The following is a 121,896-nucleotide window of genomic DNA, read 5'->3' as shown; positions in this document are numbered from 1 at the left end:
AGTTCTAGGAATTAGATGGTGTCATTTAGGCTATGCTATCATGAATTTAACAAGAAAGAGTTTGCATCTGTTATTTGGGTGTGTGTGCGCGCGCGCCTATGTGTGTGTCTGTCTATCTGTCTGCCTGTCTAAGACGAATTAAGAGTATGATCAGTCCTCACGTATCCAGTCGTTATGTGAGCAGCAGGACCATTTCGGACTTGTGTAACAGATTCAGAAACTTCAAATGCTGAACTCCTCCTCCTCATCTCACTAGGCGCATCTGCACGCGCAGGACCAGACGATAGGCTATGAGTTTACACAGATACATATAAACTTAGATTTTCCTCTCTGCTTATTGGATATACTTTAAATAGAGATGACAGGTATTTAATTTTAAAGACAAGTGATATCCCCGCTCATATAAATCTCGTTTAATTGAAGTCATTATGGGATTACGCATATTTGGCACGCCACTTTACGCGTATGCGTGCGCCTATTTATTTGTTTTCATACTGCAAGCTGCCCAATCTCAGAGGAATCTAGGGACACGGCAAGGAAATAACCCAAGAGCGGCTCTTCGGCAGACACTACAGTGGGCACACAATGGCAAGATTTTTAGCATTTTAAGTCATGGCTCGGAGTATCAGCCACCGAGGCAAAGGGGCGCACCTAAGGAGCAAGTGCAAGCAGGACCTGTCACCATCATTCGCGATGGAGACGTGACCGGGGCGGCGAGGAAACAGCTGGACGCCCCCAGCCAGTCGCCGTCTCAAAACCCTCCCCAGGCGGTGTCCAACGCAGACAGTCCCCGCTGGCTCCCACCTCAAGCTCAGAGGCGTCAGAGAGGACAGGAGCACCGCCAGCATCAGCACGTCCATCCGAGTGACCGCACAGAAACACGCAACGGCACCAAGAATGAGACCCGGGATGACAAGGCCACCGTGAGTCCTCCTCTGCCGAGGAGGGAAGACATGATGGTCGGTGATGATCCCTATGACCCATACAAGTCCACTGACAGAGATAATCCTTACTACAATTACTATGATGTTTACGAGCGACCAAGGACCAGATCGAGACCTGGATATGGCACAAGTTATCATCAGTACGGTAAGAACGGGCCAAGTGTTTTTATACTAAAACTAAATCCAAAAACGAAGAAATTTGATATGGATATGAGAGATATATGCCCCAAAGTGGGATTTATGCTGATGATGCTATCTATCTATCTATTTGATAAATAAACATATATATGTATTTATTTGTTTATTTATCACTTTTTATTAATTGATGTCATATTATTTTTGTTGTTGTTGTTGTCATTATTTTTTGGTGGTTTAGGTCTACCTGATCTTGTACCAGACCCGTACTACATCCAAGCCTCTGCCTATGTCCAGAGGGTCCCAATGTACAACCTGAGATGTGCAGCTGAAGAAAACTGTTTGTCCAGGTAGGCTGTTGTCAACACTAATCCATGGGAGGGAAAACAAACAGGTCTGCAGTCAAGTCTGAGTGTGATTCAGAAAGCTTTGAGCCATAATAACCACCTAATGTGTTTGTGGTGAAGAGTTGCCCAATGGAACCATGAGATGAGGCAAAATAAACTGAATCCTGCCGCCGACAGTCAAAGGGTGGAGGAACTCTGCAGTTTAATCACCGTAGTTTGCCTAAGGGGGAAAAAATACCACTGGTAAACACATTATCGAAAACTAACCCAAAACAACCATGTGCTTCGAAAATATTTTCCACCCACCATTCGCACGCACACTGCCTTAGCATAGTGACCTTCTTCTCTACAGAGAAGAAGGTATTTAGCATGAAAAATGATCTTATTGTGTCCATATAACCGGTGTTTTTTTGTCAACCTTATGCTTTTTATTTTGTTTGTGCCTGCAGTTCAGCCTATAGATCAAGTGTCAGAGACTATGACACCCGCATGCTGCTGAGGTTCCCTCAGAGGGTGAAGAACCAGGGGACGGCCGACTTCTTGCCCAGTAGGCCACGATACTCGTGGGAATGGCACAGCTGTCACCAGTGAGTATACCACTTCATGCCGATGCTCTCCGCCTCATTGTTGCTCCACAGCTTTCTGTCATCGAGAAAGAAAGAGCCTCTGTGACTTTTGGCCGTTCTCCTGCTCTGCTCTGCTCTGCTCTGCTCTTACTGTCCAACATGCTGGCCTGATTAGACTTATTTGTTTGAAACATGAAACATTCATGCAAGACTGTGTAAACCAGTACTCACCACTTGTGCTGCTCATGAGAAATGTGATTCTGGATTTGCAGTGAGACGTTTCATAGAGAGCAGATACAATTTGGAGTTCATCTGACCATTTAAATTTTGTCTAAATTCACATAATGCTTTTGAAAAGGTTGACTTGGAGATAGAAAAAGAGTTTTTGGAACTTTCTCAACACATCATAACTCAAACTGTAGATCAGTTTTTTTTTCTACTGTGTACAAACATAACAAATGTAAACAGCCAATCAATACCAAGAGATGATCAAATTCTCAGTACCATGAGTATTTGTCTTTCAAGGCCCAGTCTGTAGCTGTGGTATGGCACCCCCTGTTGAACCAGTGTTGTCCTGCTGTTGCCTGTGCTTCATAGTGTTTCATTGGACTGAAGACATTTTCAGACATTTTGATATAGAGACAGACTTGTTAACATCAGTTTTACACGCATCTTCTTTTACCCATTAAAGGTATAAACTTCTGTTCAGGACAAGTTGTGTATAAACTGAAAACCAGTTCAGCTAGCACCACTTGGGTTTTCACAAGATGATGTGGCTGAGCTTCGCATTGAGTAATCACACAGATTACAACCACAAAGTCATGCAGTGTGTAATAAAGATATAATGAAGAAAATTAGCCAAAAAGTGTAAAACACTGGTGTTTTCCTTTGTCGAGCAAGTGGGAAAGTGCAGAGTTCTCTTGACTTCACAGAATCTGTGCAGAACGACCTCAGCCCATAGTTATGCTCTGAAACAAGCAATCCACTGTGCTAATCCTGTGATGGAGCACATCTGGCAGAGCTCCAAGCAACTGTTGACGTAGATCCTATAGGTTGTTGTTTTTTTTTGCAGTGTTTTGAAAGTCAACTGATGTTAAAATCCAGACTCTTTTCGTCTCATTAAATAAATACATCTTAAAGATGCTGGACTGGAAGCAGATTGCTCACACGATTCAGATGAATTTTCACAATGAGCTGCCTATTGGCCACACTATGTCAAGTCTGTATTTTGTGTATTAATATGATTAATAAAATAAATACTTGTCATTTTTTCAGTCACAGTCTATTTGGATGACAACCAGGACATAGCTCACAAAATGTTTTTAAATATGAATCAGTATTTCTAAAAGTGCAGCTTGGGAACCAAAATGAGTCCTGAGTCTGTCTGTGGGTCCCTCAACAAGACAGGAATACTTGTTTGTTTTAAAAGCCCCGGGTCGCAGACTGACACTGAATTCACTCAGTTTGGGTCCCAGGCTCAAAACATGTCAAGAGCTGCTGAACAGTGTGCTGCTGATCCACAGGCATTACCACAGCATGGACGAGTTCAGCCACTACGACCTGCTGGACTCGAGCTCTCAGAGGTCGGTGGCAGAGGGCCACAAGGCCAGCTTCTGCCTGGAAGACACGTCCTGTGACTACGGCTACTACAGGCGGTTTGCCTGCACCGCACATACCCAGGTGACCAAGACAGCTGCTGCTGCATGCTTACAAACTGTTACAGTATTGGTACATTAGATGATTACTGTCTTTACAGCAAATTGCATTTAATCACCCCGGGCTAGAGTTCCTGTGGTGTTGCATATATCACAAACCTGTATGCATTATAAGGGTTGGTTGTCAGAATAAAGGCCCATTCACATCTAGAACGATAACTATAAAGTAGGGATGGGACAATATATTGAAATTCAATATATCGCAATACAAAAATGTGGCAATACGTATTGTGAATCATGATATTAGCTATTATATTATTTGCACTTTATAATGACATTTTTAAATTGTTTACATTCTAGCAAGCCAATGCCATTGCTAGAAAGATTTGTGGCTCAGAAATAGACATAATTCTGCACAGTCACACTTTGTTGTCATTGAACTTTTATTTATTACATCGTATCATGGTTGTATCGAATCATGAACCCCATATCGCGTATCGAATCGTATTGTGAGATTAGCATATCGTCCCATCCCTAGTATAAAGATAACTATAAACTATAAAGATACCTTGCTGCTCAAACATTCACACTACAACCATATGGTTTTATTTCAGCGCAGAGTTTTCAGACTAAAATGGAGGATGATTACTTTACTGACTCTTTTACTTTACTCGCTCTCTAAAGTAACTAAAGGACAGTCGTAGCATTTGGATTCATGAATTGCTGCAAAATCAAATGCCTTTTTATGGGAGGTGTCTTCCTTTGAAGACAAGTTTTAAGAGTATTTCCACATGACCCGATGGCAACTTGATGCTCTCCTTTCTCTGCTGTAAGACGATGCCACCTGCCTGGACTTCTGTGATCAGTTTCTCGGCTACTGAATCGTCCCGCCACCTTGTTTCTTAGAACTTTAATTTGATTGGTTGAAAATGTTTTATCGTTACCTCTGCATCCAAAAAATCGCTGTGAGATCGAATCAAAAATATAGTTGCAGTTATTGTTTTGGATGTTTTATCGTTGTAGTGGGAACATAGACATTTACCTAGAAAAATTGAAATCTTATTATAGTTACAATTATCGTTATAGTTGTTCTAGATGTGAATGGGCCTTAATAAATATTTATTCCAGTGAATGTGATTTATAAGTCAGATGTTATACTGTATATTGGTGCTGTCAAAATTATAGGGGCTGAGCCCAGGATGTTATGATACCTATAACGCCGACATTGACTGCCAGTGGATTGACATCACAGATGTGAAACCTGGAAACTACGTCCTCAAGGTTTGTTAGAAATACCAGATGACATAGTTGGCTCTCTCCTTTGGTAATGAACCCCTTTAAAAGAATTTCAGCTCCTAATATTGCACACACGAACATCTTATAGAGCTCATACTGTTCATGCAGAATCAGAATCTATCTTTGTTGCTGCATTCTTCAGTAAGAGCATTTATTCTGATATCATTTTACTTTGTTTTACACTCCATAGATCAGTGTAAACCCCAGCTATCAGGTCCCAGAATCGGACTACAGCAACAACGTGGTGCGCTGTGAAGTTCGCTACACTGGCAACTATGCCTATCTGTCAGGTTGTCACATGTCACCGTAAGTAATACCTCTCAGTTCGCTTCAGCCACTGCTAGGTTATAAATACAACATAAATACTCACAGTGTGGTTTTTTTTTTTTCAGGTATTAAGAGAAGACAATCATTTACAGCAACTCTGTGAAGCAGTTGTGTAAATGACAGTGAAGAGGACTGCATATAAAACCATATAAAATCAACATGAAATCAATTTTGAATGTTAGCTCTTTACAAAATGTTGTTTTCTGTATTCAGCTACACATTACAAATTGTAATAATTCCAGGTACTTATGTAGATATGAATCATAAATCCAATCTCTCAAATAAAATATTAAAGTATGAATCATTTGACATGATAGCATGTGATGTGTACTAAATATTTCTGCATTAGTATCTGGTAATTTTGTGTGTGAAAGTAGTTTTTCCCTTAGGCCTACTATTCAACATATTCTTCTTCTCCCTTTCTTTTGGATGCTTCTCTTTTCTTACTTCTATTGCATTGAACTGTATGCTTGTGTTTCCTACCACTTCTCTGATAGTGAAAAGAAAAAAGAGGTGAAAGTAAGTTTAGACTAGCAAAATTTAAAAAAAAAAAATAGCAAATCAGCTTGCCCACATAGTTCAGTCATTATCAATTATCATATTAAAATTTTAAACTGAACCAATTGTTTAAAGGAAAATGTATTTGTTATATTTATATGCAATGAAGGAAACTCTTTACTCCAGATCATCTGATGAAATCTACTTGAATAAAACTTTGTGATATGGTATCATTTTTTTATTATCAGTTTTAAGTGAACTCTCACTCTCTCTCTCTCTCTCTCTCTCTCTTACCACCACCACCACCAACAACAACAACAACAGGAATCATTTCAGTTCATATGACATAACTTCAACATAGCCTACTAAATTCAACAATCATGGGACAAGCAAGGACCTACAAATAATTCCCATAAACTGAAGCGGTGTGCAGCCTCCTGATGTCCTCCTGGTCACAGAGTAAAACAGACATCCTAAGAAAAGGCAAGGAATCCGCACATTACTTAAAATCAAAAAGACTAAGAAGAAGGCCGAAAAGGTCTTTTAAAAGTCAAGGCATTTATTAAGCCATGCTCTGCTCACCAAAATGTGCAAAAAAGTGCAAAAGTGCAAATACTAGCAAACGTTTCGATACTTCATCTTCACCAGTGTCTTACCAGTTCCAATATGAGAACCCCTTATATAGGTAAAAGACTTGTGCGTCCTTCTTAGTCTTTTTGATTTTAAGTAGTGTGCAGATTCCTTGCCTTTTCTAATGAGGTCTAATTGGAACCTATGCACCTGCTGCAAATCACACTAAAGGACTATCCGCAGGCGCAACAGTTCCCTGAATAGATTTGGATTCACATATTAAAACATCCAGTCTTTTTGGAGGCTTTTTTTTTTTTTTTTGCATGCACATTAGGCCTGCCCCCTGTCCACTGCTATAAATGCCCCTAGATGCCCTCCGCGCCACCAGGTGGCAGCAGTGAGGCTTTGGTCAGCTTGTTTGATCCAAGAGATTTTTTTTATCAGGGAGCGAGAGTAACCATCAGCAGTGTGTGGCAGCTTTAAAGCTGTGGATCTGAAATATTATATCTTACTATTTTATGTTCCCTGAGTGAAAATGCACCCAGTCAGAGTCTCTATCCCGTCGTTCCGCTCGGAGAACAACTCGATTGAGAAAGGATACACGGTAAGCTGCTCTCAAATGTCTCTGTGTGTCTCGTCTGCGTTGCTGCTGTCATCTAATTTTAGGTTAACTTAGCTGCTGTGTGTTCCCTTAAAATAACGAACCAAACAGTGCGGGATACACTGAATTTGTCAATGCAAGCGCGTTGAAGTTGCCCACTAAGTTATCTGTTATCTGTTAGGTTACCGAGTATCCGATTCTGCCAGAAAGCAATCCTCAATTCACGTTTTTTTTTTAAATTCTGTAGACAATTCAGTGTTTTAGCCATTCCCCCCAAAGCTAATAACTTCAGAGACTCCGCGTTTTGACGTCATAAATGAAATTAGCTGGGGAGTTCTGTTGACTTCATGGCGTCGTATGTAATGCTAGTGCCCGGTGGGTATAAACAGAGCGTGGGCTCGTAGCCAGGGATGTAGTGGGGCGTGAAAACCGACCCAAACCTTTTTAATTACAGCACAGGGTTTACCCACATCTTTAGGCTGACATAAATATTTGACATACATTCATAATGTACATTATAGTAAGTGGTAGGCTATCAAACTGATCGAAGTTATATGAGGATATGATCTTTTAAGGCCAAAAAAAACATAAATGAATGCTTCTCTGACAATAGACTTCATTTTTGTTTATGTTGGTGGTTGTTTGCCTTATGATGATCACTGACTGGAGGTCATAGTTTACTCACAATTTTATTCACCACTACATCACTGCGCATGTCACTGTTCAATCAAGTTGGCCTCCCAGTTAGTCAAGCAGTGATTTACCTGTACTTTAGTCCCAGGTACACAGGATCCATGATCACAGATAATGACAAATATAGCTGCATTCATTGCAACATTTCTAAAATCAATGACAGGGTCTATTCCATGGCAACAGGACAACAATAGTGGAAAGTAAAGTCTTAATGGGTAGTCAGGTATACAATATGTGGATCAATAACAGATTGTGCAGAAGGGATCTGCACGCCAGTTTCACAGTGACGTGACAAGTGTGAACTGACTCTGAGTGACACTGATTTAGTAAGAATTACATATTGCGCAAGTCATCTTTTAGTCATGTGTTGCCCAGTCTCAAAGCTTTTTGCAAACTGTCCAATAAATAAACATCAATTTTGCTGTCATTCACTGTCATTTAAAGTTTGTTAGATTTGTTAGTTTGTTTTTCTAAATGATGGACAAACTTTTGAAGGGTAGAAAAGAATATTTTGGATTCTGTCAGGTGCCTAGATAAAATTGGTATCATTCAGAGTAACAGTTAATGAGAAGACATATTTTGGGTGCTTTTCTGTCCAAATTGGTGGACCTTATGGGTGCTACTGTCATTCTTGTACAGCATTAGGAGAAAAGACAATGTACCAAGTTACAGGTCTCACTGTTAAACTGGGTGTCAAGTTTTTACTTTTCTAACTTTGACATGTTGTAGCACTCCCTATTGGCCAGGCTGTGCCCTTTGTGTCTGTGTACTAAAACAGACAAACTTGCCAATCTATACTTGAGTTGTGGAACAACACATTGGAGAAAAATAATAATAGAAATTCCATTAATTACAATGAGGTTTTCCTGGTTTCCAGTGGACCCTAAACCATTGAAAATTGTACTCTGATGAAAATAAGCCAAATGAATGAATAAAAGAGACAGTGTTAGAGAATGTTAGTCAGTGTGCTCAAAATGATAACATGTGCATGCCTCCTATGCTTCTTTGCATATCTTGGCTTATTTGCATAACTGATAGACCACTTGTGCTACACCACCCTTTCGAAACTAAGGATGACCATGTGATTGTAACATTTCGCTTTTGTACACTTGTTTTGCACTTGGTTTTTTTTTTGTTTTTGTGGGAGCCGCATTGTAAATACATTTTCGTTTTTATCAGTTGGCCTCTTTTGGACTTTTTTCATCAGAGTGCAGAGAATATTTCTAAGTGTTTAGGGCGCTGGGAGCAGCTCCAGGATTTGCTGACATTTCTTTAGCTCGGGAGATATGTGTTTATGTTCACAACTCAAAATTGCACAAATAACATTGTTATTGGATGGACTTTCCCTTTAACATCATGCTGGCATGAACAGCGATACATACAATAAATCTGCCCTTTTTAGGGAAGAGCCCAGCTGGGTGAGGGAAGTAGCAGAGTGTCTGTTCAGAGTGTTTACTCTGACAGATCACTTCTTTCTACCAGAGCAGCCAGATGTTTCCTCTTGATAACTAGCTGACATAGACACTGACTGACAGCCTCGCCCAGTGCAATGTGTGCACTGACTATATGCACTGTGAAGGGAAATTATTGGCTGATGAACTCAAGTATAACATCCCATGACCCTTGATTGAAGAAAAAAAACAACAGGAATTTACAAAAAAATTTGAAGAGAATTTATTAAGAGTGTTTTCTCTTATCTTGTTTCCAGGTATTTAAAATTGAGGTGCTGATGAATGGCCGACAGCATACTGTTGAGAAACGCTACAGCGAATTTCATGCTCTGCATAAAATGGTGAGTTTTTGGGCATTACACAATTTTAGGTATTGAGTGTTAGCAAAGTCAGTTTTTCAAGACACCAAGTTAAACGCTAAAGGTTATGGTGAGCCATTTCATTCAAAACCCCACCCAGTTATCCAGTTATCCAGTCATCCTGCGCTGCCACCCAGTGGACATCGCGCACGACCCAGTCGACAGCGCAGAGCGACCCAATTGGACATCGCGCGCCACCCAGTCGGCAGCGTGCGCTGCCGAGCCGAGGTTCACAAATAATATTATTTTGCACCAAGTCTGGTTTATTGTCCTCTACCCACCAAAGTGCCCATAATATTGCCAGCATCTCTGCTGTGAATACTGACATCTGATCTGAAATTCTATGTCCGTTTTTAATTCTTAATTCAGGAATGGTTACTCCAAATGCCACTCTCTGGATCCTTTGATCCATCTGTATAAATCTGTAAATATGAACTCCATTCTTGTTGCAGATGAGACTTAACTTCCTTGACTATATCTCCTGATTTCTTTCTTTTGTTATTATTCAGTATGCATAGATCAACTTCAGGTTCTGGGATTAGCCATGATGGTACAACTGACCAACAGACTGGAGGGCACACATTAATATTGATAATACCAATTTCCTCCGCCTTAGATTTTAGCTTATTTCCAAAGTTTGTTTTGGCCTTTCTCGCTCTACTTCCGTTTTAAGAGAGGCGATTGAATTCTGTCCAATCGGCGCTATCCAGCTGGGTAGCGCGCGATGTCGAATTGGACATCGCGCGCTACCCGGCTGGGTGGCGCGCGCTGTCGACTGGGTGGCGCGAGATGACCAATTGGGTCGCTCTGCGCTGTCCACTGGGTCGCGCGCGATGTCCACTGGGTGGCAGCGCAGGATGACTGGATAGGTGGTGTGCAGTTTGGGTGGTGGGTGTCTGGTAACTGGATAGGTGGTGTGCAGTTTGGGTGGTGGGTGTCTGGTAACTGGATAGGTGGTGTGCAGTTTGGGTGGTGGGTGTCTGGTAAGTGGATAGGTGGTGTGCAGTTTGGCTGGTGGGTGTCTGGTAAGTGGATAGGTGGTGTGCAGTTTGGGTGGGGTTTTGAATGAAATGGCTCTCCATAAAAGGCACCATGGTCAACATATGTTATTATTGCATATAAAGAAATTATCCAACCGCACACTGTTAGACTTTGCTATAAAAGGAGCTCCTTTTATAAGCCTATTTTGCAAATGTTAGAAGAAAAATAAAGATGTGAGTATATTGTCAGCAAAGTCTAACAGTGTGCGGTTGGATAATTTCTTTATATGAACTATTTTGTATTCCTACAAAATAGGCTGTGTGGCTGTGCACGGGTGTCTTGACTACTTTCCATATGTTATTATTGCTTTTCCCCTGATCTACTTTTATACATACAATACATGCATACAATATATGATATACGTGGTATTCATGTCTCCAAATCCCTGCAGCTAAAGAAGAGCATAAAGCCACCTGAGATCCCCTCTAAACATGTTAGAAACTGGGTTCCCAAAGTCCTGGAGCAGCGGCGGCACGGTCTGGAGCTTTATCTGCAGGTACAGAGTCCAGCAGCCACATCAGCTCTGACACACCCGGCCTCCACCCGCTCCAACTGTTTGAACAACTGTTTGAGCTTTACCTTTACATTCCCTTTAGCTTCAAAAGAAGAAGAGAAACATCTTTATCTGTGTATGAGGTCAATGTCAGGCACATTGCCTTTCTGCTGATATGATTTAAATACTATTAGATGCACTGTAGGAGCATATGTTATGTATGAAATTTACAGTAAATGTTTACACACTGTATCTGTACAGGTATAGACAGGTTAAAGGATTTATAATAGCAAATTCTGCCTATTCAGTTCGTCCTAAAAAGGCCAAGCTGAGTGGCTCTGTACTGTATCTCTGCTTCATGCACATTGCAATTTGCTTTTGTTTTGTCTGCTCTTTACAGACTATAATTATGGAAAATGAGGTTCTTCCAAAGATATTCCTGGATTTCCTGAACATCCGCCATTTTCCTTCAGTGCCAAAAACAGAAAGCTGTGGGTGAGTTTGAACTGTGGGTTTTCTATAAAAATGAAAGTGCCACTTGTGGCATTTTTCCCCCCAGAGATCCCCAGATACTGTGTGAGATTGATTTTTCTCAAGCTAGATCGTTACGTGTCTTAACTTTCTGTTTTCCTTCTCTAAGGTCCTTTGATACAGAATCAGAGGAATCAAGGTGAGCATTTTTTTGCTGTTTCTATGAATATTTTAAATACTGTTAAACTGTTGTGCAGCTCAGAGTAGTTCATCATCCCGTTCTGCCCTTTTGACCAGTTAAACTTTTAGTCATTATTTGCTCTGAACCACTTGAACTTCACCCACCATGTACTGGAGCTGACGCTGCCTTCAGTGCCACCTACTTCTCTTCTTCATGGTATTGCTAAAGTGTATCCACGTCAACAAACAGTGGGGAGGAAAAGGGCTTCCAAAGTGGCACAGGATAGAGTCAAAATAAAGGGATTGGAAGCACCTTACTTGTGCAACGTCAAAATATGTACTAAAGCTTCAAAAGCGCATAATGAGCAGGGGAACATGTATAGGCTATAAACATGCAGAATATGCAACGCATTTCGAGCTCGGTGCTCTTCCTCAGGCAGCAGTCATTGCTGATGTGTGTGCAGTATTGTTAGCCACCCACCAGGCTGCCATACTGAATTTGCTGACCTCTCCTTTGTGGATTCTTTTCAGTAAACTTTCACACCAACCAGTCATGCTGTTTCTGAGAGACCCCTACCTGCTCCCATCTACCCACGGTAACGGCAAGCTTCTTATCCAACATACACCAATTTGTTCTGTCTTTTAAAAACACAATCACTTTAGTCGCACTGTTGGAAAGATGAAGCAGTTATGGTGATTTTCTCTACTACTGTACAAATAATTTCCAGAAACCTATGCAGTTTTCCATGCACTTTTTATCCTAATTTTACAAATAGCCTTTCCTTCCCCACTTCTAGATACCTTTTCCAATGTTGTGATCGAAGGTGTGATACATGGAGTTTTCTACCCAGACCTGCAGCCCAGGTAGAGTTCAGCCAAGCCGCCTCCGAGGGCTCGTTACTGCAAACGGCTGCTTCAGATTTTCACACCGTTTTCAGGTGTGCACCCGGATGGATGTAACGTGTCAAGATACATGGAGCCTCATTTATAAAACCTTCCCTAAATGCAACAGTAAATAATTGCATTTAAGCATTAAAGGAAAAAAAATAACTGCATACGCTTAAAAAAAAATTCAGATGCATAATCCTTCTATAAATCATTGACACCATGTTTGTTATAGATTATAATCATCCTTTGTTCTCATCTGGACAGCCTTTTGCTCTCACTTCATTAACTTCCACAAATAATCATAAATGGTTACTAAAATGCCCATATTCACCCATATTGAAATAAATTTCCTAGTTAAGTCATTTGTTCTGACAAAAAATAGCTTAAACAACTTTATAGACTATAAAATTGGTCACTGTTGGTCAGGTTGACTAAAGTGTAAAAAAAAAAAAAAAGAAAAAGAATGAATCAGACATAAAAGCTAAACTGGAAATGGAAATAAAGGACCTTTGGAATTACAGCATTCAGTGACGCCCAACACACTTAAAGCTTTTGTGACATGTAATCAGTTACTCTCTTGTTCATCTTTATCTTGGTGGATCAATTTTTGATCTAAGAAGAAAAACATAAGGGGGGATATGAAGATTGGGCTACAACAATGTCCAACTTTCTCAGGCTTGGTATAATGAAAAGTTATGAAATGAAGATAGAGGTTTGGTGAGTTGCAGTGATTCTGAAGAATTGCTACAATAGCAACAGCTAGCCTCAGTGTAATTAGAAGCCTTTTTGCACATAATCCCAATAATTAATTATTATTATTAATTTTCATGTTGCTATATAACTGTAATCCTTTTTACATTTTAAGGCATAAAACTAACGCTGTTGTCCTGGGTGACTGACTGGGTGAGACAATCAGAACAATGTTAGAATGAGCTTGAATTCCTTTGGGAGGTAGCAGAGGGGAGACGAGAGGTGTTTCTTGAAGAGAGGAGCTTTCAATACAAGTCAGAAGATCGGGAGTAACTGAGCTGGAGGGGCAAGCCACCACTGGGAAAAGTTGAGGTCGGGAGGAATGATGGCCAGTTTGCCAGGGACAGGAGAGCCATGTAGCCAGTAGTGTCAAAACACAAGGGACAGGCCGGAGCGCAGGGCTGGACCGCGGCCTGGAGGTAGGAAGGTGCAGCTCCCTTAGCAGCCTTGTACACCAGCAGGTTTTGAATTTGTTACCAGCAGCCAAAAGGAGCCAGCTGAGGGAGTGCAGGAGGAAGAGTTGGGAGAATTCAGGGAGAGTGGCATTCTGGTGGAGTTGTAGGGGTTGACGAGGGTTTCGGGGTCGAGACAGTATTTCAATATGCTTGTCTTGGTGACATCCAACTATCGCTGTCACCATGACAAACAGAAATGTGCCTCAGTCTGTGTGAGGAAGGAAAAGAAAGGTGAGTTGAGTGTTGTAGGCATTGCAGTGGTAGAAAATAGTTTGATGTGATGACAGAGCAAAGAGATGTAGTGTTGGAAGAGACGAGGAGTCCAGGAGAAACCCAGTGGAGAATGTACGTGGTGAGGAAAAAGAGAGAGAGAGAGGGAGAGCGGTGGAGAGGGAACTGGAGAGCTCAGGGATAGTTGGGAGAAAGTGCCTCAGATATCGTCAATCTTTTCAAAAGGCAGTGGGTTGGATTTTAAAATGGTAGAAGGATGATGTAGCAGCTTAGATGATGTGGGAAAGTGGAATGTGTATTGAAATGAGTGGTAATTTAACAAACCAGATTTGAGCCACTGTCTCACCTGCCCAAAAAAAAATTGTTTGTTTGATTTGCAAGGTTTCAGACAGCTAATGGGCAGGTGGGAATGGAGGGTCGGGTTTAGAGGAAAGTCAACAGAACATCAAATCGAAACGTGGACAGTCTGTTGAAAGAGAGGTGAAGGACTAAAGTGGGGGGAATGAGGAGAAAACAGAGGGGTGGGGGTGGAAAGATTGGAAAATTTGATGATAGTCTGAGTTGAGACAGGGATACGAGGGTTAGAAAAGAGGGGAATGGAGAAGGATACGAGACATGAAGAGAAGTAACTGGATTGGCGTTTGGGTTGAAAGTGGAGCAGGATCCAGAGAGGACAAAGTCAAGCCTGATTGCCAACTTTGTGAGTAGATGGAGATGCAGAGATTGAGATATCAAAGAAATATCAGAATTAAACTTGTGTTGAGAGTTGCCTAGGAGGGTTAAGGTTGCCCCCTTGAACCTGTATGCTACTAAAAAGGCAGTGGCAAATGGAAATGCAGAGACAGAAGCAAGCATAGGCTCAGATGAACTCAAACTCTCAGGAGTGACGACCGAAAGCTCCACAACCCTCTGTCTATGAACGCAAGGCAGGAGGATGGATGATGTTAGATGCAATGTGTTGATGAGGTGGAAGCAAAGAGAAGATAAGTGTCCAGGGATGGAAACAAAACACGTGGTGCAGAGGTGAAAGTGCTAGGAAAGAAGAACAAGAGAGTATAAACCGATAAACACGTGGGCAGGATGCTGAGGCCGTCCTTGGTCCCCTCCTCGATCGGCTCTCACAGATCGGCTCCTCTGTCATCGTGCAGCAAGGCTGAAGCAGATGAGGCTGCCACACTACAGGACCCCCAAGTCCAAGAAATACTACTGCTAATGAGAAAATTAACTGTTCAGATAATTAGATTATTGCATGGCAGTGGAATGATCTTCCCTTAACAGATGAGATGTAAAGCAAGCCTTAAAAAAAGACTGTCGAAACTAATGACAAGGTGTTAACAGTCTGCTGCCTTCCCACAGTGCATGCAGGACCTCTTACCTACTTGGAAGATTAAAAAATCAAATGGGTCAAGTACACCAGCCAAGTTTTAATATAGTTCTGGTCTGAGCAGAAAAAGTTAACTCAACGACTGCTGAAAAAGATTGCTTTAATCTTACAAGCAGAAATTATTCTGCTTCTTCTTTCACTTGCTGAGCCTGTCAGCCCCATCTAGACAGTGTGTTTAAGTTTGAAAAAGGGAAAGGATCTCCTTATTACTGACTAGGGCTAAAACAGGCCTTACACAAAGACAGCTAGTCCTTTTTATCAAGTCAGTGTTGTTCCTTATCCACAACACTGACTTCAAACAGCAGACAACTGATCGCTAGTTGGAGTAGATCTGGGTAGTTTTTCATATCAAGTTATTTTCATATCAAGTTCTTTTCAGCTTGTGCATGGAAATTGTTGTGTGTGATTTTCAGGGTGTAGTTTTGGCATTTGCAAGCTTTATAAATGAGGATCATGTTTATTTTCACACATGTAAGGGAGAGGGAAAAGGCTACTGTATGAACTACATTTGCTAATGGCCAGTATTTAACACTAGTGTCAGTGATGTTACATTTAATGTTGAATTTACACACTATATAGAGCAGTTTTCCCACTGTGGTGGTAAGAGACACAATCACATGTAGGGTGATGCAAAGTGCATATTCTTTTACAGAGCATTTGTAAAACGGGTGGGTTTTTGTTATTTTAAAGAAATTACAACTATTAAAATACAGTGCAATATGTAATAAAACAAAATGGAAATTGTCTTGTGTATTGTTCCCTGTAAATGAATCCTGCCTGTGAAACTGAGAAGCCTCACCTATTGTGAACACTTTTAAACACTTGTAGCTTGGTTTTGTGAAATATTTCTTTGCACTTACCATTTGGACAGTAGTTGCTGATTTCTGTAGAAACTCCAGAGGACTTAACAGTTTTTCTGACCCGCCTATTGACTCGCCATCACTTGACTTTCTTGTCACTACAGCACAGTGAAGATTACCTATTTGAATAGTATGTACCGGGTAAAATGAATCCTGAGCAGTTCACCTCAGTAAAAACAGATCATGATTTTTGTGTTTTAACATATTACGTCATTTCATAGAGATCCATCTTGTAGATTTATATTTATTTATACTGTGTAACCTTGTACTGTTTGTGCTCCGACTGTATGAAAACTGTCAATTATGTGCCATAATGTCAGCCTACGATGAACAACACTGGAGTTCTCCTGTAGCACTTTAGGATGGGCAATATGTAAAATTCTAAGACACCAATAAAGTTCATTATTTACACAAATGTGTTAAGCTCCTCTGTCAAACTGAAATGAATATGTAGATCACCTATTATCATCAGGCTCTATGTATACGGTTGATTTTTCATTGAAGACACATATCTAGTTTATCACCACATAAGCTCTTTATTATAAAAAAGGGACTGGAAAAGGCAGTCAATTGACAGGCTACCAAATAATATTTCATGATTTTGTATCAATCATTGTTCTCACATTATAGGATTTAGCATACAAGTTCACATGAACCTTACGAGAGGAGTAAACTCTTTGAAAACGGACATCATCTCTCAGGAATTGCAAATATATTCAGAAATGTGCTTGTATGATTTGGCTAGAATTACTGAAAATATAAAACACTTAACACCAATGAACAAACAAGGAATGTGATCTTTCACAATAAAGCAATGTACATCAATTAATATATTCTGGTTTTGCTACAGCCATAACAAACAAAACTCTCCTCTGCATGACTTGAAATTCATAAACAAACAACGTAACAAAATACTGAATTCAAAATGTAAGCATAGAAATTAAAAAATCTCTGGGCAGCTGCGTACCCGGTGTAGTAACAGTCCAGTAGTAATTACCCACACGTTTGTTTTAAATGTGCGATCCAACACTCGCAGGCACTTCCATAGAGCATCTTTGTTCCCAAAAATAGCGTTAAAGTTCTCCGTGACCGGCTTCGTCTTTGAGGCGTTCGTCTTGGTTGCCTTCTGCCTGAGGCTCTTTCATATTGGCGAAGGCAACTTCCCTGGTCAGCTGTTCCAGCGGAGGAAGACCCACTGCCAGGTTTCGCATAGCAATGGCTGTCATCAAGAACCTTAAAGATGAGAGGAGAAAGCAGTCTGAATTATAGTACAGTCATGGATGAATGACATTTTTCACATTTAGAGCTTGATTGTGCTTTTTCTGTTTTTAGGGAGTATATACAATATGAGATATTGCATGTTATCAATATATTATATAATTATTATATCAATATTCCATCATTTTTGTTTAATTGGAAGAAATGGCAACACTCACGCTCTCCGCAACATGTAGTATTTCTTCACAGCGAAGCGATTCAGCCGCTCCAACACGTTGGCCTCCCTGCGTTTCTTCACCTCCTTAATGCGGCGCTGCCTCTTCAGGAACAGCCGGACGATCGGGTCGGTGGCGTTGATCTCTGACCCTTCGTCATCGTCTGCAGCCATAAGAGGCTGCAGCTCAGGTGGGAGGGGCTCCGTCTCTGTGGGGTGAGACTCCAGTCAGGGTCTTCAAACACTTTGCTTTCATGCATTTGTTTCTAGCCCTTGAACAATACTTTAGTTGCACTTGGAAAAAAGGAGGAAGCTGATACACTAATCCTATTAGTGTTATTGAGCTATAAAAGCTTTTTAACAAGGTGCTCTTTAATGAGGTATTGTTTAACAAAAAAATCCACTGTTTTAACAAAGAATGCTCAATTCACATCAGTTGCCTTGATGTGAGCCCCTTTCAGTGCACACTTTACTTTGATGGCATTGGGCCTTATTGATTTTGACTGTTTTCTACTCTAATCTACTACCCTCATGGTGTGTGTTATTGTATTTTGACATGATGAAGGCTTCACCTGTTCCATTGCGAACACGCTCTTGCAGCTCAAACAGCTTGGTGAAGTTCTCCAGTAGCGCTGCCTCTGTGGTGTTCACATAGATGTACATGTAGCAAGAGGGTCCTTCAGATACTGTGTACACCTTATGGTAGGCCCCAGCAGGTAGCTAGACACACACACACACACACTATGGTGAATGCCTGTGATTCCGAGTTAAGCCATACATTATTAACGATGATAATATTGTGCTGCTGTACCTTCATCTGCTCACCAGGCTGCAGAGTGAAGTTCTTCTTCTCCTCCACTATCTCAACGTTCACCTGGCCCTGCAGCACCTGAACGCTGGTGTTGCCCAGGTCTTCACTCACAAAGTTTTCCAAGTGGAGACCTAAACAGTAACACGCTTTCAGTTAGCGCAAATGAAGCTAATAAGCAGTAGCACCGACAAATGAACAGTATCTGTCCTGTTTGTCAGGAACAAAAGCAAGGGTAAAGGTTAAACTTTTGACACGCGTAATATCAACATAATGACAGGGTTCCCCCTAAATGAAAGAAAGGACAAGGAGAGATTTGTAACCTGGGAAGTCAGCGATAAAGACGATCTCGGTCTGATTGTCCAGACTTCCCTCTATCTCCTGGAACTTGGTCCTCCAAGGCGAGAGGTCGACCAGTAGGGGCATCAGCCAGGGGTTTGGCCGGAAAGGTGACCAATCAGCCTTCACAATGTCCACACGCGGATCAAAGATCCTAACAGAGAAGCCCAGAGACAATATCAAAACCACAATGTGACGATTATTTCAGTTATTATTATTTGATACATCTAAAATACTGGAATCTCTTTTTAAATATTTCTTATCAAGTGAAAAGGCTTATACAAGTACCTTTGCTGGAAGCGTTCATTGATGGACACCCAGATGTCGAAGTAAATCTCAGGTTCAGAGATATTATAGCGAGGCAGGTAGTGACTGAGGCAGGTGGCGTACTGCTTCAGCATGTCTCCATGGTCTTTCCAGCGACGGCTTTGCGTGAACACCTACACAGACAACATACAGTAGTTCATAGTAGTTCAAGAGCTGAATATAGGTGACACTGATACTGAAACTGTGGCTGCCAGCATTTCCTCTGTAACTCTGTAACTCACCCCTGGGTTCAGATATCCAATTTCTCCAGTTCTTCCATCTTTGTAGGTGATCTTGACGTGCTGATGGCTGCGGGAGTGAACCATCATGTCCCAGGAATACCCATACAAGCCATTGGTCCAGTTGTTGTAACCCTGGATAAAAACAGACACTTCAATCAGGATTGCATAACACGGACCAAAAAACGAATCATATAAATATAAAACATCATATTACATTTTTTCAGAATACCTTTGCAATAAGTATGGCAATACATGTGGACAAAGCTACTTAAAATTGCATTTTCAGCATTTTGTTTTCTATGACGTGCAACTTAATATGCAGGCGGGGAATTCTGCACAGCACCAGAATACTTTATTTGTTCAGTTTTAATTGAAATACTGAATTTTTTTCCTGCAACCCAAGCTTAAATCATATTGTCAAAGCTTTTTAGGTAAATTTGACAAATTTAACAGTCATTTACTTTGTGTATTAAACAACACTTCACAATTTACAGGACAATGCCAACCATTCATATCAGAAACAGAATGAAGAGTATCTACTTCTGTAAAGGCACGTTCGCCACCACACTGCGGCCCTCACCCTGCTGCTGACAAAGCCAATCTGAGCTACTGTTTGCTGTGGGCCGATGACTATGTTGACACTGATTGAGCAATTATCCAACTGGTGACTCAAGCGGTTTAAAAGGATTTTGCTGACAGCAGTGTGCACACTTTCTGAACAAAACATCTACGTGTGGAAAAGTACCGGAAGAAATTTATGTTACAATTCACTCATCATTTACTTCAAATCAAGTCAGTTCTAATAATAATAATAATAATAATAATAAATTACATTTTTATAGTGCCTCTCATTTGCAGGGGCAAATCCCGAAGCGCTTAACAAGCAAAAGTAAAGAAAACAAAGAGTTATACAGCCCTTACAAAACACAACAGTGGCATCTTCAAAGTCACATAAACCAATGAAATGGTGAACAGAACAGAATAAGAAGATCTACCTGTGTGATGAAGTGGGAGTACGGCAGGAGGAACTGTTCCATCAAGTACAGGATGGTGAAAACTGCTCGCAGCTTGTGTTTAAACCTCGGTTTGGAGGCCTTGGCGACAGACGGGGTCTCCTGTTGCTCTGTGCTTGTGCTCTGGGTCTCTGGGTAAACACAGGAAGTGCTGGGCTGAGGGTCTGGGGCGGTGAACGGCAGGACGACCCTGAGGGACGCTGGGAAGCGGGCAAAGAATCTCCTTGGCCAGTCGGGGTAGCAGAAGATAGGACTGGTGGCCAACATGGTGTAGGAAAACATCCCTGTGGAGCATTTGGACAAGGCAGCATTCCCACTGAGATTAACAGAAAGTAAGACGCTACAAATAAAATGCATCATGAACAAAAATACTCTTAAAAGATACTGCAGTTCAACAAAAAAAACAACAATGAAACGACTTTTATGAAGCAAGGCAACAGGCTCTCACCAATGCTGAAGAGCTGGGAGTTCATACAGTGGAAGTAGGAGACAAAGAAAATCGCAAAAGGTCGCGTGGCATCAAAAAACAGCAGGTAGCCGGCAGTCAGATCGAGAAAAAGACCGCCTCCGTGCACCACCAGCAGACTCACTAACTCCACAGGCAGAATCACTCTGAAACAATGTGGGGCACAGCAAGATCAGAAGGGGGAATATTTTGATATGACATAAATCAATGCTAGAAAGCAACTTAAATCTCTTAAAACTGAGCTTGTACTCACTTGAAAGGATCAAAAAGCCAATGATGTGCCAAATATGACATTGAGTATCCCTCCACCCAGTCGGCATCCAGTTTCTTGATTCCAGCGATGAAGTATACAATGAATATCTTTAGGGAACCGTGAATACAGACATCGTTAGAATAACTATCCAATAGATAAATAGATAAACAAACTCTTGGTGCGGCTACAAACCTGTGTCCTCAGGATGGTGTAATTCCATAGTGGCACATGGGCGTTTCTTTTAGCAGGTTTCCGCAATCCGTCAATTGACCTACAAATAGACATGTGCATAAATGTATCCATCTGCTGAGCTAACACATCTAGACAGGAATGGACAGGCACACACACACACAAACACACACACAGACACACACACAGGCACACAGATTTCCAAGTATCATCTCACCAGTATCTGTTGCCATCCATGAGTGTGAGCTGAAACCCAATGAGGCCGTAGAGGTAAGAGTGATTGTTCCACGCCGTTTTGTCCAGAAAGAAGATGTACCAGTACGTTGATATGAACATAAGGCAGGAGAGGCGGTAGAAACACCCAAGCATGATGCCCACCGCGCCTTCAATGAAAAACACACACACAATTTAATGGTTAGATCTGAACATTTGTTCTTCCATAATATTTGTAGCTTTGTAACTTGATTCCGATTGCATTCGGCTTTTCTGCACTGTTTTATTAAAGGACATGTGTTGCCTCAACTATGTGAACTGATCTGGTTTTTAGGGGCCCAGTAGCAAGGCTGATGAAAGCAGCTAACATGGTCATTTGTGTATGCAGAATGAGCCATAGGTTTGCTTTTACTCAATTCGACAAAGACTGATGTAATAGCTGACCAGTAAGGATGCGGGAGCAGATGGTCTGTCTATGCTGTAAAATATCAACTTTAAAAGAAACATAAAAAACAATACACCTGTGATCAGATACAAAGATATCCTAAATGCACAAAGCATTTACTTTTAAGCAAAGGGTAAAAACTAAATCATTCATGTTCTGCTGTCTGTTCACTTAGTTACTTTAGTTACGATGAGCTTTACGCTACGTTTGTCTTTATTGTTAAAGTCTTTGTGCAGTTGGCTTGACCATTATGGAATCTTGAGAGGACTAGTAGATATGCTTTCAACTTTAGACAGCCGCCCCTCTGAGGCTCTATCTCCCAGAAACTGTTTGCATCAGTGGGGACGCCCCTTTCTTCACCAAGTCTAAGTAAACACACCTAGATTTAACTAGTGACCCCAACCTTTCAACTGATCACCCTCTGGAAGTGAGCTTCTAACATGCAGAAATACAAGACAACACAGAGTGCAACCCACCAAAGAACATGACCACATACACCAGGTACATCCAATCCATTGGCAGCGGCTGTAAGAAATTGAAGAGGGGAAAGCGGCACACGGGGGCCCCATCCAGGTACTTGTAGTCCAGGTGACTGAGGCCACGCTCCTGGGTGATGTCAATAGCCATCAGCATGCCTGTGGTGAAGAGACATGGACTCAGTTAACTCACAGTTAACTCACTTATGCTTTGATCAGTTCCCGAGCCCAATCCCAAAACTGTCACATTCAACCCGACCCAGTAGACTGAACAAAGAGCAGCTCACCAAACAAGAAGCGGAAGATGCCCAGGGATGCAGGGTCAGTGGGACGGTTCAGGAGGGACACCAGGCGATGCCAGGAGGAGAGGTCCTCCCTCTTAAACCCAAAGAGGCGCTCCATCCTGCTTTTCTCTGCCTTAACAGGAGTGGTATCCTCCTTGGTAGCTTGTTCACCCCCATCGCTGCTCACAGCTCCAGAGGACTGCTCAATGAAAGGAGCTCCTGTAGTGAAAGGTTAGAGCAGGACGTTATGTAAACAAGATGTGGACAAACTTAATGTAGGTAGCACATATACGAGGAACCCTGCGTGATAGCAACACATTTAGCTTGTATTTATATAGAAAACCAACGCGATTTGGTTCAGAAACCGCTTATCGCGGGACCAACTGCTGGCCTGACTGGTTATACACAACAACGCCACACTGGCTGTCATTCCTAGCTTTAGCCTACCTGCAGCGGCGTCACTCGCCTCCATGCTGCCAGATCTTTCAGCTAGATCGGGATAATATGGCGATTTTTTGGGACAGGGAGTCAGAAAAGTCCTCTCCGCTTCCCCTGCCCCAGGTAGAGGTGTCCGGTCACGTAAACAGAAGACACTACGTGTCACAGTCCACTCAGGCTAGGCGAGGGGAGGATGGGACTGGGAGGGATTGGAATGTTAGAAAAGAAGTGCTCGCCGCTGGTTGGTTGTTCCCTCCGGTGGTCACGCCCCCTAAAAGAGACGTCATCTCCTGCCGGTGGAGTGAAATAATAATACACTTCCATGAATGAAACTGGCTGATGCATTCAAATGTATTCACAGGTGTTACCCCACCAAATAGCCTAGTTTCTCGGCAGATTCAAGAATGATATTTGAGTTACTCCTTTTTAATCTTTTAATACACAGAATATGTTTTTCATTTGATTGGCACTGTAATTATAGGCTACTTATCCCTTATACACTCGGATTTCTCTTGAAATTTGAACATGATATTCTTGGATTTACAATTTATAGCGAAGGCGAAGCAGTTGTCATTTATTTGATTAATCTTATTGCACTTACGGCTAAATAGGCTACTATATTCATAATTCAAAAGTTACCAAATGTAAACTTATTTTTACCCTTTTTTGTGACTGATGTTAAATATTATAGGCCTATTCAAACAAGTTCACCCTCAAAGAATAGAAAATCTGTTAAAATGTGAACCTAATGTAGGCCTGTTTGTAAACTGTGTAAGCTGTATCACGCCCCTGGCGTGTAGGCTGTTTGAGAACTGTCAACTTTAATAAAGTTGAAAAAAATGGAGTGGTTGTTTTTTTGTTTTTGTTTTTTTAAATATAGGTATAGCCGAACAATCTTCAACAATGCCAGAGTCCATAAGCTAGGCTAATTGTAAAAGTCTCTTTGCAGTTGCTTTTCATAATTGGCTATTCCAAGGAAGTGAAGGAGGTGAGCAGTTCATGACATTTTGTTTAAATTATGAATAAAGAATTTACCCATTAAAAGGATATTAGTTATCAGTAATTCAGTGCTTCTGTCTTCCATCACAACGCCAAAGCTTATATTTTCATTAGAAAAATTAAATAAGTCCGATATTTCAGTTTCATGTATATCATCCCAGAAAGTTCTACTACAGGAGACGAACAACTGGTCTGCTGTTTCTATCGTGGGAGAAAATACAGCTATCACACTCAAGATTAAATCTTATTTTATGTATTCATTGGACGAATAAAGACCAGTTATCTTAATGTCGTCCATTGTAGAAAGTGTTGGGGAGTGTGTGGATAGTTTGTGCGCAATCTGTTAACAGTTGCTTATACAGCCCAGAATTTCTATTTGAATGCATTAGAGCTCAGTCGTAAAGCAGTCACGAATAGGCTACATTCATTTGACAATTCATCATTACCAAAACAAGGGCCATTGATTAGGAGAGGTGGAATACATGGTGGTTCATTATGAAAAGGGCAGGCTACTCGATTACTGCGATTTTCACAGGTGTAGGGATGGATTTAACCACAAATTCAAATTCTTTCTTACTACACAAAATTGTAGCCTACTTTATACAAAAATCTTGATGTAAAACATGTCATCTAAAAGGTGCACAACCGACCAGATGTTCTTTTCCCTCTGTTCTTTAATTCTTTATTGTAAACAGATTAATTCCTAAATGTATCTGTTATGGCAGACTGGTGTCTGTGTGGCGTACAGTTGTGTTTGAAAAACAGTTAACAATGCGTGTACCTTCGTATCAATCGTTTTACTCATTTAAGTGCAATAAATAAAAACTACTGCTAAGTTTACTTACTGCTTTTTGCATTTGAGTTGACACCACGGAAAAGGTTGCTCCTGTCCACGCCTCCGCAATACTTAACTCCTTTTCTGCATTAACAAACTAAAAGCAAGAAGGAAAAATGCACATCGCTGTTTCCTTTTCCGTGGTGTCAACTCAAATACAAAAAGCAAAAAGCAGTAAAATCGCTTTTTTATTTATTGCACTTAAATGAGTAAAACGATTGATACGAAGGTACACGCATTGTTTAAGGATTACAACTAGTAGATTTATAAATGTCCATCATAGGCTATACAATGAAAAAAATCTATTGCCCTCTAACCGCCATCCTCAAAGTCTTTCATCAAGGTGCCTTTCTTTATGTACTTTCTTTTCCCAGATGTAGCCAAAGCTAATTTAGTTAATCAATTTGATGGCTTTTTTGAAAACAGACAATGAGCAAGCAGGGTGAATGCATGTGATGTGTCAAGACTTTCCATCTTGGTCAGCAAGATACGACTAAAGATGGAGTTTATTGAGTCTGGCTTTACATTCTTCAAATGTTTTCCATATATTTAGGTTTTCACATTCTTTTTTATCCTCTGTGTGTGTTCCAAGATACTTCACAGCTGTCTTTACTGGGATACCGTTGGAGGCCACCAGAGGGCAGTCATGTATTTTCATTAATTCACATTTGTTCAGATTGAAGTTTAACCCAGATGCTTTGGAAAGGTGATTAATATGTTGTAGCCTAGTACTTTGGGGGGGGGGGGGGGTATCCTCTCTGGGTTTTAGGAAGATGACTAACTATATGATAACTGATGATACATATGATAACTAACTGGCTACTTCATGTAACATGCTGATCTGCAGCTATTAAAAAGGGGAAGGGAGATATGGAGCAACCTTGGTTATGTGTTGTTTGATGTTAAACCTATATTTGAGCTACCATCTTGTAAAGCAACTGACCTGCTGGTATCTTGACAGAGGGATTCAACTATTTTCCTAAACTGCTCTCCAAAACCATATAGCCTAACTCAAGAGAGCATGGAAGGCGTGCTCCACCATGTTGAATGCCTAATAGGAGTCTGTGAATAGGATAAATCCATCATCCTTCACAAAATCTCTATAATCAAGTACAATATAGAATCAGTTGTAAGCTATATTGTTGTGTATGGGTCTGCCTTTGATGAGACCAGATTGTGTACATCTGTATGATTTGGGTAATTCCTGTCTTAACTCGGGTGGTAGGCCTATATAAGTTAGTAAGTTTGTAGTTATTATTGAGGAGAGTTTTGCTAATTACATAATAGTTTAGGGTCCTTTTCAGGTTTAGGTATAAGAATAATTATCCATATTTGTATTCATCGATATTTACTATTTCATAGTAGTAGGAAGTGTATGTTTGAGGCTATTTGTAGGAAGTTACTCACCCCAGAACTGACTTTGCCATAATCCTCTTCTCCCTCCCGCTTGAACTTGTCCCTGCCACTTCACCTCAGTGCCCTAACTGTGTATGATTAGGACTGATGTACTCAGTTTCTCCCTTAGTCTGAAGAACTGTTTTCCAACTGTCTTCCTCCAACTTACCTGCTGCCTCTAAGACCGTAAGTTTATGAAAAAAGTGATTATTTACTGTTTGAAATTCTGTTCATTGTTAATAGTGAAAGATATTTGATTTTGTAGATTTCTTTAACATTAATCTGATTTCTGTTGGATGCACTTTACCGGTGATTAGACCTGTCAATCAGCTTAATCATTCAGCTTTGGCAGTTAATACTTGTTATTGTTAATTGTTAATACGTGTTTAATACTAGTTGGTATTATTTTTGTTCATAAAAATCACACCCTTCATTGTTTCTTGAAGGGTGTGAAGAAGAAGAGGAATTCTTTTGCATAAGTGTGTGTAGAAATTAGTGGTTAGTCTAAAACATCTACTGCAGGCAAGAGTGGAAGTAACTAATTGCATTTATTGTAATTCAGTAGCTTTTTTGTGTAGGCCTAGTTGTACTTTTTATGAGTATTTCTAAAGTCAGCAATTTTACTTTGACCTGAGTAGGTTTTTGCTGAGGAATTATTAGCTAGCCTACATTTTAAATCACATTCATTACACAGTACAAATGTAGTGGCTCTACCTAAGCATCAGAAACTGGACCAACATAAATTGGCCATTCACAGTGAGAACAGTCATCTGGCTTTACTTTGCTTGTGCATTTTAAATGTTCCAATTTTGTTTGAACTCTGTCCTCTCATCCTTTTAGAATTGCATGGGACAGATCACATTTAACAATGTTCTCTTTTAGTTCTCTTTCTCTAGGTTTTTACACCAGTAGCCTAATTTTACTTTCACATAAGTAAGCAAAGTAACAGGACATTCTAGTAGGCCTACCCTTTCCACCACTGTAGACCTGTAGATAAACACTGCGAGACTTTATCGCACTCTTCGGCGTTACATCAGCCTCACATGTGTCGGTTATCTATCTGGGGGAGAGGTTGGTGTGCGAGGTTTCAAATTGTCCAAAACACAGAAACCTAGCCTAATAGAAACAAGAAAGCACCCGTTGCCTTGGATACAGACGCAGCTGTCTCGTGCGGAAAACCCACGTAGCCGACCATCCCAAGGTGGCTGGAAACCCCATGTAAAGTCTGAAGATTAAAACAACTGTATATACAAGCGCAATAAACCACTAAGATAACGATTATATTCACATTTACAGATACATGTTTTGCCAGCGCCTGTGCTTGGCATGTTTTTTCGGACGCGTCTTTGTTATCACTCTGACGCTATGAATTATGGGAAATTCCCCCTTGCCTTGGTTTGCAGCAAGGAGTTTCTATATTAAGGGTTTGCAGTCTTACTAGCCCGCATGAAAAGCCTAGCCCCACTGGGATCCACAACTGTTTAATAACCTTACATAAATATATCATTTGTCATTGAGTTTTACGGCTTTTTGATATTTTTTGGTGATCTGCATCTATCTTTTTTATTACACATCTCAACTAGGCCCCAAAGGTACAATGAGAGGGTGGTAATGAATAAAAAAGAAAAACGCTAAAGACCACACAAGACAACAAGATCAAGACACAAACAATGTTTATCACAGTGACAAAAACAGAAGACGTGTCACATAAACTGAATCCATCATCAGACAATCATCTGGTAGACAACTGCATTAACAAACGATATGTAAATAGAAATATCATCCCTCCATGTCCATTAAATAAAAAAGAAAGACAGCACGGCTTGTTTGCTGCCATGTTTTCCAGACTTGCAGTCAGCCTGTCGCACGGTAGATGGCGCCGTTGCGCAAAGTAGCATCTTGTGACGTAGAATTGCTACTAGCAACCAAGCGAAGAAGACAAAAAGCAACCACAAATTTGTAGGTTAGTTCACATCATCTGCTGCCTCCGGGATTTACATTCTTCTGATTTTTGAAAAATGTAACTGGATCTAAATAGTGCTTTTCGTGATAACACATGATTCGTTTTGTACGGAAGAACGGAGTGTCAGAAGCAACGCTGCTATTTTTTTCTGACTTCTTTTTGTTTTGAATGTAGCCGCTAAGCTAGCGTTAGCTCCACGGCTTGTCTAGCGAACCAGACAGGGAAGACTGGCTTGTCGACGTCTGATGAACTGTGAGACCTGAGATAAACAGCCGTCCGCCCTCTAAAACACACTTCTCCCTCAGATTGTCCTGTGCTGATCACCAGGTAACCCGCTGTCATTTCAGTAAGATGTACCGTTTAGTTGATATTGGTTTAGTTACCTCTGGAGTAGCCCGGACGGCCTCAAGATGTCGCTGCGAGTAACGTTATTTTGCGTGAACAACTTGCACCTTGAGTCCGAGCGCAGCCCATGTAAAACTTATTACATCTCGACCACATATCGCCTGGGCAAGAAGCGGCTGGCTAAAACCGGGATGTGACCTTTTGTTGACAAGGGACTGTTACCTGGAGGCATGCCATCTGCCTGGGTAGCTACAGCGCCCACAGAGGAAGTCCAAACAGCCTCAAGGTGGCACTGAGTCCGTTTCTGAGACGTTCAAAGTGGATATTAACACCTAGATCGAGCTTTAAGTGTCTATTTTTCCACATATATCGGTGTTGCATGTACTGAAGGAGGAAGCCATCGCTCCAGATTCTGCATGGTTTTGCATGCGTCGCGCTCAGACTCAAGATGCAAGTAAATGCAAATAATTCGCAGCGCCATCTTGAGGCCGTTCGGGCTACCTTTGTAGATAGACATTCAGCCAGAAGTATGTGTAGCTGCAGCTGACATGCCTCCAGACAAGAGTCCCTTATCAAATAACACCTGCGATCCCATTTCATCTGCTTTTTTCTTGGGCATTTAAGCTGATATCCTTTTTGACAGAGACCTACACACATACGATTGGCATGTCTTTGGTTAATACAATGTCAAGATTTAGCTGATCTTTTGTTTTTGTTTTTGTGTGTGTGTCTCTGTTGAAAGGGTAAAGATGGGCAACCTGGGCAGCAGGTTCCAGTCGTCCTCTCAGGGACCAGAGGAGGTTGCGGAGGGTGCATGCACCAGCCGCAAACATGGCTGTGAGTGTAAGAAGAGGAAACGCAATGCCCACTGTGACTGTGACAGTGAACAGGAGGAGGAGGACGCCGTACTAGATACACCTCGCAGGCAAGAGATGAATCCCACCGAATGGTCCTATATAACAGCCCGTTCAGTGTCAGATCTCATTTAGTTGGTAATCTTTTGTCTTACCCTTGCTTTTGCCTCTCCTCTGCTGGCATGTTTTCAAACTTGGAACAGGAAAAAATTGAAAAGCACATCGAGATACATCTATCAGACCTTGTTCCTGAATGGGGAAAACAGTGACATTCGCATCTGTGCCCTGGGACAGGAGTGGAATCTCCACAAAGTGTACTTGTGCCAGGTAAAACACGAAGAGAGACACACACACACACACACAACGAATACAACCAGTCATACACTCTTTCATGTAGGTTAAGCCTGTTGTCTATCATTTAATATAATCTCTCTCTCTCTCTCTCTCTCTCTCTCTCTCTCTCTCTCTCTCTCTCTCTCTCCCCCTCCCTCCCTCCCTCTTTCTCATTTTGCAGTCGGGGTATTTCTCCAGCATGTTCAGTGGCTCTTGGAAGGAGTCCAACATGATGGTAATCAAGTTGGAGATCCCAGACCAGAACATTGACACAGAAGGTGAGCACCTCAGTCACAGAAAATAGCAATGGATTGATGGGTTGATTTTTTGAGTCGGTTGAGTCCTTTTGCTGATAGCGCTGAACTGTTTTGTGTGTGTGTGTGTGTGTGTGTGTGTGTGTGTGTAAAGCTCTACAGGTGGTATTTGGATCCTTATACCGGGACGATGTTCTGATCAAGCCCAGCAGGGTCGTCAGTATCCTCGCCGCTGCTTGTATGCTACAGCTGGTCAGTAGATTGACAGAATCTGTGTCTCAACTGCGAAGTTTCCATATGGACTGAAATGAGATTTTGTACATGGACAGGTGTTACCAACACATGCATTTTAGCACCGTTCAAAGAGTATTTATTTCAAATTATTTCCTACACTGAGCCCCTGAGTGGGAACATTCACCGTTGACTTTCATGTTCACACAAAGAAGTCATAAAAAGAGATTTAATTTACATACTTTCACAATTGAAAGATGATTAGCTGAATTCAAATGATACCACATCATTTTACATCACTGACACATTGAGAGTGTCACCCTATCATCTTAACTCCTACACAGTTTTAGTTGGCAAACCAGCTGAAGTTGACTGCCAGATGGAGTCTATAAGCTACAGTGGAGTGTAACACATACAGCCTGTTTAAGTATTAACAGCCATAACCAAATGGTTATGTGCTTCACAACTAACAGGGTAAATTAGCTGTTGGTTGTAAGCTGCCACAACACCTTTGTGAATAATTCAGACTGCAGTTCTGCTGCTGGCAATAACCTTAAAAATGATATTTCTGGGCAGGTGGATTTGTTTTATATAAATGTGATCAGATGATCTAAAACCTGATGAAGTCCTGTGGTTTGTTGATGTTGACAGGATGGCCTGATCCAGCAGTGCGGAGAGACCATGAAGGAAAACATCAGTGTGAAGACGGTGTGCGGTTACTATTCTTGTGCTAGTATCTACGGCTTGGATTCAGTCATGAAAAAGTCAGATTTGAATTCATTTGTTATTTCAAGTCACAATAACTAATATGTAAATGTGACATTTATGGTGTGTACTTACATGGTGCGTATGTTTGTGCATCTGTTGTTGCAGGTGTCTTGAGTGGCTTCTGAACAACCTCATGACTCACCAGAATGTCGACCTCATGAAAGAGCTTGGGTATGCATTCTCAATATTCTTCATCTTCTACATCTTCTTTAACCTTTTGCCCTCGCTTGTAAGTGAGACTTGTGTTAAAAGTGTGATTTCCTTGTTTAATGAAGGCATCAAATCAGATTGTATACTGTCATAAAGCTCTTGATTATGGTTTAGCAGAATAACCAGGTTTCAATCCACAGTGTAAAGTCTGTGCACTGAATGTCTCCGTGCTTCATTTACAGGGTAGAGGTGATGGAGCAGCTCATCCACTCGTCTGACCTGTTTGTCATGCAGGTGGAGATGGATGTATACACGGCTCTGAAAAAGGTACAAGGAGAAAAGTCATATCTTTTATCCCTCTCAGATACACTCACTGTATTATCAAATCTATCTCTGTTTGTAATGACTCTCTTCATAATTCCCTCTGTCTGTAGTGGATGTTTCTGCAGCTCAATCCATCCTGGGACGGCCCAATCAAGCAGCTTCTGGCTGACGCTGATGCCTGGCTTTGCAAGCGCAGGACAGGTAAGGAGTAAAGACACTTCTTGTGTTGTGAAATCGTATCTTCATACCCAGTCTGCTTTGTTGCTTGATGCATAGACGTTTGACTTTCTCTCCATTTGACCTTTTTCTACAGACCTGTGTGAGAAGGAGCCCTTCTTGAACACGGAGGAAGGTGTACCTTTTCTTTCCGTTTTCAAATATGTCCGCCTCCAGTATATCATTAACGACCTGGCGTCCGCACGCATCCTGGAGAGAGACAATATTTTGCCCCCAGGTAAGATGTGGTTCTACCTGAAGTAATTTCATGAACGTGCATCTAAAAGGCGATAGCAGATAATCGGGGTGTCTGGGAAAAAATACTTAAATTGCATAATCTAAAACTCAACGCCTTAAGGGGTCTTGAATTAGGGCTGGGTGATAATTCGGTATTATCATTTATCATGTTTCAGTGAAATTATATGGTCATGATATGGTGATTTTGGGATTTTGGGACACAGAATTCTGCTGTCTAAATAAATGATAAGCAAATTTTATTTAAAAACTCTCACAAAACAAGGTATGAAACATTTTAAGGAATATTATTTGAAAATTTCAATGTCACTTATTACAGTTGTCTTATATTTAATTCTAACTGGTATTAAAAAGTAGACATACTCTTAAATTTAACTTGATGAAACCTGAAGACACACTATAATGCAGTAAGCAATTCCATTATATTGTTCTAACTGGTCTTTCCCATGTGTGTATGTACCTTGTGTGTATTTTTCTGTTCATACCTCATATTCCAGAATGGCTAACGTCGGTGTACAAAAACCAGTGGTTCGCCATGCTCCGCACAGAATTCGACAATGACAATGGGTGAGGAACTGAGACCCAAACCACTGAAATTATTCTATGACCTATTTAATTTCACCAGTGTCTGTCAGCTGCTGTGTCGTCTTGATGCAGCTGTGTAAATCCTATACAGTACATACAATTTTAACGCTGTGTTGATGATAAAGGTAGCTGTGTGTCTTCAGTCCCCAGGAAGCTAACAAGGAGGAGTTTGAGCTGAGCAGCATGAGGTGTGGCAGGAAACTGACTAAAGATGGGGATGTGAGTTGGACAGTCTCCCAAAGCATTGTGTGTAATATCGTATTTTCTGTAGAAAGTAATGAGTGATATCTTCCTCTCCTCAGTACTGCTGGCGGTGGACAGGCTTTAATTTTGGTTTTGACCTGCTGGTGACCTACACAAACCGCTTCATAGTCTTCAAAAGGAATACATTGAGTCAGCCATGTGGGGGCGCTGTGAGTCTGCAGCCACGGAGGCATCTGGCATACAGGTCAGTCCTCTACCCGGACAGATCATTCACTGTATCTACAAACTGTGTTTAGCTCCAAGTTGGTATATTGAGTATTCCAGGATGTCATACTGTTTTCCAGGTTGAATGAGTTGGCATCAGAAAAATTCTAACTGTATAGTATAGTAAAGAAATACCTACAACAGGTAGAATATTATATTGAATATTGTTATGCTGAAGCATTTAGTTTTTTTCCCACACTGCATGCTCCAGTGTGCAGCACAGTTAGTAGTGATAAGTACTTTTGAACCATTTTTGTCCTCAATAAGTCTTTATGAATCTGTGGTTTAGATGTAAGACTTGTTTTTCTTCATGTTCAGGCACCTATTCAGACCTTTATAATCCAGTAGTGAGTTTTTACAGCTCTAGATCCTATATTCCTATGTACAGTTTAATCTAGAAATTAATAATGTTATTAATGTTAATTTATTTTGCATTTCAACTATGATATCAGTAGTTGTCAGTCAACTCAGAGGAGTTTTGTTTATATTCTGTGCCTGTTGTGTGTGGGGGAAAATGACAAGGCTAAGGGGGAAAAAATGTAAGTGCTGAAAAGTTTCTGTAGGCATGTTTACTTTTCTCAAGAACTTCTCACGATTTGTCCATCAGTCACACCCATGTCTGTTTACTTTTCTTGCCTCCACTTCCAGCCCTTGTCTCAAACATCAGTCTGATTCTACACTCAGTTTCAAATTAAAATACATTTGATGTTTCTTGAGGAAAGTTGAGACATCGTAGAAATAAAAACATCTTGAGCTTTTTAATTTAGGACAGCCAAATTTCAGTTCATATCATCACTGTGGCCTTGCAAGCAGGCAACACTGAACTGGAAGAATGAGTCGGTTTTAAATCTGACGTTTTTGGAAAATGCATTTAGACACTTTGGTGAAGAAACGGTTAACTTGGAAAATCCTGTATTCATAATTTTGGGGCTTAATTTACCCTCAAATATCGAGAATTACCCTTTTGATAAGATTCCTCATTTATTAGTGAAAGAGTAATACTAAGGCACTGGGTAGAGGAGGGCCCACCTCCAATTACTGAATGCCTACAAGTGAGGCAAGATTTGAAAAAAACAATTGCTATCTCTAGTGGCTAGCCAGTCAAGAATGGGTCTAGTAAGAAGTGAGCCATGGAAGTTTTGCATATACTTTCATGTTTGTGGTAGTATGCAATTTTTGGGACCCATTTTTTGCTTAAGTTCGGTGAGTTTTAGTTTGTGTTGAAAGTTACAGAAACGTTATCTACTGAAAGTGTAATAGGAACCTCGTTCTTCCTTCTAGACCACAGTTAGAAAGGTGCAACTGAGCTGAGTTGGTTGGCATACATCATTAATATAAAGTGAACCACAGGTGTTTGTTTAATAAAACATTGTGTTTATCCAACTCCTTTGTCCATCTCTCTTTGTCCAGGTTACGTCTCGCCTCGTTTGATAGCCGAGGAAAACTGGTTTGCAGTCGCTCGACGGGTTACCAGCTCCTCACCCTCGAGAAAGACCAGGTCAGTGAGGAATACTAACCACGTCTACACTGCACTGACTCAACTGTCCTGCTGTTGCTGTGCACATGAAATGCAGTTGTAGAGTTAACTAACATTCCTCCTCCTTCACTCACTCAGGAGTATGTTGTGATGAACCTGGACAGCCGCTTGTTGTCATTCCCCCTCTACGTGTGCTGTAACTTCCTGTACACGTCGCCCCAGCTGGACCACCGGCCAGACGCCTCAGAGCAGGAGAGCAGCGCCCACAGTGTGTCTTGATACCCGTTGGACCACAATTAACTGCTACCATTCCCTGGGTAATGCTTCACTCATACGCTCATTACTGACACAAACTTGACCTTCAGTCCGACCGGCCCATGGCACATCAAACACCTCTTGGACATCGGACATGACATCTGCATGCTTTGTAGCTCAGTGTAGTGTTTAGGGGAAATGTTTTGTATCTAATATTTAGTGTTTGGGCACAGCTATACACGGGGTATACAAAATAACGGAAACACATCACGATATATGGATATTGAGTACCTAATGAGGAGTACGGCCACCTTTTGCCTTCAGAGCAGCTTCAGTCCTTGGATTTCTGTCCTACAAGTCCTGAACTGTTTGTACCGGGATATCGGACCATTCTTCAAGAAGGAGAGACTGCAGCTCTTTGAGGGAAGAAGAAGGTGGAAATTTACTTTGGACTCTGCACTGCAGAGCTTTCCATAAAGGCTCAGTGATGTTTAGATCTGGCAACTGGGCTGTGGAAGGGACTTCATGTGTGGACTTCATCCTGGTGTTTATGAAACCACTCTTGAATTTGTTTAGTAGTGTGTATGGGGGCATTATCATCTTGAAATATGGGAACATTGTGAGGGAACATCATCGGAACCAATGAGATTGACTGTTACAGATCCACTGTGTTGACACAGTTGACAACAGACATTGTGCGGTGAAGGCAGTCTTTGTGTTTCTCCAAACTGTAAACCCGTCCAGATGTAGGAAAGAGGCAGAAAGACGACTCATCAGACCATCTTACTTTTTCCACTGCTCAGGGCTCCAGGCCCTTCTCGCCGAGCAAGATTAGTGAGTATAGCGAGCTAAATTTGGGCTTAACCCTTTTCAGTTTCATGACGGTGGCTCACTTTTCAGCGGGGTTGATCACCATGGTAACTGAGGCTGTACACCTAACCTGCTCCGGAGCAGGTTATGTTGCCTCATTACTGATCAACTCTCTGAAAAATGTCATCACCACTTCAAGAGGATCTCATGGACTTTATCAAAATAACCTTTATTAGAGAAATTCCAATTATAAAACCAGATATGAGCAAAAGCATTGCATTCAAATGAATGAAACACGTAATAGAAAGAACTGCAGGGGGAAACTATTGAATTCACAGATAATCAGTAGAGCTGTTTGCAGGGCAGCCGTGTTTAGAGACCAGCAGAACCACTTTGCCAGATGATTTATTACATCAGAGATATAATAATGTTTGTAGTATTTCATTCGCCCACGCTGCCTTAAAGAGGGCTTCTATCAAATAGTTGGTAGCTTAGGCTACATTATTTGATTACAGTTAAAAGCAAAGGGGTTTTGCCGGTCTCCAAACACCGTTGCCCTGAAAACAGCCTTCTTACTCTGTTAATTAAATACTATCCCCGCTGTGCAGTTCTTTCTGTCTCAGAATGCAATGTTTTTGTTTTTGTTCATATCTGGTTTTATAAATTGATTTTTTTGCAATAAAAGTTATTTTAATAACTTTAAACTTTTTTTTTTTTTTTAAGTTGTTTTAACAAAAACAAAACACTAAAATTTAAAATTTACACATAACCTGCTCATGTGTTGAATTTTAGTTTTTAGTTTTGTGGTGTTTAGCAGCTATACTGATAAATGTCTATCGCTGTCGGTCGACTTGCGACCTCTGTTCCTCTTTTGCGATGCAGTTTATCTCTTTGGCATACTGTATGTTGTCAGGATTTTGAGACTGTTCCCCTTACCACATTAATTACTTTTTTATTTTGGTTTTTTTTTTACCTGCAATTTGGGCACCGACTTTGGCGTCTTTGGAACTGTTAGTTACCTCATGTTGCTTTGAAAACTCATAAAAGTGGTGATTGTCAGACTTCTTTAAAAGTTGCCACACACTGCTAACTCACATTCTGCTTAATATGACTCGCTTGTGTAGCTGCCATTGTAATTGTGAGTTGTTTTTCATTTGGGGTTTCTATTATTTATTTGTACTTCATTTGTATGATTTATTTTTGCAAAAGAAAATATGTATAAAACCTTCGACTGCCAATAAAACTGCCCACCCAAGTGGGCTGTGGTGCTATCTCCTTCTCCAAAATACGTCTTTACTACACTGTACAGTTATTGCTTTCTTGATGCCTCTGTAGCTATGACAGGCAACATGAGTTACTCCTGATTGATATTGAACATGTCTTCCGACAAAGTTTTTTTTTTTCTGAATTGGAACAGAAGACAAATGCTGGTAGAGCGGACTTTGAGAGTATCAACTTGATTGATTTGTGGTCGCTCTGAACATGGGGTGTCAGATCTCTCTTCACCTGTGAAGAGGAGCAGGACTCACAATCCAGCCACTTTCATGATGGGGAGAAATCCCCAAATTACCCCTCAGAGATTAGGGCATAAAACAGGAATTTTGAAATCAAAGGACAAACCATGATGTTTCCCCAGTAGAACATACATTAAATAATAAGAATATTACAAAACATATGAAAATAGTCAAATTCTCAGTGCCAGAGCCCCAAAAACATGCGTGACTGTGCGGTTGATTTGTCTGCAAAGGACAGAACCCAGGACAGACTGTCAGCATGATGGGACGGTGTTTGAGAGGAAGAGGGGGGTAAAGATGAAGATAATGATTATGTAAAGTAGAGGTTATGAAACAATATGTAAGGTTTTGGAAAGATTGTAGACAAAATGTTTATTATATAAAAACCGACATCTCAACAGTATATAGAAACCTCAAAATGAAAATAACAATTGTTGGGAGGTTGGTATTTGGGTTGCTAGTGATGGGAATTTAAAGTAAAATATTTTTTTCTGTAGCTATTTTCAGGGGTGACTGTTAAAGCGTTAACAAAGTAGTCCAGCAGTTTGACTCCCTTAATGTCACCGATCACGCATAATCCCACAAGAAATCACTCCAAGCACTCAGATAAGACTCTGATTGATACTATTCTTTCAAATACTCATAAGTATCAATTTGGTGTAATGACTGAAGTGATCACTCCTTTATTGCATACATGTAGCTGTAATAACTGTTTTTATTTATCATAAACGATCACTGAAAAACTTCAGCAGACAAGCATTCCTACACAACACAGCCTCTGCAAAATAGATTCAGCTTGATCTCCTCTGTTGACGACACCTGATCCTTGTTTCATCTCTTTTGTTTGCTCAATATGCCTTCATTGGAAATGAAAATGAGAAGAGATGGGTGATCCATTTCAGACATGCACCTGAATTCACTCTCGCTCCCCACCAACACTTTTTCACATCTTTCAGAATTGTGTACTAGGCAGAGACTGGCTGAAAAATGTTTACGCACTCTTTAATGCAGTAAACCACATTCTTACTGATAGATTATGAAGTATTGGTGTCACTGCACACCCTTTTGTCTGGTTTTCTTTCTGACAGTATCAGTGTCAAGTCAGAACATTTGCTGTCACTAAGAAAGTGCCTCAAAGGTCAGTTCTGGGCCCAAGCCTTTTTTCCCCCAATATAAATGAACGCCAGCCTCAGAGTTGTAGGTATTTCCAATGTTCATTTGTGTGCAGATGACACAGTTTTCTATTCAGTTGGCCTCTCTCCAGAGTGTGTTTTGGTCTCTCTTCAATACATTTTTGATAGGATTCAGCAGTCCAACGTTTCCTTGCTAAACTTGGTGATGAATACAAAGACAAAGGCCATGTGGTTTGGTTGGAAAAACAATCTGGACCCCCGGAGCTTTCTGTCTAATTGTGTTCAGAGCTTGAGGCGGTCACTTCTTACCAAGGCACAACCGCCTGGGTGTTTGGTGAGACTGTACCTGATCCTTCAACCAGCACATTCAGAAATGTCAGGCACAAGTCACACCTCGTCTTAAGCTTTCTCTGCCGCATCTGTTACTCAGCTCCCTAAACTAATTCTGGTCCAGTTGACTATCTGACCCGTGTTAGATTATGGTCATGTAATTTACACTGCAGCAAGTTAAGGTGCCAAGAGAAACCCTTCTTGGTTTGACTACCCTGCTTTGGGCATCTGCTGCAAATGAATACGTTTTGTGCATCACATTTCCGTCCAAGTCCCCAAAATCAGGTCCTGCTGAGTCCGGTCCTTTTTATCCGATGACTGGTATCTGTTGCAAAGGACCTAAAATGAGGTTTTAGTCTCCGTATCTGCATTCAACAACTTGTATTCTAGACATTTGTATGTTTGTTGTATTACATCCCAGTAATCCCTTCTAACACCTTTCTTTTTGACTGCTGGTATCATTGAAAATATTTCACTATGATTCTTTGTTTGCTTATTGATGTTTGTCATTAAGCTATATTATTTTGGCTTTGTCTGCTGAATCCTATCATTCTCCAGCTTGCTGCAATATGGTCTATTGTTGTTGTTGGTCTACGTAATTCATATCTTGTGTTTTTATTAATTGACTCCCCCTGCCTAACCCATTTCCCGCAAAGGGCCCTTTGTTATTGTAAATATGGATTTGTTCTTAATTCCCTGACCTACATAATTAAATTGGTTTCACCAAAGTTCGAGATTCAAAACATTTTTGAATAGAATGTTGTTTTGGACCAATTAAATGGGTTGTGGGATTTACCTGGATCTAGGATCTTCTAGTATTTGTTTATGTACAATTTTCGCACTCATTCAGGCAGCAACTTTACAACATCGTTTCTTCTCCCATTATTTGTATATGATAGAGAATGTTTCTCCTCAGTCATTAAAACTAATGTAATAACAGCTACAGTATATTGATATGTTTGTCTTTGCCTACTAATAATACTCTTTAAGCAGAACTCTAATGTGCTTGATATTTTAGTAGTAATGCAGTCCACAAACAGTTACATCTACAGTAGTTTAATTTCAATATAAACAAATTTCACCAATGGGGAAGACAAGCACAGCACACACTGAACATCAAAGAACAGAACAACAAAGATGGATGAGAGAGTCGAGGGAGGAGAGAACTGATAACGGCGAAGAGCTTCAGAGTTTAAATCCGGCTGAGAAGAGTCATTTATAAAATCCTAAAAATAACCATATGTCATTCAAAATTTTATCCATGAATAGATGCAAGTTTATGAGATGTTTACATGATGTACATTTCCAATAATTGAAATGTAAAACTCATATTTGCACAGATTGAATTTACCATTAAAAAACGCATTCTAGTATACAGGTCTCTTCCTAGCAAGATTCAGCAGATAATTACATGACACCAGATGCATCGTATTACATTTCTTTCTTGTTGCAATGGCACAAATACACTGAGAACGCATGCCAAGAGGTTTCAGCTCCCAGTGTCAGGGTGGCGGTCACATCGATCACACAAAGTACGGTTAACGGGTCTCACAGTGAGAAGCTCACTCAGTCTGTGGGGATCTGTGAAGTGCATGCCGAGTCCAGTCTCCCCAACAGAAACAGCATTCAGAGGAACCTCAACCTCAGCCTCAGTAAACTCTAAGCTATACGCCACGTGTTCCCTTTCCACTTCCCCCCCCCTTGCCGTGTGTCGCTCAGTTGTTACAGGTCAAACTGACCGAGTTCACTAACCCCGCCTGCTGCGGTGCTGAGCGGAGCGGAGCGAGCCCCGGCTGGCTGGCCTACAGAGCGGACTACTGCAGCCGTCCCGCTCCCGCTCCTCACTGCGGTATAGAGTCCAAGTTCTCTTTGAGCCTGCGGGTCATGCTGGGGATCAGGTTGACGTGGTCGTCCACGCAGCTGCCCACGCAGCGGTCCATCAGCGCCCGCACCGCCGGCTCCTTGGCCCCGGAGTCAAACAGGTCCTTGGCCTTGTCGTTGCAGTGCATGGTGCACCTGGTCAGACGGTCCTGTAGGAGCAGGACAGATACAGGTCAGACCTACTGATGACAGAGACCACAGACCTCAGGGAGATGCAGTGAGCAGGGTGATCATGTGAACTGGTTGATGGCAGTGCATATTTAATGGGGTTTTTTCTTCCCAAAATAATAATAATAATAGCTTTATGTGTATAGCACTTTTCTAAAAACAATGTTTACAAAGTGCTTTACAATTAAATACAAAAAGACAGTGATGTAAAAGTACCACAATTAAATTAAATAAAGTTGAATAAAAAGAAGGTGATACACAGATACAACTAGAAAACAGAGATACAACTAAAAACAGAGCGCATTTTACATAAGTGTGTGACTAAACCACATGAATGCAAGCTGTCCCCCAAAGAAACTATAATAAATAACTAAATAAGTAAAAAAAAAAAAAAAAAAAGTAATAAAATAAAATGGAGATACAACTAAAAGGAGCAATTCAAATAAAAGCCTGTCTGTAAAAGTGTATTTCTAGAAGAGGTTATGGACGTAGTTGGGACAGTTTTTTTCTCCTGTACTTTAGAGGGGATTTAAAGGATGAAACTGACAGATAGGTTGTGCTCAGGTTGTGTTCCCTCACCTGAAATTTCTCCAGCTCTGAAGTCACCAGTCCCTGAGCCTTGGCCAGAGGAGTGTGGCACCGCTCGATACACTGGTGCACCTGTGACATTGAGTCTGTGGGCCGATCACAGCAGTCTGCGCTGCACCTGAACATAAGACCCTATGACAAGAGTTCACTTCATTAATTCAGATAACAAAAGAGCATATGATATTGAGGAGACTGGCGTTATGTAATGCATAGAAAGTTGGTGCAGAAGACTGTGTTGTGCAGTACACCATGTATTTCCACAGCCACCTACTTGCATTTTGCGGATATGGTCCCTTTCTAGGCTCTGGACCATGTCTTCGACCACCGTCTGCATGCGTGCCTGATGCGCCTCTGCCATCTCGCTCCTCTGTCCTCCTCGGTCCGTCTCGTGCTCAGGTTCAAACTCAAGACGAACTCAAACATCTAACTGCGCGGGGTCTCGGCGGTGTATCGGCGACGTCCGCGGCCAAGTTGTGGTTCGACAAATCAAGTTTCTTTACATTACAATTTGAAAATAACTAAGGTCACCTCCGTGCAAGCATGGTTCGTAAACGGCAGTTACGTCACTTCCGCCTTTCTTCCCTCAACTGGTTCTAGAAAAAAACATCTTGTTCCGTTTTGTTTGGTCTCTATCCAAGATGACGACAAGCGAGATATCTATAAAACTTGCTTCTAAATTCATGTCGACTCTCTTGATGTTTCTTCTTTGTTGCGATTATAATCCTCGTTTTGCAGCCGAGATTCATTTGCAATTAGAGAGATTCATTTGAAAATTTGAAAATGGTCGCTAAATGTGACGTGGTTTATGATATAGCCAGTAAATATATAGATATAATATATTTTACTATCACGGAAAAAGTACATATTGGCTATAACGTTACCGTGGTTTGGGTATCAAGCCCCAAAAAATAGGCGTTTTGAAAGACTTTTATTGTGAAGTCCGAATTCAAAATGTGACAGGAAGTGTGCTTCATTTTTTTAGGCTACGCTCGCGGTGCTCCGACGTGACTCGAGCTTTAACACAAGTTAGTTTTTTTCCCCCACACTAGTCTCATAGTAGCTTGTATTAACCCACCAGTTTACTGTATAACTAGACAGACGGGCAGGTGTAGCTAGCTTGACAGTTAGCCTGAAGCTTGATGGTGAAGACGACAGTTTGAAGCCGCTCCTTCTGTAACTCTGAAGCGGTGAGCACACTGTGCAGTTTATCACTTCCACTTCTAACACTTCCCCTCAGGAAGTGTTGAATAGGATGCTAACAGACAGTTATGACAGTACTGACTTCGGCAATGCAGTCAGTTGTTTACAAATTCACCTGCTGTCCTTTGAGCTGGTCTAATCTTGTGAATGTGACCTTTGACCAGGATTCATAGAGACTGTTCACCTACAACTTGACTTAACTGATAATAATGCTTTTTGTTTTCCACTTGTACAGATGCCCATTATTTCAAAGAACTAGAAGCCCACAATGAGTGTAAAAACCCTGTCACTGAGAGCGCTGCTGTTCCTGGGGATTTGTCAGACCGGGAGGAGAAGTCTAGCTTCGGCTCCAGAGCTGCGAGACCAGCCCAAGAGGATAGGTGAGCCAGTCCCAAACCTCCAGAAATCACTCCTCCTCTCCTCCACTACTTCCTGCTTTCCTCCACTACTTCCTGCTTTCCTCCATTACCTCCTCCTCTACCTCCTCCTGTCCTCTGTGACCTGGTAATTGATGTTGGTGCCACCATGTTGCTTGCTGTCCCAATTGTGGAGGAGACGAGACAAGCCGCTCCTGACGTGTCCTTTGGCGTAGGATGAACAGGTGTATCCTCCCCGGGAAGTCTTTTCAAATTTAGTGGGGGAGGGTGACCTCATTGTGACCATGCTCAGAATATGACATCATTTACAAAACTTGAAAAAAAATAAAAGGTAAACACAAGAGTGTAAGGGATTATGAAATGTAGGATGGGCTTGTTTTAATAACATCTCAGAAGAGCAATGTTGCAAGAGTCAAATTTATTAGAATTAGGCCCACTAAGAAAATTTATTCACCAATGTAGCCTGAGGAAAAAGCTTCATCCCTGAATGTGTGTTAACTCTACATAGACCAACTGTATAGTAGTTATAGTTAGTTATCAAATGAACACCGGCAGGATGGCAGCACCTTCTGCTAGGTGTGTATAAAAACTCAAAAAATAAAACCTCATCAGTAGCAGACGTCCATTTTGGATGATGGAGTAGCAAATAAATTGTCCACTTCCCCTCGCTCCCTCCTCTCCTCCACTCCATTCCTCCCCTCGTCTCCTCCAAGCTCCTTCCTGATAGAAAAGGAGTGGTAGTGAGGAAGGAAAGGAAAGGAGGAGTGAAAAAAGCTTTGGCACGCACCCCCAGTGTGAGCCTGGCATGGATAGGATGCAAGTGTGAATGCATGTAAGTGCGTGAAACGGACCTCAAGAGAATGATTTCAAATGAGCTCATCTTATAATTTGTTTGTCTTTGTTGTTGCTGTTTGTCGTGCGTCTTCGTAGCGGTGGTCGGAGCGGGCATCGGCGGCACAGCGACAGCATTCTTCCTGCGGCAGGAGTTCGGAACAGGGGTGAAGATCGATGTATTTGAACCAGGCACTGTTGGCGGGCGACTAGCGACTGTGAAGATCGGGGATTATGAGTTTGAGACGGGAGGCTCTGTCATCCACCCCCTGAACCTACACATGAAGCACTTTATTGATAAATTAGGTAACGTAATACATGAATAATCAAAACCATCATTTGTATATAGTCTAATACATAAGTTTGATACGAGTCCAACCATTATCTTTTAGTTGGAGAACTCATTGTATCTGTGTCTCCTGTGTTTGCCAGGTATTTCCCAGAGGAAGGATGTCCCGTCCAAAATGGCTATTTTTGACGGAAAGGAGCTCACCTTTGAAGAAAGCGACTGGTTTATTGTGAATATCCTGCGCTTGCTCTGGAGATACGGGCTCAACTTCCTTCGAATGCACATGTGGGTGGAGAGTGTTTTGGACAAATTTATGAGGTAAGAAAGGCCTTCATTTACTGATGTACTATAAATATAAAAACTCAGTCTGTCTCTGAAAGCAGTTGTCATGGCACCCAAATCTTACCCTTTCAGCATGAAATTCAGGAATGTTTTCACTGAAGGACTATTCTGTTGGCTATCTTAATGATCTTTGTTCTTCACAGGATCTACCAGTACCAGCAGTTCGGTTACTCCTTCTCCAATGTGGAGAAGCTGTTGCATGCGATGGGCGGTGATGGTTTTCTCACCCTGGCCAATCAGACCCTGGAGGAGGCGATGCTGGGCGAGGGATTCTCACAGATCTTCCTCAACGACATCGTGGCACCCATCACTCGTGTCAACTACGGCCAAAGTGTCCGCATCAATGGCTTTGTGGGTACGTTTCACAGTATAAACACCAGAATTTGGATTCGTTTTTTTGCTGAAAGCCCAAAGTTTTGGGAGTGTAAAAGAGTGTTAAATGTTTCTTCTTGTCTGTAGGAGCGGTGTCATTAGCGGGGGCAGATCCAGGCCTGTGGGCAGTGGACGGAGGTAATAAAAGAGTTTGCTTAGGACTGCTGTACAACTGCAAAGCCGAGCTCATCCCAGCCAGAGTGACTTCCATTTCAGTCAAGGTTCGGCCGTCCAAGTCGGGTATGGTTTAAATTCCTTCATCTGCTACATTTTGTTTTACTGATGGATTTCTCCTGTGCACGTTTTTCAGTCTTTGATCATCTCAACCTAACTGCTTTCTGCCTCCCGTTCTCAGGCACCACAGCCAGTTTCTATGAGATCAATTATGTCGGGGAATCTGGCTCAGCGCACTCCCTGTACGACATAGTGATTATAGCCACGCCGCTTCACCTGGGTAAGTCTGACATCAGCTTCTCGGGCTTCTCCCCACCAATCCCCTCTCACTACCCCGGGCGCTACCACCAGACAGTCTCCACTCTGGTGCACGGCCTGCTGAACGTGTCGTACCTCGGGACCTCAGAGCGGGCCTCGGAGTTCACGGTGTCCGACGTCCTCACCACAGACTCGAAGGACTCTGTCATCAACAGCCTGAGCTCCATCGACCCCGTGCACATCCCTCCGGGTTACGCACGCCCCCCCGCCAGCCAGACCAAAGTCTGGAAGGTGTTCTCTCCCCAGCCGCTGACCCAGGAGCAGCTGCGGCACATGTTCCTCTCCTGGGATTCGGTGTCAGAGACGCAGTGGCTGGCTTACCCCGCCTACCGCCCGCCCCACCGTAGGACCCCTCCCTTCATCCTGCATGACCGGCTGTACTACCTCAGCGCTGTGGAGTGGGCAGCCAGCGCCATGGAGATGAGCGCCATCTCCGCCAGGAACCTGGCGCTGCTGGCTCACCACCGCTGGCACAGCCTGGGCGCCAAGATAGACCAGGAGGACCTGCACACCCGTCTGAGAGGGGAGCTCTGAGGAGCGAGAAGCAGGGACGTCACTGCTTATGATGAGAAGCAAACGCAATAATATCAATCAGGCATATATCAAACACACACACACACCTACCACACCACACTGTAATAAAACTCCTATCACGGCAATCCCAACACTCTTATCAGGTATCTGGGGTGTTCAGCCCTCGTAAAACTTAACCAACGTAACTTTATTCACAGTTCGTCCTTCTCGACATTTAAAACCGAAGGCATCACCAGCAATGATAGCACAGATCTCACAAAAAAGTGGAACATTTTACTGTGCTGAATTTTGTTATCACTGTGAACTATGCATAGTGAACCATGCTGCACTGCAGGGTCGACTTAAAAATGTTCCCCTTTTTATGTCGGTGTCTTGTACAAAGTTTATTTTTAAATGGAGCTTTATGTGCATTGCTGCTGTTATGAACGCGGTGCAGCTAACGTCTGAGAAATCAGTTTGTTGGCGTCACACAAACCAACCGGCGTCACCCTGTGGCTAAACTCTTAATAATAATGTAATCATAATTATGTCCCCATGCTGATGGATTCAGGTGTCTTCCGATCATTTCTCAGTCTCTCTACCTCTTCAGCAGACTACTGTAAATCTTGTTCATGACGACAGGCAGCTGTCATCAAGAGAGTTGTGCCACCAAAAGATGTTTTCTTGGCAAATTGGAATACACAGAATTAACAAACCCATGTCTTTTCTCACTATTTAAATGTACTAATAATATAAAGACAGTCGTTGGAGAGAACCTAATCGCACTGACCAGTTAATGTCCTTGGTGTTATTCTTAAGCTTTTTCAAAACTATTGTGGTGCCTTAAAGATATCGAAGTAAATCAAACTAACTAACTGTCAAGTCTCCCTGTAATTTATAAAATCCTTTGACCATTGAATCTTTCAATGTCATTATCAATGAAATTAAAATTGTTCCATCAAACAGAGTCAGACCACCAGGACCAAACTTGTATGAGTATGATGTATCTCTGTATATTGTTGTAACATACAGGGGAGAAATTGTTTTAAAACATTCTGTATTTATCAGTTACCATTCTGGAGATCGTCAGATGTCTGTTAAAAAATGCCTACCTAGACCACTTTGATATTCTTTAACTACTTTACTCCTTCTTTCTGAAGCACTTTTAGAGTTGTTGTGTTTTTTAGATTTTCTAAGGGGTTTTCAGGGTGTGAGTATGTTTCTAAACCTACTGTAGCAAAAACTAATCAATAGTGCACTTTAATCCATAGAATAGGGTTGTTTTAGTCCCTTGTAGATACTAAAAATCAATAAAAGAAAAGGAAGTGGTATTTTGAGACCAACTGCTTCAGCACAAATAAAACGAGACCTTTTGTTAAAATGGTATTACTAATCTAAAGGCTTATTGTCTTTAGCTCTACTTGATTTGATGATTTTATTTGATTCCCAACAATATTGAAGCCTCCCAAACTGTACTGTCTGTTTTGAAAATGTTTACAATCACAATAAAGTGATGAGAGGTTGTCTGCATTGTTTTGTCATTTTACTTTTTACTCCACAGCCATCAGTTGTCATTTAATGGCAGTCTTTGCTACCTTTCCACTACTACAATTACAGTGGTCATTACACAGGTTTTTACATAGCTGCACATAGAGGTGGAACTGGGTGAAGTGTCAATCAAATATCAGGATGATCCTCTACTCTGTGGATCAGATGCCAACACACACATGATGATCCCATCATAGGACTGGGTGATAATCAGCAGTCAACTTGACGCTCAGTTTGTCTCCATGAAACTGGAACCTCTTCATCCTGTTACACTTCATATCTGAGCGCCTCGTGTGCAGGAGTGTAAACAATAATCTGTATCCTCTTTCCTAGGAAGGTGTCTCTGTTGTAATTACCTGGCCTGGTGACATCACCCCCAGATATGAATTTCCGAGTGAATCAGGTGTCTGTGTTTAATGTGTGACTGATCAAATGCTCTTGTTTACTTATGCATCAAAGTGTAGAATTTCATCCCAGCAGTCCGGCATTTATCTGTCAACTTGGAACAGGATGCACAGTAAAAAAAAAAAAAGGCTGTATCCTATTCTGTATTCAGCATTGCCATGTCAATTGATTACCTTGTTTTCTGACTTGCCATCTTCAATGCTTCTGTAAAATTACATAAATTACTAAATTAAAGATGATCAGGTGTTTGCCATTAGAGCCTATTACACTGTGGAACGGCCTGCCTGAGGAAATTAAGCTGGCAAAGTCAGTGTCTTCTTTTAAATCACTTCTCAAGACACTTTCATAGACTTGCTTTTAAGTAATTGTTTCTCTTGTTTTTAATCTTGTGTTGTTGCCTTTATTGTTTGTTCTGTGTTTTGTTGCAATATAAATAAGGTATATTATTATTATTATTATTATTAATAATAATAATATTACTAGGCTCATATGGTAGAACCTCCTCCAGCTTATTACACGGTTACTTGGTACACAGTTCTTAGGCGGTAATAAATTCCTCTTAATTTCACACAATCTCAAATTTATGTTTTCCTTCAACAAGTGAGGGTGAGAAGAGTAAAATATGCTACATTACGACAGCTAGATTTGATAATTGCTCTAGAACTGAACACATTCAAAAATGACATCAGGACCTTTTTGATCTGTTTGCACAATGGAGGAATTGTCAAACCGAGCTCCTCTGACCCTCCATTCATGTGCCAAGGATGTGCACTAAAATCACCATTTTCATTCCTAAAAGGAAATGCACATTGTTTACATGGACTGCCAATTTTTTCCATTTTTTCAGACACACAGTAACATCCCAAATAAAGGGGCATGTGACCGAGGAGCCGACAATGGGTGCCATTGACAGGCTGGATAATGATGCGTCTGTGTGGTGAGCACCCGGGATGTGCCACCCAGCTGCCCTCTCAGGTAGGGAGGGACAATGGTACCACAGCCGCCTGTCCATGCAAAACATGTGATGTGAGCGCAGATATAAGAGGCCGCGCACTGACAAAAACAACACCAAGTTTGGACTGACACCTAGCACCCTCCATAACCACACACGGAGCCAAGATGAGATTTGTAGCGCCTGTGTTTCTTTTCCTTGCTGTGGCAGGATTCCACACTGGTAAGACAAACAAATGACTGTGTTCATGATTTTCAAGGGAATTGGAAATACAAATATAACCTGAGTATACAGACATTAATGACTTTGGAATACTAAGTTGTGTCCTGGTGATGGAGGCTGAGAAGGGAAAATATTTTGGGGGAAATGACAGACAGCAGGACTGTATTTAAAATGGAAATATACAACTTCCAAAGTATTTTTCACAAGTGCCAATGTTCCTACTAAACCTGCTGCGGGGATGTCTTCAGCATCTCTGTATTGAATTTTTACACTGAATTTGACATTTGTTTGCTTGCAAATCCTGGAGGCAGGAATATCAGGTTGTCGATGTTTTAATTAGCTAGTCTATTTCTCCCTATGTGCTCCTGGACTCAATGTTGACTTGCCTATCATTAGCTATTGTTATTGTCTCAGAGTGTGATTTCTTATATTCATTCATGCAATTTGTAACGTTTTATTGTCTGTAATCTGTTACGTGTTGTCTGTCTGTAATATGTTAATTGTACTGCTGCTTGTCTTGGCCAGGACACTCTTGAAAAAGAGATTTTTAATCTCAATAAGGCTTTTTCTGGTTAAATAAAGGTTAAATAAAAAAAATTAAAAAATGTCTATGGCTAAATGTATCCAGAGAAAATACCATACAAAACAATTTACAAAGCAATTGCAGTTGATATTTAGTTATCTGTCTTGAAGCCTGACTGATGTCCTTGTGACTCTCCTAGCTCTCACCGCATCTCTGGAATCTGCAGAGAAAAAGGAAACAGTTGTTCAGGAAGGTGAGGGAGGCCATTAATCAATAATAATAATGATGATTATGATAAGGATGATAATGGTTGCATTCCCGAAAACCCCATGCAATTCAACTCAAATACCTGGTTTCCTTTCCAGGAGCTGAGCTAAGTGAATTGCAGAAAAGAGGTACAGTGCTTTGGTCTAACTGATTGGTCGCCAATCAAGAACCAACTGGCTTTCAAACTGAAATTAAGCTTTATGTATTTAGAGTGATAGCATTGTTAATTGTTGCATAATGATACAAAGAATCTTAATTAAAATAGTAAAAATATACAATATATAAAAGAAAATCCAAATTGTCTCAAAGCCACTTCTGTCCCACAGACACCTTTAGTTTTTTTAGAATACAACATCATTCATTCTGCTGAAACGAATTTGACTAATCTCACGTCACTTGTCCCGTGTTTGTTTGTTTTTCCACTTCCAATATTACACAAACTGTCCATTGTATTGTTTGGCTCTTGTTTTGCATAATTGTAACACTGTCTCCTCAGATCAAATCGAGTTTGAGGCCGCTCAGAAGAACGGTGAGTTTATAATGCAGTGATGAAAGTCCAGGGCAACGGCCTGAGCCCGAAGTGAAGTGACCTCAAGAGCAAACATGGCCCTCACCCTCTATGTGTTAACTTTTAAAATCATTTTCAGTATTATCAATGAGAAATGTTCACCTTTTCCCATTAATTTACAGAGGAACAGACTGAGGACACCCGTTACCTAGGTGAGGGAACCCAAATAACATCTTAGTTCACACAAAATTAAGAATGGTTGATAGGTTCAGTTATTACAGAAATCTTTCAAATCTTTCAAATACAGAGGCTGTTCAAGATGTAACTGGTAAGTTAGTTTTAGTCTGATAATAACTGAAGTGTAATAATTGAGTACATTTTGATTTTGAGTTGCATCACCCATTAAAATCTTTTCAACAGAGGAGCAAGTCGGAACTGACGATGACATCATAGGTGTGTATACCTAACTAAAAAGATCCTGATGGCTTGTTAAACAGACCACATGTGATCTTTACATGAGATTCAACATTACATAACTCTGTTAATGTTCCCCTCCAGCAGAGGGAGATGGGGCCTCTGCTGTCATGGCCCATGATGGTAAGAGAAAGGTTACCGTTTAATGTTTCAAAACACAGACCTGTAGATGGCGACAAAGCTCTGTTTAGAAAAAGGCCTGTAGTCTGTGCATAAGGCTGTTCAAAAGACACTGCCAATTAAAATTACACAATCGTGTGATTTATTCTTCCACAGAGTCGGAGTCAGAGTCTGCGTCCACTGAGGACACAGATGGTGAGTCCATTACTCTGCTCTTATCCAGACAGTTTATTCCATCATATTTCAGCTTCTACAGTGCGGCTCATTCTGACTTCTGCCATTCTCATTTCTGACAGGCATGAGACACAAGCGGGGTGAGTGTGACCCTCTGAAGTGTTGTAAATCTACACTAAAATACAACCACAAGCAGTCTGACAATTATTAGTAAAATACTGTATAAAATAGGCCTACTAAATTGTGAGCTTGGAATTATAAGATTCTATCTGACTTTTAATCAAAATTGAGTAATCCACATACTCATGATCTTTGAATGTTACATAACGCTTGTATGGTGTTTTTTTGCTTTTTTTTTTTTTTAAAGAACCTTTTGAGGTGAAATACTTAAAAAGAAAGAAAGCACACAACAGTCCACCCAGATAGAAACTTGTAATGCCAAGGTCATAAAATCTAGGCCTACAAAGTGGTTGCTGCACAAACCCAGTATAAATGTTTCCATCTTTCCAGAGCACCATGAAGCAGTGACAGAGAACGTCAGCATTTTGAGTAAGATCATGTAAAATGGCCACTAATAACTGTATTTATGAATCCTACACTAATCTGGCCTGCCATAACCCCATTTTTTTTTCTTCATTTTCCCACCACAGAGGAAGTCAGTGTGGATGCAACCAAGCAACAAGGTGATAACTTGATGCTATCAACAGTTGTAATGATTTACCATCAAGAGCCGCACCTAAGGTTGAATAGATCATCTTCAGTTCAAGTAGTATACAAACATAGTTGATGAGCCGAATTCAGTGAATGAGTAACATTTTTAAGGCATACTCACAGTCAAGTGGTTTGTAAACTGTTTTAATGACTCTGTGAATGTTGAACAATTAGTTGCATAATGCACCGCATTGTGAAAACCATCATTTTGGTCAAAGCCAGTCTCTGTATATAGAAGTAAATGTTGCCAAACAGGTTTTACAGGTTGAGTTCAGGAGAAATTCAGGAAAAATGAAAACCTCAAGAGCAAGAAATGAGGCAATCATAGGCAAAGGCAATCTAGCACCATGTGAAAATAAATTCTAGGAGCTCCTGATATTATTTTTCCAGATTCCTTTATGCTCACAGTAAAGAAAATGTTTCTCTGGAGCAATTTCTATTGGAGTCACCGCAGACACAACAAGGTCTGAGTTTACAGCGTGGCCTCAAAAATAAGGCACTATGATTGTTTATTTGAATACGGTCCTCCTTGCATTCGAGCGAATCTAGGACAAAAATCCAGGGCACTCCAAGATGTCTGTCCCCAGGTGCTTATTGTGCTTGATTTATACTGTATCATCTGCTTCATCTCGGGTTATTTTAGGAACCAGGATGCACTGTCCCCGTCCTAAAACATGCTGAAAGGGATAAATTGGTCAAATTCCTCCCAATCCAAGGTTGTTGATGCAATGGCCAAGGGTATTTTCACGATGTACGTTCAGAGAAGTCAGATTCCTGAAAAGAAAACCCCACTGTGTATTGGTATAGTAAGGGAAGATCAACATGTAATAGTTGACATAGGGTAATACTCTGCTTTACAGCCATAAAACCCGAATGTTCTGAACAACAGGCTCATGAGTGAGTCATGTCAGGAGAAGTGGCGAGAGATGTGATTCATACACTGCTGCCGTGACGAGCCTGGAAAAATACTGAGCTGTGATGTTGCTTGTGATGTAAAGCTGGCGTAAAGGAATCCATTCTCTGTCCCCTGCGTCACAGATGTGGTGGAGTGAGGCGGCGCGGACCCTGCGGCACGCGGATCCCTCCACTCATCACCCGGTGCCTGAGGCGCGCACCTCGCACTGGGCTTACTGTCAATAAAAGGGAACTGCTCCACCTATCTATACAACCTGTGTGACTTCCTTTTGTGCACGATTAGATATCATACTCACTCGCTTCTAAAAGTGTTGTACAAGATTACAGAGATCTGAGATACTAGCTCCAAGATTGGAAACCTCCAGTGAGGAGAAAAGTAAACTCTTGGGCTGTGTACACAAAGTCCAAGGCATTCGAAATCCAGTAAGAGACTAAAATCTTGAAATTTTAAAAGCCAGAGCAAGTCATGACTTGTGAGCCATTTCTTGCCCTGATGAAGATCTTCAGGTCAAAACGCGTTGGCTCAGAGCCATGACAATGAAGGCTTTTAAAATTTCAAGATTTTAGTCTCTTCCTTCCTTACTGGATTTAGAGAGCCTTGGACTCGAAAAAGCAAACAAGAGTTTGCTTTTTCTCATTGGAGGCTTCTGATCTTAAGGCTAGTATCTCCGTTTTCTATAGATTTGATTCCTGTTCCCAACGAACACCTACAAACCAAAGGACTTAACTTTTTCTCCATCCACAAGAACACCAAGTGTTACTTCTGTTGTACAAGATAATTTCAGAACCATTATTCATGATATTTAGTCAGATCTATAGTATGTTTCTATCACAATAAATGGAAATTTTAAGGTATGGAATACCAAATACTTTGAGGGTATTTGTGTTGACTGTATATAAACTTAAAATCACAACAAAATAAGTCAAAAGAGACCAACATTATTTTCCCATTTTTATTTTGTTTTTTTTTGTTTTTCCCCTCTGCCTGTCTGGTTTAGACAGTGTATGCTGATGTGCATTAAAAAAAAACTAACAAAAAAAACAAAAAAACAAGTCTTTTCTTTGGTACCTAAGGGAAAAAAAACCAATTAAGGCAACTACAGCATCTATAGGTCTAAAATGCATTTAGTACTGCAGCCAAATGACCACACACTGGTGGCATGCGATGTATGTCCCCCCTCGTTCAAACAATATCCAGGTCAGCCCCACACCACACCATCCAGCTAAATAATCTCCAGGTTTAGGGTCATATTCTTCCTCACTCACAACCTCATGAACCAACTATGCAACTCCTAAGGCCGAGGAGAGGGGGACAGCAACCCAATATCTAGGCAGGTGTACATTCCACAGAAAAAAACCATACTGGGAATAAAGCCGATATAAGTTGAATTGCAAGACAAAAAGGACTATCGAAGGCTTGAGCAGAACTAAAGCATTTAACCATCTAGTTTGATGCGATCAAGTTTTAACAGGAAAATTTAAGGTCTTGTTTGATAACACATTTTTGCATTAATTAACATTCTACCGTTACATTTGTCAGATTTAAGTAGCCAAGTAATTTGAGGCAATACAATCATCAAGGATGTAGAGCCTCGGGAGATCCTGAAGAACTGGATAATGGCGTACTCAACTTCTGACAACGATCCCTCAACTCCACCCACTGGAGCTTTGTCATTTCCTGCCAAGTGTGCCGACTACTTTATATTAGTGGTACAGTGTTTCTCCTATATGTCTGCAAGTACTCAACCAGTGTGTACAAGTAGTGCTTTTATCATAGTAAATTATTCAAATGATAATTGTTGCGTATAGCATAGACAAAACACTGCTGTTAACTTGATCCACTAATCTGGATGGTAGAAAACCCAAGGGGAAATCATAATAAGTTGAGCAGCCTCTCAGCAGTCTGAGGAATCAGTCGAGTGGCTGTTTGACAACTGTCACAAACCCTGTTCTGTAACAGGGAGGGAAACAAAAACAAGTTTTGTACTTTAAGGGGACACAAGGACACCAGATCCAAACTATGAATTCACTAGTAACAAAGACTCTTATGTTGACATTGGCATTTAAAATGTGAAAAACCACACACCAATAACCTTGTTTTGCACCTAAAAATACTGCTTTTGCTTCTAGGTTATTTTCAGCATGTGTTATGACTGGAGATATATATCTGCAAAAGGCTAATACTGCATTTTAATTGTTCATTTGTCTTTCTAACTTGTAAAATAATATTAACAAAAAAGAACATGGTTGTATATACACATAATTCCAGAGTAAAAAATGGAAGCAATGAGTATTAGAAAAAAAAAATTCAAAAGTTTTTTTTTTGATTAGCTCTTTACAGAATGATGAGAATTGAAAAAGCAAAAAGTCAGAACAAACAAAGAAATGCAATCTTCCCTTTGGAAGTCATCTGGCCCAAATGGAACAAACACAACCGCCAATTCTAGGTTGAGAATGATGCAGCCAAGAACCGCAGGCCCGTATCACAAGTCCTTTAAACCATTTCTGTTTTTTCTTCTTTTTCTTCCAAAGTTGTTGGCTTGAGGTAAGCGATATATTTTGGCCTCCCAACTAGTCTCTTCTCCTGGTGCACACTGGAGCGGGTTCTCTCTCCTCCCCTGCATGGGGTGCAGCCCGACGCTCACAGGATGACATAGGTGAAGATCGCCATGATGGCAGCGCTGATCAGGCCAGAGATGGGCACAGTCACAAACCACGCCATGAAGATGTTTCTGAACAGACGCCAGTCTACCGCCTTCCTGGAGCGCAGCCAGCCTACTGCTACCACAGAGCCCACCTGGAATTACACACACACACACACACACACACACACACACTTTCAAAGCAGCTGACTACCATTATCTCCCGTAAATTCATGAGTCAAATTACCAACACATTTACTGAACTCCACTGGGAACCTCAAAGTTTTATTGAGGAGAAAGTTGCCCCACATTTAGACCGACTGCCAGATTAGGATCCTGTTTACTGTAGCCTCCCACACATTAAATAGTCCCCTTCTCCATGTCTCAGAGTCTGGGTCCCAGACCACAGTGTTTGACCAGCTTACCTTGCAGTGGGTGGTGGAGACAGGCAGGCCAATGTTAGAGGCAACCACGACAGTCAGGGCTGAGGCCAGTTCAATGCTGAAACCACTGCAGGGAAAAAAAACATAAGACTCATGTCTCTCAGGTGGATCTGTCTGAGCATGGGTGCTAATTTAAAAGACTAGTAACGTCTGAAGAGGATGTGGTTTTCTGACTAAGGAGAAACAAGTTCTGCATGGTCTGTAGTGTCTGTACCTGGAGGGGGTGATGGGTGTAAGGTCTCTGCCCATAGTCTGGATCACTCTGCGACCCCACACCCAGAGCCCGGCACAGATACCCACTCCTCCGTACAGCAGCAGCCAAATGGGTGTTGGTTCATCTGAAGTCACACTGCTAGTTGTGTACACCAGCCACAGAGCTACCAAGGGTCCAATGGCATTACTGCAAATGAAAGAATGAGGTTATTTCAAAAGTTAAACAAATTACCAAGAGCATGCCAAAGAACCCTCATTTGAATGTATACGACATCCCATCAGTTTGATCATGAGGCATCTGCCTACCTGACGTCATTGCCTCCATGGGCGAAGGATCCAAAGCAGGCGGTGAGAATTTGGAGGAACTGGAAGAGAGTCGAGACTTCAGGCTTGTCTGCCTCAAGCCCGTCATCATCCAGAGAGCTTCGGCTGCTTCCCGCGTCCTCCTTCCCCATCTCCAGGGTCACGTCCGCCTCCCCCAGGCCCTCGGGAGCCATGTGCTCCGCCACAGCGTTGCAGTAGCTGGTGTAGCTGTCCATACGCACACGCTTCCTGTCCTGACCGCCTGACCCCGGGCCTTTGTCGCCATCCTCGCTGGAACGGAACTCGCCTTCCCTATGCTTGTAGTCTCCGTGCATGCCGATGATGGCCATGGTGTAGGAAGTGTAGCTATTGTTGCGGCGGATAGGTCGGTCGCCGCCCTCGCCCATGCAGTCACCGACCTTGGCCAGGTGGAGCTTATGCAGTAGGTCCTTGTAGAGGCCGGAGTCCTTGTGGACTGTGTGGTACTGGCTGTAACCATTACTTGGGATGTGAGCGGGCCTGTTGTTGAACTGAACCTGGTTGTTGAACTGGACTTGATTGGGAGCGTTGGCGGAGCCACTACCGTTCTGGACTTGATGGTTGTTGACCTGGACCTGACTGTTGGACTGAACCTGTTTGGGGACTGCACAAAGACAAAAGGGTTTATTGCCATGGAGGAGTAAAAAGCATTAAGGAAGACCTAAAAATCATGCATGGAACATTTTGTTCCCATCCCACAAAAAAAAAACAAAAAAAACAAAACAAAACAAAACAAAACACATATCATTGCCTGTCACCACACTTACCGCCATTAGCAGCGCTGTAGTCTGTGTCATCAGAATCTCCAATGTCAAAGGCCACTTTGCGTTCTTTGTTGTCGGCATCGTCAGAATCTCCGATGTCAAAGGCCACCCTGCGCTCCTCAGCAGCGGGCTGGGGCTGAGCAGAGGGGGTCTGATTGGCAGCTGGGGCGGTGGGTGTAGTGCCCTCCTTGGGAGTCTGCTTCAGGATTGGACAGTGGGCCTCTCTCAACTCCCTCTTCTCCATCAGGGGGCTCTCAGAGGGGCTGGAAGACTTGATATCTCCTAGTGGAGGAGGGGTGGAGTGAGAGACGGCTTGGGTCGTGTCCAAACATGTACGCAGTACAGTAGAGGAACATGAGCGCAGCACATGTGTTTCCTTTTAACCTTAGTTCTAGGGAGTTACAAGAATTGCATAACCAGAGAAAAAAAAAAACTTTTGTCCTACTAAATTGAGCCCCTCTGTTCACAGGATCAGATAAATTGATTATGACCTTAAAAAGACCATATTTACACTACCACTAGCAGCTTCACTTATGAAAGAAGATAAGACTCAGCAGGGCCTGTGCCTCACATGACATTTGTTTTTTTAAGTGAATCAGATACTCAATGCCAATATTTTCTATGCGATAATGCCAGGAACATTTTGGTCAGTTGGCCTCATTGCATCATTGGAACTGGTCAAGACTGGAGTTGAAGCAGTTATTTCTGACTGGAGCCACGGCCTCAGCCTTCACCCTACATATGCAGTCAATATATGTCAACACCTTAAGTCAACCTAGGGCTATTTAAGTTAAAGAGGTAAAGACCAATTAGAGGATCACTATGACCCAATTAGGCTGCTTCCGTCTACTGGATGGGGGTGGATCTAGACAGATCATGCTTGGCCAGATAAACCTGCAGACACCACCAGTTGGTAAAGGCAAACGTCATTATTCCTACAGCCAGGCAGACTCAGATCCGTATTTGTGATGATAATGAACAACTTTCTAAACTTAGCTACAAATAAAGAGAACCAAAAGACCAATTTGTGAAGTCATCAAAATTCACATTCTGGTATGGTTCCATTGAAAATTAATGGGAAACTGGGTATTGTCAGCTTTTTATATTAGATGCTGTGTAGAGTGTTATATCTTTGCAAAATCAAAGGGGGCAAGACAAAATTGTTTCTAGCTATGGGAGAGACCACTGAATGCAACTCTATAATAACTGTTGCAGCCAGGAACTGGGATACATCCATGAAGGTTAAAATTGAGTGGTTTTCCCCTTTAACACCAAGCCACACTCTCAATGTGTAAATGCAGATGGGTCTTTGGGACTTTACTTTAATCCAGGATTATAGCACAAAAAAACCTGGTGACAATATTTTCAAAGAGATATAATGATATTTCATTAGAGAAACTCCATTATGACAAAATATCCCCGAGCTACATTTGTTGGATTAGATTAAGCCTTTAGCATGAATAGTTTGAGGCTACATGTGCAACGCTAAATCCCTCACTTGTTCAGTGGTTTCAGTAAGGAAACAACCATTTCAGTGGCCAGCAGAACCTGTTGACAGCGATTTGAGTCATAACCAAAATCAAAACCTTGAAATGTGACTTACGTTCAATCTTCTTCTTGAGTCGTGGGCAGACAATGAACCAGACCACGATAGCGGTCAGCACAGAGCAGGCCAGGGAGATGAGCAGAATGCCCCACCAAGGGATTTTGTCAAATCCCAGCACTGAAGGAGGCCCAGGTGCCACAGACAGAGAAACAGACACACACACACAAAAGGGGAAACAGAGAAAGAGAAAGGCAGTTTTAAAAAACAAGGCAGCAGGCGCTACCTTCCTCAGGACAATACAGACAATTACATTAAATACATACTGAAATTACAACTGATTATTCTTATAAAACTACAGTGTATGGCAACATAATATTCATAAGTGTCAAAATTAGATTAATTAGATAGCAGTGTCAGAATGAACTTGTATTCTCATCTACAACATAAATAAATGGAGGAACCCGACTACAGGGGGCAACATAATGTCATCTTCAATGACGACTGGCCATATGTGCCGTCCCTTGGCACTGGTTGTCAACACAAGAAGCAAAACTGCAGTGCCTCATTGTGCCATGTCCTGGTTAAATATGGCGAGCATGTGTACCCCCTAGATGTGAACAGTTATGTAACACCTAAAGGTGAAAGATGTCACAGTGACCCCTAAGTGCCCAGCTAACAACTGCACATGGACAATGAGCTCCTTAAAAGGCTTCTTCACTTGGGGAAAAAAAAAAACAGAAAAAGAAAGGGGGGAGTTATTCACTGAAGCAGTTTACTGTAGCATAAAGGACAAACTCTTGCCAAGACTGCAGTAAAGTCTGTGCATGAGGGCTGGATGTAAACGCAGTGCAGTGCATGCTGGCAGAGAGCGGCTTAATACAAGTTTCCCTAAGGAAGCAGCCACCACTGTCATACAGAGAGGATGCAAGACGGCAGTGTGGTTAGAAAGGGATGAAAAACAAGAGCTGTTGAAAATTCCACCAGTGTCTCTGGTGAGGTGACCTTGACCACGCACAATTAAAAAAAAAAAACACCAAGTTGGGACTGTTTGGGATGTGAAAGATAAACAAAAGGAAATGGGGGCCAAGGCTCAGAGATAAGTGTCTCGGTCGCCGTGTTCAGTTGAGGGCAGAGTCCACAGCGTACTCTCTCCACTGACTCATTCTCACATGCTGCGGCAGGAGACTGCAGGGCACGGCAGCACCTAAGTGATGTGTATTTAGTTACGCAATGCAAACTCATTCCCTCCAGGAGGGGAGACGCATGCGAGGAGAGAAAACCGTTAGGGGGCACAGAGAAGTCCCCCCCACCCCGCAACAGCTGAGCCTCCTGTCTTTCACTAGAATGTTTCACATGGGGTGGGACATCCAAAAACAGGTGTTGGGTCGGCCAGACACTCCTGAGCAGTGATGGCTGGGTTGGAGGGGGGTGCAACAAAATAAGAGTGAAGACAAAAATAAGCAAGGGGAAAGAAAGGGGTCGGTATGGCCCGATGGGATTTGTGTGGATACACATTATGTCATAATGACTCTTTTGTGGGTCACGTCTTAAAAAAAATAAAGAGGGTAAAAAGAAAAATAGCGCCGGTCTAGCTGTCTGATAAACACTCCTACACAAAAGCGGTGAGTCTATACCACAGCCATGCAGTGGGATGAATGGGACTGCACAGGAAGTGGAATTTAACCACGGTGCGTTCCAAACCCCTCCCTGTAACCTCTGTATCCCGTGGCCTACATTACACAATAACATGGTTTGTTGTTTTTTTCCACTACTATAAGTGCAGCTCTGCACCAAACCCTAATTACAGTGACAGTTAAAATGACAAAAGTTTATGACTCACTTGGCAAGGAACATTTGTCTAATTGTCCTCACTTTTTGTCCAAGGTTTTGTGTAAAACTTACCAGGAGTATTAGGATTAAGTAACAGCTGAATAAGAGCCAACCCCGAAGAAACTCCTCAAGCCCGACATTTAGTCTCAACAATAAGTATCTATCCTTGATACCTCAACTGACAACAGCAGCCTTTGAGGAAGCTTATCATTTTGTTTCAGAATCGTGGCTCCGGTGAAAATAAGTCATTCATCTCTACTGTGATGTGATTAGCCGTTTTTATGTTGCCGAGTGTTTAGTGTCCCCAAAGCAACCAATGCCACCGGGTGTTTGTTTTTCAAAGGGGAACCCAAGCAGAAAATTTGCATTCCAGCTAAACCGTATTGAAGTTCATCAATGGCGGGTGGTGGTGGTGGGGGGGTCACTACAATACTCCGCACTTTGTTTTTCTTTTTTGCTTAACGTTACAAAGTGCTATACAGATAAAGTTTCAATACTCTGGGCAATGGTAAATCTATTTGGAGCTACATACAAAGCAGGCCTTGTGTCCACCAAATTTCTCATGCAGTTATTAAATATTAACATGACCCTATTATTAAGATGACCCACTAAATTACCACATTTATAAGTTGCCCCACTAAATGACCCTTGTTTAAAAGGAAAATTCGCTCAGAATTGGCAGGTTGGTGAAGTGTAAAAAACAAACGTGCTTCATCCAAAGCTAGACACAAGAGAGTAATGGAGCAGGAAGCCAATTCTGTAAAGAGACAGATTCAGGGCGTAGGAACACTTTCTGGTTCTTAACTGTTAACTCCTGAAACAGATAAAGGTCCTCTGGACTTCAAGGCTCAGCGCCTGCTAAGTCAGTCTGACATTCACTGCCAACTCAGAAGTTGGTGGAACAATCCAAGAGGCTAGGAATTCTATGTAAAATCAGTTTTTGGGTGGATCTTCACTTTACAATGACTGGACGGCAGCAGAGTGATTTACAAGGTGTTGAGAGCCCAACTCCCATCAAGCCTCATCTGTAAATGATCCACTTTTGACCTCCAAATTCTTTGGCCCAAGTTGCATTCATTTTTTGCACATGCTGACTTGAGGTCTCTGGCTCTGCCGTATATATTGAGTATAGGAATGTGCTGTGGGATGCTTGGTGTCCTATCACACTGCTACAATAGGAGTTAGATCAGGGGAACGTGGAGTTCTATCGCAGGAAACCAAACATGCTGTACACATGCAGATAATGCAGCTGCGTAAGCATGTATCCATCAGCAATGACTTCTTGCTGCTGCTCAACTCTGGGTACTTTACTATCCAACACTAGGCCTGCAACAAACATGGGATATCTGACTTCAAAAAATATTTTTTACATTGTTATCAATCCATGGCTACTGACTGCTTACAAAACTGTTGTTATGGCGTTGGGAAACTGGCTGTGTAGGCAAAGAGCGGGGTTATCCCCGTGCAAAACTGGCTCAGCTATAGTCTCGGGGTCCAACAATGAGCCTGTATTTGATGACAAATAGCCATCTATACATGTGGATACCATGTTGTCCATGTGGTCATAAACTCCCTGATGTAATTCTCATTCATTACTTAAATCTGTTCCCTTCACAGAGGATAGAATGGGTTTGTTAAGGTGTCTGGAATGTAATGTTCCATTGATTTTACGTGAGGCACCAAAATACAGGTCCCCATGTACAGTGTGTTAAGGTGTGAAGCACTTCACACAACTGTACAGAATGTGACTAAGCAGGCCTATGGGCCATGCTGGTAGTGTGAGGTATCTCCTTTCTGTGAGTGTACTGACGTGCACGCACACATACACATCAGTGCACGATATCTGGTCATATTCTGGCCTGTAGCCGCCATTTAATGGCCCAGGCCAGCTAACGTCTTGAACTGTTAGGCCCTGTAGAGAGAAGAAAACAAAAGGAGCAAAAGTTGCTCATTTAATAGAGTTTCTTGAAGAGGAAAGGCCAAAAACAGAACATTCAGAGCACTATTAAACAAATGCACAGCAGCAATACATCTAAGGGCAGTGGTCAATTGTGGTCATTTCAAACACCCTCTTTACTTCTGTTTTCCTCCTCCATGTCTGAAGGGCACAGACACTGACGTCAAGAATTAAGTGAAATCTTATTTCCATCTCCCTGTTGTGCTCCGCTCTAAAATTTCATTCCAGTCATGACCCACATAGAACCACAGGCAAGAGAGCCCCAAAAAACAACATGTTAAAATAAACAAGCCTTCTGTGAAAACAGTAAACACAGTCTGGTTCGGTCTGGAATAAGTGTGGGCATCCGGCTGTCTGAGGGAGCAGTTTATTTTAAGCTGTGGCTGTGGGCAGGCATGCAGAGCAAAAGGAGTGGAACAATGATACTCACTCGGAGCTCCAGTGAACATGATGGAGAACAGGTTGATCCCCATGGTGATGGCATAGAAGACAGGCAGGGCCTTCAGTCCGTTAGGCACGGGGTCTTTCTACAGGGACAAAACACAAGGCAAGGTCAGAAATACGACTTTCACTGTGTGAAAAACTGACCATTTTACTGTCAGGTTACTGTGGGCATGATGGTGATTTGAACCAGGCTGCATAACGAGGATGAGGAACTAGTTGAGAGAACAGTAACTTCATTCTTTGTACAAACATTTCCTCAATTTGAGCATGGGCTGCTACAGTGCTGAAACAGATCACCCAAACATTTCTCACCAGAAGTTTCTCAAAAACACTCACACCCACTCCCTCACACACCCACCAACTCCCTCACACACACACCCTCCTGAAGGAAATTCCAGAATTTGACAACAGCCAGCTTACCTTGTGTAAGATGAACATGCGCACAAAGTAGAAAACAATGCCTGACATTATACCAGACAGAAGTGGGCTCAGGAACCAGGATCCAACTGCACAGAAAAGAAAGATGGGTGTTACATAATTCTTAACACAAAACTTATTCCATTTTAGTGGAATTTAAGTAATAGGCCTATCTTTCTGATTAAGATTTACACTTGACGTGAAAAATTGCATACAAAAACTGTAATTATTAGTGCATTATAGATTTCATCTACAGAGGGCTATTGCAATGATCCATTGGGCAACAACACCTGTTGGCGTTCAAATATCTTCAATGTATTCGTTCATTACAATTAGCATTTCAAACCTACGAGACCAGAGAGTTGACCATTTTCATAGAACTGCTGAGAAAACCCTTTTTTAGAAAGTATTCCCGATCATTTAATTTTGTGTGTTTAATTATGGGTGTCTGGGTAGAAGTCTCATTTAAGGAATTTATACAAAAAAGAAAAAAAATTACATTATAGTATGTGTCTGAGGCTATGATGCCAACTCTCAATTATAATAACTTGTAAATGTCTCCTTGGAAAAGAAGACATTACCTTGTTAATACTGTTGACTTTACCATTAGTGGACAGGTGGATCATTTTGCACAATTTTATTCCATTTCTGAATTAATCAGGGTTCCCATTGTGGCCCTGATGTAAAATTCCATGACTTTCCATAACTAAGTCATTTTATTCCTTGCTGGTCTGATTATGTTGTTTTTCCAAAGGGGTCAAGCCATGGTTTACACTATGTTTGGGCTTGCTGTAGAACAAATTAAAGCTGAAAACCACCATCTAATGTAATAAATGTGTGAAACAAGTTGCAAAATGAATTCCGGTATACTCCTGTAAAGTGACCTATTTGTAAAATTGCCTGATATTCCCTGACTTGCCTGGAGAACCAGACCCGAACAGCGGGAACCCGGATGAATGTAAAACATATTCCAAGTTTTCTTTCAAGATGTTACGGATTTTGCCAACATCCATGCATTTCAAACACCGTTACCCTGGATACTGAAGGGCCTCGACACAGACAAAACACTGGCCAATCTATTACGATAATACTACATTACTGGCAACACCCTGAGATTACGTTAATATGGTCTGTGATGCAGAATGTAAATACTAGCTCTAAGCAATTCGGCCACACACTGAGGACCTTTCTAGGTCAGCTGATTTCAAGGACTCACCAATTCGGAGGAGTTCAAACCACTTGACCCCTTGCTGGCCTCTGGCAACCAGGGAGAAGCCAATAGTAGCACCAACAATACAGTGGGTTCCAGAGATGGGTAGCTTAAGAAAGGAGGCGGCCAGCTGCCACACTGCAGAACCTGAGAATTAACAAATTAATCGCATTAAATTCAGCATGCGCTCACCTTGCTCTTCCAAACACCTTTAAGACAACCTGTAGAATCAGGAAATAGTCAAGCATGTATACATTAAAGGGCTCTTGGCATTGTTATGGTTTAATACATGATAGCTAAGGTATAACACAAGATGATACACAGCATTACAGTTATAACGTGCAGATCAGAATGCATCAGTTTTTCTCCAGACAAGTCTATTGTAGGGAGGAAGGAGATAAACTGATGTTACACTGTAAAAAATTGTTTAAAGCTAAATAGCAGAATAACAGAGTTTCAACACATTAATAAATTCTATGAGTTTTCCATTGACACTCTGTAGTATTTGTCATGTTCAAATGTTACATGCGTGTTAAAAGCTGATGTCCCAAGTCTTGGTTTGACAGCTACGGCTCTTGCATGGGGCATTAAAGCTTGGGGCAATCAAGAAATGTGTTATTTAGGTTATCGTTCTTTCAAATAAACTGCAGATACTCACCAAACATGGCACTGACGGATCCAGCCATCAACACATGCTCAGAGCCGTTGTACATGCCCACGTCAATAATGCCCTTGCGGATGGTTTCGCTCACTTTGGCCCCAAGGAGCACGGAGCCCACAGTCTCAAACACTGTGGCCAGGATGCAGGCCTGTCGCAATGTGACCACTCCAGAGCCAACAGCTGTGCCAAATGAGTTGGCAACATCATTGGCACCGACAGAAAAGGCTAGGATGAAGGCGATGATGAAGCCAACAATCAGTAGCCACATATACTCTACCAGGGGGCCCTGGGTCGCTGTGGCTACTGTGGTCACCAGTATTATTGCAGCGGCAGTTGTTGAAACCATTTTGTCTGTGTGATTGTAGGCTAAATAGGATGACTTACTTCACAATCTTAAAGGGAATGAATGCCTTTCAAAATAGATACTCACTATTTAAACAGCAGCTAATCAAATAAGAGGTACAAAGTTAATAAATAACTGACTTTCTTCAGGCCTAACCGTCCAAAAGGATTTCTGACAATAAGCTGTGCAAATTTGGTAATAAGTTTGTCAGGGATTGGCCAGAAATAAATTAAGGTAAAGAGAGGTATAGTGTGGGCGTATTGCTATCCTATTATTGTACTAGTTCTGTTGCTGACCCTTTGGTTCTGAGCTATCAAGCAGACTAAACAGACAGCCATTGTGGAACTGCAACTGCAGGTGAATAGAGGTACATCCTGAAAAAGACAAAAAAAACAAACAGAAGTAGTTACCATAATAGCCCTTTCTAGTCAGTCCACCTTAAGGGCAAAACGCATTCAATAAAGAAACTGCCACAATACAAGGCAAACACACCAAGACCAGGGATGAATACACACTGAAATCCTTACATAGATCTGTTTTAAGTGTTAATAACATTATACACTGCAGGTAGCTTGGAAAAATCTCGCATAGTAAATGCTCGGGTTGAATGAGGACCTCTAGCTGCCTTTCCTGAAAACTCTATGGGAGGCCATTTTTGGGATATGTCGCAGGAAGGAATCGGCGGTACTACACTAACGTCATCCAATATAACCTAGACAGCCCAAATACTTTATACCTTTGTACTTAACTGCGCGTCATTATCACTTGGCCAGCGTTAGTGATTAGAAGTCATTACGGGCTAAGAAGCAAGGAATCTGTAGGACCATTAACACAATTCATTTCCCTGTGTGTGCACGTGTCGTCATCCATTCATAGCCGTCTGTCCAGCCCTAAACATGAGTGCAGCGCATGCAGCTTCACGCTGCTGCGAAACGGAAGCAACTTGCCTTTGGCTTTGTGAGAAGAGCCACACTAACTTAACGGTAGCGCTTTAATTGCCGTTATAACGATTATAGTTGTGGTACTGGTGAGTTATAGTAATTCTTAAGTAATGCTTGACGTAGAGTAATTTATCGTAAAAGGCGACGCAACCGGATGTGACTCAATGAAGAAATGTACCCGTTACGATAACACTGGGGAGTATCCGTGTTGTGTGTTTAGTAAAATGTATGTGAACTGCCAGCTGAGATGTTCGCCAAGTCTGAGAGCCGGATAGATGGCCAGCAAGGTCGGCCTGCTCCCCGATAGGCACTTCTCATTAAGGTTGTTGGTTCCAGACAACAGACAGAGAGCTAATGTTAGCATCAACCATTACGCTGACCGGGGTATTGAATAAATGACAGTGTATTTCACAATAGATCGAGCAAATGAGATGTTTTAACTAAGATACATCTAACGTACGAGATGGCACCGTTATAACTAGAAGGTCATTCAAGCCGTCTGTGTTGGTTGCGAGGCGTAGTGATTTAACGTTACGTTACCCAAGCTAACGATAGCTTTACGCTGCTGTAAGCCAATAAATACTGACGTTAATGATAGTCGGTGTTTTCAGTGAATATACCATAGTTAGCTCCATATCCTGACAAAAAAACATGTTTTAAACTTACCACACGTCGCAGTTGTCAATCCCGTGAATAATACTGCTTGCTAGCAAGTGAGCTAATTAGCCCGGGAACAAAACGTACGATAGCGCGCGCGGGATGAGGAAATTAAATCGCTAATAAAATATCAAAAATGAAACCGTAATAAACAAGACGTAACTAACGCGTTACTCCCAAAATCCTCTTTACGATTATCTGGTTCGACGTTGAAGCAATCCCTTTTCAAATCCAGAAATATCTCAGTTTGAATGAGTCACGAACCCCACTGCCGCGTGTGTGTAGAATTTGCCGGTAGAAGGAGCAGGCGTTTCTTTTTTTATTGGATACACCCTGCTGCAAGCACCGCCCAGATGAGCATGGGCACGGCGCTCAGGGTGCGTTCAGGATCCCACTTCCGAATGGAATAGTTTTGTATTATGTCACATTTATATATTCTTTCAGCAGTGGTGGTGAGCCACATAAGAAGAGCTGAAAAGAAAAGCTGGAGTCAAAAATAAAGTAAAAATGTAGGCCCATTTCCCCCTGAAATACCAAAATAAGCCTTACAGTGTCAATTAACCATTTTATCTTATTACAATATCCACATTATAGCATCTGTAACACATAACAAGAACAAATGCTGAGACCAAAATGCGGACAGATATGGAACCCAGCAGTAACCCCTGCTACCAAGACCTAGGGAAACACTGCCATATCAAAACAGGGCAGAAAAACAGGCAGCAGCTCACAGACGACTTGTCGCTCATTCAAAACAACATTCAGACTCTTACAAAGGTAATTTTCTTGGTGACTGTTCTTTTATTTGGGGAATCAAACAGCACAGGGCTATAGGTAGGCTACTGCAGCGGCAGACCCATTAGGCCATTACCATTAGTCGTTGACACTGCTTCCGTGGTCTCTGCCCTTCAAACGTCACATCTTGGTAACTGGGAGATCATGGAAAATTCCTAATTTCCTATTCATATTCACCAATTCTGGGGTCATTCATGATCATTCGTAATTACCAGCAGCACTTGAAGGCAGCGTTTGACAAAGGAAGGAGTGACTATTACACACCGTCTCAAAAAGGGCTCTGTGAAAAACTTGCATAATCAGTGACTTTCATACTAGTCATTTATAGTTTGTCAATCCTAATTATAACCAAACAAAATATAATCGGTGTCTACTTGATTTTCCGGTTCAGCCACAGATAGCAACTAGTTTCTCCCTTTTCGGTAACTAAACGCAAGGCTACAGTAATAGAATCAAATAGATTAGATTACAGTAGAACTGTCAATGTCAGAAAAGGGCTCAGAAATCATGTGGACTGGCAGTTTTGTTACGAGCTGTCACTCATACAATTAATACTAATACTATTAATATAGCCTATTGTGGATGACCTGCTTCATTTTTTTTTTCGTAATTTCAAATGTTTTTTTTGCTGCCGTGTGTGTGTGTGTGTGTGTGTGTAGTCAGCAAACATATTGATTTACATAACACATAGTGTGCTATAACATCTCTTAGTAGCTCTTCAGCCCCCCTAGGTCCCACATGTCTCACGATTATTGAAAGCCTTCAGTTTCCCAAAAAAGACACACTGTACTTCTAAAATAACGAGCTATGTAAATCTCAAGCCAACATGGGGATTAGGGGGGTAAATGAAGGGTTTTGCCTGGTTACACTGACCTGATCAATGTGATAAGGTTGTATTATCAAAAAACAAACAAAACAAAAAATCAAGTTGTGGAGTAGATAAAAAGATTGTGTTTTGTCACAGTTGATTTGTAGGTTGTTTAAGAAATGGAAACAAAATGGTGTACTGGAGTAGCCTACACAGATGGATAGATGAATGAGTGAATGAGTGAATGAGTGAACGAATTAATGAATGAATGAATGCGATTCAGGGTTAGACAGAGGCAAAGGCAATATATTTATACATTAAGTCAAGTTCACAGGTGGAGAGGAAGGTACAGCGAAATCAACTGACCAAAGTGTAGCTACACTTTTCAATTGAATTGGTAATGAATAGCCATTACCAATTATTTTAAAACATCTTTATCCCCAAGGCAGCAACCTTTTAATGACAGCCCACCTCAGACAGTATTTGTCAGAAATTTGAAAAGAAATGCTATAAACCCCCACCCATCATCAGCCAGTTGCTATTGTGTCATTTTTACCTTTGACCAGCCTGTGTTTGGTAAATCTGTCTAGACTACCAGCGGTAACCCCGTCTAAACAGATCTACTTTAATCTGGCGACATTTTCTGCGTAGTTAAATGTCGCCATCTGGTGTATATGGTTTTCAATAGCATTTTGATAATAAGTGATATTAGCCTGCTTTTCTTCCCGTCTCTATCTGTTTTTGTATTCCGATTCCATAATTTAAGTTCTTATAGCTTTCTTTTGTTTTTCTGTATAGGCTATAATAATGTTGATACTGATTAAAACTACAATCCGCAGTAAAGGTCATTGAAAGAAAAAAGTGTAACAAAGACGATCAATAAATTAGGTTGTTTCAACATGAAAATGTAATCCCTGTCTTGTTTCATTCAGTGAGTTGTAACAGATTTTTTAGTCAAATGTCTGTGAAAAAGTCACTGCTTTACTCATTGAGCTTTGAAAGGCACCACCGGAGGGCGACATTATGACTTTCCCTCCCAGTACGGTTGACACTGATCCTGGACCAGGTTTGTAATTTCCCTAATGCGGATAACGGCGCAGGCCGTCAGGACGGAAAAGCTGATCCCAGTTCAGAGCTGAAACTGAAAAGGGGGCGTCGATATTGGCGTAAACTGTACAGACAAACATGCTACTGTACCAGGAGCTTATTCTAAGACAGGCTCCCATTAGCACCAATGAGAATTGCCGTTGAATGCCACCCGTCCAATGAACGTTCGCTTTGTAAAAGGAGGCGGGCCTGTCGAGTGGGTGTGTGAGAGTGTAGGAAGAGGAGGTCAAATGCGCTGCGAGAGTTTGAAAAACGTGAGGCTGCCTGGAGGAAAGATACACAGGTAGATCATTGTGTTGGAGTTGTGGATCGACAAAACAATACAGGCGCAGTTATTTGAGTTAAGATTTAGGATTATATATTACACATTTCATAAGTGCAGCAGCATTGTCTGGGTATATTGTCCACGGCGCAGTGGTAGCCAGTTAACTTAGATACCGTTAGCTAACCACAATGCTAGACGTCGCGTGTTCTCAGACAGCTAGTTGAAGCTAGAGGAGTCATGACGTTTGCTAGCTAAGGACGGTACCCGTTTTATCATTAGTTTAGAGGTTATGCATGTCAGTGGCAGCCGTCCTCTCTGCAGAGTATTAGATAGTTAGCTGCTGCACTTCGCCGTCGTTGGCAGTTATCTCTCGGAACTTGTTTCACAGTCGCAGCCGACATGTTTCAGTCTGTGCCCAGGCGTCCGATTTGCGAGATCGGTGTGAATGCAGCGAGGCTTCAAAGCAGCAGCTCGTTCCGACGGGGTGTCGGGGAGGGCAGTGGGAAACCCGAGAGGGTAGCCTGGCTGGGCAGGGGCATGGGCCTGTTGTTGTCTTGGCTACAGAGAGCAGGTGTGGGCGCGTGCGAGGCCGCGAGCTCTGGCAAGAAGAAGCAAGGCTTGCTCTCCATATTTGCCAATCACTGTAGCTTTGTGACTGGTCAGAGGCTGCGGCGTGCGTATCAGATCGGCGAGCTTTACTCCAACTTGTACTCGGAGCGGACCAGGTGGACCCTGGTCGGGAGCATATGGCGCAGACTGCAGAACAAGCACGCTCCGACGGGGAAACTTGTCGCGGCCCTAGCTGGTGTCTTCATGTGGGAAAATGAGAAGATCCAAGATGAAGAAATTCACAGGTATGTTCTGATGGTAATCTCCTTAAACACGCACACAGGGGCTGAGACTGTGATCTGTAATGTCAACAGTCCAGTACACTAACGGGCTGTGATGATGTTTGCATCCCTGCCAAGGAGTGGACTTGAGATGCAGGCACTGGACGCTGTCAGACGCCTGAGCTCGTCGTCAGGGACAGTAGCAGGACAGGTGGAGCCTGGCTGGGAGATGGTAATGGAGAAGAAGGACTTCAGAGTGTGGAAGCGGCCTGTCCCTGACAGCCACCTGTATGAATACAGAGGTCAGCCAACACACAGTCTCACATGTGGAACCAGATATTTCATAAGCACATTGCTAATGTTCTCTGAGTTCCTCCTGTGCTCTCAGGATTTTGCCACTCCTCCCTATCTGATGATATTGGTGTGATTGTCATGTAAATGTCAGAGTGTCATCGCTTGCTTGTTTATTTTGCCTGCAGTGTTGGGCTCCTACAATGATGTCACCCCAAGACAGTTCTTCAATGTTCAGGTACAGAGCTGCCAAGTCTCCTTTTATATATTATTAGGCATAATCAGTCTTGAATCTATGCAAGTGCATCCAGCCAATAATCTCTCAGTCAACTCTGAGTTTATTTATTTATATAGCACTTCATCACAAGCATGTCTCAAATGACTAACTAGCAATCAATCACAAAACAAGAATTATGTAACACAAGGAAGCAAAACAAAGCACAAGACACACAATAGCACTAATTTAGTGTATATTTACTATTCATACTCATGCTACTTTCACATGTTTGTATTTGTATAGGTTGTGTTTAGCTTATATTTATGGCAGCTTTTTTGCATGTCCATTACCCAACCCCTCTTGCTCAACCCTGAATGTTTGCACTGCATGTAACTCCAAAGTAACTGTCGCATGTAGCACCCTGCGTGTGTGCTCATGTGTGCTATATTAAGCATCTTCTCCTCCACTCATGCTTCCCCCTTTCCCCCAGTTGGATACGGAGTACAGGAAGAAGTGGGATTCTTTGGTTATCAAGCTGGAGGTGGTGGACAGAGATGCCAACACGGGCTCCGAGGTCGTGCACTGGGCCACACACTTTCCTGTGAGTTTCTGTTATCGCACTCCGCTCAGAGGGAGGAGGGTGTTTTTTTTAATTCCAAGTCATGTGTGTTCATAGGGGCACCATTGCCCTCTGTTGTTGTGTAAGCAAAATATGAATGACCTTGTCTTGCTGTTTGGCCAAGAGCAACCTTAGCCACCATTAGGGCTGGGCGATAATTCAATATTATCGTTAATCGTCTTTCAGTGGAATCATATCGTCATCATGCAGTGATTTTTGGATATTGTGACACACAATTCTGCTGTCTAAATTGATGATAATAAGCAAATTTTATTTAAACTCTGACGAAACGAGGTATGAAACATTCTAAGGAATATTATTAGAAATTTTCAGGTTTTTTTTTAGTTTTTTTTTTACATTAAACCTACCATTACCATTCAGTTCAATGGGATGAGCAGTAATTTGATTATTTGCCGTGATCGATAACAAAAAAAATCCTTATGATCATCGTGATATTTATTTCAACCAGCCCTAGCCATCATGACTCTAGTTTGTATTTGAGACTGCCATTCATGATTTAATTTTTTGGACATGTCCCCTCACAGTATCCCATGTACTCGAGGGACTATGTGTACGTTCGCCGCTACGATGTTGACATGGAGAACAACATGATGATCTTGGTATCCAGGTGGGAGTTTTGAATCGTATTTTTGGAGTCAAATATGGTCGTGTGTTTTTGATACATTTATAAATGACTACCTAGTATTTTCCTGTCTTTCACCCCCTTGTGTATATTTGTCATTTTGTTGTGTAGGGCCGTACAGCATCCTCGAGTCCCAGAGACTCAGGACTTTGTGAGAGTTCATTCGTACCGGTCAAAGATGGTCATCCGCCCTCACAAGTCCTTTGATGAGGTTGGTGGTGAATGTGTGAACTCATATTTGTCTTCCTTCCAGGTTTCTGTGTTTTGTAGGCAGCAGGTTGGACCTCACTATGTTTTTTTTTTTTCTTGACAGAATGGATTTGATTACCTGCTGACCTACAGCGACGACCCCCAGACTGTCTTTCCCCGTTACTGTGTGAGCTGGATGGTGTCCAGTGGTGAGTTCTCTTCATTGTCAAAACTGATCTTAGTGGATTAGCCTACCTTTTGTACACAGATGGGTTGTGGTCTGTTGAAATACAAATCATGCCATAATAAGAACAGTTGCCCTTATGAAGAACTGTCATCTGCACATTGTTTATTCATGTACCGGACACCTACCGGTTGACTAAAGGCCCTGACACACCAGGCCGACGGTCGGCCGACGGCCAATGTCGGGCCGTCGGTAAGCGTCGGTGTCCCTTTTTCTTGCGGTGTGTCCCGCACTGTCGGCACTAGTCGGACCCTGTCGGCGTCTTTTCGGCCGATTGAACATGTTGAATCGGCGTTGGAGCCGTCGGTGAGAGAGATCACTCTGATTGGTAGTTCGTGTTTTGCCTCTGGATGATTGGACTGATAAATTCCTTCAACATGTGGAACTGAACAGGAAAGAGCCGAGCGAAATTTTTAAAATCGGAGGTTTCATTTATCTCCAGCTCTCGACACAGGTTCGGGAAAGCCCCTTGAGCCTGTCGCTGGAGTAACGTTATTCATGATTTCACCCATTTAGTGCGGTTTCTCTTTTTATTTTTCGCCTCCGCCTTCTTCCTTTCTTCTTCCACAACCAAAAGACCAAGGGCTGACAACGCCAGTGCCATTTGCAACTTCTTATCAGACATAAGGTATGGAGAGTTATTTCCCCTCACGCAGGCGCAGAACGTACGTGCTAGTTGGCCGTCGGGTGTAGTCTTTGTGGTGTGTTCAAGTGCAACTTTTTGGACCAGACGCAGGCGACGTGAGGCGACGCAACAGTCGGCCTTCGTCGCCGCTGGTTCTTTGAAGTCGGTTTGGTGTGTCAGGGCCTTAAACCGAAGGGCACCACAGTCAGGATTAATACAGGGCTGATGTCACTGTCAAATACAGTCAGATAACTAAACTGCCAGCCACTGAATTTGCAAAACAGTTTATTGACTCACCTTCAATAGAATGGAGATAGTTTTTAGCCTGCAGTAGCTGCTGATTCAACATGACCCGCTGTCATTGTAGTCCAGTACTTTGTTAGGCTGTTTCATTTTAGTCATTCATTCTATTCATGTGCCTCATGATTTCCAGGATGAGTCAAAAACACTTGCTTTTCTGTTTCCTTTAAATCTGATCAGGCCTGTTGGTGTTATTTTTGTTGAGATTTTCTTCAACTCTTAGCTGTGGTGTAATTCAGATGGACCTCTTTTGGGGAACATGTATTAGTGTGACTTAAAAAGTGTTAAATTTTAAAATATTCAATTTGACTCCAAATTCTTGTTCTATTCAGTTTGTGAAAAAAACAAAACAAAAATGCCCATCTCTCTTCACAACTAATATTATTTGGCAGCTTTACGTTTAACCTGTTGTTCTCTCAGCATTTTGTCAAGGAATTCAGTTCCCTGTTCAATCAGTTGCCCATCATCCGTAATAAAATTAATATGAATATTCTTGTGGAAACTCACAGACACAACAGGAATAAGTGCACTTTGCGTAAAATTTTCCACAAATCGGTGTAGTTGCCCATGATGGGAAGGAACATCCAGTTGTTGAAGCAAAATAGAGATTATAATTAATTTTCTTCTTGTTTTAGCTCCCTTAAGCATGACAACAACAACATCAACATAGCAGGGGTTACAAGTCCTTTCTTGTGTCCTTGGTGTGTGTGTGATATATTTATCTTAGTATTCTGCCAATAATATACTGCCCCATTTCAGTGCCTTCAATGGGGCAGTATATTTTCTTAATTTATACAATTTAAATATTGAATTTTGGCAAATGATCATCAGGCAAAAAAAATCTCATTCTTGGCAAAATATTCATGTCTATTGATTCATATCTGTTGATTAAGGGAAAGATATGAGTGAGAGAGCTTGTGCACATCTTCTAAAATATTTTAACAAATTAGGTGAGAAGATTTGATGAGTAACATGTTGAGTACATTTGTTTATTTTTATGTGGTGATTAATAACATGCATCTATTGTAATCCGTTATTGGTTACATTTTAGAATGAGTCGTTTTCTTTGAATGTTTTTCTTTCACTTTTATTGGTCCAAAAAAATAAAACTTTAAAAGTAACTTTCCCCAACACTAGTTGTAAGAAGTTTGTGCAGTTTATGATTGCTTTCAATAGCATAGCATTACATAGGCTGTTTTATTTAGAATTCTTTGCTGTTTTGTTAATGTTTTATTAAATTGTTGAACAATAGGACTTTTCTCAGTGGGATGTGTTTTGTCCCAGTTCAAGAATCACTGATACACTAATTTCTTACCCCACATATATTTCCTGTTTTCCATTGATTTGATATTCTACCCTGACAATTGTTCCTCTCCACCTTCACATCTGGCAGGTATGCCTGATTTCCTGGACAAGCTGCATTCTGCTGCCTTGAGAGCCAAGAACCTGGAAGTGGGGATCCATGACTATGCAGGTGTCATCAAGCCCAGTGACACCAACCGCCAGCCAAGCCAGGAGCGCCTCACCGGGGACAACACACGCACGGGTGGTCCCGGGCAGATCTACGCTTGAGATCATCATCATCATCATCATACTGGAAGGGGGTATGTTAGTGTGTTTTCACCTGCACTTGAACACAGATTCAACCCTCCATCCCCAACACCAAGTTTATGGATACATTGCAGTAAATGGGAACATGAAATGGAAGTTGCAACCTACGTTGAAGATGTACATACAGTATGTCCAACCACAGACACGACTATATTGGTCCTAGATGAGATGTCATGAGAACAACGGACTGTGTTGGTGAGAGTATTTTCACTCTTTGGAGGAAATGTTGCCAGGAAATTCCGACTGCCCGTGTTGCCACTACTTCTGCTTAGCCAACCAACGTCATGAGGGGAAAGGTGTTCCCTTTGCCTCCTTTTGCTAATACTATATGTACTGCAACAATTGGTGAGACTGAGCCAAAATACCCTTATTGTAGAGATGCTATTGCCAAAGCACTGTTTCTCTCATCTCCATGTTCATTGTTCTTGTCTGACAATGTCCAACAATGCCTGACTTTGAAGGTTGGCTGTGTTCACTAGCAACCACATCGCTGCACTGCTGTCTGTTGTCTGATTTGAGCTGGATGATTGCTAGATGTCGTGGCAACGGTTGTGCAGTGATAGACAGGTACAAGCAACGATACTGATTGGCTTCTGACGGACATTGTCATCCAAAAGTTAAGCTGTAGGCCAAGTTTTCCTCACTGACAGATGCAGAGATGAGTTGTCCGTGGTGAACACATGCCAACAAGTCTCTTCATTGCATGGACTCTCCGGCAACTGGTTTCCTGATTTGCTTGCAGCATAAGTGATCGATCCTGCTAAGACAGAACAGGACGGATAAAAAAAATAAAATGACTCCACAAAAAACAAAACATTTTGATTCAATGGGAAAGTTTGTCCAGAGGATTGGAGATGAATATTCTGGGGCTTCTATGGTTTCTTCATGTTGTGTGGATGGCAATGTTTTGCTCCCAGCACAGCCCAGCTTTCACACTGTCCGTCCCACCGTGTCTGAGTGACTGTTTCAAACTGCCACCGTTGACAAAACAGCCTTCTGAAGATAACCAGTCCTTCACCATTAGGGGCATAGTGTCTTATGACAACCACATAATCCTCAGATACAATGGTACTAATGCGCTTCACTTTGATTTTACCAGTAATGCAACCCCTCCCGACCCCCACAGACACACTCTTTAATAAACCGATGCCCTTATCAAAGAAACTTATAACACTTGTGCCACCTCATAACCCCTCTGCATTTCATTTGAGTTGAAAACGTAGATGAAACATTTCAACTCAGAAATTGTCAGATACCCTGGTGTTAACACCTGTTGTAGCAGACTGCACTGTAGTTTGCACAACTGGAGTAATGGGTGTCTGTATTTCCTGTGTGTTACTGTAGATCCTGTACATTCACACAACCGCAGCCTAACTTGAGTAGTGCAAATCTTTGTTCTCACGAGTAAGACGAGCTTTGTAACATTTCCTTTCTGCATCATTGTGATTCTAATGTTTTTTTTGTTTGTTTTGTTTTACAATTACGGTTGTTATAAGTGTAGGTTCTACTGAAACTACTTAGACCTAATCATCCTTGTTGCTGTTGTAATTAACTGAGTTTGCGGGGGGTTTTGTGAATGTACAAAGAATACCACATGCTGTGGTACTAATTAACTACACTGTTTACAGCCTGACAATCTGGCACAAATATGTTGACATCCGTTTGTGTTTAGAAAACATCTCATCTTGTACTAAAATTTGACATAAAATTTGTTGTAGGTGTACATCAGAATGAATCGGCTATGATAACTCTTTCAGCTAAGTAAGCCAGTATAATTCTAGTTTTCTTTCTAGTAGAGTCTAAAGAAGGGTCCACTTTTGTGAAATAAATCCCACATGTACATGTATTAAGTATTAGTTAATATATCCCCCTAATGTCTAAAATATGTAAAATTCCTATTATCTTCAGTGAATAAAGTGTTTCCTGCTTTGTTTAAAAAAAATAAACTGTTGGCAGTGTAAGATGTAAGACATGCTTGATATGTTGAAAGTGTGACGGAGGAAATTAAATGCCTATTGTTGTTTGATCTTCATCTTGGTATGGTCAAACGGAGCCATGAGATATTAAAATGAGCATAATAACGTAATTGAACAGTATGCAACGTTTGAGAATGTTCCGCTTGCGAATGTAACATTCTGGTGTGCTGTCACCCGTAGACACCCCTGTGCCACCTGCAGTAGTCCAAAAGAGAGTCATCATATACTGGTTTTTTTTTGTTTGTTTTCTGCAAGTAGTATAACATTTGTTGTGATTACCAAATGTTAATTACTTTAGAAACCGCATAATTATGGTGTACAGAAAAATGGAAAATTGTATGAGCTGGTGCACTCGTAACCCTGTGATTTACAGAAATATTGAAATGGAACAACTAATCGGTTCAAATAAACAGATTTTCGAGTGTATTTTACAGTGTTTGGTGTTTCTCTTCGGTCTTTGTGGCTTTTTATTTTGAGCATGTTTATCATGGTAGTCAGAGAAAACACAGCGATAAGCATTGTGCTAGTACCAGACGGCAGCTACAGTCCAATCTAAAGGGATAATCCGTAAACCCTACTCCCTGCTCGGCGCATGGTCAGTGACAGACTGAACCGTTTACTGAAAGCACTGTCACTCTGATCTGGAATCAGCTTAAGACTTTACAAACTCTCTGCTTTACTGGCTACCATACATTTTAACATCTAAACTGTCTTGCTACCAGAATCGTTGGTAGAAGTCATTTCTCACTGGTAATAACATTGTGCCTTAACACTTTGACACACTTGATTTCATTACAATAACACATCAATAATTCTTTATTTATACAGAGTTAATTGATAACTTTGTTTTGCAAACCTTACCATGTTATGGTTACTTTGGGATCCCCAGCTTGTATGTTTCTTTGAAGAGATCACATTTTGTTGCTGGTAGCTATTACCTGATAGGAATGTGGCCCAGGTTATCTGTGCGTTAATAGTCACTGGTTGCTGTGGTCTGTTTGGTTTTAGGCAACCTGAAACACACCCAAGTATATTGCTTAAAATGCCTGTCAGTGGAGAATCTCCAATTAAAGATATTTTGGGGCTTGTATGTCAGGAAACCTGACATTTGAGAATGCGTATTCATAGGAAGCTTGAAACAAGACACAACCTTTGTGTGCATGTAAATAATCGCTGCATTTAAGATAACAGCTACAGTTGAGATTGTCACTATCACATCACACCATCCACGTGGAGAGTGCAGTTTGATAAAATAAGAGTAGAACCACCAGTGACCATAGTCTATTATTTCAACTCTAGCATACACTCGACACACTGCTGGCAAGGTTAAATTCCCCAGACAAAGGAAAGCTGGGTGGGTTTTTCCAGGAATATGTAGGATATATGACAAATGCAAGAATAAAAACTTCCAGTCTAAGAGAGTTGTCAGTTCTCCTTCAAGATAAAAACCATTTACTCAATAAAAAAAAAAAAAGACAAGGCTCTTGGTGCGTTGGCTGGGTCATTTTGACAGTGATTCAACTCTGAAAATCTTGCAGTGTACATCATCATGTAAACTCACATGGGCTGTCGGCAAAAACTGAATTGACTAAATGAGAGCCATAAAGAAAGGAGGAGCCCGGTTTATAAATGTACATTTTATTTCCATGATTTAAATTAAGACATACAGACTGGATTCAAAGTAAGTGGTTATGCATTGCACAGAACCAAGAGTGATATAATTTTATCATCATATCAGGAACATAAACTCACAGTCTAAAACACATCAGCTTATATATATTAGGCATTGCGCAACGTCTCATCGTTTGATTTACAGATTTGCGAAGTGTCCACAGCCTTAATTGAGTGCACATTGTTTTAACATATGACCTCTACTAGCTGAAATTATAAGCCACAGTTAAAAGCCACTGAGCACTTAATGTAATTGATCATATCCACAAATCTGCCACATCAGAACTAACTGGCGTGGAGAAAATTACTAAACTGCTTTATCTGAGCAAATTATATAAACCCCTCGAGCCCCATCAGTCTCCCTCTCTTTTTTTGGTCCATTCTTCCCCTCCGTTCAACATCAATGAATTCATTGGTGCTAAATATCTACACAGGCTGTTTAGATAAAATTTATTAAGACCCAGAATCATGGTCACGGTCCTGTATCTTAGACTATATCATGAGACAATGAAATGATGCAACAATCCCATCTATTGAATGACTTAGAGCCTGAAAATGAAAAATCTTCACAAAATAATGAAAGTTACCTTCTGGTTATTGGTCAGTTATGATCTTCAGCCCCAACAGTTGTCGCCTACATGCCCAACAGTCATGATTTTCTCAAGATTGTTAAAAGTTAAATAGTTCTGCTTTATTTCTTTTACAATTTTTGCTTTTGTACTTTGACTAAATAAGTAATCTAGTGACTCGGAAAGGGTAATGTACATTTTTTTTTGTTAGTTTGAGGACAATGCTGACATTGGGCTGATAACAATAGAAGGCAGATAGCGCTCACAAGCCTCCAAGGTGCTTGGCAGAACCATGGACTGAAGAAGCACTGCATGGTTAGATCAAGCACAATGGGGTCCTGGGCAAAGGCGAAACCCATCACAGGTCACACTGGATCCAGCTCAGTCTGAGGCAACTGAGGGACCGGAAAGCTTATCCAGCTTGGTTTAGAAGAGACTTGCTGTAAAGCTGTAAAAGAGACGATATCTTCTTTCGTAGTTGTGGTCAGACATGATCAACTATGGTCAAAACGCCAAAAATCATGAGGGTCGAAACTCCTGAAAGAAATACACCATTGTCCGTTAAAATGTTTTCTGATGCCTTTGATCTCCAACAAGTCTGCTGAGCTGTCTAAGGACAATCCCACAGTTTTGTGGCGTCCGCAGCCCAAGAGTGGCGGTGCAGGAGGTCCGAAGGTGTGAGGGAAGGGTTCCCGGCTTGTGGAGTGATCGACAAAAAAAGACACCACCGCTTTACACAACTATTGGATAAGGGGAAGTGTTTGTAATACGGTGCAGTTAGGAACATCTGCAAAATTTAAAAAAAAAAAGGATTAGTCATAGGTCACACTCACTGCGGAAAAAAGGGGCGACACCCTTCCTGCGCACAAACTGCGTCAAACCCCACCCTCCCATCCTTCGCACCCGATCCTACGAGTTACGTTCGTACGAAAGAGAAAAATTTGTAGACACAATTCCACGATGCGAACTTTAAAATATTCAAAATTTTCATGGAATGATTTACAGCAGGCCAGAAGGATGGGCTGGGTAATCAAATTAGTACTCCATCAGTCTATTGGGCGTTTTTCAAGTGATCAATGGAAACAGAGTTTGGGTAATACGATGGCGATCTAGTTAAGAACCTCAGCATCTCGTAGAGTACAGCCAACAAGCTTTTCCTTCTAATTGACTAAAACAAAAAAGAGTCTTAGTGGCCAAGGACACCAATGGATTGAAGGATGACAGTTACAGCTGCATCGCTGTTTGTCCATCTGTAGACATTTTCCGTCTCCTCGGGAGTAAAGACACAACCACTCTCGATGTTTTAGTCCTAACCATGTTAACGGCCACTGGACACAATGTCAGGAGTCATGATACCATCAGGCTGAGAGAGCTGTTAGGGGAGTCTCTCCAAAGGGTTTGACAATCTCGTTACCTTTCTTTCTCAGATCCCAAGGGACATCTTACTAAAATGAGAAGGCTTGGTGTGATAATCAACTTAGAGCTCTGGCAACTGAAGCACTTTGTGTGATGAAATTAGATAAACATGCAGACACCACATTGTATATTAATGCGGCATACACCAAACAGTCACCCTAAATTTGTAGTGACGAAATGGGATTAATGGTACAATAATGGGAACTTTGGGTAAAAATGGTGGGTCTTGGTGAACAGGATGGTTTGGTTTTTCAGAAGAATGAGGATGTTTCAATGGGATGCGGTATAGCTGATGGGATGGCATGATGGTTTTTACACATGGACATATGATTGTGCGGTCTTACCTTCTTTCTGTTTTCTTTCTTTCTTTGAGAATTGTCAGTTGCCATGGATCCCTGGAGTTAGGATCTTTCAAACTCTTACAGAAAACTCAACATCTTACCAATTCTCAGTTTGAAGGCTTGACTTTTCCTCCTCCAGATCGCTTCAGTGAAGGATGCTTAGATGCTCTTTGTCCTCTATCACAAAAAGCGCCCAACTGAAATAAAAATAACTCAAACCAAACCACATTTTCTCGGGCACTAAGGGTCACAGAGACCATCCCGAGAAAATACCAAGACAACACGACAAACATGAGACTCAATCATACCTTACTCAGTATCTCACTGACACACTCCAGCTGGTGTCTTTGGAAAGTCACTTCCACACATCTGGTCTTTCCAGGAAACCCACCTTTCCATCCGCTGGCCCCAAAGTTGGTGCTGGGAGCCCAGCACAGTGCAGCAGACTGAAAAGTGAAGAGGCAGAGTGGGCGCTCTGAGCTGTGTCTTGGGGTCTACTGGCTTGCTCTCCTGGAGACAGACTGTCCTGACTGCGTCTTCAACACCCTTCAAGTCCCTATCTCCTGCCCCTCCTTCAAGTTAGGAGGGGGTGGGTGGTTTTCTCTTGGGATAGGTGGACTGGCAAGGAGGACTTGTGCAGGGTGGGATTGGCCCGTGGGTTGGGGAGTTTGGGGGGGCCTGGTTCCGCATTTCATAAATATTAATACAGAGTCCTCCCTCTCCAAACGGGCAGATTCTTTAATTTCGTTAGAGGGGGAAGTGCTTTATTCACTTAATGGCTTTTATTAGTGCCCGGTCTTCAACTCTTTCATTAGCTAAAGTGCTGCTATAATTTACAGGGTAAAAGGGGGTGGGGAAGAGGCGGTGTCCGAGGAGTGTTGATCCTGCTGCTGCTGCTGGACAGGCATGCACTGCTCGAAATCACTGCAGCTTTTCCTAAAGTGGACATTTTCTGTCTCAATATGAACTGTAGTCTATAATATCAAATGCATTCTTGATAGCATCCTCATTGGACCGTTTCAGTTTGTTGAAGTAAGTGTTGAGAGCAAGTGTGTTGTCTCTTTTGCAAATAGCCACTTTATTTATGTATCTGTAAACCTGAAACAGAATCTTGTTGCAAATCCACATCTTTATTAAATTTCCATGTGTAAAATTGAGATAAGAGCAAAACACATTGTAGTGAATGAGGTACAATTCTTTACAGCACAACCAAAATAGAAAAGATAAAACAAAGAATGAAAAATGCGTTAAGGAAATAAAACACTTTGTAGCACTTTTAATAATTAAATGCATTCTCATATATATAAAGGGAAAGATGGTTGCTTTGTGGAATTGCAAATCGGTTGTCCTCCATGACCACAGTGTGCAGCTAATTAGCAAACTAGTGATCGCCCAATTTAGTGAGCTCATTTTTCTCTGCCTTTACACAAGTAAAGCAGATAATTTCACATCCTTTTACTCAAAGCAGCTAGACTTGACTGTGAGGACTGCTGAAATTGTAGTTATATTTTTATATATATGAGATAGATCTTAAATAATGTTTTGTATTGCCCTAAGGATGTAAGTGTACATTTACAGGTCTACCTTTTCCTATCCAATGGTGCATTTTAAGTATATTTTATGAAGTGTAAGCAGTAATTAAGTGTAAGATGATAATGTTAAAACCACACAATGGCAGTGCCACATCTGCACAGCATATTAAATATGCTGTAAATGCAGCATGATGCTGTGAACCCTTTGAAAGACTCGGCTAAACCATATATGGCCTTGCTGTATTTCTTCTGTTGGCCTGGGCGGAGTGTGCAGTCTCTTACTCTTCAGATTTCCAGGCTGACTGTATAATACTATTCTCTATATTTACTCCTGTACACACTGGCGCCGTCCTGCGTAATCACTGGCCAGCATCAAGCGCTCAGACACAAAATGGCCGCTACATCTCATGCGGTAGGTTACCACGTATCGACCTTAGATAATGCACGTATACTGAAGTGCTCCAGGATCTGATGAAATGCTCTTCATTGTGCTGTGTGGATTCTTGGTAGTTGTGAACAGCTGGGGTGCGACGTCCCCAGACTGTCTGAGTGAATGAACTGATTAACCTGAGTGGCCGTCCCTCGCAGGGAGAGGGGGTGGGCCACCAGCCTGAGTAACTGCCTCCATCATCAATGTCACATAAATCACCAAGGTGGACAGGGCTTTCAGATGAAACCTTTTCTCCGAGCCAGACTGAGACGGTCGTGGAATCACTATTACTACTAGTGTTGGACTGTTTCTGAGAGAACGGGCAGGACACGCATCCATGGAACTGTGATGCAGCATGTGATGCAGTGATGTAACATTATTGTAGCAGACCACATGTAGCACCTTAAATCATCTTCATTTAAAAAGAAAAAAAGAGAGATGGTCAGCATTAAATACATGTTTACACAAGACAATATCATCATGTGGATGGGTGAAACAAATGCATTTTGTTTTGCTGGTCAAATGAAAAGCTAACTGTTGCACAAGAATGAAATAGACAGCAAGATTGTTTTTTCAGGTTTTTATTGTACAGCTTTTTAAAATTTTAATTCAAGGCTCAACTGATATTCAATGCGAACCATTTATGGCGCTAAGTACTGTAAGGGGCTTTTAACTGTAACATTGGCACTGATGTTTTGCTTTTCCACCTTCCAAAAAACTGGGAACCACAAGACACAGATGCTCTCATGGATTTGGTTGATGACTTAGTAACTGTAGAGCAACACCCTGTGATAAACAGGTCATGCAGGGAATTAAGACTCCTTTTATTTTTTCACCAGCTGGATAACATCTTCATCCTCCATGACGTGGTCTTTGCCCACCTTCTGAGGGTTGTGTTTCACTGATGCACCCCACACTAGCGCGCTGAAAGAAGAGGGAGAGTTAGAAACTTGGAATCATCAAAAAACAATGTCTTATTAAACATAACAGAGAAACTTAATGTCAACTGCAGGGATGAAATCAGGACATAATGAAAAAAACAAACAGAAACAAAAAAGATAAATGTGTGTCTAAAGAGACAAAATTTCCAAAAAGTGAAAATAAGTCAAGGCTGTGGTACTCACTATTTGAATTCTTTGATGAGGTTTTTGTGGATCTTTAAGCAGAAATCCTCCACAGCAGTTCGCTCGTCAGGCAGTACGACAGGAGATGTGTAATCGGGAAGCTGGCCTTTGGGTTTGGTGTAGCTGTAAATGAACACAATCATCTCACTCAGATTTTCCATGCCGAGTCAATCAACTGAGTCTCAACAAACAAGAAGTGATCAAAATATTATATGGTATTATATATGGTTAAGATTCCTGTGTGGATCTATCTTTCACCCCCTTTGGCTCCCCCCTGTGGTTACTGGCTAAACCATTCTTACATGCGGACAAGCTTCAGGTAGTCCCAGATCTTCTCCAGCAGGTCGTCGAAGTTCCAGCGGTGGTGGGCCGAGATGGGGACGCAGTGGGGCACCTTGTAGATGATGTCAAGCTCCTCGATGGAGATCTGGTCAATTTTGTTGAGCACATAAATGCACGGGATGTAGACTCTGTTGAGACAAACGATTGTAAGAGGGTGCCGTGTGTGAAATTACCCGCTAAGCAGCAACCAGCAAGGTACAGCACGTTTTTCTTTTCATTATTTAAATAAAGATTATTATCATTATTATTATTTTCCTGGGGTGATTTCACACCTTTGTGCATTCCAAATGTCAATAATGTCTCTTGGATGTGAGTAGATGCATTTCAGCACATACAGACATACATGCTTACATACAGAGTATAGTCAAAATAAAAGCTCTCCAACAACAGGCAAATTTTTCATACTAGTACCTCAAATATAATACCAAAAGCAAACAATTTTCCATGCTTTGTGTGAATACATGTAAAATATTTCCCCTAGTACTGTTTATTTCTATAGCAGTGATCAGCTTTTTGTGAAATGATTTAGTAGATATGGTACAGGGTTTCCCACAGTGCTTTATAGCCATGGTAACCTGCCTTAACAAAAAAAAATAAAAAAAATAAATACATAAAACACCCCCGCCTTGACTGGGAACCCTGACAAGATCCTTAATTCGACTATTCATGTGTTTGTCTACATTGAGATCAAAGCAATGTTGAACACAGCGTACAATCACAGGATTTGCTGGCCAAAAGCAGCATTATCAGGAGCGTATTATTTTGGGAGCATCACATGGTGTGAGTATAAGAACATTGTTACAACCTTAGCTAACGTTAACACTATAATATCAGAATACCCCGTCTAAAATGTTGGCAGTTAGCTATGTTAGCAAGTAATAAAAAAAACCTCAAATTATTTCTTTCATGCCACTGCAAACTAAACTATAACTTTTGCACTGCTTTTTTACTGCATTTACTGGTAGACTTCATTAAGCTACAGGTAAGCTGAGTTTGAGTTGTCTAGTACAAGACAAACTCATTGAATTGAGTTTATTTCTCTTGCATTTTTAACAGAAATGGCGGACAGAGTTAAAAAACACTAAGTTGTGCATGTTATTTATTTAGGGAAGTGTATTCCTAATGTATGTCCCATCCCCTCTTATTTTGACCATGTCCTGGATTTCTCATTTGGTTAAATTGTACATGAAATGAAATGGGATAAATTGGGATCCCTTAGATTTTTGTACATGGACAATGTTGAATTCTTTTGGCATTAAAATGCGCAGCCCTGTCAAGAATTCACAGAATGCAAGAAATGACACCTTGTAACTTGCACACATAGCTGTTAAAAAAATCTTGAGGCCCACACACGCAGGCTTATGCGTAACAAAGAGGGCAGGATGAGTAGAAGGAACTGGAATGGTTTTTGGATTCCCAATAGCCACACCCACTGGGAATGGCTAAGGCAGGACCATCCCGGCCCCCCTCGGCTGCTTACCGGTTTCCTTCCACGACATCAATGAGGTCATCAGCAGTGGAGTCGCTGCGCAGAGTGATGTCAGCGTTGTGGATCTTGTACTCTGCCAGGATACTCTTAACCGTGTCACCATCCAGCTCACTCTGCGCACACTGAAGAGACAGAGGAAGGACAGGTGGGATGTCAATCAACACAAGACAGGGAGTGGGTGGAAAAAATACTAATGCTTAAAAAGTTGAATACATATTAAAAAATATGTATGAATGCATCACTTTTACATGTTGTTTAAATTACATTATTCTTACAGTATAATAAAAATCAATCAGTAGAATAAGATTCACAGTTCTTATGATCAAAAAGAAATGAAATGCTAAGAGATTCACAAGATGGAAGATGAATGGACATGGAGTGATCTGGTAAAGTGTGTTCTCACTAATGTCCACCAGAGGGCAGCATCAGAAAGGACAGGGGTTCACAGTCTATAGATGACCAGGGGAAGTGTGGGTAACGGGACGTCCTGTAATGGTAAAACTGCCTGTCTTTTCAACATTTTTATTCTGCAAATCAATGTAAACTACCCCTTTAAATCCAGTGTTAATCAAAGACTTTTGTATAAATTGATGGGATGGCTGAAAAATACCCTTCAATAAATTAACTGTTACAGCATGAATAAAAAATCTCTGAAAATGCATAATCGACTAAAAATATCTTGGCCAACTAGGATCCTGGTGATCAAATTAATTCACTATGAAGTAGGGCTGCAACTAACGATTATTTTCATTTTCATTTTTTATCGATTAATCTGTCGATTATTTTCCTCGATTAATCGATTAGTTGTTTGGTCTATAAAATGTCAGAAAATGGTGAAAAATGTCGATCAGTGTTTCCCAAAGCCCAAGATGACGTCCTCAAATGTCTTGTTTTGTCCACAACCCAAAGATATTCAGTTTACTGTCATAGAGGAGTAAAGAAACCAGAAAATATTCACATTTAAGAAGCTGGAATCAGAGAATTTTGACTTATTTTTCTTAAAAAATTACTCAAACCGATTAATCGATTATCAAAATAGTTGGCGATTGATTTAATAGTTGACAACTAATCGATTAATCGATTAATCGTTGCAGCTCTACTATGAAGGGACATTCTCTAATTGGTAGTTAGTCAGCCAACCTGCCTCTGGACTGATGATGGATAGAGACGATGGGTCTGTCACATGTCACCCCCCTCTCTCCCAGTCCCCCCCCCCAAAAAATGTCACAATTCATGTGAGTGACCCATTTAGGGATAAAAACAACAAAAGTGAGAAGTTTGCATCTGTGAATGTGTCTGAAATGCTGCGATGCTGCGGCAGACGCACTGTGGCTGTGAAGTTGATGCCTCCTTTGTCCTTCTTCTTGAAGCCGATGTTGGGCGGCTGCTTGTTAAGTCGGATGCCGAAGCCCTCCAGCTCGTGTTCTATTAGCTTCTTATGACCAAGAGGCTTCAAGACATCGAGCACAATCAGGATTAAGTTGCAGGTTCGAGCCACTAAAACAGAAAGGAGAGAGAGAGGTCAGCCATTGGTCAGGACACACGTCACCTCTGTCTGAAGTGCATATTCTGCAAATGAGAACATTTTTCTGTCTTCACTGATGGTCCTTACCTGCGATGACCTGCCTGCCTCTGCCCTTGCCATCCTTGGCCCCCTCAATGATTCCTGGGAGATCCAGCAGCTTAGAAAGAAGAAGGGTAAATAAGTAAAATCCACTAAAAATCCTGATAGACTGATAAGACTGCATAGCAAGTATTATGCAAGTAGAGATTCTTGTACCTGAATTTTGGCACCTTTGTATCGAATCACTCCGGGTACTGTCGTCAGAGTGGTAAACTCGTAGGCAGCGACCTCAGAGTACACACCTGCGAGGTTACTCAGCAGGGTCGACTTGCCCACCGAGGGAAACCCGACAAACCCAATACGGGCGTCCCCTGTTTTTGCTACATCAAAACCTGAACAACAGAGAGAAGGCATTAGGGACTCAAATCAAACCAAATAACCGCTGTGACGCTACACAGGACAGCAATAGTTTACTTACAGTTAACAGGAATGAAACCTATGCATTAGTAAGAGTAGTACGTGGACTGAGTTTGCAGTATTTAAAAATCTAGTCTGACCTTCTCCCGTTCCACCGCCGCTGCCTCCTTTCGGTGTGATGAGTTCTCTCCTCAGCTTGGCGAGGCGTGCTTTGAGCAGACCCAAGTGATGAGCGGTGGCCTTGTTCTTCTGCGTCCTGGCCATCTGCAACCAGCAGTGACATCATCAATACGAGACCCTACAGTCATTCTCTGTCTGCTGCTTTGTAATAGACCTAACTGGAAATGAAAAAGGCTTATTGCTATGTCCTTCATGGTGTGCAAGTAATTTTTTGGGAAAAATAACCCAGTGAGCAGCACTGAGAAGACGATTATCATTGTTTGTAGTCCTGTAAAAGTTAAGACAGCACAACTAGAAGTTAAGAGTGACTTAGTTAAAATGTATAATTTTCCCAGTATTTCCCAGCACTGGTTTAGTCAAATTTGGCAACAGTGATTTTCACTGCTATGCAAATGTATCATAATAATGCTGATGTTATCCCAAGATGTGTAGTCCTCCAAAAATACATCATAATTTACAAAAGTGGCGTACCAATGATGTACTACATGACTTCCTTATCCTTTCTCTGTTCTGTGTAACTATCATCCTTTAAACTCATAATTTAAAACTTTGCTTCTCTGATAAATGGCATGCTAGCATAACTCAAATTTATTTTCACAAGAGACCTGGCATGCTACCACTAATGTTGATGGAAACTATTATTTGAGATACATTTAATGGCCCCTCAGGTTATTTGGACAATATACAGTGGAGAATAACAGGACAGATGGGAGAGAGAAGGCTGACATGCCACAGAGGAGTCAAATCCACAGTGTGGTGTAATGCAGAGGTTCTCCGTCCCGGGCCTCAGGACCCAGGACCCTGCTGCCTGGTTTACAGTCCAGCCAGCTAACCAGGGACTGGTAACTAAAACACCTAGGCATACAGGGTGACTGCAATTACCTAGCTGGTAAGATAGAAAACCAGCAGCACTCTGGGTCCTTAAGACCAGGACTCATAACCACAGGTGTGATGTAATGTCACAGCGGTATGAATGCCTGGACTGCAGACTGTTAACTGTGATCTTTTGCCCAGCCTCTACCTCACCGCTGGTCCTGTGAGTCCTACTGAGGCTACTTTCACAGCCCAGCTCATAAGTTACCACCGACCCTTCAAGGTCCATCGCATGCTTCCTCCCTGGTCCCATCTCTGCTCAACTCTTTCACCAGCTAATGCTTATAGACTAACTTCCAAAGCGTTTCCTACTAGCTGTTAATCTCTACGCCTAAATGACTGAAGAAAGTAGCCGGTCGGTCTGTCGCTGCTGGTTCGGTTCTGTTACCACTCAACAACAAATCGGAGTTAGCACAGCTGGACTGACACGCAGACATCGGCAACATACTGACATTTAAATAATAAAGCTATAAAATGTATGTTAATTTGCGAGCCGAATAAGGACGGTACAATGTGATTAATTTTGGTATGCTTTGTAACACGTAGCACACTGACAAGGAACTGTAGCCGGGTCAGAAATATGAAGTATGGTACGAGGCCCAGCTGTAGCAGCTAGGCTAATACCTGCTAGCATTCACTGCTAAAACGTGACTGATTCATTGGGTTAGCCTGCTGTCAACCTTTACCTTACCTCATTTTCGATCTCTGCTATTTTGGCGAGTAAACTCATGTTGCCGGAGATTCCTAGATGTGATCAACGCCACCGATGAAAGTTTAAAATATTTTACATGGAAGTTGGTAAAGTTATCCGATGTTGTTTAGTAGGCACACAGCTCTAACGCAAGTGCTGCTTAGTACTGCTTCGCGGTAAATCTCGCGAGGAGGACGTGCTGCCTGAAAGCGCGAACTTTGCCCCGAGTGTTGACTCAAAGGGAAGCTTAGCATTGCCCGCCCACAGACAGCCATATTTAAAATGCCATGGAGCTATTTCATCAAGGGCCAGTCAGATAGAAATGCCTCTCTCTTGTATTCAATGCATCCTGCTACAGTGTTTGGTGTAACAGACGAAAGAGACATTCAAAATCAGCCTTGGATGCACATTCTGCATCTGGGAAGCAGATTGATTTTGACAGAGATGGAGACTAGATTCACATGACCTGGTAGCTACAGATGATTTTGATTACTTGAGACTTGCAAATGGATTAATTACTCAAAACTTGACTTTGACTTGTTTTTCACAGATTTGATACTTAATTTTATCTTGTGATATGACCACTTAAAAATCTATTATGGAAAGACTATGCTGCTATTATTGAACTCTTATTAACGGATTGATGAAGCCTAACTTGCCTTGTGGCTTCAGTTGTTTTAGGGAAAGTGTGGGGGATAGAAAAAGTGATTCTCTACTCTGTCTATATATCAATCAATCAATCAATCAATCAATCAATGAAATCTTTATTGCCCCAAGGGGAATTTGCTTTGCACAATGAGCATTGAAAAACACACACACACACACACACACACACACACACACACACACACACACACACAAAACAAGCATAGCATAAAAAAGCAGCAGACAAAAATTGTCTGATTACAGGAGTTGGTATGTCCAAATCCTGTGCACAAGTGTCAACCAAAAAAACACAACAACAAAAAAATAAACAGCTAGGTAATGTAGAATTACCATGCAGCATGAGCACACACACACACACACACACACACACACACACACACACACATAAACACACAAACATAAAACGCTGGCCTTACAGATTAACATTTGTAACATTTGTTTGTATTTATCTATATTTATGTTCTCTGTTGCACAGAAAACACTTTGAGACAAAACCGTTTTGTTGAAAGTGCTTCATAAATAAATTGGACTTGACTTGACATGAGCACTGAATTTAACTGGCTGGTTGTCAAACTGATGAATGGCAAGTGGTTGGTTTAGTGTACATGTGGCTGTCCGCCTGGGAGGCTCGTGCACGTCAATCTGCCTACAAGTCAATTTGCAGGGTAAAATCTGCCCGGCTGCGTACACGCTCAGCTCATGGAAGTAGCTTTTTATATAGGGCGTTTTGTCTCCATCTATTGGTTGCTCAGTGAAACATCAAGAAAGTTTATCTACATTACAATGAAATTATGAATTTAATTAAACTATGTCTCTCACGATTTATTATTGTATATTGATTATATATAGGCTATTGATGACTATCTTTTTTTCCACTTGTCTACAGATAGGCCTAGATAGACAGACGTGCACAACACACACACAGCACGCACGCACGCACGCACACACACACACACACACACACACACACACACACACACAGAAGACAGCGAGAGAAAGGGAAAGAAGTAATTCTATCCTTTTCTATTTCTAGATCATACAAATTCTCTCACACAAAAAAGGACGCAGGCCTGTCAAATAGTATAGTTTTATTGTTTAATATTTTATTCGCATACAGTATAATCTCTCATTGGTTTCTATGTTGCTGAAATTTCTGGACTGAACATCCATCGTTTTTGTTGATATTGATCTTCCGATTGATCGGTTGGTTAGTGGGCTGGTTGGTTGAGCAAGGTCAGGGCAGCTGATTGGATGAGTGACCACCAGACAGATGTCCACTCACCCATCCTTTGCTCTGTGAACCTTGCAAACGGTGCATTAACAGTTATGTGCATATGGTGAATATTTATGTCCAGTCAGTGTATTGATCAGGGCTTTTCACGCTGTACAGTTTATCCCATTGACACGGAGATACTGTGTGAGAGGACCAGGAGGGGATTTGATTAAATTGGATTAATATTTTTTTGTTGTTTGCTTTTTGACATTAAACTGCAAAACCTAATAAAGGCCACACACTACTGGTAGATTTACCAGCACCGGGCTTCGATAGGCTACTGCTCTTCTTTAAATTCCAATGCAACCAAACAATGTCATCTAATGCGTTTGCTGTAAAAAATAAATGTAATCCGATGTATAATGTTAGATTAGACAGTAATTCATTTCAGAGGACAACTTAATACTTTATCATGTATCTTAACCCCAGTCCAAATGTTAAGCCCTATGCTAGATATGCTGAATCTGTCCATTCATATCTCCCCAATGTTGTTTGCTTGGTTGTAGGAGGTGTGCTTGTCCTCATCAAAATATAAAAATAGGTTTTTTCTTTTTAAAAGGTAGATATGGTTTCAGTGAGTTGTTCAGCATTTATCTATTGTTGCCCGGCTGGGGTGACAGTAAGCATAAATGGCACAGGAAAGGAGGACAGGAGGTAAGACACAGTGAGACAGGGGGTGGGGGGGTGGGTGGGGGGGAACTATGTTTCTGATCATTGAATGGGTTTCTGTAGGCCTGTAGAGGTAAGTTAATGCTTCTTTGTGAAAAACAGCAAGAGGGCTTTGACTTGATTCATCAACACTAGCCACAACTTGAGAATTGACAATAATAAACCCATGCCCAAACATCTCAAATGTTCTTCTTTTAATGAGCAACGCATCTTTATATCATACGTCAGTCAGCATTGAAGTGCATTGATTAAAAAGTAAGTGCAAGTACAGATTTTTGATGCATTCATTTTGACTAGAGGATTAAATTATTTGCAATGTCGCCCCAAAAATAGTCATTCTACAGGGGCACTCTGCAAAAGAAAACCGCTATAGTTGATGCTGTTTCTAACCTAAAAGATATATGCTTTTTTCCTCATTTCAAGCTTTATAAGTTATCTCTGAGTGACAGTGTGTAGGAGCAATTTTCTTCTGCCATCTGTTGTCAGTTCACTTCAGTCCATCAAACACAGCACTTTTTCCTCAATGTAACTGCCATGCTCCCTGACTGACAGGTTTCATGGTTTTTCAGTTCGCTTTGAGGAACACGGCATCTGAATCAAGCCAGCGGAAGCACAAAGTCTGTGAGAAGCACTATTTTAGTGCAATAGTTTCACACTTGGTAACCTTGCCACCTAAAACTGGCTACCTCTGCATAGAGATGGAGTAGAGTTCTTATCACAGCCCCATCGATAGGCCTTTTAGTTTTTACTGAGGGAAGCGCCATTATTTATGGTCATGTCACCAGAGCAAGGATAACAACATCTTTTGAGGTAATAAAAAACAAATAACAGCATGAAGTTATCCATTAAAATGCATTGTCCCCGGTGTCTTGGATTCTGTCATCAGAATTTGGATAATACTTATTGAAACCATAAGGCTTTACGATAAATGCAACTTGGCCATATGATGGCAAAAGTCTTCAGTGGAGGCGTTCCCCTTGGACTCTAGCTGCTCTCGGAGGAGGTCGGAGGTGCTGTGGAGGAGGACCTCCGCCGGGACACTGACTGTGAGCGCTCAGGGCTGTGTTTGTCGTAAGGCTGGAGCTGCACCTCCAGGAAGTCCCTGTGCTGCTGGCTGATGACCTGGCTGATGAGTCCCGGCAGAGCCTGCAAGTTACCCAGCAGAGTCTCCAGCTTGGTCTCCAAGAGGGCAATCCTCTTCTCCATGTCCTCCCCTCTCTCATTCAAGTCTGATATCATGTCATACATGATGTTCTGAGTCTGGAACAGGGGAGAGGAGACACACTCAGCGTCATCATTTACAAATTTGGGTTATTTTCGATGGAGGACTTAAGGATATGTATTCATTATTTAGATTATAGATAAAAAAACACACTGGCTGCTTCAATACTTCAATAGACGTGCAGATGAAAGTCGTCAGAACGTTCTGAGCTAGTGTTGAAAAGAAGAGGACAGTAAAGAGAAGAGTTGGTGAGTTTCCTTCACAATGATTTACTTTCTCAACACAATCTGTTCAGACTGCACACCTACTACAAATAACAGAAAATCAAAATGAATTCATATTAAAAGAACAGCCAATAGCATCTGTTTTTCATTTGACATAAAGATAATTTATCTCACCATCTAATACAAAATGGTATTAAGGACAGCGATCAATAAAGCAAAGAAAATGTCAGTTATGAACATGGCTGATTTTTTTCAAAGTCAGTTGAGTAGCTTAATCAACTTTCACACGTCACAGTAAATCTTATTATATTATCCACTTCGGTGGCTGCAATTTAACACCGACTGCCCCATTTTCCTCCACTGTTAGAGGAGCAGAGGTTGAAAGCAGTATAATCAATTCCGCCCTAAGGGAGGTCAGAGGCACATCAGGTAAAGTCATGACCTGAGTATATCAGTTGCTCTTACGTTAAATAGTAACAGCCTTGAGAAGCGGCATATTTTTCAGTTAAAGGAGGGCCTGGACTTGATAAGAAAGCTATTGAAGAAGTCGTGCTCTCATGCAGACTGAGGTACATGATGAGCCCTCTGACCTTGTTGAGACAGAAAAGGTACCTGCTGACATCGCATAATGCTTTTCCCTCTCTTGATGCATTAACCTTATAAACTTCTCAAAATACAGTTGCCGTCTGCCTGCTCTTTGATTCCCCAGGTTCAACCCTCTAAAAAATTCTCCCCAACACACCGCACAACATTGAGAAGTCTATGTCAGATTCGGATGGGGAGTGGGAGTGAGGCTGCTGCTGGTTGGTGAGGTTTTTATTCAGTAGAAGAGTAATCCCTGGCAGCCTGGGGGCCAAGCCATCCATCACTTACCTTGTCCTCTTCTGATTTGAAGCAGCAATAATGGGATAGGTTGTTTATGGGAATCACAGTGATCCACTGAGGGCTAAAGCAGCACTGACACCATTCAAACAGCAGCAGCTAGGGCGGTCAGGGGTTTCACTGTGCTGTGCTACTTACATAAGCACCAATCTAATCCTTGATTGCTTGAACTGTTAATATCTCCCAGTGTATACACCATATAGATATTACCAAGGCAATTAGCACATCATCTTAGCAGTTAATGTAATGGAAAAAAGACAGGATGCTGCCAAATATGACCTAAGAGTTAAATCTATGGCTATGACATCCTACAGACCTGTAATCCTTTATATCACTATATCAAGAAATTAATTGCAAACAGGCATCCAGCTGAACTAACTCAAGCCTGAGCCACATCTGCAAGCCATTAAGCGAAACAGGAACATATTAAATAGTGACAACATAACATATTGGAGCCCCCGGGGAGGTCTGAAGGTAGTAAACCATGAGGGAACACATATCATGAGCACAAGGTGAAAATGCTGGTGCAAGAGTATATGAGGACATTATTGATCCATTTCAACCGTATAGCAAAACCACACGCTGAAACTATCAAACCATTTCAAGGAGTAGAAAATGAGGGAGAGAGAAAGAGAGGAAGAGCAGCAGAGATTCCAAACAACAAATTGAGTGAGCAATTTTAAAGTGAATTCTTAGCATATATAATACAGCCTCACTGGCAAGAGTGAAGAGAAATGCTGAGGAAAGAACACATTCAACCAAACACTGTCATTCAGGCTACATTAAGCGAAAGACCGCACCTTATATTGCACCTTAACATAGATGTGAAATGCCAGAATCAAGGGGACGCATTGTGATCTGAGGAATTTCACATGGCTCTGCAGTGGCAATGCAGCTGCCAGTGATATTTTAGGCTCCATTATACGGCTTCATCTATCCAGTGGGAGCATAAAGAGATGATTAACGCTATGCTGCCCTCTTATGGCAAGAGACTCGCATGACAATGATTAAAGGGCCAGCCGAGTGGCTCTGGCTGCGAGCCATCTTATCCAATGTCACATCCCCACTCTCGCTGCTGTTTTACAGCATAAGGTGATTGGGCAATATTAACTAATACCTTTCATGGCATGCTGGCCTGAATCCAGTCTGAGTGTGGTGGACTCTTGAATGTCAAAGCTCTCTGCCTTTCTCTCCTCTCTTTCTCTGTCTCTACTTCTGGCTGAATCATCAGATCACAGTGTGTCTCCCTTCCCAGGTTACTCTGTTTCTGCTGTGTCAGGCTGGCGCGCTGCCTGGTCTTTCCCTAAGGTTTGTCAACTTCTGTTTAGTGCATCTGGAGACAAACATCAAAGAAAACATTAGGTGAAAAACAGCATTGGGTTTTTGCATACTAAAACGTTTTTCTCTCCCTCTGAAATTTTGAGGGAAACCTGTCCTGGAAAATGTGATTCACGCTGTAAAACAAAATGACGCTGTTATACCAAACCCAGCAGATCCAGATTTCAGGTTCAGTGCGGATACCCAGAATTATCACACATTGATTTTTGTATCACCATATGAAAAGCCTGTCTGTTTATTTGACACCTGTAGACTTTGATTATATTAGAAAACACAACTAATTCAGCGAGTGAACTAGCATGCATTTAATTCAATCACACAGATGAAAGAAAGTTTGCAGGATAGTTGTCTATTCTAATGTACAATGCAGCAGTACACTGTTATTAGTCTAGCTTACCTTAGCAAGGTCCACTAGTGAGTTTGCTTGGTCATTCAGCTTGCGTTGCTCCATTTTAACACTTCTCAATCTGAACACAAGACCATTCAGAACCCAATAAATAACGCTATCAGTATTTATCAATATATTTGTGCACACACAAGGCATACACATGGAGAACACTCCCAGGACATGCACAGGATGTGTGTAGAGAATGCAGGGATTGCAAGGGTCAGTCTGTTTGGTTGAGCTGCATGCAAAGTGGAAAGGAGATCACAGAGGGGGAGAGCCGCCATTGAGGAGAATGAGACCAGCCCTTCATCCTACTTGACCAAAACGTACAAAGCATCTAAAGGAACGAGGACAAACTGCACAGAATCGTATCATAGAACCTATGCAGTGTCAACAGTATTTTTCCTGGTTACTTGACATATGAGATTATAAAATGACAAAAATAAGTCCACTGTAGTGTATACACCATACAAATTCTTCTGTGGCCTAAACTAACATTTCTCTGTTTAACTTTATGAATTATTTAGTCAATCAAAAAGCCACAGATATCAAACACAAGTCTATCTAAACATAAAACACTTCTATTTAACCTTTTAGGCAGTAGGGGGCTGCACAGATGCGGATTTGTTTCCTTTTGAGACATCAAAATTTGAAAAACATTAAAATTTTATGACATCAAAATTGAGAAAAAATTTAAAGGTCTTCACGGTTCGCCACCTAAAGTAATCCTGTTAATGTTTGATGAGTGGAAAATAACGCAGTTGCCAGTAAAATCAAATCTTAAGTGACATTATTTGCCCACTGACATTTATTTGTGGGATAAAGAAACTTGTGATGTGGACCACATTAAATCAACCAAACATCCTATTTCTAAAGTCTGCACAAAATAACTTACCTAATCCATATACCAGGTTTAAATAATTCACATCTCCCATTTAATTAGGCTTCTAAAGCCAGTGTTTTCACTCACGCTCTCAGGGGGGTTGGAAACAGCAACTGTGCAGTATTGTGGAATCTGGACCACACTTGGGGTTTCAAGATATTAGGGTGCTTTTTTCCTGCAATCACCCACGCATGCTAAATTACACTGGAGACAATACGCAGGGCAAGCTGAAGGTGGCAAGGACATAACTCTGGTAGCCAGTTTTTTAGAATTTGATAAAAAAGTAAAAGCCCTCTATAACCAACTGAGACACTAATGCACTTTGAGTGAAAGGTGATCATTAGGTTGTGTGAATCTGAGGCAAACAAGTAGTGAGGATCAAGAAGGGATTATTAAGGGGCCCTTAGGGACTCTGCTAATTAGCCGAGATGCACCCATTCTCATGCAATGCAGGATCGTTTTTAGGTTTCCTGAAGACAGGCAGATGTGGAGCAAAAATGACAGGTTAGACCAACAGAGGGTGCCACAGGAGTCACTAAAGGAAACTACAGGCAAAGGAAGATGTTCTGACAGTCGAGGACCAAAATGCTTCATACAGAGCAGAGTCTAAAGACAAGTAGAGAACAGTATTGCAAAACAGCAGTCTTATTATTTAAGTAGCCTAATTGAGTGAAATGAAAGAAAAAAGAGGCAGGGCCTATCTAAAATGATGAAAGATAATAGATATTCGATGTTAAATGGCTTTGCAGTTGATGTAAGACCTGTTAGAATTCTGCATTTCACAGTTGGATGACCAATAGCTGTCAAATGTTGTTGAAGAACGGGGCAGTGTGAGGTCAGGATGGGGAAGTGCACTTGCCCTCTCTTTTATATTCTAAGTGTCCCTTTCCCTCTGTGAATCACTGATCCTGGGCAGCTCTCCTTTTCAATGGGCATGCTAAATCTGCTTTGCTATTCATCAGGGGAAAACAGCTACGCTAAGCTTTTCAATACTCCTTTGAATCTGTTAAGGCAATCTCAATAGTGCTGCGGCATATTTTTTTTCCCAAGTTGCTCTCTTTGTCATGACCCCTGTTTACCTCATTGTGGAAAGACTAATGTTAATTTTCCTTTAGCGTAATGGACAGGGTGAACATTGGGCCGCTTGTCTATTCCGACCCTGCTGTCCCCGACTACTGAGATTTGAGCTGAGCAGGGAGAGAGCCTCACACTGTCAGTCATAGTTTCAGCCTCTTGGCCACAATCAGGAGGCTCCCAGAGGCTTACCCTGACCTTCCCCTCAGGTCATGTTCCTGTTTCTCCCGTCCACTAAGCTCTCAACTAACAAGCACACACCGCCTGCCCTGTTCTCCGCTACGCTTCCCCCTTTCAACCTTGTGGACAGAAAGGGACAGCAGTCCCAAGGGGATTGTCAAACTGCGCTGAGGCACTTGTCATATTCTTGCCAAAACAGCTATCATGCCCTAAAACATATTGTAAGACATCTGGTTGCATACATGCAACATCATGCCTGTAAAATGCACCATCCAAATAAGCTATGGAGCGTTTCAACCCATAGCATACGGTATAGCTAACTCTGCATGAGCTTCTTGGTGCAGAAATGCATGACAGACATATGTCCTTGTGAATTATGCCAGCTGCCAGCTATATGATGACACTGGACCAGTGTCTTTGCTACTACGTCATCCAAGAGAGAAATGGAGGGAATGTGGCTGCAAATGTAGTAACAGGCGTAACAATGGTTCCACAAGCCGAAAGATGACCCTGAGCCCTGATCTGTATGAGCATGGCTGGTACGTGGTATAACATGACTTGAGAGATATATTGTATACTTGTGCTATTGCAGGTCTCTCTCCTGTAGAGCTCTAGTCGTCATCCTTCGGTACGTGAAAGCAGAGTTGATTGGAGTTTAATCAGTGGCTTTCTGATTAAAGATCAAATTTTCATCACATCCATGCAAAAATGGAAAGAAAAACACCCTCCATCACTGATAATTGAAATTCACTTAGGAAGCATCTATGGGAGTATTTACAATGTGCAGTATTGTGTCTACTCACTAATAAGGTGGGAAAGGTGTTTGTGCTAGTTGTTTAAAGTGTGCTGTTTGTTTGCAACACAAAGTGTTGGACAATGGATGGCAGAATGTAAAACTATTGTGCATTTTATCAAATTGGCATGCTACTGAGGTGGGAAAACTATTCTTATAAAGATCATTGTAGCAGATAAAATGAAATAATCTCGAGACATTATAATTGTGTCATGTGAAACAATTCAGTCACTGCAAACTACAACATTTGTGTGCTATGAATTTCACTTATCAAATGAGGGAGTGTAATTTTTAGTCACATTATTGGGTTCAAAGACAAGCTCTCGTTAGCATGCACACAACAGGTCTGTATCTACATGTGAGGCGAAGACTTACTTTCGAGCTCTATTGCATTGTGTCGACACAAACAGGAAAAAAAGGAAACATGAAGTAGACAAATGAATTATTACAACATCAGATAAACATATTCAGATGGCAAAATCTGTGTGCTCAGGTCTGGCTGCTGTAACCCTCATCTCTACGCTGTCGCCTCGCTTCTGAACAGCAGCAACAATTACTTACTTCTTCCTGTGACCAGTGTGTGACTTCGGTGTTTCCGGACTAATTCTAGAAGCCAGAGCTTTGCATGCTTTCCTAGTCTAATCCTCCCATTCCATTCCTGTCCTGGTTATCAGAAATACAGTAAGTCAAGCCAACCGTCCTGTTAATGCCAGTAGCAGCTGTCCCTAACACATCCACCACCAACACACGGTGCCTCAAAGCGGGGACTGCAAATGTTTTTCTCGTCCCACCTCACATCCAGTATTCTGGCCGATGAGGGTTTTCACACTGTGTTGATATTACAGTTGATCCAGCTTTGGCCAGAGGAAAGAGGCACGGCGATATCTGACTCGATGTTTATAATTGCCTCATGTCAGGTCAAGAACATCTGCCTGACCCTTCTCCGACCCTCCGCTCGGGAGATCCGCTCGCTGTTGGGCATGTTCGCTCATCTCAGCGCTATTTTGTGTATCACACTCTGCATCTGACTGGCTGACTTCTACGACAGGGGCTGCAGGCATCACTTAAAACACTCCAAAATGAGGCCTATAAACACACTCCCTCGTGAACGAAACAGAATCTGTACAAAAAAGAAGTGTGAAGTGCGGATGTGACACCATGCTGAGTAGTTGCCCTTGCACACAGAGCTGGAAGTGGCTTTTTTCCTACTGAATCTGGTTCTTTATAGATTTAGCTTTAGCTCCAAGGGATTTCCATTATTAGGCTGTCCTAGAGAACAGGAGGTGGACATGAAATGTTGTCATCACCGCCACAAATCGCCTGAATACAACAGCAAGGACGTAATGACTCGACAAAGCAACCATGACAAAAGACTATTAAACAGCAAAAATTTTGGATGCGGGTTGCAGCAGCAGACAATATTATTCTCTACCTTGTAATTACTGTAAACCTCTTAATGTCTTTAAAACAAACAATGCACGTTCAAAAGATTCATGAGCAAATCAAAGTTGCACACAGGAGACCACATAGACCCATATACATACATAAAACCACAGAAAACAAACAAACAAACAGGGAACATTTTTACTTGAGCATACTCTACATAATAAATAGATCAGAGTGTAAATCTTTACATCTATTTACTTATTTTAGCAAAGTACTGAGTGGATTGCCAGTTACTAAAAGAAGCCACACAATAGAGGTGCTTATATGTACTGTAAGTTGAAGAAAAACAAGAGGGAGGTGAAACTAAAATCGATACTGTTTTGGAGTTAGATAGCACTTGAGGGGTCCGTGGGGACCCACTAAAAGACTAGCTGACAGGTAAGAGTCTGACCAGCCAGTAGGAAAGTAGAAAGCCAGATGTGTCAGCCCTGAGGTCAGCCTGACATCTGACTCACAGCTAAAGTGCACAAAGACACACAAGAGTCAACCTGACAGCAAGAGGTGAGAGAGAGAGCGAGAGAGAGAGAGAGAGAGAGAGTGAGAGAGAGTGAGAGGGAGAGAGAGAGAGAGCGAGAGCGAGAGCGAGAGAGAGAGAGAGAGAGAGAGAGAGAGAGAGCAGTATCATACTGCTGTGAATCCTGTAACTTTTGAGAATAGTTCAAGAGAAGATGAGTTGTTCATGAATACTTCAGTTAAACTGAGGTGGAAGTGATCGACCATTTTCCAGGACAACTGTCATGGTTTATGTTTGCTCCGACGTTTTTCAATACTTACTGAGGCAAAAGGACATTTTACACAGATAAGATATACGAAATATGAAATCTGTCCCTGCCATATTGATAATTCTTTGACCTTTTAACAAGAAAATTATTACAGAACCTCTATTCAAATAGTATATCAACAGATGCATTTGTAAATTGTACATTATATAAATGAACTACCATTCCTTCTAATGCAGGATCAACAAAGAGTCAGGCCAGCTCATTATTTCACATTTGCAAATATACAGTTAGTCAGGTGAAACACGGATATAAGTACAGGATCCTTCAATATTATGAATACATACTTTTGCTACAGGTGTCAAACAATTCAGATTTCAGGTTTGCATTGCACTGGTGTGTCACGTGAACATGCTGCTGGACAAAAGGCATTAGACCGACACCATCACAGACGAGGTCAGGGTTAAGAGGGTGCTACCTACTGGTGAATGGCTTGGAGAAATTTCCTCTGGTGCTTCCTGACTCTGGCATGGTCCATCTTCCTCACCAGTTTGGTGTTCTTGTAGATGAGCCACGTCTCCCTGAGAACATTCGCAGCTGTGTTTTTCACCTAACGCACAAAACAAGGAAACATTTGGTCAAGAACGCAGATAGTAAAAGGTGAAACATCTGTCATGTCCTGATGTAAATATAATGAAATGTGGGGATTTTACTTACTCTTTTTGTTAGCTGGGTGTCCATCATAAAATTGTGGACATGTTTTTCAGCTTTGGTTAATTCCAGTTTCTTTGCCACCACAGCCACCACCAAGGCAGTGCAGCCAGCACCCTGAAAAATAACAGAAACATAAACAGCCAGGAATCTGAAATGTGGGTTTTCATCTGCTTGTCAAATATTCCTTCAGTATAGAAATATCAGTAAGAGTTATGTTAGTATGACAAGGCTTCCAGTCGGTTTCTGTAATCAATATTCTCCACATATGAAATCATCTGAAATCCAGTATGAGACACATTTACAAATATCGACAGGCATAGAAAAAAAATAAATTCTCTGAGGTATACATTCAGATAGATGACCAGGAGGCAGTAATTAGAATTCGACATTCACTAGAATTGTATCCACTTTTCTCACCATAATGCCAGTCAGGAGGCAGACTCCTTTCCCACAGTATGTGTTTGGGACCATATCCCCATATCCGATGGTTAGAAAAGTGATTGAGATCAACCACATGGCTCCTAGAAAGTTGCTGGTTATGTCCTGGTTGTCATGATATCTGGAATAAAAACACAATAGCTTGCCAAACCTACATGCACCTGAGAAATCAACCACCCATGCACTCCTCAACTTAAAAGACTGTAAACTAGATGATCTAATCAAATAGAACATAATATTAAATGTCTTGACATAATCACTACAGGGCTATAATTTGTTTTTGTACAAGCATGTGTAAATCATTCTATCCAGACACTCTGCACGCTACACAGAATGCATTAAGAGCTGTATATATATATATTATGCATGTTTATGCCGTATCTATGTTTCATGCAGAACAGCGCAGCATAGCGTGAGAAGGGCAGATCCAGGCACCTCTCGCAAGCTCTCACGGTCCACGCAGCGATGATCCACAGCGAGATGGTGAAGACCAGCAGCACGGTGCCGGGGCAGATGGTCATGAGGGTCTTCATCACGAAGCGCGTGTTAAAGTTGATCTTGTTGAGCGCGCCGATGCTGCGGGACGAGGCGTCCGTGAATAGCTTGCTGTGCAGCAGCATGACACGAGCGATGAGGTACAGCCGCAGGAACATGGGGATGGACAGGATGATGTCCACATCCGCATCCGTCTTGGACGGCGTGTAGGAGAAGGCCAGGCGTGCCGTCCAGGTGAAGGTGTAGTTCCCTGGGATGGGGTGGATGGCGCACACTAGGATCTCCAGGCAGATGAAGAAGATGCGCTCGTACGTCATGGCTATCCTCCAGTCATCCGCCGCATTGTCCACCATAAATAACTGAAAGGCAAAGGGTACAGTGAAGGGTAAATGGACGCTTACACTTACATAGCACGCTGCAATAAATCTTCCAACCCCTTAAAGTCACAAATGGCATTTAATTTCATTTCATTCATAGCCATTAGGCCTCAGTTAACACTTTTGGGTTCCATGACCATTTGTGTAACGTCATTAAGTGTTACATTAGGTGTCCAAAGATCATCGAACGGTTAAGTCTGCCCCTGCTGGCCTGGGATTGTTTCTCCCCTACTCTGTCTCGCTCTCTGCTTTCCCTCTCCCTGAATAAATAAGAAAAAAAAAAAAAATACACAAGATTTTTTTTAAGTGTTGCATTAGCAGCATGTGGCAAGCATTTTCAACTTCAAAGCATTATACTGATGAGAACATCTGCCACCTCCACATTAGCATACGTTCTTATTGCCTGGCCACAGCGACCAGAAGGTAGGCCTTTTCACCGGGGACTTCAGTGTGGATGGATTTCACAGCCTCTCATCACTCCACCCTGTCCTCTATCATACACCTTCATCACTTGGCCCTGCCACTTATGGTGCAGCCCCTTCCTCTTTTTCTTCCCCTCCCTCCCCCTCATCATTTTCAATCCAATCTAGAGCTATCTACCAGCCTGAGGATTCATTGCTCAGTGTATCCACCCTGAACTAATGGCCCAGCCCATGACCGCCATAGCCGACTCCGGCGTCATTCAGAGGGATCTCTGATCATGCTTATGGTCTGCAGATACACTATCTCAATCTGAATACCTGAGCTCCTTTTCCTCTCCTCTCCAACTTGTATATTCACCAGTGTGGATTGCAGATTAAATACTATCGAGCTATATTAGCTTCCACTGCATTTGTCAAAACATTCCTCTCTCTGACACGCCATACTGATATTCCTGCACAGCAGCTCCTGCTCTATCCACTCAATCACCTCAAGGTCCTCTGCCTGTGTACGGCCCGTCACAACTGGCAGTAGATATTTCACAAAATGTTGCTGTCAGCAAATACAAGGAGGTTTCTTGGTTGGCTATATCCACCATGACTGCAGGAGGGAAAAAAACTGCACCTGACGACATTTTGACTGAAACCACTCCATAATGCTTGGTACTTAATTGAGCAATGTCTAGTGATTTCTGGCCCTTTATTGACAATTATGAATGTATATTTTTGCTTCACTTTCAACATCTCTGGAAATAAGATTTTGTACTGCTCAGTTATCTTTAATTGGCCCTGTAAAGTAATGGGATTTAGATTCTCAATGACTTCTTTCCATCCCACACATAGCTGTCTGTATTAACTCAGGGAGAAGAATGAATGAGAAGAATTAAATATTCCTAGTTAAATTGTCTAAGACAGAAAAAGTCTGAAATATGCTGGATATGTTAATATATCAGTCAAAACACAGAACTTTTAATAATGCAGATAACGCTGTGAAAAAAAAATTGCACATTAATATATCAAGTCACACATTACGACTTGCTATCCTGCCAACTAGCCTCCATTTAGTTTAATTTGGAATTTCTCATTAGAGAGAAAAAAATGTCCCATTCCTGGAAGTGTAATGGGATCAATGACCTAAATTGTATATTTAGAGGTGATATATTAAACAAAACCTTCAATTGCTGAAATAGAAATATATTTTCCATATCAAAAGAAAGCTTTTATTCAACAAGTTAAACTAATGTACGCCTACAGCAAACTGCAACATAGTGCCACTCGCCTCATAGACATACATGACCGCTCCACATGCTACAGTTTCACAGGCACACTGACACTACAGCCACCCACATCGTGTTAACACACAAGATCATTGAACCTACAACAGCAAATACTACACGCTCATTATAGCTTGTTTCCAAAGCCAAGCAATTCTATGTCAGCTGTCAACACATCGCAGGAAAACACATGCTGTATCACCACAACAAACTGATACACATGTAAGCTACAACATTTGATATGAATAACTCATATCCCTGCACAAACGACAGTGCAGTACAACTGTTCCTACACAGCTGGTGCAGCTCATTCATTTATTTAACAGCTACAATGAAAGTTTTACCCAAAAACAGAACATTTAAATTTTCAGAGGTAGTTATTCATATCAAATGAGCGACACTGAGCTCCTCCAAGACACTGACATCTGTCAGAGATGTGTGTGTAACTCTAACCAGAGCTGTTCTTGTTAAGCTTTCCAAGGGAGTGTAATTTAGACATGGAAACACAAGCTGTGACTCCACTCTGTTACGGTTTCTTACTTACAGGATTAGGCTCTGAAAACAGGTAAAATATAACATCTATTGTTTGCACACAGCACAAGCCTTTAATTTTACATTTGAAACAACAACCCCACCTTGTCGCAAGCATTTACAAAGTTTGTTACCTCAAAACAATGTAATTAAACATTTAAACCCAGGTTACGTAAGGAAAGCCTACTTGGTGGGTAAAAGCAATTATGGTAATGGATGACCTGAAATACAATACTCAAGGGCTCTTTACCTCTGAGCATCAAATATTCCATGCGAGTGGCAGAACCACTTTTTATGACAGAGAGGTGGAGGAACCTACATCTGCAGTGGAAAAACCTCAAACTGTGTGTTCTGAATGAAGGGCCAACGTGTCTCATGACAGGCTTGGTGGTGATCCATGGCCCAATAAAGACGAAGCCACTGAGGGCTCAGTCCTAAAAACAGGGAGTTGATGACCCAGTAAACTTTTAAATCAGTTTCAGCTCATGTCCTGTAGGCCTTTTTGCCATTTTACCATATGTACCACACGCACACAAACAAACCAAGTTCCCCTATAAGAGCGTATGCCAATACATTTCATTTCCCACAAACCCCTGCAATGCACAATAGATCCGTGGAAATAGAGAGCCAAGATGACCATTTCTAAACGAGGCCAATCTCGCCACCAATGGCTGCTTTCAGATGGTTGGCTTGTTGTCTGTTGGACACAAGTACTGTTTAATCATTAAGAGTGCATTCCCCTTGCTCATCATGGGAAAGTTGCACTCGCGTCAGGGTGAGCCCCGTGTCACGGTGCTGACATTTTTCCCCAGACAACACAATTGAATATGTCCGGAGGTCATCCTATTACTCAGAGTCTCTGGCGTCCCATACTGTACAGGCTAGAGACACTCATGCACGATGCTAGCTGGGTTGGTTACTGGTTTCAGTATGCTCAATATAACTAATGGAGTCCAGCTCAATATTTAATCTGTGTAATGTGGAGATGGGAACATATATCTTGTCACTGAGAATGAAATCGCTCAATCTCATTAGTGAATTAGGTTGAGAGGTTCAGCCCAATTAGACATTAATGCAATGGTTTATTTATGATATCAAAGTGAGCCACTAAGAGGCCACTTTGCTGAGTAAATCTTAAGTTGTTGCGGATTCCATTTACTTTTGTATCTGAAATTAAATTTGGCATTTGCATCTTTTTTTTTTCCATTCAAGCCAAAGTAAAACCTATTCAAGCCAAAGCACATTTCCAAACAAATCTTTCGTCCTTTGGAGTGTCGTTGTCAATGTCAATAAAATAAAATCATCCGCATGTTTAAAATGACATAGAGTGCATGTAGTAGCAAATGTCATCAATTAATAATCATTAGGATTCTCAACTCGTTGGGAGGCTGGGTGTCTCTGCCCTTGAAAGCCTGTATGTTCAGTGAAAACATTGAGGTCACCAGCCAGTGGTGGTTATCTGACTCCAGTCTGGCGTCTCAGGTGGAGGACAGATTTCACTGTGAGAAATGCAGAGCATCTCCTGCAGTTACACCATATCTCTGACACATACACAGCACCCAGGGGCAGGCTGACAACTACGGCCAAGTCTGGGTGTGACAGGATTCATCTACACAGTTTTGTGTGGTTTTTCCATCGAATACTGCAACTATTGCATCTTATCTTTCCTGCAGGTTGTAAAATTGTAATATTGTGAGAGTGAGAAACATCAGCGCCGACTTTTATCGTAAAAGTACTCATCAAAGAACAGAACACCTCTCAAAGAATTGTGCATTTGTTTAGAAAACTCAGCAGAATTGTCATCACAAGGTACGACGACACAGCAATGGCCTTAACACAATTGCCCCTCGGCAAAGCATCTTTGATGTAAGAAGGAGAGAAAAGAAAACTTTCAAAATGTCACTCAAATGTCTGCCTGGGAATATGGTGAACTCATCAAACATCTGAAGCAGAGAGGGCAGCAACATGCTTACAGTATTCCTCCTGGCTCATATCAGCCTTTGACAATGACAAATCAAAGTCAGAGTGGAACCACAGCTTCTAAGCTCTCAATCTCCACTCGTGCCGTACAATAAGCCGCTTCCTGCCAGCACAGCAGACTAAACCAAACTAAAAACTCTAAAAACTCCTCTGACCGATCACTGGCTGTCAACAAAAGACATCACAGGGTCTAAATCAGGCCTATAATACTTCGAGGAGCGGTACAAAAAGTAAGCGCTCGACATTCATTTTGCTCAACGACATCAATATGTACAAAGGAGGATTACACATTGATATTATTGCTCCTAATTGTGGAAACAGGGAAATCTGGAGAGAGTTGCCAGAACATGGACATATGTTTCTGTTAAAGATGGAGAGAGATACAGATACAGTGGACTTGACACAGTAGGTCACCCGTCACTGCCGTCTTAACACTGGAGATGTATTGAAATGACAGTTAGTGTCCAAGATTTGTCCTTCGTCTGACCTGACCTAGGAAACTTTCCGTCACTCTGAGGGGAGAAACTTAGCGGAAGGAAACTGCTCCCTGCTATGCACCCTGTCATAATACCCCAAAAAATGAGAGGGCACAGTCTTCATTGTTGAGTTTGACAAGTAAATCAGTTTTAAGGGGCTAGAAATGTGGGGGAAATATTTCATCATCGTGACTTGTGCATCTACACTTGACAGGCATCTGTGAGTACACATGGATGTGCATGCATAATCTATTTCACTGCGGAAGCAAAATTGCCCGCACCGAAAAAAATGTAAAGTGCACTTTAGAAATAGCTTTACACAAATAACACAAACAATATACTGTAGATCCTCAACAAAAGTGAAGTGGAGGTCCCAAACCAGGGTAAAATATTAATGCAGCTTTCATGAACAAAGTTCAAATCTGGTGAAATTACTTTTAGACAATAATCCATTACTCCATAGTCTAGTATTTGCATTTTGGTGATTCATTTAAGTGTAACTGGAGTCAAATCGAAACTAGTCAATCAAAGAACACATTATATGCATGACAAAATTATAGAGTCAGAATTTAAACATATAACAAAAAGAGTATACATCTTGACTATGTTTATGAAAAAACATTTTTACATTTTGGATGACTTAAAATCTCAGACTAACTTGCATTTATGTTTACATGACATACATGTCCTCTGGGTGCTAAGTAGTTAGCTCAGAAATTAAACCTGCTATCTTTGAGATTTAATTTAAGCCTTTATTCAATCCTGGATCAACTTGAATACTTTATGACATTTGAATTGTTAGAGTCAAAGGCCAAATTGGACTTGAACATGTATCTCTGGGAGCTAATTTGACTAAGTACACCTTATTAAAAGCCATTTAGATTTAAGACTTGGCTTAATCCATGTCAAGTCAAATTTTTAGAACATGTTTTTAACGAACCAGATTTGGCACAAGTGCTTTACCGAGAAATAAAGGACATAAATACTAATAAAAACAAGATAGAAGAGAACAAACACAACGCAAACTTAAAAGATATGAGGCCAAAGCTTCTCTGTGTGTGTGAGTGTGTGTGATTAGATAGATAGATAGATAGATTGATACTATATTTAGTAATAGTTTTAATAGTATTTTGTGTGTGCGTGTGTGTGTGTGTGTGTATGTGTGTGCGTGTGTGTGTGTGTGCACGCGCGCAGGCACATATGTGAGTCTGCAGGAACCCAGAAATGACAGACTAGCAACAGCAGGAACTCAAAAGCCCCTTAGGCGGGGAAGGGAAGGAACGGCTGGTCTGGTGGAAGTTAAAGTAGACTATAAACTGGATTTAAATAATAAGATGATGCCAATTACCTGGATTTTGCAGGAAGTTTGTTCCACAGGGAGGGGCAAGGTCACTTAACACTTTATAAGTTAGAAGAAGGACTTTGTAATCAACATGTAATCAACATGTACATTTAGAAGGAACCAATACTTTCTGGTTCATGTGAGTATTCAGGCCTATAAGTTTCAAATAAATTGTATATTCATTATTGCGAACACAGGATATATGGAGAACAGTGCATTGCAGTTATCAGTTCTGGAACAAACAAAAGCACAAATAATCTCTTCTAGGTCAGTAAAGGAGGAAATGTCTTTATCTTGAAGATGCAGCTATCTAAGGAGAAATGCGTTTTGGATATTGCCTTGATGTGACTGTCAAAGGAGGAGTCTGCATCAAAGATAATGGCAAGATTTTAATGAAAAGTGAGTTCATGCTGTTTAATGCCTATAACAAGCATTTTGCAGTTTGCCTGTAATGAGGAAAAGAATGTTGCTTGACAACCGTTTTTTGCTGCGCAAAACAGACGACTCAAGGTTTGTTAGCTGTGTTATTTCAGCAGATTGCTTTGTAAAGTTGTGTATCGTCACCATGTTTTTGATTTGTTACAGTTACGATATAATTGTGCCCGTGTGGAATCTGAGCACCAAAAGAGACGAGGGCCAACGCGATCAAAGTGGCCCAAAGTATGTAGCAGAATTCACTGGTGAAGCAGTTCACTGGTTTATTATCAACAGGAACCACGACTGTGTAACTGGCCCATTTAATCTGAAGCCACAACTAATACATTGAAACAATCTGCTATAAAACACACTAAATGGAAAAATTTTTGCGTAGAAGAATGAACATGTGGAATATATTAAGAGTAACTAATTAATTCAATTGGTTAGTGTTAAGGTAAGTTTGTATAAGCAAGATGTGAAAAAGTGCATTTTATAAATTCAGTAATTTACACAGAAGTAGAATAAAAGATCTGGAGGCTGACAGAGGAAAGAATGAATATGATATTCTCTCATGCAAGCTCACACCACACATACTATTTCATAAACAGCTACTGAGGAAATGAAAATGCTTCTGTTGTGCATCAAAATATTGTAATGATCTTTGTCCGTTTCTATCATCCCTCAGAAGGAAAGGTTTACAATAACACATCTGAAGGGGGAGGCACGTTTTACTGCTGAGCTATTCCAATGACTGATGCTCCTCTGGGACTTCTAAGTACTAAATATAACAAAAAGGCTAATGAAGATGGTTAATGCAATTCGTGCTGAAAAAGATGAGGACCGAGTGCTCGATCCAAACATTCTATTTTTCACTTTTTACAAAAGAGGCCGATTCTACATCTTGAATCTTACCAAGACTTTATCCTGACGCGAATAAAAGGTAAAATGATAAGAGCAGATGCAAACAGCTTTCATGTCAATTTATATTGTATGCTGGCAAAACCTCTTCAATTTTTTTTATGGCTGGTTAAGCTCATCCACTGTAGTTGGCAATACCCGGAAATCACAATTTGAATTCAAATAAAAATCATTAGTAAGATTAAACTTGGCCTCGTTCATGGTTCAAGAAAATGCTTGAGCTGTATTTCTTTTCAACCAAATTTCCTTTTAAGTTGATTTCATTAAAAAAGAACAATCTAAAATGCATAAAAGACAACATATGTCCACCTTGCAAAAAGTGACGCCATTAATTTAGTGGCTCTATAACAGAGACACAAGTGCTGAATTGCAGGAAGAAAACAGTATAAGTAATGCAACAATGCTCTGATGCAAGGTCATAAACCTGAGATTTGTCCAAGTACTAGACCACATCGGGGAAGCTGACAGTCTACATCCATCTGCTAATTGTAAGGATTTCTTGAAATAAATCTTGTCAAAATGTATAATGAACTGTAGCTACATGTGGTTCAAAAGGTGACTTGGCCAATCTCTTACACCCAATAAAAAAGGTTTTTGCTGAACACCAAACCTCATTTATTACAGTGTTGTGGCCTTTTTGATGTTGGTGTATCCATAATGATGGCACAAACATAATACATAAAATTTTAGCATTAGACTAATGAAAAAGTAAAAAAAATAAAAAAATGAACTACAATGTGTCGCCATTTATGTCATAAATATTATTATTAAGTTGTAAAGTTATTTTAAAGCCTACCGCATGCACAAAAGTTTTCATGTCAGAGAAAGTATGTCCTGCCATAATTAGATTGAGAAAATTAGTGCAATTTAAAAAATACTTAACTTACTTTAATAGTTATTTGCTTTGGTTAAGTCGTTAAGTCAATAGAGCACATCACTTCCCAAACTGCAATTATTCATGAGAATTCTTTGCAAAACTTATTAGCTGCCACATCACTTCATGGAAGCCTACGGCATATTTTGACAGGTGTGTAGAAATACATCATAGAATACATCAAATAGAATAATTATAACATGTGATAAGACATTTGTTGGCTGTCATAACTGGACAGACCCTTCACCCAACATTAATAAAAAGAGGAACAAAAATATTCAAACATTACCTGTATCTCTCTTGCATGGTATATGATAATCAGCCCAAGGAGAATGATTGTAGAAAGGCTTATCAGGCATTTTAGAGCTAATGAATACAGGGACTCCTGGGAAAAGACACAACAACACTATAGCCACAAAACACAACATCATGAAATCAATCCATATTCTTCTGGTACATCAAATGTTACTTTTGTTAGAATCAAGATAAATACACATAATATTTCTGTTTCTTAGCATGCTTCCACAAATGCTGAAATGTGATATCCTCATACACAATGGGGTTCCCCTTCATGGTTGGACAACAGTGGGCCTTTTGGGCCTGCATGTGTCACTACATGGGACACTTTGCTACCATATACAGTATGCTGCATACTTTTACTACCTGTAATTCAAATGGAATGAATACTACTTACTGACTTGTTAAGAAACACTTTTAGGAGAAGTTGTGGTTAACACTTGCTCAGTCACATGCCACTAAATTAACCCTTATCTAGATGGGTCTGCACGGCACTGGATTGAGTTACGCACCTTTCCATAGGCTCCCCAAGAGAGTTCAGTCTCTATAACCATAACAACGATCCCAAACATCCCAAAGATCAAAGCATAGTCGCTGAGCCGCTTCCTTTTCTCAAACAAGGCCCTCCTGTGCCCAAGCTTTTCCCCAATGTTCTGGTTCTTCTTTTTACCCGATTTACTGCCACTGTGGCTACAACCGCCCCCTCCGTCTCCCGATGCGTAAGGCATCAGGGTGGTCGAATTATTCTCAGGCTTGGATACTAAGGTGTCCGACGCATCTGCGGTGGAGATGGGTTGTAAAGGCTGGGACTCGGAATCAAACTCGTGTAGGTTTCTGCGGGACGAGCTCAAGTTGCTCAGCGGCCGCATTACGCCGCCGTTGTATCTGCAGCTGCTCATGGCTATTTCATTGTAGGAGTTACTCTCTTTGTGGCTGCTGCCCAGGCTGCCCCGCTGCCGATCGTGGCACTGCTGATGGTGAGGATGATGATGTCTGGATGAACTACCATGACTAGAGGGCGTGAACTCACAGACGCTATACTGACAACCTTGCCGCGAAGACGTCTCGGATGGTGTCCTTAAAGTTCCGACAGTGGTCGGCGATGTCCCGCGGAAGACGAGGCTTTTTCTCGCATCACAGGTGCAGTTATTGCAGGTGCAGCATTGGTCGTGCTGCTGCTTGCCGAGCCGATCCTCTCGCCCGCAGTAGTGCTGGTACTTACAGTGCTGGAACTGCTGCTCTTGAAAGAAATCGTTCTGCAACTGCAATGGGGTTTCCATGTCAGTGCTGCTGTTTAAAGCAGCAGTCGGGTACCACAGAGCACCCACCGAAGGGCGTTATGGTAGTTACGGGAGGACAGATACGTTGCATGAATAGACCCATTTCGGCTCCGGTAGATATGCGAGAGGCGCCTGCGATTGGGCAGCGGGGACCAAAACAACTGGCTTGACGTCATGAAAAGGTTGCAACCACAGGGTTTGAAGCCCAGCCTTCCTCGGCAAAGAAGCAAAGAAAACACAAAATGATATACCTTGTCTTTTTTTGGAGAACTACTTCACTTATATACACCTTTGCCATGAATGAAAACTTTTCTCACTAGGCCTAAGTATCCCAAAAAAACAACAACAACAAAAAAACAACACACAGCCTAACCTGTCATTGAGCTTTTTGAAGCTGGGCCATATGGTCTATGCATTAACAGACAACAGACATGTAAATAAGAGAAGAAAAAAATATGGAAGAAGATTATTTTCTTTTTTTTTTACTATCAAAAAGTCACTTGTGCCATTTTCAGTCATTTCACCAGTTCATTTGAGCATTGTGAGATAGATATTGCCCATTTCCACATATGTAATTAAGGTTTTGAACAGAACACCCATCAGATAGGCCTATTCATAAATTCCTGACTGGTTTCCTTTTATTGATTGCATGCGAAACACACGTAGCTCTCTGTCATTACTGATTTACAAGATGCTGATTTCATTCAGCGCTCCTGTGCCTTCATGGCAACATTCATTGGTCACTGACCATGTGACTGGGCCTATAGCACCTATATGGTCAGGGCTCGTGTCTGCAGCCGCAGATTGATGTGATCGCTGGTGGCTGTGTTATTAATGGAGTAGAAGAGTTATATCACCCCGAGGAAATACAGCCAACTTCTCGAAATTGAGCATCTGGGGAGGCATAAACCAAAGCAGAACCCAATCATCCACACGTCTTGGTGCTGCAGCTGCAACAAATTTAGCCTTAGAGCTGTTAGGCTATATTGCTGTGTTATTGCATTTGTAGTGGTATTTTAATCAGAGCTCACAGTTTTCTCATAAGAGTGTCTTTGTTTCAATTGCATTGCAGTCGTAAAGTTGACTCTCTTTTGCTCATTTTACTATTTGAGATCTTAACCCGTCTGTAAAGTTGGGAAGGGACTGCACTCACCAGCCTAAATGGAGTAGAAAATGAACGCCTGTGTTGTGGTGAGGTTGATACTGTGCGAGTGGAGCTATCCCTGGTGCTGAAACTTAGTTCATTCATCACTACCTCCCCTTTAAAAAAAAATTCTCCTGCACAGGATCGCAATGCGCACTTGCCCCTGATAGGTTAGAGCTTAAAACCACGTGGCACCCCCGACCTTTTCGAGGCGGAAGTTTCCTCTCTGTGTGGAGCTCGAGACAGTCAATAGCACTTAATTAAATGCACGTATCGCTCCCAGAGTGGACACGCTATCCAGGGGAAACCGTGTTTTAGCCGTGTCATTATTTTGTGAGACACAACCGGAGGAAACGGTGCTGGATAGAAGTCCGTTTCAGCTCGACAGGTTTAGGAAGCTGTATGCAGCGCTCCAGTAAAACCCCCTCCACACGGCATCAGTTTTTACCAGGAGAGGTCTAATGAGCACTAGTTTTATGCTGCTCAGAACCAACGTGTCATTGATTTTATCCAATTAAATTTACTCCCGAAAATTCCATTGAAAATTCATTCACTTCTTCATTCATCTGAGAAACTTCCCTTCCCTTTGGTTTTGTTGTTACTTCAATCCGAAGCTCCACACCTCAGTCATTTGAGCCACATCTCGCCTTACAAGCAGTTTGACATTTTGGAATGAATTTTCTTTTTTTTTTTTTTTTTTTAAATCTTTTCATTCATAGAAGTTTTGCAAACATTCAATATAAGATGCCATAATTTATTTAGATCTGAGCATACCCATTGTGGTATAACCATGTGAGTTTTACTTTGATAATCAATAATTTATGAGAACATTAGAATTTGGATAAAAGAAAAGAGGCTGATTTTCTTAAGACATTGTATTCATTCCGTAGACAATATTTTAATATCTCAATCAGCAAGCAATTAAATATCTATCTATCTATCTATCTATCTATCTATCTATCTATCTATCTATCTATCTTTATCAGTTGTAATAATGACCTTCAGCTTATGAACCATGGTTATTTTTTTATTACTCCTTTGTTCTTCTACAGCTCCCATGAACATGAGCTGAAATTCAACTAAACACACTATGAACACACACTGATCACTCAACATTCATAATTTTGCTATTGTATGCTGTATTAGAATCTTATATTATTACTCATAGAGGCCCTAAATCTGTTTCTGAAATCATATTAAATAAACACAACTGCTGTATCTCACTGAATGTCTGAGATGTTTATTCTCCAACAAAGCTTATTTTGCCACCACATCTGATCCTCAAACATTATTGATGTTTTCCTTGTGGGATGAGTACACCAAAAAGCAAAAACATAAAGGATAGATTACATGCGAGCTGTAACATGACACACTTGTTTTAAACATCAATATTAATGTTTTTGAAGTTTTTATAAAGAAGATGAACAATTCCTTTTTCAAAGCATGGTAATGTCACTGTCAAATTGCTTAAAAAATATTTGCATTTAATGTTCATCTTAAGTATTGTAAGGTAGTGTTTGTTGATAAAAAAAATATATATCAGCCACATCAACCCAACCAATTCACAGAAATAATGCAGCTTAGTCTACTGGTTATTCAATTTTATGTTGATTTTTTGATTAATATACAGAAGTGATATTTGACAATTTTATATATATTTATAACAGTAAATTTCATATTATGTTTTGACTGTAATTTCAAATTGGTAAGAAAGTATTGAAGTAATGTGACACAATGACACCCCAGGCTTTAAGGGAAAAAGCCACACACACCAAAACAGAATTCAGAGAAAACGTTTCCTCTATTACTTTCAACAGATCATTCAGTATAAAGCTAAACACGAACACCTCTCCCAAAGTCAGAATCCAAACAACAACAGCTCTAATCAGTAATGTCATATTACAAAATCCCCACCACCCTGCAATCAGTGGTACGTGGATATGAAAACAACCATGTCTATGGTTATAATTGGATTATGACAAATCACTGGCAGTGGATACATTAGTAAACCAAACAGTGAATGAACTACAGTTACCAATTATAGCTCACAGCCTGCCTATGTGTAGGGAGCTTTGGCAGCATCCAACTTGTTCCTCGCTGGTAAATCTCAAAACATCCGCAGACAGGGAGAGGGAAAAATATTGAGATATGGCGGAGAGTAAATCCATTTGGGAGCTTACCATTTAATTCTTTCCTTGTTCACACTGTCTGTGGTTCACAACCATTGTACCGTGTGGGTTTGTGTCTTGTTCACCACCAGGTATGACACCCATGTGATTCTGGGCAGGTCAGTAGAGCACCAACACGGAGGCAGTTTGTAAACAGTGGTAGTTGTAGTAAAGGCACAAAGAAAGCTGAGATGGTCCCGTCTGGTCCGTCGACCTTTAGCTTAATCAATGGTCAGCTGGGAGATTTGTTATGCGTATCACTCTTGGCCACAGAAATAACTGACATTATACTACATTATGTGCATACATTGCATTGCAACACTGCTCACGTTCTGCAGAATACTCCCTCTCTCCTCCTGTCTCTCTCCTCTAGTATTATTGGACTCAAAGTCATTTCTGATTCTAAGCTAATTTCACTAATGCATCACTGTGTAAAATCTAAGTTGAACTTTTGACATTTCTTACAATTCAAACAACTGACTGATAGGAGCTGGGTGAAGGATGAGTATGTCTTGAAGATAGTGGGTTATTATGATTACAATTATAATTATGATTATGATTGCTGCTTCTACTGCTGCTGTTTACTGTAGTTATAAGTGAATTTGCTTGTGGCCCAGTGGAGGATCCCATGGCTGCTCATTGGGTTCTAAGAGGCCCCCATGGGAGCCCATGGGAGTCCTATAGTTACCCCATTGAAGAGGACTTTCTTTCAGTTTGAAATTGATGTTCAAGGCATTATAATGACATCTTGAATTCATATTATTCATTCCATATATGATGTTTCTATATTTTCTGTCAAAATCACAGTTTATTGCTCCCCCCTAGCGATGGAAATGAATGTGATTACTTTGACATTCTGGTGTACTTTGAAAAGGACAGCGTGGGACGTCCTGGTGGCTCAGTAGTCCAAGGTGCGTACCATGTAGATGCGACTTTCTGGGTTCGAATCTGGCCTGGGACCTTTGACGCATGTCATCCCTCTCTCTCTGCCAGTCTATCTTTACTTTGATCTGTCCAATACAGGTGAAAATACCCCCCCAAAAAGAAAAGGAAAACATAATGCTGCCTCACAAATTCCAAAGTCAGTCTCCCTTGACTCCCCAACTCCATGTGCATAGACCCACTGGACTATATTTTGATCATACTGACAAGGAGCAAAATGAGCAGTAAGGCAAGTAGCAAAGTGAGTAACTTGCTTACTTGACAGAAACAGCCACTCAGCGGCTCAGCAGTCATTTCCCAGTTTCCTCTGGGTGAGGTTACTGGTCCGTTAACATCAAGAGCACCCTTGACCTCAATAGCTTCTTCCTGAGAGTTGTGGCCGCGCTTAACCATCGCTCTTTTGTCTCCCCATTTAAAACCTCCACAATTTCCCGGACTGTTTCTCACTTCCCAGAGATTTGAACATCATTACTATGTTTTAACACACAATTTATGATTATCCAAGTGTGTTTTTGCACAACCTTGCACTACTACAACGTCTGCACAATCCTGTGTATTCAGAGCTGGCACATGACACTTTATATCCACAGGAATGTAGGCTCTCCAAACACTCATAAATAATTTCATGCATCTCATTCTATTCAGTGTAACTTCCTCATTGTACACTGGACCAATGCACTATTGGTCACTGTTCCCTGCCCAGCTGCATCCAGACTGTGTGCAACACTGCTTGAATGTACACAACTATAGAATGTGGAGTGTGTTTTAACGGTCTTCTATGGTCCTCAGCTTTCATTGCAAAACAGAAGATATGCTATTCTGTTCAGCAGTTTATTTCTCTCTATCACAGCCGTAATCTGTCTTTTTGTTTTTTGTGAAATAGGTGTAAATTCTGTCTACGGCTGCCTGGTTATCACTGGAGCCATGAAATTAATACAAGATCGACCAACACGAGATTTCAAGAGATGGCTGAAATATGTCAATAAACAATACATAACACAGCAGATCACAGGTGTGCATTGTATAAATATAGTTCATTCATCCATCCATAGCCTGTAGGCATACATTGAGTTATACTGCCACCACAGCAAACTGCAGCATAGCATATGACACTGGCCACGACAGACTGGTAGAACATGCAGAAGTGTTCCACACATTGAATAACATAAGCCTCCTCAGTGCTGGAAGACCAGTCCAGCTTGGCACGCACTCGCAGGATTGCACCACTTCCACATCCACTCCCTTCATGGAAATGGGGATTAGATGCTCCCTGGCACAGCGGTAGTCCGCCACTGGCTCCTTGGTCTTACTGACAGTTAGCTGCAGGTGAATTTCCTGGCACCACAGGACAAAGTTCTCAACCAAGTCCCTACACTCCTCCTCCTTCCCTCACTATTGCACTTATTGCATCATAACTACAGTTACACAAACACTTTACTACATTTCTTTAGGAGATCACACATCTGAAATAGGTCAAAGTTTTAGGGTGCAGGATACATACATATGCCCGCTATATAAACCTGTATAAATAATTAATGTTTCTAATCATAGGAAATTAAAGAATTCCTCAAGCCAAACTGGTGTCACATAGCCGACATTCATTCATAGATATGTCACATGCCTGACAAAACTTTCGTAGTCACAGACATAGCTGGGGGGATGAAAAAGAATTACCATGTTTTTTTTTTTCCAAAACTGAGTACATACTCCAATAAAAGTTTTTTTTGTTTGTTTATGATGATGCATTATATGCCAGAGGCAGTCTTCCTCCCGCCTTCTTTGTTTCTTTGGCATCTTATCTGTTGCTATACCTTTTTAGCTGTTCAGATCAAACTCTAAAATTACTGCCATTGTGAGGAAATTATCACTTTTACTGAAGACCTCAAGTGTAACTTGTGTTGCTGTGCTATATATATCTAAAGTTAAATTTATGTTCATACATTTTTATTTTGCAGTCACTGCATTAAGTTTTTAAGTCCTTTGCCTTGAAATGGGTCAGTGGTCACTGCGGCTCTACAAAACTTGATCATGAACCAAAATTATTTTTGCAAAGGTCTTTTAACATACAACATTTTTTGTCGTGTTCCTTTGCCCTTCCCCCTCTCGTTACAGTTGTCGCAGAACTCCTGTGATAAAAATTCCCTTACCTCCCACCTCAGAGAAAGGCAGGTAGTTGGTAGTTTTGGAATCAGGCAGAGATATCAAGTTCCTCCTTGAAGGGGCCTGTAAAGTCTGTCAGAGGAGGACATGGTTTGATTGAATGTGGAAAAAATTGTATTTCTTTTTTCAATCATTTTCAGGGTATTTCTCCTCTGTTACTGTGGAGAGAGAGTTCAGAGTTGACACATCAAGGTGCAAGAGAAGGTGTGACATGACAAAGGTCTGGAGCCATATTAAAACCCACAATTTCACAAGAATGCAGCGTCTTAGCCCTTTCAGCCATTGGAAAGACCCATACATTAGAATATTTCTTGCAGTCTTGAACCAATGCTGTCAAGATCACTCTGACAATGATCTGATCAAAACAAGAACACAAGTTTTCATTGAGTTAAATCAGTTCAAGAAATCTGAGAAATTTTGAAGTGTGCTTAAATGCACAGAAAATACATTATGCTAGCTGCTGATACATTTTATATGGTGTATAAACATTCTCAATGAAATCACATGTAGTCATTTAGAAAAAAATAATTCACCACTTAATCATCGATCAAACTTCTCTTCTATTTAGAGAAGAAGTACTGTATAATATAGATGAGGAAGACACTGATCTTGTTTACCTGCTGAAATGAGGCAGCATGCCCATCATGTTTATACCTGTTATTGAATTCAGTAGAGTTTGAGTAGAATGGAGTTAGCCTCGGTGTCCACTGGGCACTTTGTTTTTAACAAACAACACTAAACAGATATTTGAAGGGAAACAATTCTGATAAAAAAATATAAATGTTTTAACTTCCAGTGCTGCCATGGAAAGCAACAAGAAAACAAGGCAACAGTAAACATGTTGTCCCCCTGGAATGATGCAGTCCCCGTCTGGGCCAATCAGTATCAAATATGTCCGCTTGGTTTGACATGTGACCATTGGAATTTTGAAAATGCTATAATGCAGAGGTGAGATGCATAATTTCCCCATGTTTCATCAAAATCTGACACATGGCACATGGACAAATGAAGGATGGTGGATCTATCATTCCCCCAAATTTTGTCAAAATCCGGTCAGTGGTGTCTGAGACATCGTGCGTGACAGACGAATAAAAATGGATATAGCAACCCTTTGAGCCAATCGTAATTTTTTAAAATGTTGGAACACAGTGGTGATATGCATTATTCCCTCTTATTGTGATGGAAATGAACTGAACATGATTTATTTAGCTGTGAGTCATATGGACATTGGATACTTTACCCTCTTTAATTACAGTGTGTCTGCCCTCCGGCATTATTCTGTAGCAAGTCCACCTGTTTTTACTCCAATTCCTCCTCTAATGTCGCTGATACCTGAATCCGTGAAGGGGGAGGAGGAGTGGGGGGTAGTAGTCACTTCACACTTGACAGGTGAGTCATTTGTGTTGAGCTGAAGATTTACTGGAGCAATCTGGCTTAAGTGCCACGCTCAAGGGCATGATGGCAGCGTAAACCACGTGGGATTTCGACCCCCAGGTTGCCAGTTTATTTCTCTGACCAGTGTGATATACTGCCACCCTGCTGGTTCATTTGTTAGTTTGTCATTTGTAATATAGAGAATGGGCAGCAGGCCTGCATGGGGAGGAGTTCACCGTCTAATTGGTCTGTCTGCCTTGGGATTTCATACACGAGTGTGTTTTTCTGGTCAGATAACTCTGAGGACAAGTGTCCACTGCCCAATGAGGAGAATCCCAGTTCCCAGTTTTGATCAGTGTCTTCTGACTGCAATTGTAGTATAATGACGAGTAGAGATTTATTGGTTTCTTCATGAAAAAGCATATTTTAACCATTATTCACACTGACATCACTACTATTTCACTAAATTGCAGGTTTCCTATGAA

At 41.4% G+C, this 121,896-nt stretch overlaps 11 protein-coding genes across 13 annotated transcripts; 6 read left to right on the top strand and 5 right to left on the bottom strand.

The window, feature by feature from the left end:
- Positions 1–283: 283 nt before the first annotated feature.
- Positions 284–5,675, top strand: loxa (lysyl oxidase a). Of its 2 annotated transcripts, XM_078286372.1 has the most exons (7): positions 284–1,089; positions 1,321–1,429; positions 1,876–2,013; positions 3,516–3,672; positions 4,833–4,928; positions 5,134–5,249; positions 5,336–5,675. In XM_078286372.1, exons 1-7 carry the CDS (start codon positions 429–431, stop codon positions 5,340–5,342), a joined length of 1,284 nt encoding a protein of 427 aa, XP_078142498.1. In that variant the 5' UTR covers positions 284–428; the 3' UTR covers positions 5,343–5,675. The 2 variants fall into 2 exon arrangements, with proteins under 2 accessions (XP_078142498.1, XP_078142499.1); XM_078286373.1 differs by lacking the exon at positions 5,336–5,675 and having other exon boundaries at positions 5,134–5,253.
- Positions 5,676–6,794: 1,119 nt separating this feature from the next.
- On the top strand, positions 6,795–13,285 carry snx24 (sorting nexin 24). Its single transcript, XM_071913574.2, has 7 exons — positions 6,795–6,942; positions 9,341–9,424; positions 10,875–10,979; positions 11,377–11,471; positions 11,617–11,646; positions 12,159–12,223; positions 12,425–13,285. Exons 1-7 carry the CDS (start codon positions 6,874–6,876, stop codon positions 12,493–12,495), a joined length of 519 nt encoding a protein of 172 aa, XP_071769675.1. The 5' UTR covers positions 6,795–6,873; the 3' UTR covers positions 12,496–13,285.
- A 3,167-nt stretch (positions 13,286–16,452) lies between these two features.
- On the bottom strand, positions 16,453–23,266 carry ggcx (gamma-glutamyl carboxylase). Its single transcript, XM_071913519.2, has 15 exons — positions 23,109–23,266; positions 22,665–22,880; positions 22,378–22,536; positions 21,461–21,626; positions 21,247–21,325; positions 21,055–21,161; positions 20,784–20,947; positions 20,318–20,619; positions 19,323–19,454; positions 19,063–19,214; positions 18,759–18,928; positions 18,439–18,569; positions 18,200–18,347; positions 17,632–17,836; positions 16,453–17,428 (listed from the first exon to the last, which is right to left on the bottom strand). Exons 1-15 carry the CDS (start codon positions 23,131–23,133, stop codon positions 17,269–17,271), a joined length of 2,316 nt encoding a protein of 771 aa, XP_071769620.1. The 5' UTR covers positions 23,134–23,266; the 3' UTR covers positions 16,453–17,268.
- A 5,005-nt stretch (positions 23,267–28,271) lies between these two features.
- Positions 28,272–36,266, top strand: gmcl1 (germ cell-less, spermatogenesis associated). Its single transcript, XM_071913563.2, has 15 exons — positions 28,272–28,618; positions 29,379–29,561; positions 29,694–29,817; positions 30,005–30,101; positions 30,232–30,329; positions 30,960–31,072; positions 31,182–31,247; positions 31,469–31,553; positions 31,661–31,751; positions 31,864–32,004; positions 32,519–32,588; positions 32,750–32,825; positions 32,909–33,054; positions 34,485–34,572; positions 34,690–36,266. The coding sequence occupies exons 2-15, from the start codon at positions 29,386–29,388 to the stop codon at positions 34,828–34,830; spliced, it is 1,512 nt and encodes a 503-aa protein (XP_071769664.2). The 5' UTR covers positions 28,272–28,618; positions 29,379–29,385; the 3' UTR covers positions 34,831–36,266.
- A 3,367-nt stretch (positions 36,267–39,633) lies between these two features.
- fam136a (family with sequence similarity 136 member A) lies at positions 39,634–41,791 on the bottom strand. The gene is made up of 3 exons (XM_071913541.2): positions 41,502–41,791; positions 41,222–41,362; positions 39,634–40,623 (listed from the first exon to the last, which is right to left on the bottom strand). The coding sequence occupies exons 1-3, from the start codon at positions 41,586–41,588 to the stop codon at positions 40,435–40,437; spliced, it is 417 nt and encodes a 138-aa protein (XP_071769642.1). The 5' UTR covers positions 41,589–41,791; the 3' UTR covers positions 39,634–40,434.
- A 348-nt stretch (positions 41,792–42,139) lies between these two features.
- Positions 42,140–45,907, top strand: pcyox1 (prenylcysteine oxidase 1). Its single transcript, XM_071913540.2, has 7 exons — positions 42,140–42,417; positions 42,666–42,810; positions 43,738–43,944; positions 44,071–44,245; positions 44,413–44,624; positions 44,729–44,881; positions 44,997–45,907. The coding sequence occupies exons 2-7, from the start codon at positions 42,699–42,701 to the stop codon at positions 45,665–45,667; spliced, it is 1,530 nt and encodes a 509-aa protein (XP_071769641.1). The 5' UTR covers positions 42,140–42,417; positions 42,666–42,698; the 3' UTR covers positions 45,668–45,907.
- A 2,711-nt stretch (positions 45,908–48,618) lies between these two features.
- LOC139922887 (uncharacterized) lies at positions 48,619–52,718 on the top strand. 2 transcript variants are annotated; one of them, XM_078289440.1, is made up of 13 exons: positions 48,619–48,773; positions 49,496–49,549; positions 49,662–49,691; positions 50,060–50,092; positions 50,254–50,283; positions 50,379–50,399; positions 50,492–50,524; positions 50,633–50,668; positions 50,822–50,860; positions 50,962–50,979; positions 51,350–51,388; positions 51,490–51,522; positions 52,589–52,718. In XM_078289440.1, the coding sequence occupies exons 1-13, from the start codon at positions 48,719–48,721 to the stop codon at positions 52,600–52,602; spliced, it is 435 nt and encodes a 144-aa protein (XP_078145566.1). In that variant the 5' UTR covers positions 48,619–48,718; the 3' UTR covers positions 52,603–52,718. The 2 variants fall into 2 exon arrangements, with proteins under 2 accessions (XP_078145566.1, XP_071769619.2); XM_071913518.2 differs by having other exon boundaries at positions 50,630–50,668.
- Positions 52,719–53,404: 686 nt separating this feature from the next.
- On the bottom strand, positions 53,405–67,157 carry slc20a1b (solute carrier family 20 member 1b). Its single transcript, XM_071913506.2, has 11 exons — positions 66,885–67,157; positions 64,932–65,651; positions 64,280–64,420; positions 63,067–63,152; positions 62,633–62,729; positions 58,473–58,592; positions 56,873–57,151; positions 56,070–56,709; positions 55,765–55,950; positions 55,533–55,617; positions 53,405–55,262 (listed from the first exon to the last, which is right to left on the bottom strand). Exons 2-11 carry the CDS (start codon positions 65,278–65,280, stop codon positions 55,107–55,109), a joined length of 2,139 nt encoding a protein of 712 aa, XP_071769607.1. The 5' UTR covers positions 65,281–65,651; positions 66,885–67,157; the 3' UTR covers positions 53,405–55,106.
- A 2,783-nt stretch (positions 67,158–69,940) lies between these two features.
- On the top strand, positions 69,941–77,361 carry stard7 (StAR related lipid transfer domain containing 7). The gene is made up of 8 exons (XM_071913554.2): positions 69,941–70,704; positions 70,819–70,982; positions 71,160–71,209; positions 71,679–71,789; positions 72,353–72,435; positions 72,562–72,661; positions 72,764–72,848; positions 75,202–77,361. The coding sequence occupies exons 1-8, from the start codon at positions 70,250–70,252 to the stop codon at positions 75,378–75,380; spliced, it is 1,227 nt and encodes a 408-aa protein (XP_071769655.1). The 5' UTR covers positions 69,941–70,249; the 3' UTR covers positions 75,381–77,361.
- A 6,566-nt stretch (positions 77,362–83,927) lies between these two features.
- On the bottom strand, positions 83,928–90,181 carry drg1 (developmentally regulated GTP binding protein 1). Its single transcript, XM_071913542.2, has 9 exons — positions 90,035–90,181; positions 88,431–88,554; positions 88,090–88,265; positions 87,922–87,991; positions 87,637–87,806; positions 86,301–86,431; positions 84,781–84,948; positions 84,479–84,601; positions 83,928–84,278 (listed from the first exon to the last, which is right to left on the bottom strand). Exons 1-9 carry the CDS (start codon positions 90,071–90,073, stop codon positions 84,179–84,181), a joined length of 1,101 nt encoding a protein of 366 aa, XP_071769643.1. The 5' UTR covers positions 90,074–90,181; the 3' UTR covers positions 83,928–84,178.
- A 3,445-nt stretch (positions 90,182–93,626) lies between these two features.
- Positions 93,627–113,623, bottom strand: kcnn2 (potassium calcium-activated channel subfamily N member 2). Its single transcript, XM_071913517.2, has 8 exons — positions 112,856–113,623; positions 112,336–112,431; positions 103,379–103,797; positions 102,923–103,064; positions 102,509–102,619; positions 102,274–102,401; positions 96,706–96,775; positions 93,627–93,902 (listed from the first exon to the last, which is right to left on the bottom strand). The coding sequence occupies exons 1-8, from the start codon at positions 113,621–113,623 to the stop codon at positions 93,627–93,629; spliced, it is 2,010 nt and encodes a 669-aa protein (XP_071769618.2).
- Positions 113,624–121,896: the final 8,273 nt, after the last annotated feature.

The sequence above is a fragment of the Centroberyx gerrardi genome, chromosome 2 (assembly GCF_048128805.1).
Source record: "Centroberyx gerrardi isolate f3 chromosome 2, fCenGer3.hap1.cur.20231027, whole genome shotgun sequence".
NCBI lineage: Eukaryota > Metazoa > Chordata > Actinopteri > Beryciformes > Berycidae > Centroberyx > Centroberyx gerrardi.
Note: the sequence above shows the minus strand (reverse complement) of the source record. Positions and strands in the feature narration are given on the sequence as shown.

Coding starts and splice junctions, on each gene's coding strand:
- gmcl1 (XM_071913563.2), top strand. CDS start 29,386: ATGGGCAACCTGGGCAGCAGGTTCCAGTCGTCCTCTCAGGGACCAGAG. Junction 29,562..29,693: donor GTACTAGATACACCTCGCAG/GCAAGAGATGAA, acceptor AACTTGGAACAG/GAAAAAATTGAAAAGCACAT. Junction 30,102..30,231: donor CCAGAACATTGACACAGAAG/GTGAGCACCTCA, acceptor GTGTGTGTAAAG/CTCTACAGGTGGTATTTGGA.
- snx24 (XM_071913574.2), top strand. CDS start 6,874: ATGCACCCAGTCAGAGTCTCTATCCCGTCGTTCCGCTCGGAGAACAAC. Junction 9,425..10,874: donor TTCATGCTCTGCATAAAATG/GTGAGTTTTTGG, acceptor AAATCCCTGCAG/CTAAAGAAGAGCATAAAGCC. Junction 11,647..12,158: donor ACAGAATCAGAGGAATCAAG/GTGAGCATTTTT, acceptor GATTCTTTTCAG/TAAACTTTCACACCAACCAG.
- ggcx (XM_071913519.2), bottom strand. CDS start 23,133: ATGGAGGCGAGTGACGCCGCTGCAG. Junction 19,455..20,317: donor ACTCCCACTTCATCACACAG/GTAGATCTTCTT, acceptor GTTTTTATCCAG/GGTTACAACAACTGGACCAA. Junction 17,837..18,199: donor GCGTGTTCGCAATGGAACAG/GTGAAGCCTTCA, acceptor CTCACCCCACAG/AGACGGAGCCCCTCCCACCT.
- drg1 (XM_071913542.2), bottom strand. CDS start 90,073: ATGAGTTTACTCGCCAAAATAGCAGAGATCGAAAATGAG. Junction 87,807..87,921: donor AGGCAGGCAGGTCATCGCAG/GTAAGGACCATC, acceptor TTTCTGTTTTAG/TGGCTCGAACCTGCAACTTA. Junction 84,279..84,478: donor CTCATCAAAGAATTCAAATA/GTGAGTACCACA, acceptor CTCTTCTTTCAG/CGCGCTAGTGTGGGGTGCAT.
- slc20a1b (XM_071913506.2), bottom strand. CDS start 65,280: ATGGTTTCAACAACTGCCGCTGCAATAATACTGGTGACCACAGTAGCC. Junction 63,153..64,279: donor GTTTGAACTCCTCCGAATTG/GTGAGTCCTTGA, acceptor TTTTCTGTGCAG/TTGGATCCTGGTTCCTGAGC. Junction 56,710..56,872: donor CTACAGCGCTGCTAATGGCG/GTAAGTGTGGTG, acceptor GTCTTTGTGCAG/TCCCCAAACAGGTTCAGTCC.
- LOC139922887 (XM_071913518.2), top strand. CDS start 48,719: ATGAGATTTGTAGCGCCTGTGTTTCTTTTCCTTGCTGTGGCAGGATTC. Junction 50,284..50,378: donor TGAGGACACCCGTTACCTAG/GTGAGGGAACCC, acceptor TTTCAAATACAG/AGGCTGTTCAAGATGTAACT. Junction 50,525..50,629: donor AACTGACGATGACATCATAG/GTGTGTATACCT, acceptor GTTCCCCTCCAG/CAGAGGGAGATGGGGCCTCT.
- loxa (XM_078286372.1), top strand. CDS start 429: ATGGGATTACGCATATTTGGCACGCCACTTTACGCGTATGCGTGCGCC. Junction 3,673..4,832: donor CCTGCACCGCACATACCCAG/GTGACCAAGACA, acceptor TCAAAATTATAG/GGGCTGAGCCCAGGATGTTA. Junction 4,929..5,133: donor CTGGAAACTACGTCCTCAAG/GTTTGTTAGAAA, acceptor TACACTCCATAG/ATCAGTGTAAACCCCAGCTA.
- kcnn2 (XM_071913517.2), bottom strand. CDS start 113,623: ATGGAAACCCCATTGCAGTTGCAGAACGATTTCTTTCAAGAGCAGCAG. Junction 103,798..112,335: donor ACCATGCAAGAGAGATACAG/GTAATGTTTGAA, acceptor TTTGCCTTTCAG/TTATTTATGGTGGACAATGC. Junction 102,402..102,508: donor ACACCCAGCTAACAAAAAGA/GTAAGTAAAATC, acceptor TTTGTGCGTTAG/GTGAAAAACACAGCTGCGAA.
- stard7 (XM_071913554.2), top strand. CDS start 70,250: ATGTTTCAGTCTGTGCCCAGGCGTCCGATTTGCGAGATCGGTGTGAAT. Junction 71,790..72,352: donor ACTGGGCCACACACTTTCCT/GTGAGTTTCTGT, acceptor GTCCCCTCACAG/TATCCCATGTACTCGAGGGA. Junction 72,436..72,561: donor ATGATGATCTTGGTATCCAG/GTGGGAGTTTTG, acceptor TTTGTTGTGTAG/GGCCGTACAGCATCCTCGAG.
- pcyox1 (XM_071913540.2), top strand. CDS start 42,699: ATGAGTGTAAAAACCCTGTCACTGAGAGCGCTGCTGTTCCTGGGGATT. Junction 43,945..44,070: donor GCACTTTATTGATAAATTAG/GTAACGTAATAC, acceptor TGTGTTTGCCAG/GTATTTCCCAGAGGAAGGAT. Junction 44,882..44,996: donor GGTTCGGCCGTCCAAGTCGG/GTATGGTTTAAA, acceptor TCCCGTTCTCAG/GCACCACAGCCAGTTTCTAT.
- fam136a (XM_071913541.2), bottom strand. CDS start 41,588: ATGGCAGAGGCGCATCAGGCACGCATGCAGACGGTGGTCGAAGACATG. Junction 41,363..41,501: donor ACCATATCCGCAAAATGCAA/GTAGGTGGCTGT, acceptor CTCTTGTCATAG/GGTCTTATGTTCAGGTGCAG. Junction 40,624..41,221: donor CAGAGCTGGAGAAATTTCAG/GTGAGGGAACAC, acceptor CTGCTCCTACAG/GACCGTCTGACCAGGTGCAC.